The sequence below is a fragment of the Oncorhynchus keta genome, chromosome 35, assembly GCF_023373465.1.
Source record: "Oncorhynchus keta strain PuntledgeMale-10-30-2019 chromosome 35, Oket_V2, whole genome shotgun sequence".
Classification (NCBI taxonomy): Eukaryota; Metazoa; Chordata; class Actinopteri; order Salmoniformes; family Salmonidae; genus Oncorhynchus; species Oncorhynchus keta.
The window spans coordinates 6,944,344-7,068,089 of NC_068455.1; the positions used below are offsets into that span (position 1 = coordinate 6,944,344).

Consider the following 123,746-nt stretch of genomic DNA (forward strand, 5'->3'; position numbering starts at 1 on the left):
ATACATTTCAAAAAACAGAAATGGTATGATCCTCTTGAATTGTTGTGTGACCTCTTTTTGTGGGTGGAGGGATGGCTGGGGAAAACAGATGTTTGTCCGTTGTACAGGAGAGAGAGAGAGAGAGAGAGAGAGAGAGAGAGAGAGAGAGACCATTGTTGTTGGTACACATTGAATGTTCTAGCAAAGCACTGGAACACACAGAATCCGTTCTAGAATGAGTTTACTGGTCATTCATCTAGGAAGCCTGGTTATGAAATATCTCCATGGTTTGTACAGTCTTGCCCGACTCCTGTAGTCCTCGTCACGCCGCTTGTGACCATAGTACTTGGCAAGACAACACAAACAGATCTGGGACCAGGCTATGTTTGGGAAAGACGTCCATACATCTCCCCTCTATACTTCTTTAGGCGGTCTGTCTGTCTGGACTACTGCATGGTAAAGATAAAAGGAGGCTGCCCTAGAGGGGGTGAACCCACAACACTGGTTGTTGATAACAGTTGATTTTCTGATTTCATTAGAGATTCTCCAGTACTTTAGTATACTTTATAGCCCAGTAGTTCTGAAAAGTAGAGCCCACGAGCCAAAAGTACATTGTCATGTACAGTATGTGCACCACGTCATTTGCCCTCTCTTTCTCGCTAAGTCCACTGAGCTGTTGGGCCCGCCCTGCAACCTCATTGGATAGGCCTCTAGCTAGGTAACTCAAATAGGAGGGGCTCATTGGCTAGAACTCTTCATGGTGGGGGGAAATGTCACCGCACAGCTTTAAGAAAAGTTGCTTTCAAACTAGGGATTTTTGTGGCTAATTGAGGTTAAAGTTATTCTGCAAGTATACATTATACATTGACTTATCCAGCGGGAAGTTTGAAAAAAATCTTAGTCGCCAAAGTACCGGAGCATGTCTTTTAAGAAAGCTAAACCTGTTTTGGTTTAGTCCATTAGATCATGCTCATTTCTTTCAAATAAAAAAATAAAAAGTTATTTCAGAATGTTTTGGCAATTTAGCGGGCTAACTCTGTGATCCTGTTGGGTAGTACACCTTTCTGATGAGCTAAACCTCTGTCTCCCAAAACGGCCCGTTAACCAGTGGTTGTGTTATTGGTCGGAAAACGCTTTTCAGGTTTTAAAACAATATGTCAGTGGACTGTTACATTTGTAGATTGTATTGCGTAGAATTTTACGAGAAAACAATATGTACAGTACTAGTCAAACGTTTGGACACCTACTTACAAGGGTTTTTATTTTTACTATTTTCTACATTGTAGAATAATAGTGAAGACAAACTATGGAATCACGTAGTAACCAAAAAAAAGTCTTAAACAAATTAAAGTATATTTTAGATTCTTCAAAGTAGCCACCCTTTAACTTTGCACACTCTTGGCATTCTCTCAACCAGCTTCACCTGGAATGCTTTTCCAACAGTCTTGAAGGAGTTCCCACATATGCTGAGCCCTTGGCTGCTTTTCCTTCACTCTGGTCCTACTCATCCCAAACCATCTCAATTGGGTTGAGGTCGGGTGATTGTGGAGGCTAGGTCATCTGATGCAGCACTCCATCACTCTCCCTTCTTGGTCAAATAGCCCTTACACAGCCTGGAGGTGTCCTGTTGAAACACAAATGATAGTCCCACTAAGCGCAAAGCACCATCACACCACCTCCTCCATGCTTCATGGTGGGAACCACACATGCAGAGATCATCTGTTCGCGTACTCAGACGAAAAGGACAGATGTCCACCAGTCTAATGTCTATTGCTCATGTTTCATGGCCCAAGAAAGTCCATTTGTTCTTTAGTAGTGATTCGTTTGCAGCAATTCGACCACGAAGGCCTGATTCACTCGATGTTGCGATGTGTCTGTTACTTGAACTCTATGAAGCATTTACTTGGGTTGCAATCTCAGGTGCAGTTAACTCTAATGAACTTATCCTCTGCAGCAGAGGTAATTCTGGGTCTTCCTTTCCTGTGGCGATCCTCATGAGCCGGTTTTTGCGAATGCAATTGAAGAAACATTCAAAAGTTCTTAATTTTCCACATTGACTGACCTTCATGTCTTAATGGACTGTTTCCCTTTGCTTATTTGAGTTGTTATTTTACCAAATAGGGATATCTTCTGTATACCCCCCCCCCACCTTGTCACAACACAACCGATTGGCTCAAACTCATTAAGGAAATTCGACAAATTAACTTTCAACAAGGCACACCTGTTAATTGAAATGCATTCCAGGTGACTACCTCATTAAGCTGGTTGAGAGAATGCCAAGAGTGCAAAGCTGTCATCAAGGTGAAGAGTGGCTACTTTGAAGAATCTCAAATATAAACATTTTTTAATGCTTTTTGTTGGTTACTACATGATTCCCATGTGTTATTTAATAGTTTTGTCTTCACTATTATTCTACAATGTAGAAAATAGTAAAAAAATAAAGAAAAACCCTTGAATGAGTAGGTGTGTCCACTGGTACTGTATATTAATACATTTTAAGGATCATGGATCAAAGCCATTGAACATTTTTTGGGGGCCATTTTGTTCTATGTTAATTTACATGTCAGGTTGTTGTCATGGTTATAAGAGGTTTGTATTGTAACAAGAGTTCCGAGTCCCGAATGGAACCCCCTTCCCCTTATATAGTGCACTACTTCTCTGGTCAGAAATAGTGCACCACAGAGATGAGGAAGCCATTTGGAATCACACAGACAAATACATAGCAGCACGGTGATTTGTTCGTCGTCTTCCACACTACAGTATAATGTAACATTCACGACAAGGCTTCAGCGTCATCGATCTTTAACATACAGTGACTTAATATCTATTAAAAAAAAGGAGAACATCACTTTCATCTGTGTCGTCGTTCATTAGGAACCAAACGGAAAGAAAACAGGGACTGGGAGACTACCAGTAGACTGCACTCCAATACTAAACGCTCACTAGTCCCCCCCAAACACCACCCCCAGTGTCAACTTGTTAACAGATTTGGTAAGTTTCTGCCAGAATGGTGTTACAAATATGAAACAAGAATTAAAAAAATAAACTCAATAGGTTTAAATAATTTATTGATAGTTGGCTTTTTTCAAAAAGACAATAGTTACAATTACAGATTAAAGAAATTGACTGTACATAAGAGGATTGTGTATTACTTGAGTGCATAGTTTGGGGTTTTGAATGAAATACAGGCATCGGTTGGAGGAAAAAGAGAGACTAACTGTTTAGTCTCCCCCCACCCCCCCTCTTCCTTTTCCACAGGCTTGAGAAAAATTGTTTTCGCAGCAAACTATTGCTTTTGTCCTGCATCTGCACTCCATGGAGGTTAAGCATCATCTGTATGGTGACAATAAGAACAGGTGGGTCGTAACTAGCTGGGTCGCTGTATGGTGACATCATTAAGAACAGATGGGTCGTAACTAGCTGGGTCGCTGTATGGTGACAATAAGAACAGGTGGGTCGTAACTAGCTGGGTCGCTGTATGGTGACAATAAGAACAGATGGGTCGTAACTAGCTGGGTCGCTGTATGGTGTTATAAAGAACAGATGGGTCGTAACTAGCTGTATGGTTATAAAGAACAGGTGGGTCGTAACTAGCTGTATGGTGTTATAAAGAACAGGTGGGTCGTAACTAGCTGTATGGTTATAAAGAACAGGTGGGTCGTAACTAGCTGTATGGTGTTATAAAGAACAGGTGGGTCGTAACTAGCTGTATGGTGTTATAAAGAACAGGTGGGTCGTAACTAGCTGTATGGTGTTATAAAGAACAGGTGGGTCGTAACTAGCTGTATGGTGTTATAAAGAACAGGTGGGTCGTAACTAGCTGTATGGTGTTATAAAGAACAGGTGGGTCGTAACTAGCTGTATGGTGTTATTAAGAACAGATGGGTCGTAACTAGCTGTATGGTGTTAAAGAACAGATGGGTCGTAACTAGCTGTATGGTGTTAAAGAACAGATGGGTCGTAACTAGCTGTATGGTGTTATTAAGAACAGATGGGTCGTAACTAGCTGTATGGTGACATCATTAAGAACAGATGGGTCGTAACTAGCTGTATGGTGTTATTAAGAACAGGTGGGTCGTAACTAGCTGTATGGTGTTATTAAGAACAGATGGGTCGTAACTAGCTGTATGGTGTTAAGAACAGATGGGTCGTAACTAGCTGTATGGTGACATCATTAAGAACAGATGGGTCGTAACTAGCTGTATGGTGTTATTAAGAACAGATGGGTCGTAACTAGCTGTATGGTGTTATAAAGAACAGGTGGGTCGTAACTAGCTGTATGGTGACATTAAGAACAGATGGGTCGTAACTAGCTGTATGGTGTTATAAAGAACAGGTGGGTTGTAACTAGCTGTATGGTGTTATAAAGAACAGGTGGGTCGTAACTATCTGTATGGTGTTATAAAGAACAGGTGGGTCGTAACTAGCTGTATGGTGTTATTAAGAACAGGTGGGTCGTAACTAGCTGTATGGTGTTATAAAGAACAGGTGGGTCGTAACTAGCTGTATGGTGTTATAAAGAACAGGTGGGTCGTAACTAGCTGTATGGTTATAAAGAATAAAGAACAGATGGGTCGTAACTAGCTGTATGGTTATGAAGAACCGATGGGTCGTAACTAGCTGTATGGTTATAAAGAACAGGTGGGTCGTAACTAGCTGTATGGTGTTATCAAGAACAGGTGGCTTGTAACTAGCTGTATGGTGGCATCAAGAACAGGTGGGTCGTAACTATCTGTATGGTGTTATCAAGAACAGATGGGTCGTAACTAGCTGTATGGTGTTATAAAGAACAGGTGGGTCGTAACTAGCTGTATGGTGTTATTAAGAACAGGTGGGTCGTAACTAGCTGTATGGTGTTATAAAGAACAGGTGGGTCGTAACTAGCTGTATGGCGACATCATTCTGAACAGGTGGGTCGTAACTAGCTGTATGGTTATAAAGAACAGGTGGGTCGTAACTAGCTGTATGGTGTTATTAAGGACAGGTGGGTCGTAACTAGCTGTATGGTGACATTAAGAACAGATGGGTCGTAACTAGCTGTATGGTGACATCATTCATAACAGATGGGTCGTAACTTGCTGTATGGTGTTATCAAGAACAGATGGGTCGTAACTAGCTGTGTGGTGACATTCTGAACAGATGGGTCGTAACTAGCTGTGTGGCGACACCATTCTGAACAGGTGGGTCGTAACTTGCTGTATGGCGACACCATTCTGAACAGGTGGGTCGTAACTTGCTGTATGGTGTTATAAAGAACAGATGAGTCGTAACTAGCAGTTACAGCTTGGTAGCGGTGGTCTCTCCCAGAACAGAGCTGAGACAGTCACCATCACTCCATTACAACATAATAAGGCATTACAAAACCCACATCCGGAAAATAACCAATTATCAGAGGCGACTTCCCAAACGGCACCCTATTCTCATAGTGCAATACGTTTGACCAGAGGCCATAGGTCTAAAGTAGTGCACTATATAGGGAATAAGGGTGCCATTTGGGATCCAGCCAGAGTACATTCACATACAGAAGATCATCAGGAAATGCACTTCAGATGTTTGTTTTGGCAAAGCTAAGGCATCTTGGGACATCTGAACCATTAGTGTTATATAGGTAGTGCCCCAAATGGCATCCTACCCCCCAAACCCTGGTCCTCCAGTACCCCCAACCCCGGACCAGGGTTGGTGTACTGTTGAGGGTACTGGAGGACCGGGGTTGGTGTACTGTTGAGGGTACTGGAGGACCGGGGTTGGTGTACTGTTGAGGGTACTGGAGGACCGGGGTTGGTGTACTGTTGAGGGTACTGGAGGACCGGGGTTGGTGTACTGTTGAGGGTACTGGAGGACCGGGGTTGGTGTACTGTTGAGGGTACTGGAGGACCGGGGTTGGTGTACTGTTGAGGGTACTGGAGGACCGAGGTTGGTGTACTGTTGAGGGTACTGGAGGACCGGGGTTGGTGTACTGTTGAGGGTACTGGAGGACCGGGGTTGGTGTACTGTTGAGGGTACTGGAGGACCGGGGTTGGTGTACTGTTGAGGGTACTGGAGGACCGGGGTTGGTGTACTGTTGAGGGTACTGGAGGACCGAGGTTGGTGTACTGTTGAGGGTACTGGAGGACCGGGGTTGGTGTACTGTTGAGGGTACTGGAGGACCGGGGTTGGTGTACTGTTGAGGGTACTGGAGGACCGGGGTTGGTGTACTGTTGAGGGTACTGGAGGACCGAGGTTGGTGTACTGTTGAGGGTACTGGAGGACCGAGGTTGGTGTACTGGAGGACCGGGGTTGGTGTACTGTTGAGGGTACTGGAGGACCGGGGTTGGTGTACTGTTGAGGGTACTGGAGGACCGGGGTTGGTGTACTGTTGAGGGTACTGGAGGACCGGGGTTGGTGTACTGGAGGACCGGGGTTGGTGTACTGTTGAGGGTACTGGAGGACCGGGGTTGGTGTACTGTTGAGGGTACTGGAGGACCGAGGTTGGTGTACTGTTGAGGGTACTGGAGGACCGAGGTTGGTGTACTATTGAGGGTACAGGAGGACCGGGGTTGGGGGTACAGGAGGACCGGGGTTGGGGGTACAGGAGGACCGGGGAAATACTGCCCTATGTAGTGCGCTACTTTTGACCAGGGCTCATAGGGAATAGGGTGTAATTTGGGCTTTAGATATGTTTCCAGTAGCTTGCGTGTTTCTATAATACACAGGTCATATTATAATAAGGATATTGTGATTTAATTCATTAATGATGATGTATAGTGATGCACAGAGACAAGTCCCTGACACGTAACACTGTAGTGTATCCTACAAAGCGTCAGGTCAACATGAAGACCTATTCCATACCAGAACTTCAAATTCTTCTGTATGACAATTACATACATTTTAGAGGATTGTGTCAACAAAAGGATGTATTGATGACAATTACAATTACAATATATATATATATATATATATATCACATTAAATTGTTAAAAAGTTCAATAATATCCTTTCTGTTTTATGGGGCGAGATACAATTACCAAAACATTTATGAAGCAGAATTCATATGAAAACGAGTTCCTAAGGCAACACTGCTGGTCCTGCTCTCCTTAAATGGAATTGTTTTAATATAATTTTACAAAGCAAAAAAAAAATAAAAAAATAACAAGCAAGTGCTGCCATTGATGAAAAGGCACAATCTCAACCTGTCATCTTATTATAGTCATTTATGGACATTCAAACAAGCAGATCTGTCAGCCTGTAATCTTCCTGCCTTTAGAAAACAGAGCCAGAGGAGGACTGTAGAAACCTACTGCTGCCTGTCCCTCCCTACAAACCTCAGGGGACAAGGACAAAACCTCGGAGGAGGACTGTAGAAACCTACTGCTGCCTGTCCCTCCCTACAAACCTCAGGGGACAAGGACAAAACCTCGGAGGAGGACTGTAGAAACCTACTGCTGCCTGTCCCTCCCTACAAACCTCAGGGGACAAGGACAAAACCTCGGAGGAGGACTGTAGAAACCTACTGCTGCCTGTCCCTCCCTACAAACCTCAGGGGACAAGGACAAAACCTCGGAGGACTGTAGAAACCTACTGCTGTCCGTCCCTCAAAGGGAGGGGGAGGTGGACAAACCTCAGGAGGAGATCTCTGTGCTGTAGTAACCTCAGGAGATCTCTGTCCTGTAGTAACCTCAGGAGGAGGAGATCTCTGTGCTGTAGTAATCTCAGGAGGATTAGATCTCTGTGCTGTAGTAATCTCAGGAGGATTAGATCTCTGTGCTGTAGTAATCTCAGGAGGATTAGATCTCTGTGCTGTAGTAATCTCAGGAGGATTAGATCTCTGTGCTGTAGTAACCTCAGGAGGAGGAGATCTCTGTGCTGTAGTAACCCCAGGAGGAGGAGATCTCTGTGCTGTAGTAACCCCAGGAGGAGGAGATCTCTGTGCTGTAGTAACCTCAGGAGGAGGAGATCTCTGTGCTGTAGTAACCTCAGGAGATCTCTGTGCTGTAGTAACCTCAGGAGATCTCTGTGCTGTAGTAACCTCAGGAGATCTCTGTGCTGTAGTAACCTCAGGAGATCTCTGTGCTGTAGTAACCTCAGGAGGAGATCTCTGTGCTGTAGTAACCTCAGGAGGAGATCTCTGTGCTGTAGTAACCTCAGGAGGAGATCTCTGTGCTGTAGTAACCTCAGGAGGAGATCTCTGTGCTGTAGTAACCTCAGGAGGAGATCTCTGTGCTGTAGTAACCTCAGGAGGAGATCTCTGTGCTGTAGTAACCTCAGGAGGAGATCTCTGTGCTGTAGTAACCTCAGGAGGAGATCTCTGTGCTGTAGTAACCTCAGGAGGAGATCTCTGTGCTGTAGTAACCTCAGGAGGAGATCTCTGTGCTGTAGTAACCTCAGGAGGAGATCTCTGTGCTGTAGTAACCTCAGGAGGAGATCTCTGTGCTGTAGTAACCTCAGGAGGAGATCTCTGTGCTGTAGTAACCTCAGGAGGAGATCTCTGTGCTGTAGTAACCTCAGGAGGAGATCTCTGTGCTGTAGTAACCTCAGGAGGAGATCTCTGTGCTGTAGTAACCTCAGGAGGAGATCTCTGTGCTGTAGTAACCTCAGGAGGAGATCTCTGTGCTGTAGTAACCTCAGGAGGAGATCTCTGTGCTGTAGTAACCTCAGGAGGAGAGATCTCTGTGCTGTAGTAACCTCAGGAGGAGATCTCTGTGCTGTAGTAACCTCAGGAGGAGATCTCTGTGCTGTAGTAACCTCAGGAGGAGATCTCTGTGCTGTAGTAACCTCAGGAGGAGATCTCTGTGCTGTAGTAATCTCAGGAGGATTAGATCTCTGTGCTGTAGTAATCTCAGGAGGATTAGATCTCTGTGCTGTAGTAACCTCAGGAGGAGGAGATCTCTGTGCTGTAGTAACCTCAGGAGGAGGAGATCTCTGTGCTGTAGTAACCCCAGGAGGAGGAGATCTCTGTGCTGTAGTAACCTCAGGAGGAGGAGATCTCTGTGCTGTAGTAACCTCAGGAGGAGGAGATCTCTGTGCTGTAGTAACCTCAGGAGGAAGAGATCTCTGTGCTGTAGTAACCTCAGGAGATCTCTGTGCTGTAGTAACCTCAGGAGATCTCTGTGCTGTAGTAACCTCAGGAGATCTCTGTGCTGTAGTAACCTCAGGAGGAGATCTCTGTGCTGTAGTAACCTCAGGAGGAGATCTCTGTGCTGTAGTAACCTCAGGAGGAGATCTCTGTGCTGTAGTAACCTCAGGAGGAGATCTCTGTGCTGTAGTAACCTCAGGAGGAGATCTCTGTGCTGTAGTAACCTCAGGAGGAGATCTCTGTGCTGTAGTAACCTCAGGAGGAGATCTCTGTGCTGTAGTAACCTCAGGAGGAGATCTCTGTGCTGTAGTAACCTCAGGAGGAGATCTCTGTGCTGTAGTAACCTCAGGAGGAGATCTCTGTGCTGTAGTAACCTCAGGAGGAGATCTCTGTGCTGTAGTAACCTCAGGAGGAGATCTCTGTGCTGTAGTAACCTCAGGAGGAGATCTCTGTGCTGTAGTAACCTCAGGAGGAGATCTCTGTGCTGTAGTAACCTCAGGAGGAGATCTCTGTGCTGTAGTAACCTCAGGAGGAGATCTCTGTGCTGTAGTAACCTCAGGAGGAGATCTCTGTGCTGTAGTAACCTCAGGAGGAGATCTCTGTGCTGTAGTAACCTCAGGAGGAGATCTCTGTGCTGTAGTAACCTCAGGAGGAGATCTCTGTGCTGTAGTAACCTCAGGAGGAGATCTCTGTGCTGTAGTAACCTCAGGAGGAGGAGATCTCTGTGCTGTAGTAACCTCAGGAGGAGGAGATCTCTGTGCTGTAGTAACCTCAGGAGGAGGAGATCTCTCTGCTGTAGTAACCTCAGGAGGAGGAGATCTCTGCTGTAGTAACCTCAGGAGGAGGAGATCTCTCTGCTGTAGTAACCTCAGGAGGAGGAGATCTCTCTGCTGTAGTAACCTCAGGAGGAGGAGATATCTCTGCTGTAGTAACCTCAGGAGGAGGAGATCTCTGCTGTAGTAACCTCAGGAGGAGGAGATCTCTGTGCTGTAGTAACCTCAGGAGGAGATCTCTGTGCTGTAGTAATCTCCGAGGGGTGGGACAACAGTTCACCCGGGCTGAACTCCGTATGAACAGTGTAGAATGAGAGTCCTTGAAGTCCAATGTTGAGCTAGCACAGAGTCCATTCCTCCGTCCAGTCGATTCGGGGTTGTATTCATTAGTGCACACTGTAGCAAAACTGTTTAGCAACAACCAACTGGTTTATTATTGGACAAATTCAGGTAGGTCCTTCTTTGTTTTCTCCCCCGTTTGCTTCCTAGTGAATTTACGACCCAGTTCACATGTTCCCTGTGAAGTTCTTGCCCGACTGCTGCTGGGCCTGAGTGTACCACTGCTGCCTCGGTTTCCTTTGGTCCACCTCAGACAGCAGGGCCTGACGGTAGGCCTCGTAGGACTTGACGATGCGCTCCAGTTCCTTCATGAAGAGTAGCTTCAACATGCCCTGGTACGTGTCCAGATCCACCAGCTGGAACAGCTCCCACTTCAGGATGTGGTCATACCTGGTGGAAGAGAGAGGTGAGCACCTGAACATCCTGTTTGTCCATATCCTTATACCTGAACATCCTGTCTGTCCATATCCTTATACCTGAACATCCTGTCTGTCTCCTGAAAGTCCACATCACAGGGAAGTGTAATCATAATACATTGAGTTTTAAACAAGCATTATTAAAATCCTAAATCCCTTTTACAGTAACGCAGCGACGGTAAAATCCCTTTTACAGCGACGGTAAAATCCCTTTTACAGCGACGGTAAAATCCCTTTTACAGCGACGGTAAAATCCCTTTTACAGCGACGGTAAAATCCCTTTTACAGCAACGGTAAAATCCCTTTTACAGCAACGGTAAAATCCCTTTTACAGCAACGGTAAAATCCCTTTTACAGCAACGGTAAAATCCCTTTTACAGCAACGGTAAAATCCCTTTTACAGCAACGGTAAAATCCCTTTTACAGCAACGGTAAAATCCCTTTTACAGCAACGGTAAAATCCCTTTTACAGCAACGGTAAAATCCCTTTTACAGCAACGGTAAAATCCCTTTTACAGCAACGGTAAAATCCCTTTTACAGCAACGGTAAAATCCCTTTTACAGCAACGGTAAAATCCCTTTTACAGCAACGGTAAAATCCCTTTTAAAATCCCTTTTAGCAACGGTAAAATCCCTTTTACAGCAACGGTAAAATCCCTTTTACAGCAACGGTAAAATCCCTTTTACAGCAACGGTAAAATCCCTTTTACAGCAACGGTAAAATCCCTTTTACAGCAACGGTAAAATCCCTTTTACAGCAACGGTAAAATCCCTTTTACAGCAACGGTAAAATCCCTTTTACAGCAACGGTAAAATCCCTTTTACAGCAACGGTAAAATCCCTTTTACAGTAACGGTAAAATCCCTTTTACAGTAACGGTAAAATCCCTTTTACAGTAACGGTAAAATCCCTTTTACAGTAACGGTAAAATCCCTTTTACAGTAACGGTAAAATCCCTTTTACAGTAACGGTAAAATCCCTTTTACAGTAACGCAGCGACGGTAAAATCCCTTTTACAGTAATGCAGCGACGGTAAAAGGTGACGAGAACCTCCAACACCTGAGCACCTGAACATCCTGTCTGTCCATATCCTTATACCTGAACATCCTGTCTGTCCATATCCTTATACCTGAACATCCTGTCTGTCCATATCCTTATACCTGAACTTCCTGTCTGTCTCCTGAAAGTCCACATCACAGGGAAGTGTAATCATAATACATCACTAAATCAATAAACACGGAAACCTGTTCCAGGATATTTATGCTAGTTGTTAAGTTATGAGTACAGTATCGAGCCCCAGGCTTTCCCCACTGCCTCAGCCATGGAAACGAGTGCGGGGGTAAATCCCCACAGATATATGGGAGGAAAACCAGGTGGACGTCACTCACTTGAGCGGGGCGCGGGCATACACCTGTAGCCAGTCAGGGATCTCTGCCGTGTGGTACGGGTTGGCTGGTACCAGTACCGGATGGTTCCTCTCCGAGGGGCGAGGCTGGTACACTACCGGAGGGGGCAGGGGAGGGGGCTGGTCATAACGAGGCACGCTGGAGCAGAAGGAGAGGGGGTAGGGGGGTTGGACAGTAAGTATGAACAAAGAAGAAGTCTACATTTCCTCTCCTACCTAGGAGCACAGGGGTGGAGTATGTCTGTCTGTCTACCTAGGAGCACAGGGGTGGAGTATGTCTGTCTGTCTACCTAGGAGCACAGGGGTGGAGTATGTCTGTCTACCTAGGAGCACAGGGGTGGAGTATGTCTCTACAGCCTACCTAGGAGCACAGGGGTGGAGTATGTCTGTCTACCTAGGAGCACAGGGGTGGAGTATGTCTGTCTACCTAGGAGCACAGGGGTGGAGTATGTCTGTCTGTCTACCTAGGAGCACAGGGGTGGAGTATGTCTGTCTGTCTACCTAGGAGCACAGGGGTGGAGTATGTCTGTCTACCTACCTAGGAGCACAGGGGTGGAGTATGTCTGTCTACCTACCTAGGAGCACAGGGGTGGAGTATGTCTGTCTACCTACCTAGGAGCACAGGGGTGTCTATACTGAGCCCTCTTGTTGAGGTGGTCCACGTAGTAGGTCCCAAACTCAGCTGACTCCACCTTCTCCCAGCCAGGGGGCAGACCCTCTCTCTCCAGGGGGTGGGACCAGTGGGTGGTGTTGGTGTTGTGGTCGATGTAGTACTTCCTGCCTCGGATGGTCCAGTCTACCGTCCAACCACGGGGCAGGGGGAGGTCCTCGCCGCTCGGACTGGACAGGTTCCCCAGAGACTTAGCCTGCATCCGACCAATACCTGAGGACCCAGAGAGGAGGAGAGCAGAGGAAGGGAGAAGAGGAGAACAGTTAGGCTGTATCCCACTCCCAAATGACCCTCTATTACCTAGAGGAGGGTTTCCCAAACTCAGTCCTGGGGCCCACTGGGTGCACGTTAAAGGGTTTTTGCCCTAGCACTACACAGCCGATTCAAATAACCAACTGATCATCATCAAGCTTTAATTATTTGAATCAGCCGTGCTGTGCTAAAAATTCTAATAGTTCGCCTAATTTCAGTTTGCGACAAAACAAGCAAAGTATATAGTGTAGAGAATCATTGTACCAGCCACACTGCTGAGAAATATATATTTTACATAATTAAAACTAGAGGTCGACCGATTAATTAGGGCCGAATATTGAAGACTCACCACCACCAGCTTTCATATGTTCTCATGTTCTGAGCAAGGAACTGAAACGTTCGCTTTGTTACATAGCACATATTGCACTTTTACTTTCTTCTCCAACTTCTCCAACAACCAAATTGAACATGTTTCATTATTTACTTGAGGCTAAATTGATTTTATTGATGTATTAAGTTAAAATAAGTCTTCATTCAGTATTGTTGTAATTGTCATTATTACAAATAAAAAATATTTTAAAAAATGGCAGATTAATTGGTATCGGTGTTGAAAAATCATAATCGGTCAACCTCTAATCAAAACCGTGTATTTTCAGCTGGAAACCGAAAGTGAAAAGACGCAAATAAACGAAACTAAACAGAAACGGGAACCCTAGAAATACATTTCAATGAGAATTACCACAAATATCTTGGGAAATTGTCAGGTTACTCAGCAAAGGTACATATTGCAGTGCATACTTTAAAATTGTGAGGCTAAAAATAAAAAATAAAATAAATAGCCTTAGTGTGATTTAAAAAAATATTCTAATGTTACTGTCCCCACTACAAAACAACAAACATTTTATTCTGTTCTTTAACATTTAATTGAAATACTGTAATTCATTCCATTCATTCCTATGAAGGATCACTCAAACAAAAGCCTCTGTGGCCAATACATAGCATCAGCTACCCAGGGGTTTACACACACACACACACACACACACACACACACACACACACACACACACACACACACACACACACACACACACACACACACAATTGGTTGGTGCTCATGGGTCCGTTAACATGGAAATAAAATAAAATGTTACATTTAAATTAAAATGAGAACTGTAGCATTAAAAAAAAAATAGAGGAGATATTTTCAGCACATTTGGCAGCTGGAATCTGATCAATTCTGCCTGGGAGTGATGGACGACAACACACGATTAGTGCTCTTAGCCAGCTCGTGAGTGAAGGACTGGAATGTGCACGCGTTCCACAGAAATACACTCCTCCGTCCACAGAGAGGGAAACATCGGTTCAGTCTGTTACAGAGCATTGTCTGAGAGGAGAAATTAACTGGGACAACTAGTAAAATCACCAAAAAGCTTCAATCTGTACTAGTAACAGTACTGGGAGTAGCCAGCCACCTAGGAAAAGTAGACAGTCCAGACCTACAATTTTTTTTTCAAAACTATCAATATTTTTGGTGGCCTCTGGTATATTCTAATGACTTGATTCCATCCAAAATACACAGCTACACTATTGAATACTTCATAAAAAAAAAATTTGACCTCCCAGATTAGAAACATTGGTATTGTGTGTAAAAGGACTTGACTTTACCATTTAAAATGACTGAAAATGTATGAATTCTGTCAATTTAAATTATAAAAAAAGCTAGGGGAGTATCAGAAAACCATTCAGTATCTGGTGTGACCACCATCAGCGTGACACATCTCCTTCTCATAGAGAGCGTCATCTTCACAGAGTTGATCTGGCTGTTGATTGTGGCCTGTGGAATGTTGTCCCACTCCTCTTCAATGGCTGTGTGAAGTTGCTGGATATTGGCGGGAACTGGAACACGCTGTCGTACACGTCGATCCAGAGCATCCCAAACATGCTCTATGGGATTCTCTGCCTATAACCCTATTATGGGGGTTGAGTCACTGGCTTACCGGAGCTCTTTCATGCCGTTCCTAGGAGGGGTGCGTCACTTGAGTGGGTTGAGTCACTGACGTGATCTTCCTGTCCGGGTTGGCGCCCCCATCGGGTTTGTGCCGTGGGGAGATCTTTGTGGGCTATACTTGGGCCTTGTCTCAGGGTAGTAAGTTGGTGGTTTGAAGTTAGTTATCCCTCTAGTGGGGTGGGGGCTGTGCTTTGGCAAAGTGGGTGGGGTTATATCCTGCCTGGGGGTAAAGTTGATTGATATGGTGAGTATGCAGGCCATGGAAGAACTGAGACATTTTCAGCTTCCAGGAATTGTGTACAGATCCTTGCGACATGGGGCCATGCATTATCATGATGAAACATGAGGTGATGGCGGCAGATGAATGGCACGACAATGGGCCTCAGGATCTCGTCACGGTCACATAAATAAAATGCAATTGTGTCCGTAGTTTATTCCTGCTCATGCCATAACCCCACCATGGGGCACTCTGTTCACAACATTGACATCAGCAAACCGCTCGCCCACACGACGCCATACACATGGTTTACGGTTGGTTAGATATACTGAAAAATTCTCTAAAAACGACTTGAGGCGGCTTATGGTAGAGAAATGAACATTACATTCTCCGGCAACAGCTCTGGTGGACATTCCTGCAGTCAGAATGCCAATTGCATGCTCCCTCAAAACTTGAGACACCTGTGGCATTGTGATGTGGCCTTATTGTCCCCAGCGCAAGGTGCACCTATGTAATGATCGTGCGGTTTAATCAGCTTCTTGATATGCCACACCTGTCAGGTGGATGGATTGTCTTCGTAAAGTAAAAATGCTCACTAACAGGGATGTAAACAAATGTGTGCTCAACATTTGAGAGAAATAAGTTGTGTGTATGGAACATCTATGGGACGTTTTATTTTAGCTCATGAAAACAAAAATCGGACAAATACTTCACATGTAGAGTTTTGATGGATTCTGAGTTCTGACTCCTAACCTTGGAATAGTGTTACTTATTATTATGTTATTGAACTAGGCAAGTTAAATGATCATGTATCCAATTGAAATATTGAGTGCCGTAGTCTGGTTTCTACACCAGAAGTGAATAATGGGTATGTGGAAGAGGAATGTATATGGTGGAGGCAATTAAACTGGAATGTACTGAGTGAAGGAAAGATGATCCCATGGTTGGCAGGCACCGATAAGGGTGGAGAGATGTGGGTTAGTGAGGAATGGAGATCCAGTCAGGTCACATTAAGGGAGAAGGAACACTTTATTGCCCGCGTCACTTTATTTCTTGCTTAGTTATAAATATGTAATGTTTAGGAGAGAAGGAATATATATATATATATGTATGAATTTGAGTGACGTCCTCCTCTCTAAACATGACATATTTATTACTAGGCAAGAAATTAAGTGTTGCGGGCAATAAACTGTGTGTATATATATATATATATATATATATATATATATATATATATATATATATATATATATATATATGTATATGTTTAATAATATATGATAATATATATAGTATATATACACACATAAACACTACCACTGGTGGAACTGTGTCTGTCTGTGCAGCTGTATGGCCCAATCAGTGAATAAAACTTAGTTTGAGTTATACTAAGTCGTCTGTGAAATGTTATAAAGAATTAATTTAGAACCTAACAGTTTATATTTGTGTTCAGTGTAGTTGCTCCGCAATACTAACCTAATTGACAGTGTAAAATGAGGGAAGCCTGTACAGAATACCAATATGCCAACAACGAAAAATACATCTTGTTTGCAACAAGGCACTAAAGTAATACTGGCACTAAAGTAATACTGGCACTAAAGTAATACTGGCACTAAAGTAATACTGGCACTAAAGTAATACTGGCACTAAAGTAATACGGGCACTAAAGTAATACGGGCACTAAAGTAATACGGGCACTAAAGTAATACGGGCACTAAAGTAATACGGGCACTAAAGTAATACGGGCACTAAAGTATTACTGGCAAAAAAATGTGGTAAAGCCATTCACTTTTTGTCCTGAAAACAAAGTGTTGGATTTGCCCCAAATATACAACAGAGTACCACTCTCCATATTTTCAAGCAGAGTGGTGGCTGCATCGTGTTATGGGTATGCTTGTAATCGTTAAGGACTGGGGAATTTCAGCATGGAAAAAAAATGGCAAAATCCTAGAGGAAAACCTGGTTCAGTCTGCTTTCCACCAGACACTGGGAGATTAATTCACCTTTCAGCAGGACAATAACCTAAAACACAAGGCCACACCTACACTGGAGTTGCTTACAAAGAAGACAACAGCGAACGTTCCAGAGGGACCAAGTTTGGACTTAAATCTATAGCAATACTTAAATGGTTGTCTAGCAATGATCAATAACCAAATTGGACAGAGCTTGAAGAATAAAACAATTACTATTTTTTTATTATAATTTTTTTTAAATGGGCAAATGTTGCACAATCCAGGTGTGAAAAGCTCTTAGATATTTACCCAGAAAGACTCTCAGCTGTAATCGCTACCAAAGGTGCTTCTAACATGTATCGTCTCAGGTAAATGAGATATTTCTGTATTTCACTTTAAATAAAATGTGCAAACAATTCTAAACAAGTAAAATAACAAAGATTTTCATTGGCATTATGGGGTATTGTGTGTAGATGGGTGAGAAATGTTTTATCCAGGCTGTGGAATAAGTTACGGGGTCTGAACTTTCTGGAGGCAAAAAGTATTCATACTTCAGGAAAGTATTCAGACCCCTTGACTATTTCCACATTTTGGGAAGTTACAGCTTTATTCTAAAATTGTTTTAGAAATTGCTAATTTACACACACACAAAAAAAAAATGGAAATATAGGTTGGATGGGGAGTGCTGCTGCACAGATATACTCTCTCTCGGAGTGTTGCTGCACAGATATTCTCTCTCTCTCTCGGAGTGTTGCTGCACAGATATTCTCCCTCTCTCTCGGAGTGTTGCTGCACAGATATTCTCCCTCTCTCTCGGAGTGTTGCTGCACAGATATTCTCTCTCTCGGAGTGTTGCTGCACAGATATTCTCTCTCTCTCTCGGAGTGTTGCTGCACAGATATTCTCCCTCTCTCTCGGAGTGTTGCTGCACAGATATACTCTCTCTCGGAGTGTTGCTGCACAGATATACTCTCTCTCGGAGTGTTGCTGCACAGATATACTCTCTCTCGGAGTGTTGCTGCACAGATATTCTCTCTCTCGGAGTGTTGCTGCACAGATATTCTCTCGCTCTCTCTCGGAGTGTTGCTGCACAGATATACTCTCTCTCGGAGTGTTGCTGCACAGATATTCTCTCTCTCGGAGTGTTGCTGCACAGATATTCTCTCTCTCGGAGTGTTGCTGCACAGATATTCTCCCTCTCTCTCGGAGTGTTGCTGCACAGATATTCTCCCTCTCTCTCGGAGTGTTGCTGCACAGATATTCTCCCTCTCTCTCGGAGTGTTGCTGCACAGATATTCTCTCGCTCTCTCTCGGAGTGTTGCTGCACAGATATTCTCTCTCTCGGAGTGTTGCTGCACAGATATTCTCTCTCTCGGAGTGTTGCTGCACAGATATTCTCTCTCTCTCTCTCTCGGAGTGTTGCTGCACAGATATACTCTCTCTCGGAGTGTTGCTGCACAGATATACTCTCTCTCGGAGTGTTGCTGCACAGATATACTCTCTCTCGGAGTGTTGCTGCACAGATATTCTCTCTCTCGGAGTGTTGCTGCACAGATATTCTCTCTCTCGGAGTGTTGCTGCACAGATATTCTCTCTCTCGGAGTGTTGCTGCACAGATATTCTCTCTCTCGGAGTGTTGCTGCACAGATATTCTCTCGCTCTCTCTCGGAGTGTTGCTGCACAGATATTCTCTCTCTCTCTCTCGGAGTGTTGCTGCACAGATATTCTCTCTCTCTCTCTCGGAGTGTTGCTGCACAGATATTCTCTCTCTCTCTCTCTCTCTCTCGGAGTGTTGCTGCACAGATATTCTCTCTCTCGGAGTGTTGCTGCACAGATATTCTCTCTCTCGGAGTGTTGCTGCACAGATATACTCTCTCTCGGAGTGTTGCTGCACAGATATACTCTCTCTCGGAGTGTTGCTGCACAGATATACTCTCTCTCTGAGTGTTGCTGCACAGATATACTCTCTCTCTCGGAGTGTTGCTGCACAGATATACTCTCTCTCGGAGTGTTGCTGCACAGATATACTCTCTCTCGGAGTGTTGCTGCACAGATATTCTCTCTCTCGGAGTGTTGCTGCACAGATATTCTCTCTCTCGGAGTGTTGCTGCACAGATATTCTCTCTCTCGGAGTGTTGCTGCACAGATATTCTCCCTCTCTCTCGGAGTGTTGCTGCACAGATATTCTCCCTCTCTCGGAGTGTTGCTGCACAGATATTCTCCCTCTCTCTCGGAGTGTTGCTGCACAGATATTCTCCCTCTCTCTCGGAGTGTTGCTGCACAGATATTCTCTCGCTCTCTCTCGGAGTGTTGCTGCACAGATATTCTCTCTCTCTCTCTGAGTGTTGCTGCACAGATATTCTCTCTCTCTCTCTCGGAGTGTTGCTGCACAGATATTCTCCCTCTCTCTCGGAGTGTTGCTGCACAGATATTCTCCCTCTCTCTCGGAGTGTTGCTGCACAGATATTCTCTCGCTCTCTCTCGGAGTGTTGCTGCACAGATATTCTCTCTCTCTCTCTGTGTTGCTGCACAGATATTCCTCTCTCGGAGTGTTGCTGCACAGATATTCTCCCTCTCTCTCAGAGTGTTGCTGCACAGATTCTCTCTCTCTCTCATGCCACCACGCTTTCCCGTAGGGATGGTGCCAGGTTTCCTACAAATGTGACGCTTGGCATTCTGCTCTTGGAAGAGTCTTGGTGGTTCAAAAATTATTACATTAAAAAACTATGGAGGCCACGGTGTTCTTGGGGACCTTCAATGCTGCAGAAATGTTTTGGTACCCTTCCTCAGATCTGTGCCTCGACACAGTCATGTTTCGGAGCTCTACGGACAATTCCTTCGACCTCATGGCTTGGTTTTTGGTCTGACATGCACTGTCAACTGTGGAACATTATATAGACAGGTGTGTGCTTTTCCAAATTATACTCAATCAATAAAAAAAATTGACCACAGGTAGACTCCAATCAAGTTGTAGAAACATCCCAAGGATGATCAATGGAAACAGGATGCACCTGAGCTCAATTTGGAGTATTATAGCAAAGGGTCTGAATACTTATGTACCTTATTTACATAAGGCATCTTTTTTTATTTGTAATAAATTTGCAAAAATGTCCAAATACCTGTTTTCGCTTTGTCAATATGGGGTATTGTCTAGATTTTAAATTGTATTTTAGAATAACAAAATGTATCTTGTCACAAGACAACTGATTGGCTCAAACGCATTAAGGAGGAAAGAAATTACACAAATTAAAAAGCAACACCTGTTAATTAAAATGCATTCCAGGTGACTACCTCATGAAGCTGGTTGAGAGAATGCCAAGAATGTGCAAAGATGTCATCAAGGCAAAGAGGGTGGCTACTTTAAAAAACCCATAATATCTAAAATATATTTTGATTTATTTAACACGTATTTGGTTACAACATGATTCCATATGTGTTATTTCATAGTTTTGATGTCTTCACTATTATGCTACAATGTAGAAAATCATAAAAATAAAAGAAAAACCCTTGGATGAGTAGGTGTGTCCAAACTTGACTGGTACAACATCAATTATTTTACACATATTTAACCACTTTTGTTGTTGTTGTGTTGGCACAAAACTACTAAACATACTCCCAAACATGGTACCGGGTTACCTTAAAAACAGAACACTGAGTTTGAGAGAGTCTCCCCTTCCCACAGTAGGGTCATATTAGTTTGTAGCCAGAACAGTTTTGGCTACAGACAGAAGTTGACATGTCGATGGTAGCGACTTCAGACAGGTCCTATGGCGCTTGTGAGGAGGGGGGGGGGTCGTATACGTTACACATGTTTGTGAGAAGACCCATTTTCAGGATGTCTCCTGGTCTGACAAACAGAGCTGTAAAAGCTCTGCCATTTTACACTGCGGATGGGAAGACAGACGAAAAAGGCAGGCAGACAGACGAAAAAGGCAGGCAGACAGACGAAAAAGGCAGGCAGACAGACGAAAAAGGCAGGCAGACAGACGAAAAAGGCAGATGCGTTGTATTGAGACGACGCGAACGGAGCGTCAAAAATCGACTCTTAAGGATTACTGTACACACAGAGAAAGACTTGTAAAGTAAAACATCTGAAATGAAGCAGTCTGGGATTGAGGTATTTGACTTGGGGCGGGCGGGCGGTCCCACTCAGTCTGCAAATTACTAGTTTGCAGCCAGACTACATTTTGAAGATCCAAACAGTGAGGTTTAACTGAACCGGCACCACCCCTTTCTCTGAAGGCTCTATCCAAACAACAAAAAAACAAGGATCTGCTAGCTGAGTACCCGGAAGAACGGTAGCAGCAAAGACAGACTTCTACACCTGTTTATAAGCTGTGTCGACTAGTTACAATATAGCTTCATGGCCAGTGCATTCATGCTCATACTGAAGAGTGGCAAGTCAGTTAAAGAACAAATTCGTATTTTCATTGACGGCCTAGGAACAGTGGGTTAACTGCCTGTTCAGGGGCAGAACGACGTACCTTGTCAGCTCGGGGATTTGAACTTGCAACCTTCCGGTTACTAGTCCAGCGCTCTAACCACTAGACTACCCTGCCGCCCTACCGCCATTACAAAGCAGTTACATCAGCCAGCCGAGCCGCATCAATGAGGCCGAGTTAGCACTTTTTTCCACATCCAGTGAGCAGCCTACTCGCCACATCCAGTGAGCAGCCGACTCGCCACATCCAGTGAGCAGCCGACTCGCCACATGAGCAGCAGTGAGCAGCCGACTCGCCACATCCAATGAGCAGCCTACTCGCCACATCCAGTGAGCAGCCGACTCGCCACATCCAGTGAGCAGCCTACTCGCCACATCCAGTGAGCAGCCTACTCGCCACATCCAGTGAGCAGCCGACTCGCCACATCCAGTGAGCAGCCTACTCGCCACATCCAGTGAGCAGCCTACTCGCCACATCCAACGAGCAGCCGACTCGCCACATCCAACGAGCAGCCGACTCGCCACATCCAACGAGCAGCCGACTCGCCACATCCAACGAGCAGCCGACTCGCCACATCCAACGAGCAGCCGACTCGCCACATCCAACGAGCAGCCGACTCGCCACATCCAACGAGCAGCCGACTCGCCACATCCAACGAGCAGCCGACTCGCCACATCCAACGAGCAGCCGACTCGCCACATCCAACGAGCAGCCGACTCGCCACATCCAATGAGCAGCCGACTCGCCACATCCAATGAGCAGCCGACTCGCCACATCCAATGAGCAGCCGACTCGCCACATCCAATGAGCAAAGCAATGTCAACATATTACTCCCCACATCATAGCGTACACAAGGCTGTTTGGCTCATCTCAGTCACGAAGAAAAATAACTTTGCAGCTGTTTCTGAATAATAAACAATGCCGTGCTGGAGGTTGGTAAACATTAAAATAAAACCCAGTCCTAAAACGAAAACCTAAAATAATTTGTATGTCATATCATAGGAATCACACAGACTTGTAGTGGGCAGTTTAGATGTGTCACTTCAAGCCCAAATACATTATACTTGGACTAAAATGATGACTTGACTTAAATTGTTGTGCAACCTCATGGCTAAAGCTCTGGCCATTGTCTTTCAGCTGGGAAAACGTGGCTTTTTACTGCTGTGTGCATTTAAGGCCTCAATCATCATTTTCTTCTTGTTGACTAAACAATACTGAGTCATAGCTTTATTATGCTCCTTTATTAAATGTGTCAAATTTCAAAAAGGTGTATGTAACAGTTGAATAAGTTGAGAGAGGAAAAAAAGAAACCCACACACTGCTCTGGCTAGTATCACTGCTCTTTAAGCTTTACGTATCATCCTCAAGGCCTTCGTCAGAGCTTTTCAAAGACAAAAAGAAAGAAAAAAGCTCCGACTAAGGCCGATACGTAAAGCTTAATAAATGAGCAGTGATACTAGCAAGAGCAGTGTACGGGTTTCTTATTTTTTCCCCCCTCATCATATTGTATCCAATTTAAATGGGTTGAACTGATTAAAAAAAAAAAAAGTATTAGGTAAGACTTATTTCGGTTGGTTTCTGGGACAGTTTAGATGTATTTTTTCTTTATTATTTTTAATCCAGGACTAAGATTAATTTATGTTGGGGGAAACCACCACTTTATGCTTACCTGTTGGCGGTCTGTTTGGGGTCGGGGAAGTGTGTTGTTGTGGTGGTGGTAGTCTTTGGAAGTTTGGGTGTTCGTTGTGTTCATAGTATCTATAGTCCTCATGGAAGCGTTCAGGTGCTCTGGGCTGCTGGGGCCTGGGCTGAGGCCGTCTCTGCTGCTGCTGCTGCTGGCTGTCGTAGTAAGGTTCCGGAGGCGGGGGGTAGTAGTAGCGTCCAGTGTCACCGTTCTCAGCCGCGGCGCTCACGTCCGCGAGGAAGGACTGTGAGGAGCCTCCGTACTCGTGGGTTATATCCCCCAGGCTACGTGGTAGGTACGGAGGGGCTGACATCCTATGGCTCTCCCGCCGAGCCACCTCGTGGGGTGGTCTCTGCACAGGGGCGCGCAGGAAGCTCTTGTTGCGGACCACCACAGGTTCAGGGCTGGTTCCCACAGGGTAGGCTGAGGGACCAGGCTCAGGCAGAGGGACCTCGGTGCGTCTGGGAATAGTGGGTCCATGTCGGATGAATGAGGGCATGAGATCTGAAACAGACCAGCAGGTGTATGTGTCAAAAACATTAGGGAGGGGAGACGGACTACAAGCTTGAAAAAGTTGGGTATTCTACAATAATTTACCAATCCACTGAATCGTATCATTGACACAAAGATCCCGGGAATCAGTCTCTACATTCGGAGCATTCAGATTAGAGTTCGGACTCGTCCGCGCTTTACCAACATCTTTAGTTAGTAACTAAAGCCTTTCACTCAACAAAAACATGTTTGGAAATCAACAATGGATGTATTAATGTAACGTTCGGGACCAGAGCTAGCTAACAAGTTAGCTGAATAGCGCTTGGGACCAGAGCTAGCTAACTAGTTAGCCGCATATATATCAACTTTGGCAAACGCTAGCTACTAGTTAGACATACAGAAGACACAGTAACTATTAAATATTACGTTTTACCAAACTTCTTATGATTGGGTATTAACATATGCCCCAAAACTCGCGACTTGTAAAAAGTGAACGAAGAGACATTGCTAACCTAGGTAGCTAGTTAGCCAACCAACTTACTTCTCAGGACTGGTGAAGTCTCCTTCTTCACATATTTCCCGTGTACTTCCGCTGGTTTCGACGCCTCGCTTTTACTTTTCTTTCTTGAAAGCATAACTCAAAAAGGAGACATCAATGCAATGTAATAAACTCGTGGAAAGTTCCCCAAAAACTACGAGCGTCCCTTCCAATCTGTAGTGTGTACATTTTAGCTAACCAAAGTTAGCTAGCTAGCTAGGCTAATTAAACTACAGACTTGGCTAACGTTAGTTAACTTACGCATACCTTTTGCTAATTATCTGGCAATTTAGACAATCCGCAAAAAAACAGAACGATTGCTTGCATCAACTAATTCTAGCCCGTTTTGCTGAAAGTAAACTATTTTCACCCAGTTAAAAATCACTGTTTTTCTTCTCCGAGCCAGTTGAAGTCGAAGTAGCTTTTCCATTCAGTGGAGTTCTCCAGCCCAATGTCATCAGCTCCACACAAACTGCTGCTCACCGCCTCCTCACCGCCTCCTCACTTCATTCCAGCCCGCGGAGGGTTGTGGGTTGTGGGCTGGGAATACCACAGTGAAGTCATACCGTAGCTACATATGCTCACAGTTTAAAATACAATAGGGAGAAAAAAAGGGGGGGTAAAAATAGGGGTATTTAAAAAAAATAATAATAAAAAAAAATAAAACGTATATTTTATTAACGTTTTTTTTTTTTTTTTTTTGTAGTTTGAAGGATAGCACTTGTTTGTAGCCAAATAGAGCACTGCACCATCCCAAGTAGCCTCATTGTCAAAGTCTGTTTTGAAGGGATGGATGGCCCAACTGAATAAATACCTACAAATATCCTCACATCCCATATGATAATGGGCTGTCATTCATTATCAGGAATGTTCTCTGCTACAGTGGTTTAGTATCATGGTAAAAAACCAGGTAAAAAACCACTGGTGTCCCCAGGGCTCTGTTCTAGGCCCTCTCTTATTCTCGTCACCAAGTCACTTGACAACTCTTATCATGATCAACTCAACATTCTTTGAGACAAACATTTATTATTGGATACAAATAAGTTATATACAACATTGTTCCTAATATTATATTGAAAGATGAATGAAAAACCTTCAAACAAAAAGGTACTGTATTCTAGATGTATGTGTCATGTGGGACATACAGTAATGTGTAAATGTGTAAATAACTGACAATAAGTGAAAGTCAGAATAACCCTCAGAACCTCCCGTAGCTAGTATGATGAGAATTCATTAAAATGCTCCAAAACTGGAGATTAAATTAAAAAAAAGATTTAGATGCAAGTGGCTGTTCCACTGGATGTCATATGCACCAACAAGCTGCTATGTAAATGTATGTAAATGTCACTGTTTTGAAGGGATGGATGGCCCAACTGAATAAATACCTAAAATATCAGCACTTTGAAATGGGCTGTTTCATAAATGTTCATGGTTTAGTATCAAAAAAAAAAAAAAAACATCAGTGACAATGTTTTCATCAACATTCTTTGAAAAACATTTATTATTGACTAAGAAGATGCTGGGAAAGATGAATGAAAAACCTTCAAACAAAAAGGTACTGTATTCTAGGTGGTAAAGCATAGTGGTGTTAACTGGACTGGTGTTGGTAGCTAGTATGATGAGAATTCATTAAAATGCTCCAAAACTGGAGATGGTTAACTGGTGGTGAACTGGTGGTGAAAAAAAACAACAGCACTTTGAAACGTTTCTGGATTCAAATGGTGTTTTCATACTTTAAAAGACTAAGAAGATGCTGGGGTAATACTTCACTGACGGTGGTAAAGCAAGTGGTGTTGGACTGGTGTTGGACTGGTGTTGGACTGGTGGTGGACTGGTGTTGGACTGGTGGTGGACTGGTGGTGGACTGGTGGTGGACTGGTGTTGGACTGGTGGTGGACTGGTGTTGGACTGGTGGTGGACTGGTGGTGGACTGGTGGTGAACTGGTGGTGAACTGGTGGTGGACTGGTGGTGGACTGGTGTTGGACTGGTGTTGGACTGGTGGTGGACTGGTGGTGGACTGGTGGTGAACTGGTGTTGGACTGGTGTTGGACTGGTGTTGGACTGGTGTTGGACTGGTGGTGGACTGGTGTTGGACTGGTGGTGGACTGGTGGTGGACTGGTGGTGGACTGGTGGTGGACTGGTGGTGGACTGGTGGTGGACTGGTGTTGGACTGGTGTTGGACTGGTGGTGAACTGGTGGTGGACTGGTGGTGGACTGGTGTTGGACTGGTGGTGGACTGGTGGTGAACTGGTGTTGGACTGGTGGTGGACTGGTGTTGGACTGGTGGTGGACTGGTGTTGGACTGGTGGTGGACTGGTGGTGGACTGGTGGTGGACTGGTGGTGGACTGGTGGTGGACTGGTGGTGGACTGGTGGGACTGGTGGTGGACTGGTGTTGGACTGGTGTTGGACTGGTGTTGGACTGGTGGTGGACTGGTGTTGGACTGGTGGTGGACTGGTGGTGAACTGGTGTTGGACTGGTGGTGAACTGGTGGTGGACTGGTGGTGGACTGGTGGTGGACTGGTGGTGGACTGGTGGTGGACTGGTGGTGGACTGGTGTTGGACTGGTGGTGGACTGGTGTTGGACTGGTGGTGGACTGGTGTTGGACTGGTGGTGGACTGGTGTTGGACTGGTGTTGGACTGGTGGTGAACTGGTGTTGGACTGGTGGTGAACTGGTGGTGGACTGGTGTTGGACTGGTGGTGAACTGGTGTTGGACTGGTGGTGAACTGGTGGTGGACTGGTGGTGAACTGGTGTTGGACTGGTGGTGGACTGGTGGTGGACTGGTGGTGAACTGGTGGTGGACTGGTGTTGGACTGGTGGTGGACTGGTGGTGGACTGGTGTTGGACTGGTGTTGGACTGGTGGTGAACTGGTGGTGAACTGGTGGTGAACTGGTGTTGGACTGGTGGTGAACTGGTGTTGGACTGGTGGTGAACTGGTGTTGAACTGGTGGTGGACTGGTGTTGGACTGGTGTTGGACTGGTGGTGGACTGGTGGTGGACTGGTGGTGGACTGGTGGTGGACTGGTGGTGGACTGGTGGTGGACTGGTGGTGGACTGGTGGTGGACTGGTGGTGAACTGGTGGTGGACTGGCGTTGGACTGGTGGTGGACTGGTGGTGGACTGGTGGTGGACTGGTGTTGGACTGGTGGTGGACTGGTGGTGGACTGGTGGTGAACTGGTGGTGGACTGGTGGTGGACTGGTGGTGGACTGGTGTTGGACTGGCGTTGGACTGGCGGTGGACTGGCGTTGGACTGGCGTTGGACTGGCGGTGGACTGGCGGTGGACTGGCGGTGGACTGGCGTTGGACTGGCGGTGGACTGGTGGTGGACTGGTGGTGGACTGGTGGTGGACTGGTGGTGGACTGGCGTTGGACTGGTGGTGGACTGGTGGTGGACTGGCGGTGGACTGGTGAGAACAGGACCAGAGAGGTCCACTACAAAGCAGGATCAAAGTGTCAGATAGTTAAGTTGCCTAAATATTCTGATATAACGTTTTATTTTGTAATAAAGATGAGCTTGAAAATGGACATGGTCTCATTTATTTAACAAACAAAAAAATACATTTCTAGGTTTATCTTTTTTTAAATTTTTTTAAATCAACCATAAAATCAACAGTTATTTCTGGTTGCTTATCAAAGTTAGACGGCGAACTCATTGATCCTGCTTTGTAGTATATCGCTCCGAGTAGATGATAATGCTGTAATGTACAAGTATTGGGCCTTGGGGATGCCAGTAGGTGGAATGGTAGTGTACTGTTGTAGTTCTGTCCAAAGACACACATGGTTCCATCCATGTTCAGCTCACACCTGTCTCGCACACACCTGTCTCGCACACACATGTCTCGCACACACATGTCTCGCACACACATGTCTCGCACACACATGTCTCGCACACACATGTCTCGCACACACATGTCTCGCACACACATGTCTCGCACACACATGTCTCGCACACACCTGTCTCGCACACACATGTCTCGCACACACCTGTCTCGCACACACCTGTCTCGCACACACCTGGCTGCTACAATAAGACCAGTTGATAGGTAATAAATCAAATTTTATTGGTCACATACACATGGAAAGCAGATGTTATTACGATTGTAGCGAAATGCTAGGGGACTGGAGGTAGGGCACAGGTAGGCTCAGGTAGGGCATAGGTAGGCTCAGGTAGGGCTCAGGTAGGGCATAGGTGGGCTCAGGTAGGGCATAGGTAGGCTCAGGTAGGGCATAGGTAGGCTCAGGTAGGGCATAGGTAGGCTCAGGTAGGGCATAGGTAGGCTCAGGTAGGGCATAGGTAGGCTCAGGTAGGGCATAGGTAGGCTCAGGTAGAGTGTAGTCTTTGGCGGCCACTCCATCCTACTTTCTGGATCCCTCACTTTCTCAGACAAAAAAAATAGGTCTGCAAAAAAAAAAGAATTATTTCACCTGAGAAACATCACCTGTTCTCTCCAAACCTGCTGGTTACCTCCCTCGTCACCTCTCTTGTTACCTCCCTCGTCACCTCCCTGGTTACCTCCCTGGTTACCTCCCTCGTCACCTCCCTCGTCACCTCCCTCGTCACCTCCCTCGTCATCTCCCTCGTCATCTCCCTCGTCATCTCCCGACTCGATGACTGCAATGCCCTCCTTGATGGTCTCCCCATCAAAAAGCATCCATAGGATGCAGATTGTGCAGAACAGCGCCGCACAGGAACCTGGAGATCTGCCCCCATCACCCCCATTCTAGCCTCCACTGGCTACCCACCCAATTCAAAACCAACTTTAAAACCCTCCCGTTACTCTTCAAAAACCCTCAATGCCTCTGGTCCCCAATAACTCAGTGAACTCCTCAGCCTCAAACAGTCTTCAGGTTCACTCCGGTCAAATGCTCAAAGACTCCTTGCAGTCCCAAAGAAACGCAGAAAAACACTTGTTTCAAGAGGACATGGCAGGGTAGTCTAGTGGTTAGAGTGTAGAGGCGGCAGGGTAGCCTAGTGGTTAGAGCGTTGGACTAGTAACCGGAAGGTTGCAAGTTCAAACCCCCGAGCTGACAAGGTACAAATCTGTCGTTCTGCCCCTAAACAAGGCCGTCATTGTAAATAAGAATTTGTTCTTAACTGACTTGCCTAGTTAAATAAAGGTAAAAAAAATAAATAAAGGACCACAATGGAAATAAGTCCCACACTTTATTGTGTGTTATTCTCCATGATTTCACTCATGTGCATGTATGGCTTGTTTTTGTTGTGTGTGTTCGTGTTTTTTAGTGTTTTTAAATGGTTGAATTAATAAAGTAAAGCATCTTAACATCTCACCTAATGTTTTTAGTCCTTTCACTAAAGCTTTTTTTCTTTGAATGATTTCTCTGTAAAGAGTTTTGAGATTTACGTCTGGAAATGAACAGCGCTCTACAAAATGTAATGTGTTATTATAGGAAAGGGTCAAGTGGTAGGGAACTGGGGGTAGGGGATTAGGGGACTGGGTGTAGGGGTGAGGTATAGTCTTAGGGACCGGTCAAGTGGTAGGGAACTGGGGGTAGGGGATTAGGTGTAGGGGTGAGGGGACTGGGTGTAGGGGTGAGGTATAGTCTTAGGGACCGGTCAAGTGGTAGGGCATTGTGGGTAGGGGTGAGGGGCTCAGGTGGAGTGTGAGGAACAGGTGAAATGGTAGGGCATTGTGGGTAGGGGTGAGGGGCTCAGGTCTCTGACTATCTTGTTGAGGCTGGAGATCTTCTCATCCAGTAGATAGTTCTTCTTCTCTGCTACTTTCTGTCTCCGCTCGGTCATCTCCAAGGCCTTCAGCAGCTGGGCGTTCTCCACGTACAGGTCCTTGATCAACGAATCAGCTTTTCCGTTCTTGTGGTGCTAGAGACAGAACAGAGTGAGAACATCAACCAACCGCATTTATTTTAAAAAGCCCTTTTTACAAACACCAACTGTCACTAAGTGTCTAACCTTGATATTGTGTCATCATACATTTACACTGCATCGATTCCATACGTGTATTTTATAACAACTTGTCAGAGGGCTCAATAAACAACTCCCGTGACATTATCCAAGTCCCAATAATTGCTAGGTAACCTCACTCAGTAAAAACCAATATAGAAAAAGTGAAAACAGATCCTGAGATAACAGAGTAAAGAGACCACTGACTGAGGGCTTTAACAGGGGCAGCAGTAACAGAAAGGTTGTGGGCCAGTAACAGAAAGGTTGTGGGCCAGTAGTAACAGAAAGGTTATGGGCCAGTAGCAGAAAGGTTGTGGGCCAGTAGTAACAGAAAGGTTGTGGGCCAGTAACAGAAAGGTTGTGGGCCAGTAACAGAAAGGTTGTGGGCCAGTAGTAACAGAAAGGTTATGGGCCAGTAGCAGAAAGGTTGTGGGCCAGTAGAAGAAAGGTTGTGGGCCAGTAAACAGAAAGGTTGTGGGCCAGTAACAGAAAGGTTGTGGGCCAGTAACAGAAAGGTTGAGGGCCAGTAGAGAAAGGTTGTAACAGAAAGGTTGAGGGCCAGTAGCAGAAAGGTTGTGGGCCAGTAACAGAAAGGTTGTGGGCCAGTAACAGAAAGGTTGTGGGCCAGTAACAGAAAGGTTATGGGACAGGGGGTTGTGGGCCAGTAGCAGAAAGGTTGTGGGCCAGTAACAGAAAGGTTATGGGCCAGTAACAGAAAGGTTATGGGCCAGTAACAGAAAGTTGTGGGACAGTGGGCCAGTAGTTGTGGGCCAAACAGAAAGGTTATGGGCCAGTAACAGAAAGGTTATGGGCCAGTAACAGAAAGGTTGTGGGCCAGTAACAGAAAGGTTGTGGGCCAGTAACAGAAAGGTTGTGGGACAGTATACGGAAAGGTTGTGGGCCAGTAGCAGAAAGGTTGTGGGCCAGTAACAGAAAGGTTGTGGGCCGGTAACAGAAAGGTTGTGGGCCAGTAACAGAAAGGTTGTGGGACAGTAACAGAAAGGTTGTGGGACAGTAACAGAAAGGTTGTGGGCCAGTAACAGAAAGGTTGTGGGCCAGTAACAGAAAGGTTGTGGGCCAGTAGCAGAAAGGTAGTAGCAGAAAGGTTGTGGGCCAGTAACAGAAAGGTTGTGGGCCGGTAACAGAAAGGTTGTGGGCCAGTAACAGAAAGGTTGCGGGCCAGTAACAGAAAGGTTGTGGGCCAGTAGCAGAAAGGTTGTGGGCCAGTAACAGAAAGGTTGTGGGCCAGTAACAGAAAGGTTGTGGGCCAGTAACAGAAAGGTTGTGGGCCAGTAGAAGAAAGGTAACAGAAAGGTTGTGGGCCAGTAGCAGAAAGGTTGAGGGCCAGTAGTAACAGAAAGGTTGTGGGCCAGTAGTAACAGAAATGTTGTGGGCCAGTAACAGAAAGGTTGAGGGCCAGTAGCAGAAAGGTTGTGGGCCAGTAACAGAAAGGTTGAGGGCCAGTAGCAGAAAGGTTGTGGGCCAGTAACAGAAAGGTTATGGGCCAGTAACAGAAAGGTTGTGGGCCAGTAACAGAAAGGTTATGGGACAGTAGAGGGTTGTGGGCCAGTAGCAGAAAGGTTGTGGGCCAGTAACAGAAAGGTTATGGGCCAGTAACAGAAAGGTTATGGGCCAGTAACAGAAAGGTTGTGGGACAGTAACAGAAAGGTTGTGGGCCAGTAACAGAAAGGTTGTGGGACAGTATACGGAAAGGTTGTGGGCCAGTAGCAGAAAGGTTGTGGGCCAGTAGCAGAAAGGTTGTGGGCCAGTAGCAGAAAGGTTGTGGGCCAGTAACAGAAAGGTTGTGGGCCGGTAACAGAAAGGTTGTGGGCGAGTAACAGAAAGGTTGTGGGCCAGTAACAGAAAGGTTGCGGGCCAGTAACAGAAAGGTTGTGGGCCAGTAACAGAAAGGTTGTGGGCCAGTAGAAGAAAGGTAACAGAAAGGTTGTGGGCCAGTAGCAGAAAGGTTGAGGGCCAGTAGCAGAAAGGTTGTGGGCCAGTAACAGAAAGGTTGTGGGCCAGTAGCAGAAAGGTTGTGGGCCAGTAGCAGAAAGGTTGTGGGCCAGTAGCAGAAAGGTTGTGGGCCAGTAGCAGAAAGGTTGTGGGCCAGTAACAGAAAGGTTGTGGGCCAGTAACAGAAAGGTTGTGGGCCAGTAGCAGAAAGGTTGTGGGCCAGTAGCAGAAAGGTTGTGGGCCAGTAACAGAAAGGTTGTGGGCAGAAAGGTTGTGGGCCAGTAGCAGAAAGGTTGTGGGCCAGTAGCAGAAAGGTTGTGGGCCAGTAGCAGAAAGGTTGTGGGCCAGTAACAGAAAGGTTGTGGGCCAGTAGCAGAAAGGTTGTGGGCCAGTAACAGAAAGGTTGTGGGCCAGTAAAAGGTTGTGGGCCAGTAGCAGAAAGGTTGTGGGCCAGTAGCAGAAAGGTTGTGGGCCAGTAGCAGAAAGGTTGTGGGCCAGTAGAAGAAAGGTTGTGGGCCAGTAGCAGAAAGGTTGTTAGAAGAAAGGCCAGTAACAGAAAGGTTGTGGGCCAGTAACAGAAAGGTTGTGGTCTAGTAGCAGAAAGGTTGTGGTCCAGTAACAAAGGTTGTGGTCTAGTAGCAGAAAGGTTGTGGGCCAGTAACAGAAAGGTTGTGGTCTAGTAGCAGAAAGGTTGTGGGCCAGTAGCAGAAAGGTTGTGGGCCAGTAACAGAAAGGTTGTGGGCCAGTAGAAGAAAGGTTGTGGGCCAGTAACAGAAAGGTTGTGGTCTAGTAGCAGAAAGGTTGTGGTCTAGTAGCAGAAAGGTTGTGGGCCAGTAGCAGAAAGGTTGTGGGCCAGTAGCAGAAAGGTTGTGGTCCAGTAACAGAAAGGTTGTGGGCCAGTAGTGGTCTAGTAGCAGAAAGAACAGAAAGGTTGTGGGCCAGTAGCAGAAAGGTTGTGGGCCAGTAGAAGAAAGGTTGTGGGCCAGTAACAGAAAGGTTGTGGGCCAGTAACAGAAAGGTTGTGGGCCAGTAACAGAAAGGTTGTGGGCCAGTAACAGAAAGGTTGTGGGCCAGTAGCAGAAAGGTTGTGGGCTAGTAGCAGAAAGGTTGTGGGCCAGTAACAGAAAGGTTGTGGTCTAGTAACAGAAAGGTTGTGGGCCAGTAGCAGAAAGGTTGTGGGCCAGTAGAAGAAAGGTTGTGGTCTAGTAGCAGAAAGGTTGTGGGCCAGTAGCAGAAAGGTTGTGGGCCAGTAACAGAAAGGTTGTGGGCCAGTAACAGAAAGGTTGTGGGCCAGTAACAGAAAGGTTGTGGGCCAGTAGCAGAAAGGTTGTGGGCCAGTAGCAGAAAGGTTGTGGGCCAGTAGCAGAAAGGTTGTGGGCCAGTAACAGAAAGGTTGTGGGCCAGTAACAGAAAGGTTGTGGGCCAGTAACAGAAAGGTTGTGGGCCAGTAACAGAAAGGTTGTGGGCCAGTAACAGAAAGGTTGTGGGCCAGTAACAGAAAGGTTGTGGGCCAGTAGCAGAAAGGTTGTGGGCCAGTAGCAGAAAGGTTGTGGGCCAGTAACAGAAAGGTTGTGGGCCAGTAACAGAAAGGTTGTGGGCCAGTAGCAGAAAGGTTGTGGGCCAGTAACAGAAAGGTTGTGGGCCAGTAACAGAAAGGTTGTGGGCCAGTAGCAGAAAGGTTGTGGGCCAGTAGAAGAAAGGTTGTGGGCCAGTAACAGAAAGGTTGTGGGCCAGTAGCAGAAAGGTTGTGGGCCAGTAACAGAAAGGTTGTGGGCCAGTAACAGAAAGGTTGTGGGCCAGTAGCAGAAAGGTTGTGGGCCAGTAACAGAAAGGTTGTGGGCCAGTAACAGAAAGGTTGTGGTCTAGTAGCAGAAAGGTTGTGGGCCAGTAGAAGAAAGGTTGTGGGCCAGTAACAGAAAGGTTGTGGTCTAGTAGCAGAAAGGTTGTGGGCCAGTAGCAGAAAGGTTGTGGGCCAGTAGCAGAAAGGTTGTGGGCCAGTAGAAGAAAGGTTGTGGGCCAGTAGCAGAAAGGTTGTGGGCCAGTAGCAGAAAGGTTGTGGGCCAGTAGCAGAAAGGTTGTGGGCCAGTAGCAGAAAGGTTGTGGGCCAGTAGAAGAAAGGTTGTGGGCCAGTAGCAGAAAGGTTGTGGGCCAGTAACAGAAAGGTTGTGGGCCAGTAGCAGAAAGGTTGTGGGCCAGTAACAGAAAGGTTGTGGGCCAGTAGAAGAAAGGTTGTGGGCCAGTAACAGAAAGGTTGTGGGCCAGTAGCAGAAAGGTTGTGGGCCAGTAGCAGAAAGGTTGTGGGCCAGTAACAGAAAGGTTGCTGGTTCAGAGCAGACAAGGTGAAAAATCTGTTGACGTGCCCTTGAGCAAGGCACCTAACCTTAATTGCGCCTTTAAAAGTTGTTTTGGATAAAAGCCTGCTAAATGACTATAATGTTAATAGTAAATCCTATATTTGACCTATAGATTAAACTGTACCTGATCTTTCAGTTGAGAGACCTTCTCTTTGAGAAGCAGCTTGACGTTATGCAGCGACAGTTCGATTTCCCTCATACGCTCCTCCATCTTCATCATTATCATCATCGACCTCTCATCCTGGTGAATGGAGAAGAGGTATACAGATGTTTAACCATCGTTATGTACCATCTGGCATGTTTAACCATCTGTATGTACCATCCGGCATGTTTCACCATCGTTATGTACCATCTGGCATGTTTAACCATCTGCATGTATCATCTGTATGTACTATTTGGCATGTTTAACCATCTTTATGTATTATCTGGCATGTTTAACCATCTGTATGTATCATCTGGCATTTTTAACCATCTTTATGTACCATCTGGCATGTTTAACCATCATGTTTAACCATCGGTATGTACCATCTGGCATGTTTAACCATCTTTATGTACCATCTGGCATGTTTAACCATCTTTATGTTTAACCACCTGTATGTATCATTGGGCATGTTTAACCACCTGTATGTACCATCCGGCATGTTTCACCATCGTTATGTACCATCTGGCATGTTTAACCATCTGCATGTATCATCTGTATGTACTATTTGGCATGTTTAACCATCTTTATGTATTATCTGGCATGTTTAACCATCTGTATGTATCATCTGGCATTTTTAACCATCTTTATGTACCATCTGGCATGTTTAACCATCTGCATGTATCATCTGTATGTACTATTTGGCATGTTTAACCATCGGTATGTACCATCTGGCATGTTTAACCATCTGTATGTACCATCTGGCATGTTTAACCATCTTTACGTACCATCTGGCATGTTTAACCATCTGTATGTACCATCTGGCATGTTTAACCATCTGTATGTACCATCTGGCATGTTTAACCATCTGTATGTACCATCTGACATGTTTAACCATCTTTAGGCATCATCTGGCATGTTTAACCACCTGTATGTACCACCTGGCATGTTTAACCACCTGTATGTATCATCTGGCATGTTTAACCACCTGTATGTGCCATCTGGCATGTTTAACCACCTGTATGTACCATCTGGCATATTTAACCACCTGTATGTACCATATGGCATGTTTAACCATCTTTATGTACCATATGGCATGTTTAACCATCTGTATGTACCATCTGGCATGTTTAACCATCTTTATATACCATCTGGCATGTTTAACCATCTGTATGTATCATCTGGCATGTTTAACCATCTGTATGTATCATCTGGCATGTTTAACCATCTTTATGTACCATCTGGCATGTTTAACCATCTGTATGAATCATCTGGCATGTTTAACCATCTGTATGTATCATCTGGCATGTTTAATCATCTTTATGTACCATCTGGCATGTTTAACCATCTTTATGCATCATCTGGCATGTTTAACCATTTGACATGTTTAACCATCTGTATGCATCACCTGGCATGTTTAACCATCTGCATTTACCATCTGGCATGTTTAACCATCTTTATGTACCATCTGGCATGTGTAACCACCTGTATGTACCATCTGGCATATTTAACCACCTGTATGTACCATATGGCATGTTAACCATCTGTATGTACCATCTGTCATGTTTAACCATCTGACATGTTTAACCATCTGTATGGGCCATCTGGCATGTTTAACCATCTTTATGCATCATCTGGCATGTTTAACCATTTGACATGTTTAACCATCTGTATGCATCACCTGGCATGTTTAACCATCTGCATTTACCATCTGGCATGTTTAACCATCCGTATGTACCATCTGTATGTACCACCTGGCACGTTTAACCATCTGTATGTACCACCTGTCACGTTTAACCATCTGTATGTACCACCTGGCACGTTTAACCATCTGTATGTTTAACCATCTGTATGTACCATCTGGCACGTTTAACCATCTGTATGTACCATCTGGCACGTTTAACCATCTGTATGTACCATCTGGCACGTTTAACCATCTGAATGTACCATCTGGCACATTGAACCATCTGAATGTACCATCTGGCACGTTTAACCATCTGAATGTACCATCTGGCACATTGAACCATCTGTATGTATCATCTGGCATGTTAAAAATGAAAAGAAAAATACACACGTATGGTTTAAAATCACACAAGTAAATAATTAGGAGTACTGTGCTGCATGTCTGGCTTTAAACAACGGGTGGGTCTAATCCTGAATGTGGATTGGTTAAAAGCCCATCACCAGCCTGTGTCTATTCCACAAATTGCCACCAGCAAAATATTTTATTAACGTCCAAAGATTCTCTGTTCCATTTACCTGCGCTATCCACTGTCTCATCAGCCCAGGCAGGGAAGATTTTTTTAAATTATTTTTTTATTTCACCTTTATTTAACCAGGTAGGCTAGTTGAGAACAGACAACAGAGTTACACATAGAGTAAACAATTAACAAGTCAATAACACAGTAGAAAAAAGGGGAGTCTATATACACAATGTGTGCAAAAGGCATGAGGAGGTAGGCGAATAATTACAATTTTGCAGATTAACACTGGAGCGATAAATGATCAGATGATCATGTACAGGTAGAGATATTGGTGTGCAAAAGAGCAGAAAAGTAAATAAATAAAAACAGTATGGGGATGAGGTAGGTAAAAATGGGTGGGCTATTTACTGATAGACTATGTACAGCTGCAGCGATCGGTTAGCTGCTCAGATAGCTGATGTTTGAAGTTGGTGAGGGAGATAAAAGTCTCCAACTTGCAATTCGTTCCAGTCACAGGCATCAGAGAACTGGAACGAAAGGCGGCCAAATGAGGTGTTGGCTTTAGGGATGATCAGTGAGATACACCTGCTGGAGATCAACTTGATCTCCACAATAAAACGCATCTAGACATCAAATTTATTTTTAGACTAGCATTTACTTTTCAACAGTGGAAATTTGCATAAACCGTATGGCCTCAGATATTTGCAACATTGTTCCAATATTCTAATTCAATCTCCCAAAAAAATGCATCTACTGTTGTTATTCTGGCTGCACTGTTTGACCTGACTGTAAATTAGCCGTCGTTGGCTAGCTAGCGAGCAAGGGATAATAACGTTTCCTTCCAGTATGGCAATGGAATACTTAGAATGAACGACTGGGTCGCGTCCGTAGATACAGAACATAAAAGACTGAACGACTGGGTCGCGTCCATAGATACAGAACATAAAAGACTGAACGACTGGGTCGCGTCCGTAGATACAGAACATAAAAGACTGAACGACTGGGTCGCGTCCATAGATACAGAACATAAAAGACTGAACGACTGGGTCGCGTCCGTAGATACAGAACATAAGACTGAACGACTGGGTCGCGTCCGTAGATACAGAACATAAAAGACTGAACGACTGGGTCGCGTCCATAGATACAGAACATAAAAGACTGAACGACTGGGTCGCGTCCGTAGATACAGAACATAAGACTGAACGACTGGGTCGCGTCCATAGATACAGAACATAAGACTGAACGACTGGGTCGCGTCCATAGATACAGAACATAAGACTGAACGACTGGGTCTCGTCCGTAGATACAGAACATAAAAGACTGAACGACTGGGTCTCGTCCGTAGATACAGAACATAAGACTGAACGACTGGGTCTTGTCCGTAGATACAGAACATAAAAGACTGAACGACTGGGTCGCGTCCGTAGATACAGAACATAAAAGACTGAACGACTGGGTCGCGTCCATAGATACAGAACATAAGACTGAACGACTGGGTCGCGTCCATAGATACAGAACATAAGACTGAACGACTGGGTCTCGTCCGTAGATACAGAACATAAGACTGAACGACTGGGTCTCGTCCGAAGATACAGAACATAAGACTGAACGACTGGGTCGCGTCCATAGATACAGAACATAAGACTGAACGACTGGGTCGCGTCCATAGATACAGAACATAAGACTGAACAACTGGGTCGCGTCCATAGATACAGAACATAAGACTGAACGACTGGGTCGCGTCCGTAGATACAGAAAATAAGACTGAACGACTGGGTCGCGTCCATAGATACAGAACAGAAAAGACTGAACGACTGGGTCGCGTCCATAGATACAGAACATAAAAGACTGAACGACTGGGTCGCGTCCGTAGATACAGAACATAAGACTGAACGACTGGGTCGCGTCCATAGATACAGAACATAAGACTGAACGACTGGGTCGCGTCCGTAGATACAGAACATAAGACTGAACGACTGGGTCTCGTCCGTAGATACAGAACATAAGACTGAACGACTGGGTCGCGTCCGTAGATACAGAACATAAGACTGAACGACTGGGTCTCGTCCGTAGATACAGAACATAAGACTGAACGACTGGGTCGCGTCCGTAGATACAGAACATAAGACTGAACGACTGGGTCGCGTCCATAGATACAGAACATAAGACTGAACGACTGGGTCTCGTCCGTAGATACAGAACATAAGACTGAACGACTGGGTCTCGTCCGTAGATACAGAACATAAAAGACTGAACGACTGGGTCGCGTCCATAGATACAGGACATAAGACTGAACGACTGGGTCTCGTCCGTAGATACAGAACATAAAAGACTGAACGACTGGGTCGCGTCCGTAGATACAGAACATAAGACTGAACGACTGGGTCGCGTCCGTAGATACAGAACATAAAAGACTGAACGACTGGGTCGCGTCCGTAGATACAGAACATAAAAGACTGAACGACTGGGTCTCGTCCGTAGATACAGAACATAAGACTGAACGACTGGGTCTTGTCCGTAGATACAGAACATAAAAGACTGAACGACTGGGTCGCGTCCGTAGATACAGAACATAAAAGACTGAACGACTGGGTCTCGTCCGTAGATACAGAACATAAAAGACTGAACGACTGGGTCTCGTCTCTGGCAACGGAACGGAACCAATAAATCTAATCCAAATTAAATCAAATCTATTTATATAGCCCTTCGTACATCAGCTGATATCAATAGAAGGAATAACCAGCCGGCTTGATTAGCAACCATAGGTTTGTTTCGGGACTACATCTTGTGTTAGGATGAAATGGTACTAATAAATTCATCAAAATAACATTAATGAAAATAGGTAAATCATTATTTGAATATTTTGGTAACCCGTTGTATAAAAGTAATGCCCTCGAAGCCAGTGTTTCGCGGATATATTGGCACGGTTTGCTGGCTCTGCACTTCCTCTCGGGCCAAACACCCGTGCCATTTAGTACCTACAAAGTATGGCTCCTTGGGCATTATCACTTAAGTATGTTCTGCAAAACGCGCATAGCTGGCAAATAGGTGTAGAAAACGGATTGTTCTTTTATGTGGTAATATATTATATATACAATAGCAAAGATGTTTCAACAGGACAATCAGAGAGGAAACCGTCAGAACATGTGATATAACGCCAAGGAAGGCAGCCACGCAACACAAAACCCGAAAACTAAATGCTTTATTTCTCTTCATTCTTTCCAGTGAAATACATCGTAGTGCATTTATTGAAAAAGTGACATCACAGCTAGATAAAATTGATAAAAACAAATGAATAAATATTCAATTATATTTTCCAACTTGTTGATCCAGAAACGTAAAAAAAAAAAAAAACATTCTACAGAAAGTGAAATACAATACGCGAATTTAAATAAAAATGAACGAAACCGAAGCACACAGAGCAATAGAGAATAAAACTGTGGTTTGACATTATCTAGAAGACCCTGATACCACCTGGATCTTATTATTCTGAGTTCAGTCTGGACTATCAAAGATCCCGAAGAACCATAGTGACAATACTAACATGGTTGCTACATGAATCAAAGCACTCTGATAAATATCATGAAAAAATATGTACATTTGTTTTACAATCAAAAATGTTGTTGGTCCTTTCGAGTTCAATACTGTTGGTAATAAACAGGTCCAGTTTACAATAAACCACAGTACTTTCAGATATACCCGTACCTGTAGTGAGAGGTGAGCATGTTCACCAACAAAAGTTTATTAAAATATTATGTGACAAAGATAAACAAAAAATAAATAAATAAATCAACATTGTTGGTACAAGGAATCTACTGCAATCAGAGCATATTTCACAAACCTTTGTTTGACTCAACAGTTCACCTACTGTTAAGAGCTTAAGAAAGCACTTTGATTTGAGGAAAATAACAAAAGACAAGCCTGTTTTACTCTCATACACCACCTAGTGGATGCATACACTCATTACACACCCCCTTACACTGAGCTGTATCTAACACCCCATTCAGATCACTGGTCATCACCTTTAAGGACGGAAGGCATGGGGGCATATGGGGAAATTCAGGGAATTCCTGGAGGATTAGGTTGGGCTGGGGTTAGGTGAGGACAGGTTTGGAGGGAGTTAGAAACGACCAGGTAAGGGGAATTAAGGGGAGATGAGTCATGGAGAATCAGGTTGGGCTGGGGTTAGGTGAGGACAGGTTTGGAGGGAGTTAGAAACGACCAGGTAAGGGGAATTAAGGGGAGATGAGTCATGGAGAATCAGGTTGGGCTGGGGTTAGGTGAGGAGGGAGTTAGAAACGACCAGGTAAGGGGAATTAAGGGGAGAGGAGTCATGGAGAATCAGGTTGGGCTGGGGTTAGGTGAGGACAGGTTTGGAAGGAGTTAGAAACGACCAGGTAAGGGGAATTAAGGGGAGATGAGTCATGGAGAATCAGGTTGGGCTGGGGTTAGGTGAGGACAGGTTTGGAGGGAGTTAGAAACGACCAGGTAAGGGGAATTAAGGGGAGATGAGTCATGGAGAATCAGGTTGGGCTGGGGTTAGGTGAGGAGGGAGTTAGAAACGACCAGGTAAGGGGAATTAAGGGGAGATGAGTCATGGAGAATCAGGTTGGGCTGGGGTTAGGTGAGGAGGGAGTTAGAAACGACCAGGTAAGGGGAATTAAGGGGAGAGGAGTCATGGAGAATCAGGTTGGGCTGGGGTTAGGTGAGGAGGGAGTGAATCAGGTTGGGCTGGGGTTAGGTGAGAAGGGAGTTAGAAACGACCAGGTAAGGGGAATTAAGGGGAGATGAGTCATGGAGAATCAGGTTGGGCTGGGGTTAGGTGAGGACAGGTGGAGGGAGTTAGAAACGACCATGTAAGGGGAATTACGGGGAGATGAGTCATGGAGAATCAGGTTGGGCTGGGGTTAGGTGAGGAGGACAGACGGAAAGTAAAGGAAACCAGACTCGGGGATGTTTGAAACAGCCAAGCTGCTGTCAGTCAGAGTCCACCGATCCTCCGGTAGCTGTCGGCATGAACGGCCCTCTGTTCTGGCATTGCAGCACCCTGGAGAGAGAAGACAGGTAACACTTCACCAGGGCTCACCCCCCCCCCACCCCCCGTCCAGGCCTCTAGTCCTTTAACCTTCTCAAGGCAGGTTTAACCTTAACTCGGCTTTAGCTGTGCAATCTGAGCACCAACCCCCACCAGAATAGAAAGTGACAGACATGGTGAATCTAGAGGAAACACCACCAAACTCAGAACGTACACTCCCCACACACTACGGCTGTCCCAGACAAAAATAATAATAATAATAATAATAATCTTGGTCGACGAGGGCCGTCCTGTTCTTACGAACAATTTATTAGTTGAAATGTTAAAACTTACACACACCCTGTGTGTTTGAATCACATCAACTACATATGCAGCGAGCTCGTCTGATATTTCTTTGATCACACAAATGGACTCGAAAAAGAAGAAGAGCGAGTGCCTGTGTGACCTGACACGCATCGTCTCGCTCTCCTCCCTACTGCAGAGAAAAGGCACCACAGTGTTTATCTTCCTGTCCGTGATGAAGCTGCCACATCATTACAGCCATTTAGTTTATTACTTGTTACTGAAAAGTCCTGTTACTAAAATCCCTCATTTGTTAAGGAATTTATTTATTATTATTATTTTTTGGCTATTCCCTCAACACTCGCTCTCTCTTCACACAAAACACGTAAGCATGGCGTACGTGCGACGCCTGACCTACAGCCCATCATAACCACGTCAATAAATAACAAAACCCAAAACGTCATAACACAGCAAAATGGATGTGGATGACGTGAACAACAAACTAGAAAACGGGCGAACGCTCCGGAGGGGGAAGTCAGATCTGTGGAAGACATTTGACTTAAGTTTATGAAACTACAGGTGATCAAGTAAACAGAGGGTAGAGAGGAGGAAGCGTTGTGAGAGTATTTGTGTGCCAAACAGTTGCTGTTAGAGTACAATGTTTTCTCTGACCATTTGGACCAGTGTAAAACACTAAGAGAACTTGGTTCGATTTGCGACGCTTAACGCGCCGCGCTGCAAGACACCGCCTCTACCATCTCATTGGTTTTTAGGAGCATATACCCACGTGGGTGATTGAACCGAGGTCCACACTCCAACCTGCGTGTCCTCATCGCGTCTGGTGTGGGTGAACAAACAAATCAACATGCGTACGACGGCGGACGCGCCAGCGGTCTGGGCAGGATGTTGATTCTAGAACAAATTAAAATTGGGATTCTCTCTCCTCAATTTTTTTTTTTTTTAGACAATTCGGCTCGAAAACATGAAGATGGCAAGGCAGTGGGTGTGGTGATGAAACCAGGACAAAATGTCACAGCTACAGAACCCCCCCACACAAAAAAAGAGGCATTTCAATTCTCACTTCCACTGCTGCCTCCTCCTGGTCTCAATCCCAGCATGCAACATGGCAACAAAGGGAAAGTCGTCAATTTTACGGCGCACTGAATATTATGTTCCAGAAACACGGACAGTGAGAGGGAGAGAGCACATTTGTTATAAAAAAAATAATATTATTTATTAGTATTGCACCATTATTTTTTTTTGACATAATATAACCACATACAATGTCTTAGAGTGATGGACTGTACCATCCCAGTGGCCTTCGTAATGGATTATTCCACAGGTGTTTTGGTGCACCATGAAAACAAAAAATATATTGCGACTGCTCGACGAAAGAATCTCGGTTGTCCAACAGCCCATCGACCAGTCGACTAAATGGGGTCAGCCCTACTACAGAACACACACACACACTACAAAACACACACACGTGAGAAAATATGAAGATGGCAAGGCAGTGGGTGTGGTGATGAAACCAGGACAAAATGTCACAGCTACAGAACCCCCCCCCCCCAAAAAAAGAGGCATTTCAATTCTCACTTCTATTTTCAAACATTTATATTCCCCAAAGTGAAAATGGAGGGACATTTTGTAAGGTCTCTGTGGTTCAATTCCTATAATAATGTAATCAAGGTGTTTGTGGTTCAGGTCCTATAATAATGTAATCAAGGTGTTTGTGGTTCAGTTCCTATAATAATAATAATAATATAATCAAGGTGTCTGTGGTTCAGGTCCTATAATAATGTAATCAAGGTGTTTGTGGTTCAGGTCCTATAATAATGTAATCAAGGTGTTTGTGGTTCAGGTCCTATAATAATGTAATCAAGGTGTTTGTGGTTCAGTTCCTATAATAATAATAATAATATAATCAAGGTGTCTGTGGTTCAGGTCCTATAATAATGTAATCAAGGTGTTTGTGGTTCAGGTCCTATAATAATAATATAATCAAGGTGTCTGTGGTTCAGTTCCTATAATAATGTAATCAAGGTGTCTGTGGTTCAGTTCCTATAATAATGTAATCAAGGTGTTTGTGGTTCAGTTCCTATAATAATAATAATCAAGGTGTTTGTGGTTCAGTTCCTATAATAATAATAATCAAGGTGTTTGTGGTTCAGTTCCTATAATAATAATAATCAAGGTGTTTGTGGTTCAGTTCCTATAATAATAATAATCAAGGTGTTTGTGGTTCAGTTCCTATAATAATATAATCAAGGTGTTTGTGGTTCAGTTCCTATAATAATAATAATCAAGGTGTTTGTGGTTCAGTTCCTATAATAATAATAATCAAGGTGTTTGTGGTTCAGTTCCTATAATAATAATAATCAAGGTGTTTGTGGTTCAGTTCCTATAATAATATAATCAAGGTGTTTGTGGTTCAGTTCCTATAATAATAATAATATAATCAAGGTGTTTGTGGTTCAGTTCCTATAATAATAATATAATCAAGGTGTCTGTGGTTCAGTTCCTATAATAATGTAATCAAGGTGTTTGTGGTTCAGTTCCTATAATAATATAATCAAGGTGTCTGTGGTTCAGTTCCTATAATAATAATATAATCAAGGTGTCTGTGGTTCAGTTCCTATAATAATAATATAATCAAGGTGTCTGTGGTTCAGTTCCTATAATAATGTAATCAAGGTGTTTGTGGTTCAGTTCCTATAATAATAATAATAATATAATCAAGGTGTCTGTGGTTCAGTTCCTATAATAATGTAATCAAGGTGTTTGTGGTTCAGTTCCTATAATAATGTAATCAAGGTGTTTGTGGTTCAGTTCCTATAATAATATAATCAAGGTGTCTGTGGTTCAGTTCCTATAATAATGTAATCAAGGTGTTTGTGGTTCAGTTCCTATAATAATATAATCAAGGTGTTTGTGGTTCAGTTCCTATAATAATAATAATCAAGGTGTTTGTGGTTCAGTTCCTATAATAATAATAATCAAGGTGTTTGTGGTTCAGTTCCTATAATAATAATAATCAAGGTGTTTGTGGTTCAGTTCCTATAATAATAATAATCAAGGTGTTTGTGGTTCAGTTCCTATAATAATAATAATCAAGGTGTTTGTGGTTCAGTTCCTATAATAATAATAATCAAGGTGTTTGTGGTTCAGTTCCTATAATAATAATAATCAAGGTGTTTGTGGTTCAGTTCCTATAATAATATAATCAAGGTGTTTGTGGTTCAGTTCCTATAATAATAATAATATAATCAAGGTGTTTGTGGTTCAGTTCCTATAATAATAATAAATCAAGGTGTTTGTGGTTCAGTTCCTATAATAATATAATCAAGGTGTCTGTGGTTCAGTTCCTATAATAATAATATAATCAAGGTGTCTGTGGTTCAGTTCCTATAATAATGTAATCAAGGTGTTTGTGGTTCAGTTCCTATAATAATATAATCAAGGTGTCTGTGGTTCAGTTCCTATAATAATGTAATCAAGGTGTTTGTGGTTCAGTTCCTATAATAATAATAATAATATAATCAAGGTGTCTGTGGTTCAGTTCCTATAATAATGTAATCAAGGTGTTTGTGGTTCAGTTCCTATAATAATGTAATCAAGGTGTTTGTGGTTCAGTTCCTATAATAATATAATCAAGGTGTCTGTGGTTCAGTTCCTATAATAATATAATCAAGGTGTTTGTGGTTCAGTTCCTATAATAATATAATCAAGGTGTTTGTGGTTCAGTTCCTATAATAATAATATAATCAAGGTGTCTGTGGTTCAGTTCCTATAATAATATAATCAAGGTGTTTGTGGTTCAGTTCCTATAATAATAATAATAATAATAATAATAAAGGTGTTTGTGGTTCAGTTCCTATAATAATAATATAATCAAGGTGTCTGTGGTTCAGTTCCTATAATAATATAATCAAGGTGTTTGTGGTTCAGTTCCTATAATAATATAATCAAGGTGTTTGTGGTTCAGTTCCTATAATAATATAATCAAGGTGTCTGTGGTTCAGTTCCTATAATAATATAATCAAGGTGTTTGTGGTTCAGTTCCTATAATAATAATAATCAAGGTGTTTGTGGTTCAGTTCCTATAATAATATAATCAAGGTGTTTGTGGTTCAGTTCCTATAATAATAATAATCAAGGTGTTTGTGGTTCAGTTCCTATAATAATAATAATCAAGGTGTTTGTGGTTCAGTTCCTATAATAATAATAATCAAGGTGTTTGTGGTTCAGTTCCTATAATAATATAATCAAGGTGTTTGTGGTTCAGTTCCTATAATAATAATAATCAAGGTGTTTGTGGTTCAGTTCCTATAATAATAATAATCAAGGTGTTTGTGGTTCAGTTCCTATAATAATAATAATCAAGGTGTTTGTGGTTCAGTTCCTATAATAATATAATCAAGGTGTTTGTGGTTCAGTTCCTATAATAATAATAATATAATCAAGGTGTTTGTGGTTCAGTTCCTATAATAATAATAATATAATCAAGGTGTCTGTGGTTCAGTTCCTATAATAATATAATCAAGGTGTCTGTGGTTCAGTTCCTATAATAATAATATAATCAAGGTGTCTGTGGTTCAGTTCCTATAATAATGTAATCAAGGTGTTTGTGGTTCAGTTCCTATAATAATAATATAATCAAGGTGTCTGTGGTTCAGTTCCTATAATAATGTAATCAAGGTGTTTGTGGTTCAGTTCCTATAATAATAATAATAATAATATAATCAAGGTGTCTGTGGTTCAGTTCCTATAATAATGTAATCAAGGTGTTTGTGGTTCAGTTCCTATAATAATATAATCAAGGTGTCTGTGGTTCAGTTCCTATAATAATGTAATCAAGGTGTTTGTGGTTCAGTTCCTATAATATAATCAAGGTGTTTGTGGTTCAGTTCCTATAATAATATAATCAAGGTGTTTGTGGTTCAGTTCCTATAATAATAATATAATCAAGGTGTCTGTGGTTCAGTTCCTATAATAATATAATCAAGGTGTTTGTGGTTCAGTTCCTATAATAATAATAATAATAATAATAATAATAAAGGTGTTTGTGGTTCAGTTCCTATAATAATATAATCAAGGTGTTTGTGGTTCAGTTCCTATAATAATATAATCAAGGTGTCTGTGGTTCAGTTCCTATAATAATATAATCAAGGTGTTTGTGGTTCAGTTCCTATAATAATAATAATCAAGGTGTTTGTGGTTCAGTTCCTATAATAATATAATCAAGGTGTTTGTGGTTCAGTTCCTATAATAATAATAATCAAGGTGTTTGTGGTTCAGTTCCTATAATAATAATAATCAAGGTGTTTGTGGTTCAGTTCCTATAATAATAATAAAGGTGTTTGTGGTTCAGTTCCTATAATAATATAATCAAGGTGTTTGTGGTTCAGTTCCTATAATAATAATAATCAAGGTGTTTGTGGTTCAGTTCCTATAATAATATAATCAAGGTGTTTGTGGTTCAGTTCCTATAATAATAATAATATAATCAAGGTGTTTGTGGTTCAGTTCCTATAATAATAATATAATCAAGGTGTCTGTGGTTCAGTTCCTATAATAATAATATAATCAAGGTGTCTGTGGTTCAGTTCCTATAATAATATAATCAAGGTGTTTGTGGTTCAGTTCCTATAATAATAATAAAGGTGTTTGTGGTTCAGTTCCTATAATAATAATAATCAAGGTGTTTGTGGTTCAGTTCCTATAATAATAATAATAATCAAGGTGTTTGTGGTTCAGTTCCTATAATAATATAATCAAGGTGTTTGTGGTTCAGTTCCTATAATAATAATAATCAAGGTGTTTGTGGTTCAGTTCCTATAATAATAATAATCAAGGTGTTTGTGGTTCAGTTCCTATAATAATAATAATCAAGGTGTTTGTGGTTCAGTTCCTATAATAATATAATCAAGGTGTTTGTGGTTCAGTTCCTATAATAATAATAATATAATCAAGGTGTTTGTGGTTCAGTTCCTATAATAATATAATCAAGGTGTCTGTGGTTCAGTTCCTATAATAATAATATAATCAAGGTGTCTGTGGTTCAGTTCCTATAATAATAATATAATCAAGGTGTCTGTGGTTCAGTTCCTATAATAATGTAATCAAGGTGTTTGTGGTTCAGTTCCTATAATAATAATATAATCAAGGTGTCTGTGGTTCAGTTCCTATAATAATGTAATCAAGGTGTTTGTGGTTCAGTTCCTATAATAATAATAATAATATAATCAAGGTGTCTGTGGTTCAGTTCCTATAATAATGTAATCAAGGTGTTTGTGGTTCAGTTCCTATAATAATATAATCAAGGTGTCTGTGGTTCAGTTCCTATAATAATGTAATCAAGGTGTTTGTGGTTCAGTTCCTATAATAATATAATCAAGGTGTTTGTGGTTCAGTTCCTATAATAATATAATCAAGGTGTTTGTGGTTCAGTTCCTATAATAATAATATAATCAAGGTGTCTGTGGTTCAGTTCCTATAATAATATAATCAAGGTGTTTGTGGTTCAGTTCCTATAATAATAATAATAATAATAATAATAAAGGTGTTTGTGGTTCAGTTCCTATAATAATATAATCAAGGTGTTTGTGGTTCAGTTCCTATAATAATATAATCAAGGTGTCTGTGGTTCAGTTCCTATAATAATATAATCAAGGTGTTTGTGGTTCAGTTCCTATAATAATATAATCAAGGTGTCTGTGGTTCAGTTCCTATAATAATATAATCAAGGTGTCTGTGGTTCAGTTCCTATAATAATATAATCAAGGTGTCTGTGGTTCAGTTCCTATAATAATAATATAATTAAGGTGTTTGTGGTTCAGTTCCTATAATAATGTAATCAAGGTGTCTGTGGTTCAGTTCCTATAATAATGTAATCAAGTGGTTCAGGTCCTATAATAATAATAATGTAATCAAGTAGTTCAGGTCCTATAATAATGTAATCAAGTGGTTCAGTTCCTATAATAATGTAATCAAGTGGTTCAGGTCCCATCAGAGTGTAATCGAGGCAGATCAGAAGAGTCCGGTATTCCCATAATCAACAGGATATGATGAAGAGCTGTAGAATAGACAGTGTATAAAGTGTGACAGTAGCAGTAAATAGCTGTTGGACACCGTGAGGGTGAAGATACTGTATACTAAGTGCTAGATTGTAGATCACCAGATATGCCAGCTGCATTGATTGATTCAAAGAACTAGAAGAAGATCTGAGGATAGATTTCCAGTTAGAGGTGTGATTAGCCTGCTACAGGTGGTGCCTAGCCTGCTACAGGTGGTGCCTAGCCTGCTACAGGAGGTGCCTAGCCTGCTACAGGAGGTGCCTAGCCTGCTACAGGAGGTGCCTAGCCTGCTACAGGAGGTGCCTAGCCTGCTACAGGAGGTGCCTAGCCTGCTACAGGAGGTGCCTAGCCTGCTACAGGAGGTGCCTAGCCTGCTACAGGAGGTGCCTAGCCTGCTACAGGAGGTGCCTAGCCTGCTACAGGAGGTGCCTAGCCTGCTACAGGAGGTGCCTAGCCTGCTACAGGAGGTGCCTAGCCTGCTACAGGAGGTGCCTAGCCTGCTACAGGAGGTGCCTAGCCTGCTACAGGAGGTGCCTAGCCTGCTACAGGAGGTGCCTAGCCTGCTACAGGAGGTGATTAGCCTGCTACAGGAGGTGATTAGCCTGCTACAGGAGGTGATTAGCCTGCTACAGGAGGTGATTAGCCTGCTACAGGAGGTGATTAGCCTGCTACAGGAGGTGCCTAGCCTGCTACAGGAGGTGCCTAGCCTGCTACAGGAGGTGCCTAGCCTGCTACAGGAGGTGCCTAGCCTGCTACAGGAGGTGCCTAGCCTGCTACAGGAGGTGCCTAGCCTGCTACAGGAGGTGCCTAGCCTGCTACAGGAGGTGCCTAGCCTGCTACAGGAGGTGCCTAGCCTGCTACAGGAGGTGCCTAGCCTGCTACAGGAGGTGATTAGCCTGCTACAGGAGGTGCCTAGCCTGCTACAGGAGGTGCCTAGCCTGCTATGCCTAGCCTGCTACAGGAGGTGCCTAGCCTGCTACAGGAGGTGCCTAGCCTGCTACAGGAGGTGCCTAGCCTGCTATGCCTAGCCTGCTACAGGAGGTGCCTAGCCTGCTACAGGTGGTGATTAGCCTGCTACAGGTGGTGATTAGCCTGCTACAGGTGGTGATTAGCCTGCTACAGGTGGTGATTAGCCTGCTACAGGTGGTGATTAGCCTGCTACAGGTGGTGATTAGCCTGCTACAGGTGGTGATTAGCCTGCTACAGGTGGTGATTAGCCTGCTACAGGTGGTGATTAGCCTGCTACAGGTGGTGATTAGCCTGCTACAGGAGGTGATTAGCCTGCTACAGGAGGTGATTAGCCTGCTACAGGAGGTGATTAGCCTGCTACAGGAGGTGATTAGCCTGCTACAGGAGGTGATTAGCCTGCTACAGGAGGTGATTAGCCTGCTACAGGAGGTGATTAGCCTGCTACAGGAGGTGATTAGCCTGCTACAGGAGGTGATTAGCCTGCTACAGGAGGTGATTAGCCTGCTACAGGAGGTGATTAGCCTGCTACAGGAGGTGATTAGCCTGCTACAGGAGGTGATTAGCCTGCTACAGGAAGTGATGGGAAGCCCTGATCTCTCCTACCTGTATGTTCTCTGGGTTGCGGTCGTTCTCGCAGTGTTGTCCTCTCCACTCACCAGGCATCCTGCGAGGGGAGGGGGGCAGCAGACCACCCAGCTGGGCCTAGAGAGACAAGGATGTTTGTTAGGAGAAGAAGAGATAATGAGGAGTCAGGAGAGAGAGGAGCGACAGGACAGATACAGTCAAGGAAAAGAGATGGAGGATTTGATAGGATCTCATTCGCGACACCTAGTCTTATTTGGGTCCGACGCAACGAAAAACAGACAAGACTTAACAATTTACATACAGTGGTTAAAAAAGTTCTCCCACTTAAAAATATGAGGCCTGTAATTTTCAACTATAACAGACAAAATGAGAAGAAAAAAAATCCAGAAAATCACATTGTAGGATTTTTAATGAATTTATTTCCAAATTATGGTGGAAAATATGGTGGAAAATAAGTATTTGGTCACCTACAAACAAGCAAGATTTCTGTCTCTCACAGACCTGTAACTTCTTCTTTAAGAGGCTCCTCTGTCCTCCACTCGATTTTTATTTCACCTTTATTTAACCAGGTAGGCTAGTTGAGAACAAGTTCTCATTTACAACTGCGAACCTGGCCAAGATACATGTAATCTACAGTGCCCCCCCCCACCCCCCGTCGTTACCTGTATTAATGGCACCTGTTTGAACTTGTTATCAGTATAAATGACACCTGTCCACAACCTCAAACAGTCACCGTTCTTGTACCTTTCTCATGGTCTGAGAGTCCTTTAGGGTGCTTTTGACAAACTCCAAGCATATCATCGTATGCCTTTTATTGAGGAGTGTCTTCCGTCTGGCCACTCTACCATAAAGGCCTGATTTGTAGAGTGCTGCAGAGATGGTTGTCCTTCTAGAAGGTTCTCCCATCTCCACAGAGGAACACTATAGAGCTCTGCCAGAGTGACCATCGGGTTGTTGGTCACCTCCCTGACCAAAGTCCTTCTCCCCCGATTGCTCAGTTTGGACGGGCGGCCAACTCTAGGAAGAGTCTTGGTGGTTCCAAACTTCTTCCATTTAAGAATAATGGAGGCCACTGTGGTCTTTGGGAACCTTCAATGCCGCATAATGTTTCTGGTGCCCTTCCTCAGAGCTCTACGGACAATTCCATCTTCCTCATGGCATTGTTTTTGCTCTGACATGCACTGTCAACTGTGGGATCTTAAATAGACCTTATCCTTTCCAAATCATGTCCAATCAAATTAATTTACCACAGGTGAACTCCAATCAAGTTGTAGAAACATCAAGGATGACCAATGGAAACAGGATGCACCGGGGCTCAATTTCCAGTCTCATAGCAAAGGGTCAGAATACTTATGTAGTAAATAAGGTATTCGTTTGATAAATATGCAACATTTTCTAAAAACCTGTTTTTACTTTGGTATTGTGTGTACATGTTTGTATTTAATCCATTTTGGAATAAGGCTGTAACCATAAAATGTGGAAAAGGGGAAGGGGTCTGAATATTTTCCAACTACACTTATTATTGACTTCCTGAACCTTATTTCTAAGGCTACATATATTAATTTGGGCTATTTTTTTAGACCTTTCCTGGGTAGCTTATCAGAAACAATATGGAAAAGAGCAAACAAGGCAATAGACAAAACATACATTAAACAGTGTGTGTGTGTGTGTGTGTGTGTGTGCGCACTGAGGGATTGAAGCCATAGGCTTGGTTCTCTCATTCCTTCCAGGCTTCTGGGAGGTCGGGTGGACAATGAGTCTGTCATAGAGGGTGTAAGCAATGTCTCCACGCGCTCTGGCAGCTTTCATGTCTGGGATCAGTTCTTTCCTCCTCTTCTCTCACAGCTTCAGGATACATCAGGATAGAGGATGTACGTTCCTCTCAAGTTGTCGTCTCTTTCCAGAACAGCTACCTTGTTCTTGAACCTCAGGAACTTGATCACTGGGCCTGCCACCTGGGCCTGCCACCTGGGCCTGCCGTGGGTTTTCCAGTCCTGTCAGGCCTCCTCAATCTTCCTGTGGTCCACCTTCAGTGTCTCCGAGATCATTTCCCTCACTTTGTTCTCAGACTCCGTCCAGGTCTCATGTGGAGATTCTGCAATTCTGTCCACAACCATGTTGTTCTGCCTTGATTGTCCCTCTAGATAAATCGGAGTTCTCCATCATTGATATCATTGGATTCACATACAGAACTGATGTCCTCTCTCAATGACTTACATATTACTGTCATATTTACATTCTCCTGTTTAAACTCATCACGCTGACCCCTGGGAGAACTAAAAAACTGTTCTTCACGTCCTGAACCTCTCTGATCAGTACATCCATTCTTATATTTAGTTTGAGAGTGACAGTTGGGAAAGAGACATGAGAGAAAAAGAGACAGGTGGATAGAGGCTGTGTTAGAGAGGGGACAGGTGGATAGAGGCTGTGTTAGAGGGGACAGGTGGATAGAGGCTGTGTTAGAGGGGACAGGTGGATAGAGGCTGTGTTAGAGGGGACAGGTGGATAGAGGCTGTGTTAGAGGAGACAGGTGGATAGAGGCTGTGTTAGAGGGGACAGGTGGATAGAGGCTGTGTTAGAGGGGACAGGTGGATAGAGGCTGTGTTAGAGGGGACAGGTGGATAGAGGCTGTGTTAGGGGGACAGGTGGATAGAGGCTGTGTTAGAGGGGACAGGTGGATAGAGGCTGTGTTAGAGGGGACAGGTGGATAGAGGCTGTGTTAGAGGGGACAGGTGGATAGAGGCTGTGTTAGAGGGGACAGGTGGATAGAGGCTGTGTTAGAGGGGACAGGTAGATAGAGGCTGTGTTAGAGGGGACAGGTGGTTAGAGGCTGTGTTAGAGGGGACAGGTGGTTAGAGGCTGTGTTAGAGGGGACAGGTAGATAGAGGCTGTGTTAGAGGGGACAGGTAGATAGAGGCTGTGTTAGAGGGGACAGGTAGATAGAGGCTGTGTTAGGGGGACAGGTAGATAGAGGCTGTGTTAGAGGGGACAGGTGGATAGAGGCTGTGTTAGAGGGGACAGGTGGATAGAGGCTGTGTTAGAGGGGACAGGTGGATAGAGGCTGTGTTAGAGGGGACAGGTAGATAGAGGCTGTGTTAGAGGGGACAGGTGGTTAGAGGCTGTGTTAGAGGGGACAGGTTTTTTTTTATATAGGAGATTACAGAAGAGTAAGGAAGAGGGAGAAAGGTGACATTTAAAAAAAGAGGACAGGTGTTTGACAGGTAGACTAAAGTCCAGAGTACAAGTGAGGGAGAAGTTAGGAAAGGCGGGTAGAGAACCGACCTCCAGAAGCCAGGCCTGTAGTGGAGCCTGTTGTGTCTTCAGCCCCTCATTCTCCTGACGTAGACTGTCCAGCTCTCGCTGAACCTCACACACCTGTAAACCACACCACCACGCCGGGCACACAAGACCATCAGATAACCAGGAAAGACGCATCTTTTACAAACAGACAATGTCAAAAGCTGACTGCTTCAGGAATACAAGTTTCTTGTGAATTATATGTGGAGGTAAGCTTCCCTTTTCTATACAGGTCGATACTATTGGTGTAGAGGGAAAATGTAACTCAACCAATACAATCAGCTAGCGCTAGCTAGCCAACCAATCAGAGCAGGTGTCAGAGTAGCTCCTCCTGTTAGATGACCTTGTTCTGAGCAGAGAGTAGCTCCTGATGCATCACGTCCAGCTCTCTCTTCAGAGCAGTCTTCTCCTGTTCCACTGTCTTCCCCACGCTGGACTGGCCCTGCTGTTTCTGCTGCTTCACGGTTAAGATGGCTGCCTCCAGCTGTGAGGAGATGATCCAGGGTTTGAAAGACTTATTCATATGCAGGGTGTACCGCTCTCCTCTAAGCCTCAAACTTAAAAAGATCTTGAGACATCAAGTCAGATCTGATTATGTTGATATTTTGTCAAATGGATGAATGAATCGGTCACATCCATCCATCCATCCCTTCCTCTGTCAGCTCACCTTTTCCCTGGTGTGGTGGAGCTCCATGGTCAGCCTCTCGTTCTCCTGCCTCAGCTGCTGCTGTTCCTGTTCCACCAGCCTGGCCAGTTCATCCTGGTACAGCTTCTTTTGCTGGCTCTGGTATCCGCTGGAGTGCAGGGCCATCTCCAGAACCTGGTTCTGATTCAGGAAAACCCATCAGACGTCACAATAACAAATCAGCTGAGAGACTTGAGCATTCTCTGACCCATAGAAATATACTATAAGGGACCAAGCTGCTCAGACCGCAGCAATTTGACTGGATGGCCGTTTTAGTATTTCTATAGCAACCGAACCACCATTCGTTAGTGATTAGAGAAATAGAATGATTAGAACTGACCAACCTCAAGCCAGCCAATCAACTAACCAACCTGAAGCCAGCCAGCCAATCAACCAACCAGCCAGCCAGCCAGCCAGCCAACCTGAAGCCAGCCAATCAACTAACCAATCAACCAACCTGAAGCCAGCCAGCCAACCTGAAGCCAGCCAGCCAACCAACCAGCCAGCTACCAACCTGAAGCCACCCAGCCAACCAACCTGAAGCCAGCCAACCAACCAACCAGCCAATCCAGCCAGCCAGCCAACCAGAAGCCAGCCAGCCAATCAACTAACCAGCCAGCCAACCAGAAGCCAGCCAGCCAACCAACCAGAAGCCAGCCAGCCAGCCAACCAGAAGCCAGCCAGCCAACCAACCAGAAGCCAGCCAGCCAACCAGCCAACCAGAAGCCAGCCAGCCAACCAACCAACCAGAAGCCAGCCAGCCAACCAACCAGAAGCTAGCCAGCCAACCAACCAACCAGAAGCCAGCCAGCCAACCAACCAACCAGAAGCTAGCCAGCCAACCAACCAGAAGCCAGCCAGCCAACCAACCAGAAGCCAGCCAGCCAGCCAACCAGAAGCCAGCCAGCCAACCAGAAGCCAGCCAGCCAACCAGAAGCCAGCCAGCCAGCCAGCCAACCAACCAGCCAGCCAACCAACCAGAAGCCAGCCAGCCAACCAGAAACCAGCCAGCCAACCAACCTGAAACCAGCCAGCCAGCCAACCTGAAACCAGCCAGCCAGCCAACCTGAAACCAGCCAGTTAAACCTAAAACCAGCCAATTAAACCTGAAACCAGCCAATTAAACCTGAAACCAGCCAGCCAACCAACCTGAAACCAGCCATCCAACCAACCTGAAACCAGCCATCCAACCAACCTGAAACCAGCCATCCAACCAACCTGAAACCAGCCATCCAACCAACCAAAACCAGCCATCCAACCAACCTGAAACCAGCCATCCAACCAACCTGAAACCAGCCAGCCAACCAACCTGAAACCAGCCATCTAACCAACCTGAAACCAGCCAATTAACCAGCCAACCTGAAACCAGCCAGCCAATTAAACCTGAAACCAGCCAGCCAGCCAGCCAACCAACCTGAAACCAGCCAGCCAGCCAGCCAACCAACCTGAAACCAGCCAGCCAGCCAGCCAACCAACCTGAAACCAGCCAGCCAGCCAGCCAACCAACCTGAAACCAGCCAACCAACCTGAAACCAGCCAATCAAACCAGCCAACCAGCCAACCAACCTGAAACCAGCCAACCAGCCAAACCAACCTCAAACCTGAAACCAGCCAACCAGAACCAGCCAATCAGCCAACCAAACCTGAAACCAGCCAATCAGCCAACCAACCTGAAACCAGCCAATCAGCCAACCAACCTGAAACCAGCCAATCAGCCAACCAACCTGAAACCAGCCAATCAGCCAACCAACCTGAAACCAGCCAATCAGCCAACCAACCTGAAACCAGCCAATCAAACCAACCAACCTGAAACCAGCCAATCAAACCTGAAACCAGCCAATCAAACCTGAAACCAGCCAATCAAACCTGAAACCAGCCAATCAAACCTGAAACCAGCCAATCAAACCTGAAACCAGCCAATCAGCCAATCAACCTGAAACCAGCCAATCAACCTGAAACCAGCCAATCAACCTGAAACCAGCCAATCAACCTGAAACCAGCCAATCAACCTGAAACCAGCCAATCAACCTGAAACCAGCCAATCAACCTGAAACCAGCCAATCAACCTGAAACCAGCCAATCAACCTGAAACCAGCCAATCAACGTGTCATCATAGTAGGCCTCACCTTGTCGTTGCCGCTCTGCAGCTGTTTGTGCAGTGACATCACTTCCTGTTTGAGGGCGTCCTTCTCTTGCTGTGACACGCGGAGGTCTGACTTGAGACGGGCGCTTTGGGGGTCAGACTGCAGGCTTTCCTCCAACACCTGGTTCTGAGAGAAACCACCGTGGTCAAAATTCCCCCAACTTTCCTTTAAATTCCCCCAACTTTCCTTTAAATTCTCAGTTTTTCCAGAAATCCTGGTTGGAGGAGGCCAGATATCCTGATTATTCCCTTGTGATTCCGGAATCCTCCAACCAGGGAACTTTACACGAATACTGGCTGACACTGCAAAGCATATTGACAAAACGCACAAATCAACAGGAGTCATAGAATTTGTGAATTTTTGCATAATTAATTAGAAATACTTAATCGTCCTTGAAATGTGTCTTTGGCTTGACACACGCAGAACATACTGTACGTTATAAATGATGATGATATTGAATGAAAGTAGTAACCATTTTAATTGTGGCTCATTACTGTGTCATAAGTGGTTGAAGAGGGTATGTCCCAAAAGGCACCCTCTATTCCCTATAACAGTGCACTACTATTGGCCAGGCAGTGTAAAAGGTTGCCCCGACTGAACAGAGCATCCTTACCCTCTCCTGAGACTTGGCTAGCTGGTTACGTAATCCCCGGGTTTGTTTTTCCAAAGCCTTGCGCTCCTGCAGGAGGGAGGAGAGCCGGCACTCTACAGCCCCCATCTTAGCTACCTACAGGTGGACACAGTGAAGAAGAGTGTGGTTTTATGTACCGTATAACCACTTTAACCATAATGTACCGAAACCCCTACATCCATGTGTAACATACTGTATATAATATACAGAAACTGCTAGTAGGTTTCTCTTGCAAAATACTAAACTAACCTGGATAAATAAAAGTTGAATACAAATTTTTAAAAAGTGAGTTAAATTATTATAATTGATTTTTACTACATAATGTTTATCATCTGCTCACATCTCACCTTATCTCTGAGGGTATTGAGTTGTAGCACCAGCTGGGCCTTGCCCTCCTCTAGTAGTACAGTCCCTTCCACAGCGTTGGTTAGCTCCGCCTCCAGGGCAGACACACACACTGCCATCTGATACAGGAGAACAAGGTGTTAGCCAATAGTAGTACAGTCCCTTCCACAGCGTTGGTTAGCTCCGCCTCCAGGGCAGACACACACACTGCCATCTGATACAGGAGAACAAGTCGTTAGCCAATAGTACAGTCCCTTCCACAGCGTTGGTTAGCTCCGCCTCCAGGGCAGACACACACACTGCCATCTGATACAGGAGAACAAGTCGTTAGCCAATAGTAGTACAGTCCCTTCCACAGCGTTGGTTAGCTCCGCCTCCAGGGCAGACACACACACTGCCATCTGATACAGGAGAACAAGTCGTTAGCCAATAGTAGTACAGTCCCTTCCACAGCGTTGGTTAGCTCCGCCTCCAGGGCAGACACACACACTGCCATCTGATATTATCAATGAAGTACTTGATCAACTTCCCCAGAGTGAGATGGACTCGTACCATGTTTTACTCTAGATAAAGTAGGTTAGCAAGCCAATGCTTAACTTCTTTCATAATGGACTCAGACATCACTCCTCGCATCAGACCCCCCGGCACCAACCATCAGGACCCCCCCCCCCCCCGGCCCCAGTTGAAACATGAGCCCCCTCAACTTTTAGTTTGATGTCCCAATAGAAATATACGATTGAGTGACACAGATAGTGCAGCAACCTCTCTCCTCTGTGCTGTGTCAGCACCATGGACATGTAGGGGGGGGGGGGGCTATGGAAAGTCACAGGGGCGGTTAGGTATGACTCCTTTGGGTTTCCATAGAAAGCAAAAAGCTTCTCATCTGTGATAGGCTAAGTGAATGTTTTAAAGGGCGTGGTCAAGTTAATTGTTGAAACTGCTTCAAATCAACTCTGCCTCACCACTAGAGTTTAGTTAGCTTCTTAGCTTAGCTGTAAAAATAGCATTAAGTGTTATTAGCCATAGTCTATGTAGTTCGAACAAGCATTATTATGGGTGTTTGGCTGCATTCACATAGGGTAATTCAACGATTACAAAACATCCCATCTCGCATCCTATATTCGTTACCAAAATGGCCTTGCTTTGTGTGTAGGCCGCCGTTCATTGTGCTGATACAGATTGACACCAAACCATCATTTCAAAAGCACTCAATCAACGGTCTCGGCATTTGAACTTTGTATATTATGATATAAGCAGAATTCAACATAATAACAAATGCAACAACCACCAACCAAAATTGTGCCCCTCGCTGATTTCAACTGCACCCTTAGTCCCTTTATCCTGGGACCCCCTCCGGAGCCGTCAGACCCCCCCCGGAGCCAACAGTCAGACCCCCCCAAGGACTGGGTTTGCCATGACTTGACCCGACTCTGGGAACTTGATAAGGGCTTCACTGCCAAAATCCTGAACCATCCACCTACTCATACTCATCATTTACCTTCATCCTCTCATCCTCCGGTACAGTACGTTGCTGGCCTCTGACAGCTTCCTGTCTCTCACTCTGTCTGAGCAGTTCCCCCAGCTGCTGGCTCAACCCCTCCACTCCTGCTGCATTCTGGGCGTTCTTCTCCGACAACAGCCCGTTCTCATCCTCCAGCTGCTGACTGCGGAGACGAAGCACTGAGATCTACGGGGGGGGGGGCAGATTTAGGGGTCATCCCAAATGGAGCCCTATATAGCACCCTATTCCCTGGTCAAAAGTAGTTCACTATATAGAGAAAAATGGCATGTTTCTGACACCGATCTAGATTTATTCGAGTTGCCAGGTATTGCCCGTGTTCGCACAAAGGAACAACGGTCTTAAGTGCAATGCACAGCCCCTAGAACCAAGTCAAAGGTTAACATTAATATCGCTAATAAAGTCAGTTGGTTTACTCCCGCCCTACCCGTCCCGTGAAACTCCCGCCCTACCCGTCCCGTGAAACTCCCGCCCTACCCGTCCCGTGAAACTCCCGCCCTACCCGTCCCGTGAAACTCCCGCCCTACCCGTCTCGTGAAACTCCCGCCCTACCCGTCTCGTGAAACTCCCGCCCTACCAGTCTCGTGAAACTCCCGCCCTACCCGTCTCGTGAAACTCCCGCCCTACCCGTCTCGTGAAACTCCCGCCCTACCCGTCTCGTGAAACTCCCGTCCTACCTGTCTCTTGAAACTCTCTGCCTTCTTTTGCGCAGAAATCTTCTCCTTCCTGAAATGCTCCAGTTTGAAGCTAAGATAGGGGGAGAAGAAAGGTGCAAGTTCAACGACCCAAATGTAAAATATAAATTGTACCATACTACGGGGCTTCGATACTCTACAACAGTGTTTCAGTCCTGGTCCTGGGGACTTAGTGGTACACATTTTAGTTTTTTCATTAGCACTAACACACCTGCACATTCCACTAATCAAAGGCTTGATAAGCTGATTAGTTGAATCAGGTGTGAAAGTGCTAGCAGTGATGTAGTGGTTAACCTCACTAGGGTAGGGGGCAGTATTTTCACCTCCAGATGAAAAGCGTGTCCTAAACTGCCTGCTACTCAGGCCCAGAAGCTAGGATATGCATATAATTAGTAGATTTGGATAGAAAACACTCAAAAGTTTCTAGAACTGTTAAAATAATGTCTGAGTATAACAGAACTGAAATGGCAGTCAAAAAAACCTGAGAAACAAAATCCCACTTTCTGGATGGATTTATGTTTGTAGTTTTCCATTAACTGCCTATACGGATTCCATTGACTTAGGATTCAAATTGCACTTCCTATGGCTTCCACTAGATGTCAACAGTCTTTAGAAATGGTTTTAGACCACTGAGTGAGTGGACATTGCAGTGTCCCAGAGGTTTTTCATGCACGCGACCGAGAGCCTTTCTTGTTTACCTTTTATATTGACAAAGCTTTTGTCCGGTTGAAATATTATTAATTATTATGACTAAAAACAACCTGAGGATTGATTATAAACATCGTTTGACATGTTTGACATGTTTCTACGAACTTTACTGATATTTTTCAGATTTATCACCTGCCTGTTTTGACTGCCTTTGAGCCTGTGAATTACTTTACAAAACAAACATTTCAACGGGAGTCTTGTGAGTGCAACCATATGAAGATCATCAAAGTGATACACAAGTCAGAAATAGCGATAAAGTGTAACTCCTCTACTTGGCTGATAACTGTTTGTAATGGGGGCGGCAGGGTAGCCTAGTGGTTAGAGCGTTGGACTAGTAACCGGAAGGTTGCAAGTTCAAACCCCCGAGCTGACAAGGTACAAATCTGTCATTCTGCCCCTGAACTAGGCTAGGCCGTCATTGAAAATAAGAATTTGTTCTTAACTGACTTGCCTAGTTAAATAAAGGTAAAATATATATTTTTAAAAGTAATGATTTGTCCGCTGGGCGCTGTTCAGATAATCGCATGGTATGCTTTCGCCATAAAGCCTTTTTGAAATCTGACACCGTGGTTGGATTAACAAGAAGTTAATCTTTAAACCGATTGTATAACACTTGTATGTTTTATACATTTTTATAATGAGTATTTCTGTTTTTGAATTTGTCACTCTGCAATTTCAATGGATGTTGGCCTGGTGGAACGCTACGCTCCCACACCCCCTAGTGGTAAAAAAAAAAGTGGATCAACTCTGATCGGCAGTTAGTGAAGAAAGTTGTCCTCCCTATACTTTCAATGCATTTTTCGGGGCAAATGGTGAGTAACCTGCATTTACTTGCGTTTACCCTCCACTACACCAGGGAAGATTGCTAAGGTAATTCAATTAAAATGGTTCCCCAGGAGCAGGAAACTGATGATTTGGTTTCTCACAGCATCTCCTTCTGGCTGTCTTTCAGGTACTCTTCCTTCAGCGTTGACATCTTCTGTGTGAGTAAAAGGTTCTCCTCTACTAGGCGACCCACCTCACACCTACAGCCAACAGAGGAAAACAAAGTCAGGAACAGAAGATCTGTACTATGAAAAAGCTGTGGAGCTTAAAGGCAATGAGGAAAACTCAGCACCATGTTTCATTACAAAACCCACTGATATTGCAAACTACTTTAATGATAAATAAATAAATAAATATATAGCCTGGCGAAGCGGTTTCATGCGCTGACAATGACCTTTTTACGTCGTTTGTCTCAGGAAGAAATGACTAGTCCACACGGTCCGAGACCAAGTAAAGTACAAATGTATCCGACACACAGACAAGACCGAGACACTCACTATGTGGTCTCCACACAGGTCTCTACTACTACAACACTGACATTAAGTAAACATGCTTAAGGATTTTATCAAGAATGCAGGTTTGTAATGGACAAATAGTCAATGCTGGGACATAAACCCTAAACAATGTAACAAAGGAAATTGTTTATAAGCCGATTTAATTAGACAGCTTTACCTCTCCTCAGCGATGTCCTCCCGCAGTTTATCCAGTAGACTGCTGAGCTGTTCCTTCTCCTCATGGTGTTTGGCACTCAGTTCCTGCATGGCCCGTCTGTGAGCCTCCTTTAGGCTCTGCCTTTCCTCCTGCAGCCGCTCCTGAAACACCCCCTCATATTCCTCCTCCAGCTGGAGTCTCTCCCTGTCCCAGTCCTCCCTCAGCCTCCTCTCAGTCTCCTCTTGCTGCTTCAGGCGCTCCTCGGCTAACCTGGTGAGGAGAGCCGCCTCACGACACTGCTGAAGCCGAGCTCGTTCCAGCTCCCACTGCTCAGTGAGCCTGGCCTCCCTGTTCTGCTGCTCCTTGACTAGTCGTAACATCGCCTCCTCTAACATGGTCTGCAGCGACTCATTACTCTGCTTGTTCAACTGAGCCTTCTCCCTCTCCCACTCCTCCATGAGTCTCATCTCCACCTCCTCTATCCCAGCCTTCACTGTCTCCTCGTGGCTCTGCTGCAACTCCAGCTTCTCCCTCTCCCACTCCTCCATGAGTCTCATCTCCACCTCCTCTATCCCAGCCTTCACTGTCTCCTCGTGGCTCTGCTGCAACACCAGCTTCTCCCTCTCCCACTCCTCCAACAGCCTCATCTCCACCTCCGCCCTCTCCTCCTGTAGCTTCCCCCGCTCTTCTTCCATCCTGGTCAAAAGGATTTCTTTGTGCTCCTCGTCCAGCTTGTTGAGTTCCGCGGCATGTAGTTTCCTTAACTCCTGCATCTCTGTGTCCAGGCCCAACTCACCTTTCGCCTGTTGGGCCTCTAGGAGCTGCTCCTCCAAGGAGGCAGCCTGGGTGCGGGCCTCTAGGAGCTGCTCCTCCAAGGAGGCAGCCTGGGTGCGGGCCTCTAGGAGCTGCTCCTCCAAGGAGGCAGCCTGGGTGTGGGCCTCTAGGAGCTGCTCCTCCAAGGAGGCAGCCTGGGTGTGGGCCTCTAGGAGCTGCTCCCCCAGGGAGGCAGCCTGGGTGCGGGCCTCTAGGAGCTGCTCCTCCAGGGAGGCAGCCTGGGTGCGGGCCTCTAGGAGCTGCTCCTCCAGGGAGGCAGCCTGGGTGCGGGACTCCAGGAGCTGCTCCCCCAGGGAGGTAGCCTGGGTGCGGGACTCCAGGAGCTGCTCCCCCAGGGAGGCAGCCTGGGTGCGGGCCTCTAGGAGCTGCTCCTCCAGGGAGGCAGCCTGGGTGCGGGCCTCCAGGAGCTGCTCCCCCAGGGAGGCAGCCTGGGTGCGGGCCTCCCGGAGCTGCTCCCCCAGGGAGGCAGCCTGGGTGCGGGCCTCCCGGAGCTGCTGCTCCAGGCTGCTCACCTAATATAATCAAATAATGGAATATACGCCATTTACCAGACTTATCACTGAGCGCATACATTTTTATATGGGTGGCCCCAGCAAGAATCGAACCCATGATTCCCCGCAAGTGCCATGCTTTAACCAACTGGGTCACACAGTCGTCTACTTACTTCCTCCTCTTGCTGTTGCTCCAGCTCTTCCATCTCCCCAGCCTGCCTCTGCTCCAAGCCAGCCCGCTCCTCCTCTGCCTGCTCTAGCTGGGCCTGGAGCTCCAGGGCTCTGTTCTGGCTGCTGGACATCTCACTGTGTAGAGCCTGGATCTCCTCCATGTAGTGCAGAGACAAGGCTGCCTTCTGGGTCTCCAGGTCCGTCTTCTGCTCCTCCACCTTCTGGTCAAATTCACTCACCTGTAATGGCACAGGGATACATCATATTCAGCTGTAACAGAACAAAACAATGTGGTCTGTGTGGCCCAGGTTTGTGGTTAGAGCCGCTGACCCTGGCGTACACACACACACACACACACACACACACTGTCCCCGATAAAGGAGTGGGGACTGCCCCATCTAGCTACACCCAATCAGTCTCTGATAAAGTAAACATGGCACAGTGAAATATGGATTACTTTAGGAAATTCTGTTGAAGCGCGGCTAGATATTTAAGTGTCACCTTGTTCTCCAGCTGAGCCTGTAGCGCCTCCATCTCTTGGAGGTGCTTCTCTTTCAGCCTCTCCAGCATCATCTCTGCCTCCAGACTCATGTTGAACAATGGCTGGCCCTCCTCCAAGCCCAGGCCTGAGGACAATCAAATGCATTTTTTCTCCCTATCAGCAGTTGTCAAAGTTTATTTTTTTATTTTTTAGAGATACCCGGCATAAAACCTCAAACAAGCAACGCTGAAGTACAGGGGCCAGGATAAACTCCCTCGAAGGAAGGAAACCTAGAGGGGAACCAGAGGGGACCCTAGAGGGGAACCAGAGGGGACCCTAGAGGGGAACCAGGCTCAGAGGGATGACCAGTCCACTTCTGGCTGCACTGGCAAACAGACAGGTGAGGAAGGAACTACTAACTAGCTCTCATGTTCTTTAGGTACTCAATGTGTTTGACTACATAGCTGTTGTAAATGGGCAAAATAATTGATCTAAAAAAAATAAAATAAAAATATATATATTTTTAAACTCCTTGCATCCAAATAACTAGTATTTACGTGATCAAGATGAACAATTCAACATCTTGCCTTGTTCAAGCAGCATCTCTATGACCTTCAGATACCCTGCAAACGTCTACTCTGAAGGTCATAGGGCATCTAAAAACGTGCACTACATAGGAAATAAGGTGCCATTTGGGACGGAACCTACCCCCCCCCCAAACCCACGTTCTGCTTCAATGTACCTGGGTCTGACTCCATGCCAGGACTCGTACTCCCCAGCTCCTCGGAGAGCGAGGGTTTGAGACAGGGCTGAGAGGTTCGACCCAAGTTGTGGTACTCCTGCAGTTCTGCTTGAAGCTCGTCAATACGATCCTGTAGCTCCTGTCTCAAAACACATCCACAATAAAAAAAAAGTCAAAATAAATATTAGTATTATTTTTTTTTTTAAATAAATAGGCAACCTACCTCTGAAGTAGTATGTTTGCAGTTAGTTGATGGATTGACTGATAGTTTTAATGATTAATTGATGATTGACTGATCGTTTTAATGATTAATTGATATATTGGTTCCAGTGAAACCTATTACCCGGCCCTGCCCCAGCGTGCCCCTGCCCCAGCGTGCCCCTGCCCCAGCGTGCCCCTGCCCCAGCGTGCCCCTGCCTCTTACCCGGCACTGTTCTTCATAGCTGCTGCGGAGCCGTCCGAGACGCTCCTCCTGTAGGAAGAACTCTGCACTGCCCGGGTCCAGGTCCCCAAACTAAGGAAAACAGAACCAGAGCATCTTACAGACAGATACTTCAGAATAGATAGAGTCTCATTCCATTAGGCAGAACTGAAAAATGTGTGACAGATTACTATGGACATCTACTACAGTAACATGTATATTATTGAAATGGGTCCCTTTGCGACTGCTAGCCAGTTCATGTCAATACACAATACTGCAGGAGAGAAAGGTCTTTACCTTCTCCTTCAGGATGTTATCCAGGTTATTCTGCAGTTCGCGGACTTGGCTTTCTGCCGCCAACAGTTTCTCAGTGCTGACCAGCAGCTCCATCTCCAGACACCTACTTTCCTGAAGTTAGAGTGAGGGTTAACCCTGAGGAGTGAGGGTTAACCCTGAGGAGTGAGGGTTAACCGTGAGGAGTGAGGGTTAACCGTGAGGAGTGAGGGTTAACCGTGAGGAGTGAGGGTTAACCGTGAGGAGTGAGGGTTAAGCGTGTGGGTTCAAATAAAATGTGTATATTTGTTGTCACATATTTAGCAAACAACAGGTGTAGACTAACAGTGAAATGCTTACTTACGGGTGCTTTGCCAACGATGGAAAGTTTTAAAACAATGCCACGGCTATATACAGGAAGTACCAGCTAACGCCACGGCTATATACAGGAAGCACCAGCTAACGCCACGGCTATATACAGGAAGTACCAGCTAACGCCACGGCTATATACAGGAAGTACCAGCTAACGCCACGGCTATATACAGGAAGTACCAGCTAACGCCACGGCTATATACAGGAAGTACCAGCTAACGCCACGGCTATATACAGGAAGTACCAGCTAACGCCACGGCTATATACAGGAAGTACCAGCTAACGCCACGGCTATATACAGGAAGTACCAGCTAATGCCACGGCTATATACAGGGAGTACCAGCTAATGCCACGGCTATATACAGGAAGTACCAGCTAATGCCACGGCTATATACAGGGAGTACCAGCACTGAGTTGATGTGCAGGTGTACGCGGTAATTGAGGTAGATATGTACAGTTGAAGTTGGAAGTTTACTTGCACTTAGGTTGGAGTCATTAAAACTCATTTTTCAACCCCTCCAAACACTATAGTTTCGGTTAGGACATCTACTTTGTGCAAGTAATTTTTCCAACAGTTGTTTACAGACAGATTATTTAACTTATCTTTCACTGTATCACAATTCCAGGTCAGAAAATTACATACACTAAGTTAACTGTGGCTTGGAAAATTCCAGAAAATGATGTCATGGCTTTAGAAGCTTCCGATTGACTCAAATGATGTCAATTAGCCTATTGGAGGTGTACCTGTGGATGTATTTCAAGGCCTACCTTCAAATTCAGTGCCTCTTTGCTTGACATCATGGGAAAAATCAAAAGAAATCAGCCAAGACCTCAGGAAAGAAATTGTAGACCTCCACAAGTCTGGTTCATCCTTGGGAGCAATTTCCAAATGCCTGAAGGTACCATGTTCATCTGTACAAACAATAGTACGCAAGTATAAACACCATGGGACCAGGCAGCCGTCATACCGCTCAGGAAGGAGACGCGTTCTGTCTCCTAGAGATGAACGTACGTTGATGCGAAAAGTGCAAATCAATCCCAGAACAACAGCAAAGGACCTTGTGAAGATGCTGGAGGAAACAGGTACAAAAATGTCTACATCCACAGTAAAACGAGTCCTAATTTCAACAACCTGAAAGGCTGCTCAGCAAGGAAGAAGCCACTGCTCCAAAACTGCCATAAAAAAAGCCAGACTACGGTTTGCAACTGCACATGGGGACAAAGATGGTACTTTTTTAAGAAATGTCCTCTGGTCTGATGAAACAAAAATAGAACTGTTTGGCCATAATGACCATTGTTATGTTTGGAGGAAAAAGTGGGAGATTTGCAAGCCAAAGAACACCATCCCATCCGTGAAGCATGGGGGTGGCAGCATTATGTTGTCGGGGTGCTTTGCTGCAGACGGGACTGGTGCACTTCACAAAATAGATGGCATCATGAGGGAGGAAAATTATGTGGATATATTGAAGCAACATCAAGACATCAGTCAGGAGGTTAAAGCTTGGTCGCAAATGGGTCTTCCAAATGGACAATGACCCCAAGCATACTTCCAAAGTTGTGGCAAAATGGCTTAAGGACAACAAAGTCAAGGTATTGGAGTGGCCATCACAAAGCCCTGACTTCAATCTTATAGAACATTTGTGGGCAGAACTGAAAAAGCGTGTGCGAGCAAGGAGGCCTACAAACCTGACTCAGTTACACCAGCTCTGTCAGGAGGAATGGGCCTAAATTCACCCAACTTATTGTGGGAAGTGTGTGGAAGGCTAACGCAAAAGAATTGACCCAAGTTAAACAATTTAAAGACAATGCTACCAAATACTAATTAAGTGTATGTAAACTTCTGACCCACTGGGAATGTGATGAAAGAAATAAAAGCTGAAATAAATCATTCTCTCTACTATTATTCTGACATTTCACATTCTTAAAATAAAGTGGGGATCCTAACTGAACTAAGACAGGGAATTTTTACTTGAATTAAATGGCAGGAATAGTGAAAAAAAATGAGTTTGAATGTATTTGGCTAAGGTGAGTGTAAACTTCTGACTTCAACTGTACATATAGGTAGGGGTGAAGTGACTAGGCAACAGGATAGACAGAGCAGCAGCAACTTGTGTGGTAAATGTGGCGTCAGTATGCATGTATGGGATATGTTACGTGGTGGAGTGGGTGTATGTAGTGTGTGTCATTGTAGCAGTGTTATGGCTTGGGTGTAGAAGGTGTTCAGGGTCCTGTTGGTTCCAGACAGTAGCACGGAGAACAGTCTATTTATTGGGTGGCTGGAGTCTGAATTAGTTTGTACCTTCCTCTGACACCCCCTGGTATAGAGGTCTTAGAACTCGGGGCCCCAGTGATGTACTGGGCCATGATCACCATCTGTCGCGCCTTGCCGTGGGCTGCCTTTCAGTTGCCGTACCAGGCGGTGATGCAGCCAGTCAAGATGCTCTCAACGGTGCAGCTGTTGAACTCTATGAGGATTTAAGGGCCCGTGCCAAATCTTTTCAGCCTCCTGACGGGGAATAGGTGCTGCCGTGCTCTCATCACAAGTATGTTTGTGTGTTTGGACCATGATAGATCCTTATTGATGTTAGTTACCGTGAGTGAGATGTGGTCTGTGTTGGTTACCTTGACAGTGAGTGAGAGGTGGTCTGTGTTGGTTACCTTGACAGTGAGTGAGAGGTGGTCTGTGTTGGTTACCTTGACAGTGAGTGAGAGGTGGTCTGTGTTGGTTACCTTGACAGTGAGTGGTGGTCTGTGTTAGTTACCAACAGTGAGTGGTGGTCTGTGTTCATTACCTTACAGTGAGTGGTGGTCTGTGTTAGTTACCAACAGTGAGTGGCCGTCATACCGCTCAGGAAGGTCTGTGTTGGTTCCTTGACAGTGAGTGAGAGGTGGTCTGTGTTGGTTACCTTGACAGTGAGTGAGAGGTGGTCTGTGTTGGTTACCTTGACAGTGAGTGAGAGGTGGTCTGTGTTGGTTACCTTGACAGTGAGTGAGAGGTGGTCTGTGTTGGTTACCTTGACAGTGAGTGAGAGGTGGTCTGTGTTGGTTACCTTGACAGTGAGTGAGAGGTGGTCTGTGTTGGTTACCTTGACAGTGAGTGAGAGGTGGTCTGTGTTGGTTACCTTGACAGTGAGTGAGAGGTGGTCTGTGTTGGTTACCTTGACAGTGAGTGAGAGGTGGTCTGTGTTGGTTACCTTGACAGTGAGTGAGAGGTGGTCTGTGTTGGTTACCTTGACAGTGAGTGAGAGGTGGTCTGTGTTGGTTACCTTGACAGTGAGTGAGAGGTGGTCTGTGTTGGTTACCTTGACAGTGAGTGAGAGGTGGTCTGTGTTGGTTACCTTGACAGTGAGTGAGAGGTGGTCTGTGTTGGTTACCTTGACAGTGAGTGAGAGGTGGTCTGTGTTGGTTACCTTGACAGTGAGTGAGAGGTGGTCTCTGAGGAAGGTCTCGTCGTCTCTGATCTTCTCCATCTCTGCCTCCAGTTTCTCTTTCTGCTGCTGAATCTGGTCCATCTCTATAATGAGCTCTGACCTGACAGACACCAGCTTCTCCCTGTGTTCCTGCTCCAGCTTCCTGCAGAACAAACACAGGGGGAGGGGAAAAAAAACATTCAATTCGATCCCATTTCATTTGACTCCATTCCTTAGATTCACCCCAATTTATTTTGCTGTCATTTTTACCCCCTTTTCGTGATTACGATCTTGTCTCATCGCTGCAACTCGCCAACGGGCTCCGGAGAGGCGAAGGTCGAGTCATGCATCCTCCGAAACATAACACCCGCTCGCTTAACCCGGAAGCCAGATGCACCAAGGTTGTCGGAGGAAACACCGTACAACTGACGACCGCTGTCAGCCTGCAGGCGCCCGGCCCGCCACAAGGAGTCGCCAGAGATCGATGAGCAAAGTAAAGCCCCCAAACCCCTCCCCTAACGAAGCTCGGTAATGACGTCATAACACTTCGATGCTGTGCCTTAGACCGCTGTGCCACTCGGGAGGCCCCATTCGATTCAACTTTATGTAAAAAATCTTCAATTATCCCCTCAGGGACATTCAAGAAAGACATTGCCAGGTTACAAGTACCATACATACAATACAAATTAAAACAACAGCCATCAATGAATGAATGGGTCGAAGAGGTCGCGGAACGCTAACCGGGGTTGAGGTCGCGGAACGCTAACCGGGGTTGAGGTCGCGGAACGCTAACCGGGGTTGAGGTCGCGGAACGCTAACCGGGTGGAGGTGACTAACGCAACAGGGGTGGAGGTCGCAACGCAGCAACTTGGTGGAGGTCGCGGAACGCTAACCGGGGTGGAGGTCGCGTGTATGTTACGCTAATTGTAGCAGTGTTATGGCGGGTGTAGAAGGTGGAGGGTCCTGCGGTTCGCTAACCGGGGTGGAGGTCGGAGAACGCTAACCGGGTGGAGGTCGGAACGTCTGAACCGGTTTGGAGGTCCTCTGGACGCCCCGGGTATGGAGGTCTTAGAACGCTAACAGGGTCGAGGTCAGTGATGCTAACAGAGGTGAGGTCACGGGAACGCAACAGAGGTCGAGGTCCGGGGCGCTAACAGAGGTCGAGGTCACCAGGCGGTGAGAGCCAGGTCAAGGGAACGCTAACAGAGGTCGAGGTCACGGGAACGCTATGAGGTCGAGGTCCCGGGAACGCTAACAGAGGTCGAGGTCACGGGAACGCTAACAGAGGTCGAGGTCACGGGAACGCTAACAGAGGTCGAGGTCACGGGAACGCTAACAGAGGTCGAGGTCACGGGAACGCTAACAGAGGTCGAGGTCACGGGAACGCTAACAGAGGTCGAGGTCACGGGAACGCTAACAGAGGTCGGTCACGGGAACGCTAACAGAGGTCGAGGTCACGGGAACGCTAACAGAGGTCGTGGTCACGGGAACGCTAACAGAGGTGGTCACGGGTTGAGGTCGAGGTCACGGGAACGCTTGAACAGAGGTCGAGGTCACGAACGCTAACAGAGGTCGAGGTCACGGGAACCTTGACAGAGGTGAACGCTAACAGAGGTCGAGGTCTGTGGGAACGCTAACAGAGGTGACGGGAACGCTAACAGAGGTGGGTCACGGGAACGCTAACAGAGGTCGAGGTCACGGGCTAACAGAGGTCGAGGTCACGGGAACGCTAACAGAGGTCGAGGTCACGGGTCGCTTAACAGAGGTCGAGGTCACGGGAACGAGAGGTCGAGTCACGGGAACGCTTGACCGAGGTGAGGTCACGGTGGAGGTGAGGTCACGGGAACGCTAACCGAGGTTGAGGTCACGGGAACGCTAACCGAGGTTGAGGTCACGGGAACGCTAACCGAGGTTGAGGTCACGGGAACGCTAACCGAGGTTGAGGTCACGGGAACGCTAACCGAGGTTGAGGTCACGGGAACGTGAGAGGTGGGTCACGGGAACGCTAACCGAGGTCACGGGAACGCTAACCGAGGTCACGGGAACGCTAACCGAGGTCACGGGAACGCTAACCGAGGTCACGGGAACGCTAACCGAGGTCACGGGAACGCTAACCGAGGTCACGGGAACGCTAACCGAGGTCACGGGAACGCTAACCGAGGTCACGGGAACGCTAACCGAGGTCACGGGAACGCTAACCGAGGTCACGGGAACGCTAACCGAGGTCACGGGAACGCTAACCGAGGTCACGGGAACGCTAACCGAGGTCACGGGAACGCTAACCGAGGTTGAGGTCACGGGAACATTACCTGAGGTTGAGGTCATTCATGCGTTCGATGGCAGAGTGATGCTCGTCCACCTCGGCAGCCAGTTGGGTTTTTAACTTGTCGGCTTTGTCCAGGTCAGAGCGAATCTTCTCTTTCTCTCTGCGTTCATGATCAACACGTGAGTGGGGGGTCACGGTTGGCTAATCAAAACACGATACAACCATTTAGAATGGGGTGGCAGGGTACCTAGTGGTTAGAGTGTAGAGGTGGCAGGGTAGCCTAGTGGTTACCTTGTAGAGGTGGCAGGGAGCCTAGGTGGTTAGAGGAGAGGTGGCAGGGTCCTAGTGGTTAGATCTCTGCCTCGGCAGGGTAGCCTAGTGGTTAGAGTGAGAGGTGGCTGGTCCTATGGTTAGAGTGAGCTCTGGCAGGGTAGCCTAGTGGTTAGAGTTCCTGGTGGCAGGTAGCCTGTGGTTAGAAACAGAGGCGGCAGGGTAGCCTAGTGGTTAGAGTGTAGGGGCGGCAGGGTAGCCTAGTGGTTAGAGTGTAGGGGCGGCAGGGTAGCCTCCATTGGTTAGAGTGTCGGCAGGGTAGCCTAGTGGTTAGAGTGTAGAGGTGGCAGGGTAGCCTAGTGGTTAGAGTGTAGAGGTGGCAGGGTAGCCTAGTGGTTAGAGTGTAGAGGCGGCCGGGTAGCCTAGTGGTTAGAGTGTAGGGCATGGCAGGGTTGCCTAGTGGTTAGAGTGTAGACCCGGCAGGGAGCCTAGTGGTTAGAGGTAGGGGCAGGGTTGCCTAGTGGTTAGAGTGTAGAGCCGGCAGGGTAGCCTAGTGGTTAGAGTGTAGAGGCGGCAGGGAGCCTAGTGGTTAGAGTGTAGGGGCCCCCAAAGGGTAGCCTAGTGGTTAGAGTGTAGGGGCGGCAGGGTAGCCTAGTGGTTGCTGTGAGGCGGCAGGGTAGCCTAGTGGTTAGAGTGTAGGGGGGAGGCCCCAGTGGTTAGAGTGTAAAAAATCTTCAGGGTAGCCTCAGTGGTTAGAGTGTAGACAAAGACATTGCGGCAGGGTAGCCTAGTGGTTAGAGTGTAGAACGGCAGGGTAGCAATGGTTAATGAAGAGGCGGCAGGGTAGCCTAGTGGTTAGAGTGTAGAGGCGGCAGGGTAGCCTAGTGGTTAGAGTGTAGAAGCGGCAGGGTAGCCTAGTGGTTAGAGTGTAGAGGCGGCAGGGTAGCCTAGTGGTTGAGTGTCGGGGCGGCAGGGTTGCCTAGTGGTTAGAGTGTAGAGGCGGCAGGGTAGCCTAGTGGTTAGAGTGTAGGGGCGGCAGGGTTGCCTAGTGGTTAGAGTGTAGGGGCGGCAGGGTAGCCTAGTGGTTGAGTGTAGGGGCGGCAGGGTAGCCTAGTGGTTAGAGGGTCAGGGGCGGCAGGCTAGCCTAGTGGTTAGAGTGTCAGGCGGCAGGGTAGCCTAGTGGTTGAGGTCAGGCGGCAGGCTAGCCTAGTGGTTGAGCGTCAGGCGGCAGGGTAGCCTAGGGTTGAGGTCAGGCGGCAGGGTAGCCTAGTGGTTAGAGCGTGAGGTGGCAGGGTAGCCTAGTGGTTAGAGCGTCAGAGGCGGCAGGGTAGCCTAGTGGTTGAGGTAGAGGCGGCAGGGTAGCCTAGTGGTTAGAGCGTCAGGCGGCAGGGTAGCCTAGTGGTTAGGTCGTAGAGGTGGCAGGGTAGCCTAGTGGTTAGAGCGTATAGGTGGCAGGGTAGCCTAGTGGTTAGAGTGTAGAGGTGGCAGGGTAGCCTAGTGGTTAGAGTTGAGGTGGCAGGTAGCCTAGTGGTTAGGCGTGAGGTGGCAGGGTAGCCTAGTGGTTAGAGCGTAGAAGCGGCAGGGTAGCCTAGTGGTTAGAGTGTAGAGGCGGCAGGTAGCCTAGTGGTTAGAGTGTTGGACTAGTAACTGGAAGGTTGCAAGTTCAATCCCCCAAGCTGACAAGGTACAAATCTGTCGTTCTGCCCCTGAACAGGCAGTTAACCCACTGTTCCTAGGCAGTCATTGTAAATAAGAATTTGTTCTTAACTGACTTGCCTAGTTAAAGTAAAAAAATAAATACAATTTAAAATATTAAAAATGTTATAAAACCTAACTGATCCTGAGGACACGTTCTCCACGAAAAACAAAAATCGTAAGTTAAATCAAAAGATCTAACTCCAACACTGATCTACTATTTTGAATGATATGAACCTAGGAGACAGAGAAACTGTCTTTATATTCCACTCAAATTGGGAGCAGTGTAGATTTCTACTGGTCACAGTAAGCGTCTTATTATGGTGCATCTGTGTGGGCATGTGTATTCCAGTATGTCTATTGTTTATGAGCAATAGGGTTGTGAAATTAATCATTCAAAATATTATTACTGCACTGTTGGAGCTGGGAACACAAGCATTTAGTTAGATACTACTGCACTGTTGGAGCTGGGAACACAAGCATTTAGTTAGATACTACTGCACTGTTGGAGCCAGGAACACAGCATTTAGTTAGATACTACTGCACTGTGGAGCCAGGAACACAAGCATTTAGTTAGATACTACTGCACTGTTGGAACTAGGAACACAAGCATTTAGTTAGATACTACTGCACTGCTGGAGCTAAAACACAAGCATTTAGTTAGATACTACTGCACTGTTGGAGCTGGGAACACAAGCATTTAGTTAGATACTACTGCACTGCTGGAGCAGGAACACAAGCATTTAGTTAGTACTACTGCACTGTAGGAGCCAGGAACACAAGCATTTAGTTAGATACTACTGCACTGTTGGAACTAGGAACACAAGCATTTAGTTAGATACTACTGCACTGCTGAGCTAGGAACACAAGCATTTAGTTAGATACTACTGCACTGTTGGAGCTGAACACAAGCATTTAGTTAGATACTACTGCACTGTTGGAGCCAGGAACACAAGCATTTAGTTAGATACTACTGCACTGTTGGAGCCAGGAACACAAGCATTTAGTTAGATACTACTGCATGTTGGAACTAGAAACACAAGCATTTAAAGATACTACTGCACTGTTGGAGCTGGGAACACAAGCATTTAGTTAGATACTAGGCACTGTTGGAACTAGGAATACAAAAATTTAGTTAGATACTGTTGGAACTAGGAACACAAGCATTTAGTTAGATACTACTGCACTGTTGGAACTAGGAATACAAGCATTTAGTTAGATACTGCTGCACTGTTGGAGCTGGGAATACAAGCATTTAGTTAGATACTGTTGGAACTAGGAACACAAGCATTTAGTTAGATACTACTCACTGTTGGAGCAGGAACACAAGCATTTAGTTAGATACTACTACACTGTTGGAGCCAGGAACACAAGCATTTAGTTAGATACTACTACACTGTTGGAGCAAACACAAGCATTTAGTTAGATACTGCACTGTTGGAACTGGGAACACAAGCATTTAGTTAGATACTACTGCACTGTTGGAGCTGGGAACACAAGCATTTAGTTAGATACTACTGCACTGTTGGAGCCAGGAACACAAGCATTTAGTTAGATACTACTGCACTGTTGGAGCTGGGAACACAAGCATTTAGTTAGATACTACTGCACTGTTGGTGCTGGGAACACAAGCATTTAGTTAGATACTACTGCACTGTTGGAGCCAGGAACACAAGCATTTAGTTAGATACTACTGCACTGTTGGAGCTAGGAACACAAGCATTTAGTTAGATACTACTGCACTGTTGGAGCCAGGAACACAAGCATTTAGTTAGATACTACTGCACTGTTGGAGCCAGGAACACAAGCATTTAGTTAGATACTACTGCACTGTTGGAGCCAGGAACACAAGCATTTAGTTAGATACTACTGCACTGTTGGAACTAGAAACACAAGCATTTAGTTAGATACTACTGCACTGTTGGTGCTGGGAACACAAGCATTTAGTTAGATACTACTGCACTGTTGGAGCCAGGAACATAAGCATTTAGTTAGATAGTACTGCACTGTTGGAACTAGGAACACAAGCATTTAGTTAGATACTACTGCACTGTTGGAACTAGGAATACAAGCATTTAGTTAAATACTACTGCACTGTTGGAGCTGGGAACACAAGCATTTAGTTAGATACTACTGCACTGTTGGAGCTGGGAACACAAGCATTTAGTTAGATACTACTGCACGGTTGGAACTAGGAATACAAGCATTTAGTTAGATACTACTGCACTGTTGTAGCTGGGAACACAAGCATTTAGTTAGATACTACTGCACTGTTGGAGCTGGGAACACAAGCATTTAGTTAGATAGTACTTCACTGTTGGAGCTGGGAACACAAGCATTTAGTTAGATACTACTGCACTGTTGGAACTGGGAATACAAGCATTTAGTTAAATACTACTGCACTGTTGGAGCTGGGAACACAAGCATTTAGTTAGATACTACTGCACTGTTGGAGCTGGGAATACAAGCATTTAGTTAGATACTACTACACTGTTGGAACTGGGAACACAAGCATTTAGTTAGATACTACTGCACTGTTGGAGCTGGAACACAAGCATTTAGTTAGATACTACTGCACTGTTGGAGCTGGGAACACAAGCATTTAGTTAGATAGTACTGCACTGTTGGAACTAGGAACACAAGCATTTAGTTAGATAGTACTGCACTGTTGGAACTAGGAACACAAGCATTTAGTTAGATAGTACTGCACTGTTGGAGCCAGGAACACAAGCATTTAGTTAGATAGTACTGCACTGTTGGAACTAGGAACACAAGCATTTAGTTAGATACTACTGCACTGTTGGAGCTGGGAACACAAGCATTTAGTTAGATACTACTGCACTGTTGGAACTAGGAATACAAGCATTTAGTTAAATACTGCTGCACTGTTGGAGCTGGGAACACAAGCATTTAGTTAGATACTACTGCACTGTTGGAACTAGGAATACAAGCATTTAGTTAGATACTGCTGCACTGTTGGAGCTGGGAATACAAGCATTTAGTTAGATATTACTGCACTGTTGGAACTAGGAACACAAGCATTTAGTTAGATACTACTGCACTGTTGGAGCTGGGAACACAAGCATTTAGTTAGATACTGTTGGAGCTAGGAATACAAGCATTTAGTTAGATACTGTTGGAACTAGGAACACAAGCATTTAGTTAGATACTACTGCACTGTTGGAGCTGGGAATACAAGCATTTAGTTAGATACTACTGCACTGTTGGAGCTGGGAACACAAGCATTTAGTTAGATACTACTGCACTGTTGGAGCTGGGAATACAAGCATTTCACTACACCTGTGATAACATCTGCAGAAATATGTGTACGCAACCAATACACGTTGATTTGAAAATCCCGGTAGTTTTCCCAAAATTAACAGGATTTCCAGAAATCGTTGGAGGAATCTGGATTTCCTGCCTTTCCCCTCCTGATTATGGGAATTTTCCACATCGGCATTTCTGGAAAACCAGGACATTTTGGGGACGTTACTGGCATTTTGCAAACCTAAACACCAGTGTAAAAATCTCGTCATACTCACAGTAGGTGTCTGATGTCAGCCTTAAAGCTGGCCAATAGGTGTCTGATGTCAGCCTTAAAGCTAACCAGTAGGTATCTCCTCATACTCACAGTAGGTATCTGATCTCAGCCTTGAAGCTGGCCAGTAGGTGTCTCCTCATACTCACAGTAGGTATCTGATCTCAGCCTTAAAGCTGGCCAGTAGGTGTCTGATCTCAGCCTTAAAGCTAACCAGTAGGTATCTCCTCATACTCACAGTAGGTATCTGATCTCAGCCTTAAAGCTAACCAGTAGGTATCTCCTCATACTCACAGTAGGTATCTGATCTCAGCCTTAAAGCTAACCAGAAGGTATCTCCTCATACTCACAGTAGGTATCTGATCTCAGCCTTAAAGCTGGCCAGTAGGTGTCTGATCTCAGCCTTAAAGCTAACCAGTAGGTATCTCCTCATACTCACAGTAGGTATCTGATATCAGCCTTAAAGCTAACCAGTAGGTATCTCCTCATACTCACAGTAGGTATCTGATCTCAGCCTTAAAGCTAACCAGTAGGTGTCTGATCTCAGCCTTAAAGCTAACCAGTCGGTATCTCCTCATACTCACAGTAGGTATCTGATCTCAGCCTTGAAGCTGGCCAGTGCAGCCTGGTGGATCCCATTCTTAGTGACGAGGAGCTCGTTCTCCAGAGCCACAGTCAGCTCCCTGAGGTTCACTTTTCCCTCCAGGTCAAAATCCAAGGCCTACAGAACAGACATAACTCCGTGTCAACATATCAAGCCCTCGAAATAGGGGATAAAAATAAATACACTCAGGTGTAAAACAACAACTTCAACTCAAGTGTGAGAGTTACATTGTGTATTGGGAAGGAGACTGGACACCATTATGTTCCAAACAGAGCATTATGGGTACTGTAGTATCATACAGACCCCGCCCATCCAGCACTCCGTAAGAATGTACATATTTTCCCATTAATAAAAATTATATCTTAACATCCAATATATTTCAATGTTTTTTTTAAACACATCAAGACTCCAAACCAAGTAAAAAAAAACAACATTTTTTGACTTAAGAAAACACTCAAAGTATCTGAACAGACTCTTTCAACAGAGGTCTGATAGGCTAAAATAAAACAATGGGTGTGACCTGCAGTATCTCAGGGCTGTTCTCGATGCCTTCCTCCATCCAGGCATCCAGGACATCCTCGGCAGGAGTGGACCCTGTCCCATCGTCCAGAGTGGAGAACAGACACATCCTGATGGAGCTGGTCATACAGCTGGTCCTACGGCCCGTCTCATCAAACGGCTGGCAGGATGGACAGGGACAGAAGGGGAAGGTCAAATTGTCTAATAAATATATTGACCTCGGTCATTTGTGTGTTCGTTCATGAGTGACTCAAAACAAGAAATTGTAATATTATTTCCTCCACGAAATGTTTATTTAATTTATTTGTTAAAGTAGACAAGAGTAGACAAATCCCCAAACCATGTTAACCAGAGGCAAGTGTATCTATATCCATATGTCTTTGATGGTGCAGTAGCCATGTCAGGACACAACATGGATTAGAAGGCACGCCCTTATAAAAACATAGTTTATTATACTGCAGATCCATGGTTAAAAACAGTGATGTTTCGGTCAGAGAAGTTCAGAACGGAGGCTACAACATGGGAATTAGACCTGAGATGGGTTTCACTGTACCTGTGAGGAGTGTAGTCTTTTCAGCTGTCTGTAAGGTGTGGAGGCAGACGGGGTGGGGGGCTTTGCTTGGTTCAGAACCCAGGAAGTAAACGCCTGAACGCTCATGACCTCATCACCACTTAGAACCTGGAGGACATCTTCAGTCTCCTGGAAACAAAAATAAACAACCATCAGATATATTTCCCAGCGTCTACTCAAACCTCCACTTGGGATATGTTCAAAATAGCACCCTATTCCATTATAGAGAACAGGATGCCATTTCATACCCTTGGCGCTCCACCATATTACTTCTACCTAACAGATCTGCTAACATGGAAGGGGTTTAGGGCCAAGAGGGAGGGGTTTAGAGCCAAGAGGGAGGGGTTTAGGGCCAAGAGGGAGGGGTTTAGGGCCAAGAGGGAGGGGTTTAGGGCCAAGAGGGAGGGGTTTAGGGCCAAGAGGGAAGGGTTTAGGGCCAAGAGGGAAGGGTTTAGGGCCAAGAGGAAGGGGTTTAGGGCCAAGAGGAAAGGGTTTAGGGCCAAGAGGAAGGGATTTAGGGCCAAGAGGAAGGAGTTTAGGGCCAAGAGGAAGGGGTTTAGGGCCAAGAGGAAGGGTTAGGGAGTGAATTGAGACCTCCAAAGCAAAATGGGTTGAATCAAAAATGACACCCCATTCCCCATCTAATGCACTATAAGAAATGGGGGGCCATTTTGGACACACTCTTTCCTCACCTCCAGGCCCAGGTGGTCACAGAGAGCCAGTAGCTCATGGTGGCTGGCACATCCATCCCAGGGTATAGCCAGCTCCTCACAGGCCTGTCGTAACCTCTCCTCCAGGCGATCTGACAGGGGCACTGTGGAGCCCCGCGGGGTGGAGGGGTCATCAGGGTTCCACAGGTGCAGCTGGCCTACCGACAGACAGAGTTATTTTAAGATTTATGGTCAGACTAGCCTTAAGACCTTGACTCCTGTAAGCAACAGAGGCCCTTGACAAAATGTCCTCCGTCTCTCTCCTATGATCAGTGCTGTGGTCAATTCTACTTGAAATTGGAATTGACCCCAAACCTGACTTTCTGGGTATCTATTGAAGATAATAAGTATCACAGCTTTCTACTCACCATCTGCCTCGTACTCGTCCGTACTGCTTTCATGAGCGTTCCAGCGCTGTGGAAGAAACATAACGTTACGCAAATGACTCATTAACTCAGGAAAAAAAATCAACACAACTTAAAAACATGCAGATAAGACAACCCACTTTCTCGTGTGCAGGTCAGGTTGAGACAAGATGGGTGGGGGTTGCAGCTGGGTGGGGTTAGGGTGTGTGTCCAACGAAAAGGACAACAGAGCCATTGTGACGGCACGGACCCCTCTGAAGGTCAAAGGTGAGCCCAAAGATGGCGATTATATCAGAGAATTAAAGAGAGAACGATCCATGATGACAGAGCCGATTCAAACCCTCACTTCTCCAACTGTCTCTCTCTCGTTCACTCTTTCCTTTCACTCATTCTATTTGTATATAAAAAAAGTGAGCCAACACTACCAAAAAAAAGACCTTAAAAATGTATAAATAGCAGGACACTTTAAAGCAAAAATAAATTATAAATTGGTTGTGATAATACACATGATAAACAGAATAATAATTTCCTCGTTTCATAATTAGTGTCTGGTCCTCAGTGTGAGATAGATCACCTGGTCCTCAGTGTGAGATAGATCACCTGGTCCTCAGTGTGAGATAGATCACCTGGTCCTCAGTGTGAGATAGATCACTATGCTGCGGTAACCTGTTTCCCATTGTGCTGCAGCCCAGGCCAGTACACAAGGGTCTATTGTCTGGGAGGGAACCACAGTGAAGGAATTTAGAACAGATGGGTCTCTACAACTCTTTATTCTATCACTGGGGGGGGCTCATTGTTCCTCTGTCAGAACCCCCCCAAATAACCTCCCAAATCAAGCAGAGCCTCCTGACCCGTCCTCTGGTGCACCCGGCTGGAGGATGGAGAGTGTTCAATACTACCCAGGCTGTGTTCCAAAAGACACCCTATTTCCTGTCAAATAAAACTTTATTAGTCACACGCGCCGAAAACGACAAGTGTAGACCTTAACGTGAAATACTTACTTACATGCCCTTAACAGTGCAGAAAGAGTTAAGAAAATATTTATGGAAGAAAAGTAACAATAAAATAACAATAACGAGGCTATATACAGGGGGTACCGGTATCAAGTTAGTCGAGGTAATATGTACATGTAGTTAGGGGTAAAGTGACTGTTTTGATAAATAAAAAGTAGGTAGCAGCAGCATAAGAAAGGGGGTGGGCGAGAGTGGGGGGGAATAGTCTGGGTAGCCAATTGATTAGGTGGTCAGGAGTCTTATAGCTTGGGGGTAAAAGCTGTTTAGAAGCCTCTTGGACCTGGACTTGGTGCTTCGGTACCGCTTGCCGTGCGGTAGCAGAGAGAACAGTCTATGACTAAGGGTGGCTGGAGTCTTTGGCAATTTCTTTCCTGACTTCACCTGGTATAGAGGTCCTGGGTGGCAGGAAGCTTGGCCCCAGGGATGTACCGGGCCGTACTCACTACCCTCTGTAGTGCCTTGCGGGCGGAGACCGAGCAGTTGTCACACCAGGCAGTGATGCAACCAGTCAGGACACTCTCGATGGTGCAGCTGTAGAACTTTTTGAGGATATAAGGGCCCATACCAAATCTTTTCAGTCTTGAAGGCACGACAACACCTCTTCCCCCTCATGACTGTCTTGGTGTGTTTGGACCATGATAGTTCGTGGACACCAACTTGAAGCTCTCAACCCGCGCCGCTACAGCACCGTCGATGAGAATGGGGGCGTGATCGGTCCTTTTCCTGTAGTCCACGATCAGCTCCTTTGTCCTGATCACATTGAGGGAGAGGTTGGTGTCCTGGCACCACACTGCCAGGTCTCTGACCTCCTCCCTATAGGCTGTCTCATCATTGTCAGTGATCAGGCCTACGACTGTTGTGTCGTCAGCAAACTTGATGGTGTTGGAGTTGTGTCTAGCCACACAGTCATGGGTGAACAGGGAGTACAGGAGGGGACTAAGCACGCACCCCTGGGGAGCTCCAATGTTGAGGATCAGTGTGGCAGATGTGTTGCTGAACAGGGAGTACACAGGAAGGGACTACGCACATGTGTTGAGGATCAGCGTGGTAGATGTGTTGCTACCTACTCTCACCACCTGGGGGTGCCAAGTCCAGGATCCAGTTTCAGAGGGAGGTGTTTAGTCCCAGGGTCCTTAGCTTAGTGATGAGCTTTGAGGGCACTATGGTGTTGAACGCCGAGCTGTAACCAATGAACAGCATTTTCACATAAGTGATCCTTTTGTCCAGGTGGGAAAGAGCAGTGTGGAGTGCAATAGAGATTGCATCATCTGCGGATCTGTTGGTGCGTAATGCAAATTGGAGTGGGTCTAAGGGTTTCTGGGATAATGGTGTTGATGTGAGCCATGACCAGCCTTTCAAAGCACTTCATGGCTACAGACGTGAGTGCAACGGGTCGGAAGTCATTTAGGCAGGTTACCTTGGTGTTCTTGGGCACAGGCACTATGGTGGTCATGTAGGTATTACAGACAGGGAGAGGTTGAAAATGTCAGTGAAGACACTTGCCAGTTGGTCAGCGCATGCTCGCAGTACACGTCCTGGTAATTAGTCTGGCCCCGCGGCCTTGTGAATGTTGACCTGTTCAAAGGTCTTATAATCGGCTGTCAATCTCAATTGGCAAGTTTTTACCTCACGTTTCCTCGGTACGGTGGAGTCATGGTCCTCTGGCTCCTGCTGCCCTGTAGACTCTGAGCTCACCACCTCTGAGAAGTCTGCGATGGTCTCGATGAACTCTGGTGTAGAGCGCCGGCCATAGCGTTTACTACCCCGCACAAACTTAGCTTGGACTGGTGAGTCTGTTGAGAAGGAGAAGATTAATAAAATCAAAATGATAAAATGTCAAAAAACCTAGCGATTGTCACTTCTCCAGAAGTAATTCAATAATAAAATAATTGCGCTCAGTTGGAACAAAAATCCTGATTGGAAAACTGAGCAGTGTTAATTTTGGCAGCTATTTTATACTTTGTTTTAAACTTTAATCTGAGTCAGTTAATAACTAAACTATCAGTTGACAAAAATACTGGACAATTTTTGTTTAAGTCATTTTAGTCAGTGCATTTTTTCCCTTACTTTCATCATGTGTTCCTTTAGATTGCCTTGCCCAACTAGGCCTGCTATCCCCTCATATACCATGGCAGGCAACACGAATTAACCATATAGGATAGAAAACCTACAGCTTAAACAATTTAGCTCGGATTTTCTCTTCATCAGAACTGTGGTGTGTGTGTGTGTGTAACAAAATAACCGGAATTAGAAACAACTGAAGTGTCCTGGCTGCGCATCAATTCAAAAAAGAGACAGAGACAAGTGATTGAAGTGACCAGGAGCTGTGTGTGCGGGAGAGAGCGCGAGATCAACCCAACCATGGCGCAACAGAAAAAAATATATAAAAAATTGGCCAATGAGAGGATGAAATATTCTGCATACATGCGTATGATTAGACAAAACAGATGTTTTTTTTACAAGGCGCTTCATGTCAAATTGAACGTCCATTAGTCTCATGTAGATTATTCAAACTAAAATGATGTAATTTGTTTTTTTTCCACGACGTCTCGTTATCGTTGATAGTTTGTCAGGAAAAATAGGCAGTTGAAAAGTATTTTTGTCAGAGTTCATATTGACAAAATTAACACTGAAACACGAGGTGAATGTTTTCACTTTCATTCAGACGCCAACTGTGACTCATCAGAAGACATTAGCTCAATGGACAGGAATTTGAAGCACAGTCATATTTTTAAAAAAGGTAGAGTGATTACCTGGTCCAAAACGTTGACAAGGACTGACTGACCTCGAACTCTTTGGCACCGACAGTGCCTTCAGAAAGTAGTCACACCCCTTGACTTTTCCCCCACGGTGTTGTTTAAAGGTGTCACACAATGCCCCATAATGTCAAAGTGGAAGCATATTTTTACAATTTTACAAACTCATTAAAAATGAAAAGCTGAAATGTCTTGAGTCAATAAGTATTCAAGCTTAAATACGTTCAGGAGTAAACCTTTGCTGAACCAGTCAAATAACAAGTCGCAATAATAGTGTTTAACATGATTTGAGTGACTACCTCATCTCTCTACTCCACACATACAATTATATGTAAGGTCCCTCAGTCCAGCAGTGAAATTCAAACACAGATTCAACCACAAAGACCAGGGCGGTTTCCCAATGACTCAGTCAGTTGGTAGTTTATGACCCATGATGCATTTGGCTTTGCGCCTCAGTATGTGGGATCTACTACCGATGCCGATATGGTCGTCGAGGTTGGTATGGCACTGAACCTTCTAATTGGTTAGTATTGCATCGCATCCTGCTATTTAGTCCAGAAATACAACTGTATTCATTCCTTACCCACGATGCATTTGGCTATTGTGCCTCAGTTTGTTGGGTCTACTACTAGTCCAACGCTCTAACCACTAGTCTACCTGCTGGTTACTAGTCCAACGCTCTAACCACTAGTCTACCTGCTGGTTACTAGTCCAATGCTCTAACCACTAGGCTACCTGCTGGTTACTAGTCCAACACTCTAACCACTAGGCTACCTGCTGGTTACTAGTCCAACGCTCTAACCACTAGGCTACCTGCTGGTTACTGGTCCAACACTCTAACCACTAGGCTACCTGCTGGTTACTAGTCCAACGCTCTAACCACTAGGCTACCTGCTGGTTACTAGTCCAACGCTCTAACCACTAGGCTACCTGCTGGTTACTAGTCCAACGCTCTAACCACTAGTCTACCTGCTGGTTACTAGTCCAACGCTCTAACCACTAGTCTACCTGCTGGTTACTAGTCCAACGCTCTAACCACTAGTCTACCTGCTGGTTACTAGTTCAACGCTCTAACCACTAGACTACCTGCTGGTTACTTGTCCAACGCTCTAACCACTAGGCTACCTGCTGGTTACTAGTCCAACGCTCTAACCACTAGTCTACCTGCTGGTTACTAGTCCAACGCTCTAACCACTAGTCTACCTGCTGGTTACTAGTTCAACGCTCTAACCACTAGACTACCTGCTGGTTACTTGTCCAACGCTCTAACCACTAGGCTACCTGCTGGTTACTAGTCCAACGCTCTAACCACTAGACTACCTGCTGGTGACTGGCCCAACGCTCTAACCACTAGGCTACCTGCTGGTTACTAGTCCAACGCTCTAACCACTAGGCTACCTGATGGTTACTAGTCCAACGCTCTAACCACTAGGCTACCTGCTGGTTACTGGCCCAACACTAACCACTAGGCTACCTGCTGGTTACTAGTTCAACGCTCTAACCACTAGGCTACCTGCTGGTTACTAGTCCAACGCTCTAACCACTAGTCTACCTGCTGGTTACTAGTCCAACGCTCTAACCACTAGTCTACCTGCTGGTTACTAGTTCAACGCTAACCACTAGGCTACCTGCTGGTTACTAGTCCAACACTCTAACCACTAGGCTACCTGCTGGTTACTAGTCCAACACTAACCACTAGGCTACCTGCCGCCCCCGTCTAGCTGGCATGGCAGGTATTGTAAATAGTGTTCATTGCATTGCTACTCTTTACAGAAATACAACCATCTGTAATCAAATTGGAATGGTAACCTCACTCCTCAGCTTGAAATGCCTCCACCCGAGGCGGCGCCCTCGAAGTAGTAGCTTATCTAGCTAAGACATTAGGGGGCGTGTATTTGGGAGACAGGAGGTGAATAACAGTAAAGGTTTATGAGTGAGGAAGCTATACTGTTGATCATTGACGTCGGTCACTTTTCACTCCTTCCTTACCCGGCTGTGGCGGTGCACATGTCTCCTGACTGGACGTTGCTACTGCTGTCGTCGTTGACAACACCAGAATTAAAGCATTCTTGAACTGGTCAAAATCAACCTGAAACACAAATACACACATCCGCAATGAAACAGTCTTCCTGAATGTAAGGACTACTAGTAGCAATGTCATAAAGGTCAAATCCTAAACGTCCACTTCAGTGGTTGAGTATTACTTAGTCGTGATGTCAACGGGACACCAACTATGTGAACATGTGACATTAGAGGAAGATGGATGCTCAACAAGTAGAAACTTTACTCAGATAATAAATTATGGTCTGGAAATTACTAACATTGAATTGAATCCTGGATGACATGTCTCGAGGGGGGGGGGGACGAGGGAGGACACACGTCTGAAGCAGCAGCTGCTGGCCCTGTGCCAATAGATATGGAGATTCTCTTTGTGCTCCGTTGCCGGGCAGATGACTGCTGGCTAAGGCCGGGGTTCCCTTCCTGGCTTTATTGTTGGGGGAATACCTGGCCCTTTATTGTTGGGGAACACCCTGGTCCCTTATTGTTGGGGGGGACACACACACCCCTGGTCCTTTATTGTTGGGGGAATACCCAGGCCCTTTATTGTTGGGGGAGAAATACCCTGGTCCTTTATTGTTGGGGGAATACCATGGTCCTTTATTGTTGGGGGGGAACACCCTGGCCCTTTATTGTTAGGGGGGGAGAGAAATACCCTGGTCCTTTATTGTTGGGGGGAATACCATGGTCCTTTATTGTTGGGGGAACACCCTGGCCCTTTATTGTTAGGGGGGACACCTGGTCCTTTATTGTTGGGGGAATACCCAGGCCCTTTATTGTTGGGGGGGGTACCCTGGTCCTTTATTGTTGGGGAGGGGGATACCCTGGTCCTTTATTGTTGGGGGAGGAATACCCTGGTCCTTTATTGTTGGGGGAGGGATACCCTGGTGTTTGGGTCAGCCATCATCACTTCCCTGCTTCTGCTGACACCCCCCCCTTCCATTCATTCCAGGAAAGTAATTGGGTAGGTGGTTATGAGTAATGTAGGTTTATTTAGATGGATCCACCCACAGATGCATAGAAACTTCTGGGTTTGAAGGCCAGATGTTGTTGAGCCGATTCAGTACATGCAGTAAAGTACCATTCAAATAATTGGAGGAATAATCATGAAGGCATCGTTTTATTTTGATCAGACATGAAGAATATGCGATAACAAAACAAAAAAACACACTAAAAAGACATTTATCTAGATTTAAAGGCCCAGTGTCATCAAAAACTTGATTTTGTTGTGTTTTGTATGTATGCATTTCCACACTATGACGTTGGAATAACAAGACAATAACAGCTATTTTTCCCCTTTTCCCACATCCCCACTCCTAGACAGGCTAGCAAATGTATTGTTTGAAAAATGTCTCTTTGCTGAGATTGTTTTCAATCTAAAATCACAATAAAGTATTTAATTGTTACCCAGAAATGAAAAACAGCTGCATGAGATCTTGGCCTTCTTACTTCATTCAGCCTTAAAGCAAGAGGGCTGTTTTCCTCATCAAGCACCCTCTCAAACTGATACACTTCAATTGAGAATGTGGATTGGCCTGGTTGTCATGACAGACACCTGGGATGAGGAGGTCAATGACAGGGTCTAATTTCTAAAACAGGACAGCTAACAAAGCACAAGGAGACTGGACCTGGCTGGCTGGCTCCATAGCTAGCTGGCTGGTTGGTTCCCGAGCTAGCTGGCTGGTTGGCTCCCTAGCTAGCTGGCTGGCTGGCTCCCTAGCTAGCTGGCTGGCTGGCTCCCTAGCTGGCTGGCTGGCTGGCTGGCTCCCTAGCTGGCTGGCTGGCTCCCTAGCTGGCTGGCTGGCTGGCTCCCTAGCTAGCTGGCTGGCTGGCTGGCTCCCTAGCTGGCTGGCTGGCTGGCTCCCTAGCTGGCTGGCTGGCTGGCTGGCTGGCTGGCTCCCTAGCTGGCTGGCTGGCTGGCTCCCTGGCTCCCTAGCTGGCTGGCTGGCTGGCTCCCTAGCTGGCTGGCTGGCTGGCTCCCTAGCTGGCTGGCTGGCTCCCTGGCTGGCTGAACAAAGACCTGAGAGCTGGAGGCTGCATAAAGAGTTCAGAGCTGCTCTCTGACGACATAATAGAGCCTGTATCCCACTAAAAACACAAGAGATAAATACAACTAATTCATATGCCCGCTGTATTTTAGGCTTGTGATTCTACAGAGTCCAAGGAAAAGAAACACTGTGTCGACCTCACACTCCATCCAACAGGTAGATTACCCTGAGCTGTGGCTGGTGCAGGGGGCTGACCCTGCCAGTAAAACACTAAACTTAAGGCTGAGAATATCCAGAGTTCCCAGGTTCTGTTCATGAGTGAACACAATAGAGTTTCTTATTGGACACGTCGTGGTCGTACCTCCTTGTTTCAGTCCGTTTTCTTCAGTTTGGTGCCTAATGAACAGGCCCAGGTGTAGGGGCTTACCCTGTAAGTGAGTGGGTCCTGGTTCTGCAGCAGGGCATGTAGCAGTGTTGGGGTGGCATCCTCCAGGTGCAGGGCCTGGCACAGGCTGGATAGCTCCTCGGGGCACAGCAACCCGGCTCCACTGGTGTCAAAAGTCTCAAATACCTCCTTCAGACGCTCCTCGTACTGATCCTGCTGGCCGTCATCCATCCCATAGGACAGCACCCTGCCCTGGACAGACAGGTAAAGATAGAGACAGGGTTAGAACAGACAGCACCCTGCCCTGGACAGACAGGTAAAGATAGAGACAGGGTTAGAACAGACAGCACCCTGCCCTGGACAGACAGGTAAAGATAGATAGAGACAGGGTTAGAACAGAGAACAGCACCCTGCCCTGGACAGACAGGTAAAGATAGAGACAGGGTTAGAACAGACAGCACCCTGCCCTGGACAGACAGGTAAAGATAGAGACAGGGTTAGGACAGACAGCACCCTGCCCTGGACAGACAGGTAAAGATAGAGACAGGGTTAGAACAGACATCACCCTGCCCTGGACAGACAGGTAAGGATAGAGACGGGGTTAGAACAGACAGCACCCTGCCTTGGACAGACAGGTAAAGATAGAGACAGGGTTAGGACAGACAGCACCCTGCCCTGGACAGACAGGTAAAGATAGAGACAGGGTTAGAACAGACAGCACCCTGCCCTGGACAGACAGGTAAAGATAGAGACAGGGTTAGAACAGACAAGCACCCTGCCCTGGACAGACAGGTAAAGATAGAGACAGGGTTAGGACAGACAGCACCCTGCCCTGGACAGACAGGTAAAGATAGAGACAGGGTTAGAACAGACAGCACCCTGCCCTGGACAGACAGGTAAAGATAGAGACAGGGTTAGAACAGACAGCACCCTGCCCTGGACAGACAGGTAAAGATAGAGACAGGGTTAGAACAGACAGCACCCTGCCCTGGACAGACAGGTAAAGATAGAGACAGGGTTAGAACAGACAGCACCCTGCCCTGGACAGACAGGTAAAGATAGAGACAGGGTTAGAACAGACAGCACCCTGCCCTGGACAGACAGGTAAAGATAGAGACAGGGTTAGGACAGACAGCACCCTGCCCTGGACAGACAGGTAAAGATAGAGACAGGGTTAGAACAGACAGCACCCTGCCCTGGACAGACAGGTAAAGATAGAGACAGGGTTAGAACAGACAAGCACCCTGCCCTGGACAGACAGGTAAAGATAGAGACAGGGTTAGGACAGACAGCACCCTGCCCTGGACAGACAGGTAAAGATAGAGACAGGGTTAGAACAGACAGCACCCTGCCCTGGACAGACAGGTAAAGATAGAGACAGGGTTAGAACAGACAGCACCCTGCCCTGGACAGACAGGTAAAGATAGAGACAGGGTTAGAACAGACAGCACCCTGCCCTGGACAGACAGGTAAAGATAGAGACAGGGTTAGAACAGACAGCACCCTGCCCTGGACAGACAGGTAAAGATAGAGACAGGGTTAGAACAGACAGCACCCTGCCCTGGACAGACAGGTAAAGATAGAGACAGGGTTAGAACAGACAGCACCCTGCCCTGGACAGACAGGTAAAGATAGAGACAGGGTTAGGACAGACAGCACCCTGCCCTGGACAGACAGGTAAAGATAGAGACAGGGTTAGAACAGACAGCACCCTGCCCTGGACAGACAGGTAAAGATAGAGACAGGGTTAGGACAGACAGCACCCTGCCCTGGACAGACAGGTAAAGATAGAGACAGGGTTAGGACAGACAGCACCCTGCCCTGGACACAAAGACTGCTACTACGTTGATCTTATTTCCAGACTACCAGGGCTGTTCCAAACAGCAGCTCCCCCTCCACCAGGACTAAACAGAACACCCCCCTCCACCAAATCCAAAACAGAACCCCCCACCTCCACCAGGACTAAACAGAACACCCCCCTCCACCAAGTCCAAACATAAACACCAGACCCCCCACCAAGTCCAAACAGAACCTCCCCTCCAGCCTGTACCTGCTTCTAGGATGTTGATCTACTGCCACTACACAGCGTCATCATGTGATGACAAAATGGATGACAAAATCTGGGCTGCAACCCAAATTACATCCTATTCAATACACAAGTACATATATTTTTTGCATATTTAGTGAATATTGCCTGCTAACATGAATTTATTTTAACTAGGTAAATTGTGTCACTTTTCTTGCGTTCTGTGCAAGCAGAGTCAGGGTATATGCAACAGTTTGGGCCGCCTGGCTCGTTGCGAACTAATTTGCCAGAATTTTCCGTAATTATGACATTTACTTTATTTTACCTTTATTTAACCAGGCAAGTCAGTTAAGAACAAATTATTATTTTCAATAACGGCTGACGAACAGTGGGTTAACTGCCTGTTCAGGGGCAGAACGACAGATTTGTACATTGTCAGCTCGGGGGTTTGCCCTGGTTGTACAATGTAACAGCAATATTTAGACTTAGGGATGCCACCCGTAAGAAAATACTTAACGGTTCCGTATTTCACTGAAATAAACGTTTTGTTTTCGAAATGATAGTTTTCGGATTCGACCATAATGACCAAAGGCTGGTATTTCTGTGTTTATTATATTATATTTAAGTCTATGATTTGATAGACCAGTCTGAGCGGTGGTAGGCAGCAGCAGACTCGTAAGCATTCATTCAAACAGCACTTTCCTGCGTTTGCCAGCAGCTCTTCGCTGTGCTTCAAGCATCGACTTCAAGTCTATCAACTCCCGAGATTAGGCTGGTGTAACCGATGTGAAGTGGCTAGCTAGTTAGCGGGGTGGCGCTAATAGCATTTCAAACGTCCCTCGCTCTGAGACTTGGAGTGGTTGTTCCCCTTGCTTTGCATAGGTAACGCTGCTTCGAGGGTGGCTGTTGTTGTTGTGTTCCTGGTTCGAGCCCAGGTAGGGGCGAGGAGAGGGACGGAAGCTATACTGTTACACTGGCAATACTAAAGTGCCTATAAGAACATCCAATAGTCAAAGGTTAATGAAATACAAATGGTATAGAGGGAAATAGTCCTATAATAACTACAACCTGAAACTTCTTACCTGGGAATATTGAAGACTCATGTTAATAAGGAACCACCAGCTTTCATATGTTCTCATGTTCTGAGCAAGGAACTGAAACGTTAGCTTTCTTACATAGCACATATTGCACTTTTACTTTCTTCTCCAACACTTTGTTTTTGCATTATTTAAACCAAATTGAACATGTTTCATTATTTATTTGAGGCTAAATTGATTTTCATTTATGTATTATATTAAGTTAAAATAAGTGTTCATTCAGTATTGTTGTAATTATCATGATTACAAATAAATAAATAAAAATTGGCCGATTAATCGGTATCGTCGTTGAAAAATCATAGTCTGTCGACCTCTAGTACAAACCATTACGATCACCTTCCTAATATTGAGTTTGGCCTCAGAACAGCCTCAATTCGTCTGGGAACGGACTCTACAAGGTGTCCACAGAGATGCTGGCCCATGTTGACTCCAATGCTTCACACTGTTGTTTCAAGTTGGCTGGATGTCCTTTGGGTGGATGGACCATTCTTGATACACACGGGAAACTGTTGGCATGGAAAAACCCAGCAGCGTTGCAGTTCTTAACACACTAAAATCGATGCGCCTGGCCCCTACCACCATACCCTGTTGAAAAGGCACTTCAATACTTTGTCTCGCCCCTTCACTCGATTGTCTCAAGGCTTTAAAAGTATTCTTGAACCCGTCTCCTTCCCTTCATCTACAATGACTGAAGTGGGTTTAACAAGTGACATAAATAAGGGTTCACCTGGTTAGTTTGTTGTGGAAAGAGCAGGTGTTCCACTGTATTTTTAAAATTAATTTATGAGAACGAACAAACACCAAATTAAAAAAGCTAAGCTGGTCAGGGAAAATGTCATTCCAAAAACAATGAATTTAGAACACAGCATTAGCCATGGGGGGGGAAAAATAGAAATGTAGGAAATATCCTTTAAAATAGCAACATTCTCTCAGCTCCATGGAGAAAATTGTAGAATTGCAGTAAATTGGCTAAAAAATATACATTCTCTAAACAGCCAATATGGGGCCACCTGCCATGACTACCTTCTAAGGCCCTTTTTTATCCAGAAAAAACAACAACAACCGGCCCACGCTCGATGAGGGCTCGACAGGACCAATGGCAGACCGGCCCACGCTCGATGAAGAGCTCGACAGGACCAATGACAAAGACCGGCCCACGCTCGATGAAGGGCTCGACAGGACCAATGACAGAGACCGGCCCACGCTCGATGAAGAGCTCGACAGGACCAATGACAAAGACCGGCCCACGCTCGATGAAGGGCTCGACAGGACCAATGACAGAGACCGGCCCACGCTCGATGAAGGGCTCGACAGGACCAATGACAGAGACCGGCCCACGCTCGATGAAGGGCTCGACAGGACCAATGACAGAGACCGGCCCACGCTCGATGAAGGGCTCGACAGGACCAATGACAGACCGGCCCACGCTCGATGAAGGGCTCGACAGGACCAATGACAGAGACCGGCCCACGCTCGATGAAGGGCTCGACAGGACCAATGGCAGAGACCGGCCCACGCTCGATGAAGGGCTCGACCGGCCCACGCTCGATGAAGGGCTCGACAGGACCAATGGCAGAGACCGGCCCACGCTCGATGAAGGGCTCGACAGGACCAATGGCAGAGACCGGCCCACGCTCGATGAAGGGCTCGACAGGACCAATGGCAGAGACCGGCCCACGCTCGATGAAGGGCTCGACAGGACCAATGGCAGAGACCGGCCCACGCTCGATGAGGGCTCGACAGGACCAATGACAGAGACCGGCCCACGCTCGATAGGACCAATGGCAGACCGGCCCACGCTCGATGGGGGCTCGACAGGACCAATGGCAGACCGGCCCACGCTCGATGGGGTTCGACAGGACCAATGGCAGACCGGCCCACGCTCGATGGGGGTTCGACAGGACCAATGGCAGACCGGCCCACGCTCGACAGGACCAATGGCAGAGACCGGCCCACGCTCGATGGGGGCTCGACAGGACCAACGGCAGACCGGCCCACGCTCGATGGGGGCTCGACAGGACCAACAGCAGACCGGCCCACGCTCGATGGGGGCTCGACAGGACCAACGGCAGACCGGCCCACGCTCGATGGGGGCTCGACAGGACCAACGGCCGACTGGCCCACGCTCGATGGGGGCTCGACAGGACCAACGGCAGACCGGCCCACGCTCGATGGGGGCTCGACAGGACCAACGGCAGACCGGCCCACGCTCGATGGGGGCTCGACAGGACCAACAGCAGACCGGCCCACGCTCGATGGGGGCTCGACAGGACCAACGGCAGACCGGCCCACGCTCGATGGGGGCTCGACAGGACCAACGGCAGAGACCGGCCCACGCTCGACAGGACCAATGGCAGAGACCGGCCCACGCTCGATGGGGGCTCGACAGGACCAACGGCAGACCCCCACGCCCGATGGGGGCTCGACAGGACCAACGGCAGACCGGCCCACGCTCGATGAGGGCTCGACAGGACCAACGGCCGACCGGCCCACGCTCGATGGGGGCTCGACAGGACCAACGGCAGAGACCGGCCCACGCTCGATGGGGCTCGACAGGACCAACGGCAGACCGGCCCACGCTCGATGGGGGCTCGACAGGACCAACGGCAGAGACCAGCCCACGCGGACCAATGGCAGAGACCGGCCCACGCTCGATGGGGGCTCGACAGGACCAACGGCAGACCGGCCCACGCTCGATGGGGGCTCGACAGGAGACCGGCCCACGCGATGAGGGCAGACCGGCCCACGCTCGATGGGGGCTCGACAGGACCAACGGCAGACCGGCCCACGCTCGATGGGGGCTCGACAGGACCATGGGGGCTCGACGGCAGACCGGCCCACGCTCGATGGGGGCTCGACAGGACCAACGGCAGACCGGCCCACGCTCGATGGGGCGCTCGATGGGGGCTCGACAGGACCAACGGCAGACCGGCCCACGCTCGATGGGGGCTCGACAGGACCAACGGCAGACCGGCCCACGCTCGATGGGGGCTCGACAGGACCAACGGCAGACCGGCCCACGCTCGATGGGGGCTCGACAGGACCAACGGCAGACCGGCCCACGCTCGATGGGGGCTCGACAGGACCAATGACAGAGACATGGTCAGTGATCCTGCAGAGGGGCAATGCCTCGCTGAGGGAGGACACCTATTGATATATTTAAAAAAGCAGACATTAAATAAACCTTTGAGCATGATGGTAATTAATTACACTTTGGATGATGAATCAATACACCCAGTCACCACAAAGATACAGGCGTCCTTCCTGACTCAGTGTATCAATACACCTAGTCACCACAAAGATGCAGGCGTCCTTCCTAACTCAGTGTATCAATACACCCAGTCACTAAAAAGATACAGGAGTCCTTCCTAACGCAGTGCGTCAATACACCCAGTGACTAAAAAGATACAGGCGTCCTTCCTAACTCAGTTGACGGAGGAAGGAAACCGCTCAGGGATTTCACCTTCAGGCCAATGGTGACTTTAAAACAGTAAGAGTTTAATGGCTGTGATGGGAGAAAACTGAGGATGGATCAACACATTTGTTACTCCACAATACTAACCTAAATGACAGAGGGGAAAGAATGAAGCCCATACAGAATAACAAATATCCCTAAAGACGCTTCCTGTTTGCAACAAGGCACTAAAGTCAGACTGAAAATAAATTGGCAAAGTGATTACACTTTTGTCCTGAATACAAAGTGTTATATTTGGGGAAAATCCAATACAACACATTACTGAGTACCACTCTCCATATTTTCAAGTATAGTGGGTGGCTGCATCATGTTATGGGCATGCTAGTAATTGTTAAGTACAGGGAAGTTTTTCAGGATAAAAAAAAGAAACAGAATGGAGCTAAGCACAGGCAAAGTCCTAGTGGAAAACCTGGTTCAATCTGCTTTACACCAGACACTGGGAGATGTATTCACCTTTCAGCAGTACAATAACCTGGTTCAATCTGCTTTACACCAGACACTGGGAGATGTATTCACCTTTCAGCAGTACAATAACCTGGTTCAATCTGCTTTACACCAGACACTGGGAGATGTATTCACCTTTCAGCAGTACAATAACCTGGTTCAATCTGCTTTACACCAGACACTGGGAGATGTATTCACCTTTCAGCAGTACAATAACCTGGTTCAATCTGCTTTACACCAGACACTGGGAGATGTATTCACCTTTCAGCAGTACAATAACCTGGTTCAATCTGCTTTACACCAGACACTGGGAGATGTATTCACCTTTCAGCAGTACAATAACCTGGTTCAATCTGCTTTACACCAGACACTGGGAGATGTATTCACCTTTCAGCAGTACAATAACCTGGTTCAATCTGCTTTACACCAGACACTGGGAGATGTATTCACCTTTCAGCAGTACAATAACCTGGTTCAATCTGCTTTACACCAGACACTGGGAGATGTATTCACCTTTCAGCAGTACAATAACCTGGTTCAATCTGCTTTACACCAGACACTGGGAGATGTATTCACCTTTCAGCAGTACAATAACCTAAAACACAAGGCCAAATCTACACTGGAGTTGCTTACCAAGACAGTGAACCGTCCTGAGTGGCTGAGATAAATCTACTTGAAAATCTAAGGCAAAACTATGGTAAGACCTGACAATGGTTGTCTAGCAATGATCAATAACCAATTTGACAGAGCTAGACATTTTTAAAGAATAAAAATAGGCAAATGTTGCACAATCCAGGTGTGGAAAGCACTTAGGGATTTACCCAGAAAGACTCTGTAATCGCTGCCAAAAGGTGCTTCTACAAAAGCATTTCATTGTCAATACATGTTTCACTGTCACTACGGAATATTGTGTGTAGATGATGGGTGAGAAAAAAAAATAAAACTAAATCTGTTCCATCAACTTTTTAAATTAAGGCTGTAAACAACAAAAATGTGGAATAAGTCAAGGGGTATGAATACTTTCTGAAAGCACTGTACGCCATGGGTCAAAAGTACTGGTCAAGGTGCCATTTCTGAAGCACTACTTTTGACCAGGGCCCATAGGGCATAGTATAGAAATTTAAAAACTTTATAAATAAAAAAATAAAAAAACAGATTATTTCATCTGTATCAGGATTATGCTCAGACATTTTTAAATGAGGTCAAGTTATACAACAATAAAATCAAAAATGAATCTGATTTTTAACAGATGTCTCTTTACCAATACAGATAATTGACTAATGTCACAAAAATCTGACCAAGTCCATTTCAATCATGTCAGACAAAGGAAGGAAAGCATCACACACACACACACACACACAGTAGATAGACTCCCACCATTACCAGCTGCTCGTTGTCATAGTGACGACATTATGGTACTTCATATAAAGTCTGTACCAGCCAGGTGTCCCCTCCTCCTAGACCGGGGCTACCCACCCATTCAAATCAAGACAATGGGCTGTCCAAACCCATAATCAGTATTCAGCTTCTGCAAGTCTCAGTAGCGAATCTCATTCAAGTGAACCATGCTGTTATTACGGTCAGAAGATCTCACATGAATCCCATACCCCAGCTAGTCAGCTACCCCCATAACATCACAGTAAAAACACAAGACAAAGACCAGGGGCCTGTATCCACGAAGTGTCCCAGAGTAAGAGTGCTGATCTAGGATCTGTCCATATAACCTCATTCATTCTGATCTAGGATCTGTCGATATACCCTCATTCATTCTGATCTAGGATCTGTCGATATACCCTCATTCATTCTGATCTAGGATCTGTCGATATACCCTCATTCATTCTGATCTAGGATCTGTCGATATACCCTCATTCATTCTGATCTAGGATCTGTCCATTACCCTCATTCATTCTGATCTAGGATCTGTCCATTACCCTCATTCATTCTGATCTAGGATCTGTCCATTACCCTCATTCATTCTGATCTGTCCATATAACCTCATTCATTCTGATCTAGAATCTGTCCATCTAGGATCTGTCCATATACACTCATTCTAATCTAGAATCTGTCCATATACCCTCATCCATTCTGATCTAGAATCTGTCCATATACCCTCATTCATTATGATCTAAAAGGCTAAACTGATCCTAGATCAGCACTTCTACTCTGACACTTTGTGGATACGGACCCAGACTTGACACTTTCCTTCTCAATGGACTCCTTTACAACCTCAACAACTACTGTCTTTAGATTTTTCTAGTAGGCACCAAGAGGTCGGTAAAATAGACTTATCGTTCAATAAGGTCCTTGTTGGATCCCCGCAGGGGGTCATTGTGGCTGTAGATTGCCAGCTTCAGGACCAAGGCAGAGCAGACGAAATCATAAGACAAGTGGTTAATCTCCCTTGCAGGGGGGGGGGCTACAAAGCCCTCAAGCTGAAACAGGAATCACCTGTGGTAAGAACTGTTCAACATTGGTCTGGCCTTTCAGAATCTGTGCTTCGGGTCGGTTTTGATCAAGCAGACTGGGAAATGTTCCGGGTCACCTCTGGGAATAGTTTTGTTCAACGACTCAGACACGGGCTGTCTGACCAAAAGTCGCCTGTTCTATCAACCAATCGATTCATCGACATTTTTTTAAATGTGTTTTTCCATATATAGACACCTGTGTTAATAAAATCAACTTTATGTAATTGAGATTGTCTGATGCTTTAAGCTTAATGTTTGATGCCTCAAGAGGGTGCCAGAGATCTAGATAACCAGAAGAAGAAAAATAATAATACTTAACCCAATTCTCCTCCTGCTCCTGCTGGCTTTTGCAGTTTCCGGTAACAGACTACAAGAGAAGACGGTAACCTTTCTATTGTGGAATGCTAATTTAATTTTACTAGTGCTACCACTCTGCATGCCAGTTATCATTTTCATATAATAAATGTCTTCATATCTGAAATCATTGCCATGTGGTTAATCAAAATGATAAACCTAAGAAAGGTAACTTCTATTGCCAACTATGTAAAAATAGCCTACATACAGCCAACAAATAAAAACATTGCAGCCTGCAGGTGGAAAATATCCTGATAAAAATAAAATATCCTATGAATCAATCACATTGGCTACACATGGCCTGTCTGCAACGAACTTGAAACACTATCAACTATTAATTTAGTGCAGGCCTGAAGCTGGTGCTAGCAAACTTGCAACATTATTTGAGCAAGTGCTTGACTTGGGCAGGAGCTCACCGGGGGCTGAGTACTGGCACCTCAAAGTTCTACTGCTCGAGCTCCTGCACCTACATATAAACAGCTCCAGCACCCAAAATGAGTACCGGAAGCTATTTCAACCCAAGTCAAGCACTGATAAGAAGCCTATTTTATGACGTTTCCTCTGGATCAGAGCATGACGTTCTTCCCCTTTCACTCCGAGTGGTTATGGAAAGAGAGAGCTGGAAAGATTATTCAAATACATTGAGGAACTATTTTAATTCTCAATAGATGTAAAAACAGTGAAGAAAACATAACATTGAGAAGCTCCACAGGTTATTAGTGGCGGTGCATTAAGCCAATCAGAAATAATATCAGACCCCCAAACAGGCACATTTATGTAACTACATTTGCACGAAGGACCGGTAGCCTATAGGTCTACTTCTATGCATAATCAGGTCAGGTAGCCTATAGGTCTACTTCTATGCATAATCAGGTCAGGTAGCCTATAGGTCTACTTCTATGCATAATCAGGTCAGGTAGCCTATAGGTTTACTTCTATGCATAATCAGGTCAGGTAGCCTACAGGTCTACTTCTATGCATAATCAGGTCAGGTAGCCTATAGGTCTACTTCTATGCATAATCAGGTCAGGTAGCCTATAGGTTTACTTCTATGCATAATCAGGTCAGGTAGCCTATAGGTCTACTTCTATGCATAATCAGGTCAGGTAGCCTATAGGTCTACTTCTATGCATAATCAGGTCAGGTAGCCTATAGGTTTACTTCTATGCATAATCAGGTCAGGTAGCCTATAGGTCTACTTCTATGCATAATCAGGTCAGGTAGCCTATAGGTTTACTTCTATGCATAATCAGGCCAGGTAGCCTATAGGTTTACTTCTATGCATAATCAGGCCAGGTAGCCTATAGGTCTACTTCTATGCATAATCAGGCCAGGTAGCCTATAGGTCTACTTCTATGCATAATCAGGCCAGGTAGCCTATAGGTCTACTTCTATGCATAATCAGGTCAGGTAGCCTATAGGTCTACTTCTATGCATAATCAGGTCAGGTAGCCTATAGGTCTACTTCTATGCATAATCAGGTCAGGTAGCCTATAGGTCTACTTCTATGCATAATCAGGTCAGGTAGCCTATAGGTTTACTTCTATGCATAATCAGGTCAGGTAGCCTATAGGTTTACTTCTATGCATAATCAGGCCAGGTAGCCTATAGGTCTACTTCTATGCATAATCAGGCCAGGTAGCCTATAGGTCTACTTCTATGCATAATCAGGCCAGGTAGCCTATAGGTCTACTTCTATGCATAATCAGGCCAGGTAGCCTATAGGTCTACTTCTATGCATAATCAGGCCAGGTAGCCTATAGGTCTACTTCTATGCATAATCAGGCCAGGTAGCATATAGGTCTACTTCTATGCATAATCAGGTCAGGTAGCCTATAGGTCTACTTCTATGCATAATCAGGCCAGGTAGCCTATAGGTCTACTTCTATGCATAATCAGGCCAGGTAGCCTATAGGTCTACTTCTATGCATAATCAGGTCAGGTAGCCTATAGGTCTACTTCTATGCATAATCAGGCCAGGTAGCCTATAGGTCTACTTCTATGCATAATCAGGCCAGGTAGCCTATAGGTCTACTTCTATGCATAATCAGGTCAGGTAGCCTATAGGTCTACTTCTATGCATAATCAGGTCAGGTAGCCTATAGGTCTACTTCTATGCATACTCAGGCCGGTAGCCTATAGGTCTACTTCTATGCATAATCAGGCCAGGTAGCCTATAGGTCTACTTCTATGCATAATCAGGCCAGGTAGCCTATAGGTCTACTTCTATGCATAATCAGGTCAGGTAGCCTATAGGTCTACTTCTATGCATAATCAGGTCAGGTAGCCTATAGGTCTACTTCTATGCATAATCAGGTCAGGTAGCCTATAGGTCTACTTCTATGCATAATCAGGTCAGGTAGCCTATAGGTCTACTTCTATGCATAATCAGGTCAGGTAGCCTATAGGTCTACTTCTATGCATAATCAGGCCAGGTAGCCTATAGGTCTACTTCTATGCATAATCAGGCCAGGTAGCCTATAGGTCTACTTCTATGCATAATCAGGTCAGGTAGCCTATAGGTCTACTTCTATGCATAATCAGGCCAGGTAGCCTATAGGTCTACTTCTATGCATAATCAGGTCAGGTAGCCTATAGGTCTACTTCTATGCATAATCAGGTCAGGTAGCCTATAGGTCTACTTCTATGCATAATCAGGTCAGGTAGCCTATAGGTCTACTTCTATGCATAATCAGGTCAGGTAGCCTATAGGTCTACTTCTATGCATAATCAGGCCAGGTAGCCTATAGGTCTACTTCTATGCATAATCAGGCCAGGTAGCCTATAGGTCTACTTCTATGCATAATCAGGCCAGGTAGCCTATAGGTCTACTTCTATGCATAATCAGGCCAGGTAGCCTATAGGTCTACTTCTATGCATAATCAGGTCAGGTAGCCTATAGGTCTACTTCTATGCATAATCAGGCCAGGTAGCCTATAGGTCTACTTCTATGCATAATCAGGCCAGGTAGCCTATAGGTCTACTTCTATGCATAATCAGGCCAGGTAGCCTATAGGTCTACTTCTATGCATAATCAGGTCAGGTAGCCTATAGGTCTACTTCTATGCATAATCAGGTCAGGTAGCCTATAGGTCTACTTCTATGCATAATCAGGTCAGGTAGCCTATAGGTCTACTTCTATGCATAATCAGGTCAGATTCGATGCCTGCGTGTCCTTACACAACATTGACAGGAGCGCTCCAAACAAAAGACAATTCTAAAATTGACAGAACTTAAATGAAATAAACCCAAACGTTTTTCTCACAAGTATAACATAGGTTATGCACGCTGCAAACATAGTGTCCACTCCGACAATGAGAACAGGAAGAATGGAATAACAATATTGAATGCATTAAAATAAATTACTATAAACAAAGTAACAAACACTGTCAATAACCACTGTACACTAACAATCAAACGCAAACAATTCACACAATTAATTTATGAAACAATGAATGTGCATAAAATTTGCATGACAGAGAGGCGCGCATTCTGGAGAGAGGCGCGCATTCTGGAGAGAGGCGCGCATTCTGGAGAGAGGCGCGCATTCTGAGAGAGGCGCGCATTCTGGAGAGAGGCGCGCATTCTGGAGAGGCGCGCATTCTGGAGAGAGGCGCGCATTCTGGAGAGAGGTGCGCATTCTGGAGAGAGGCGCATTCTGGAGAGAGGCGCGCATTCTGGAGAGAGGCGCGCATTCTGGAGAGAGGCGTGCATTCTGGAGAGAGGCGCGCATTCTGGAGAGAGGCGCGCATTCTGGAGAGGCGCGCATTCTGGAGAGAGGCGCGCATTCTGGAGAGAGTTGTGTTGTGGACACCGACATCTCAAACTAAACACCTTTGCCCGCTTCGAGGAAAAGACGAGCCGCCAACGTGATGGTTCAGAATCACCATGTCGGAGATGGTTCAGAATCACCATGTCAGAGATGGTTCAGAATCACCATGTCAGAGATGGTTCAGAATCACCATGTCAGAGATGGTTCAGAATCACCATGTCAGAGATGGTTCAGAATCATCATGTCAGAGATGGTTCAGAGTCACCATGTCAGAGATTCCAGGGATGGTTCAGAATCACCATGTCAGAGATTCCAGAGATGGTTCAGAATCACCATGTCAGAGATTCCAGAGATGGTTCAGAATCATCATGTCAGAGATGGTTCAGAGTCACCATGTCAGAGATTCCAGAGATGTTTCAGAATCACCATGTCAGAGATTCCAGAGATGGTTCAGAATCACCATGTCAGAGATGGTTCAGAGTCACCATGTCAGAGATTCCAGAGATGGTTCAGAATCACCATGTCAGAGATGGTTCAGAATCACCATGTCAGAGATACCAGGGATGGTTCAGAATCACCATGTCAGAGATTCCAGGGATGGTTCAGAATCACCATGTCAGAGATTCCAGAGATGGTTCAGAGTCACCATGTCAGAGATTCCAGAGATGGTTCAGAGTCACCATGTCAGAGATGGTTCAGAATCACCATGTCAGAGATGGTTCAGAATCACCATGTCAGAGATGGTTCAGAATCACCATGTCAGAGATGGTTCAGAATCACCATGTCAGAGATGGTTCAGAATCACCATGTCAGAGATGGTTCAGAATCACCATGTCAGAGATGGTTCAGAATCACCATGTCAGAGATGGTTCAGAATCACCATGTCAGAGATGGTTCAGAATCACCATGTCAGAGATGGTTCAGAATCACCATGTCAGAGATGGTTCAGAATCACCATGTCGGGGATTCCAGGGATGGCTCATCATCACCATGTCAGACAATAGACTAAGGCTACGTTCCAAACAGCACTATATAGTGCACTACTTTAGACCAGGGCCCATAGGTGGTCCATTACATAATATGGAAAAGTGCATCATTTGTGACCCAGAATAACAGTTGCACATAAACTTATTTAAGAATGCGTTATTGTTTCAGATAGGTCTAACCAAGTAGACACACACACCTCTCACAAAAGGTCTACTAGTATCATTTCGATGTGAATGATTTACATTCGTCACCAGGGCAGTCTTCATTAAACAACGTCTGTGTGTTGAGTCAACATATCCATGGCAACAGGCGCAACAAGCCCTCAGCACAGCCCTCAGCACAAAACAACAGGCGCAACGAGCCCTCAGCACAAAACAACAAGCTCTCAACACAAAACAACCAGCCCTCAGCACAAAACAACAGGCGCAACAAGCCCTCAGCACAGCCCTCAGCACAAAACAGGCGCAACGAGCCCTCAGCACAAAACAACAGGCAGAACAAGCCCTCAGCACAAAACAACAGGCAGAACGGCAGCCCTCAGCACAAAACAACAGGCGCAACAGCCCTCAGCACAAAACAACAGGCGCAACGAGCCCTCAGCACAAAACAACAGGCGCCTCCTCAGCACAAAACAACAGGCGCAACGAGCCCTCAGCACAAAACAACAGGCGCAACGAGCCTCAGCACAAAACAACAGGCGCAACAAGCCCTCAGCACAAAACAACAGGCGCAACAAGCCCTCAGCACAAAACAACAGGCGCAACAAGCCCTCAGCACAAAACAACAGGCGCAACAAGCCCTCAGCACAAAACAACAGGCGCAACAAGCCCTCAGCACAAAACAGGCGCAACAAGCACTCAGCACAAAACAACAGGCGCAACAAGCCCTCAGCACAAAACAGGCGCAACAAGCCCTCAGCACAAAACAACAGGCGCAACAAGCTCTCAGCACAAAACAACAGGCGCAACAAGCTCTCAGCACAAAACAACAGGCGCAACAAGCCCTCAGCACAAAACAACAGGCGCAACAAGCCCTCAGCACAAAACAACAAGCCCTCAGCACAAAACAACAAGCCCTCAGCACAAAACAACAAGCCCTCAGCACAAAACAACAAGCCCTCAGCACAAAACAACAGGCAGAACAAGCCCTCAGCACAAAACAACAGGCAGAACAAGCTCTCAGCACAAAACAGGCGCAACAAGCCCTCAGCACAAAACAACAGGCGCAACAAGCCCTCAGCACAAAACAACAGGCGCAACAAGCCCTCAGCACAAAACAACAGGCGCAACAAGCCCTCAGCACAAAACAGGCGCAACAAGCCCTCAGCACAAAACAACAGGCGCAACAAGCCCTCAGCACAACACAACAGGCGCAACAAGCCCTCAGCACAAAACAACAAGCCCTCAGCACAAAACAACAGGCAGAACAAGCCCTCAGCACAAAACAACAGGCGCAACAAGCCCTCAGCACAAAACAACAGGCGCAACAAGCCCTCAGCACAACACAACAGGCGCAACAAGCCCTCAGCACAACACAACAGGCGCAACAAGCCCTCAGCACAACACAACAGGCGCAACAAGCCCTCAGCACAACACAACAGGCGCAACAAGCCCTCAGCACAACACAACAGGCGCAACAAGCCCTCAGCACAACACAACAGGCGCAACAAGCCCTCAGCACAACACAACAGGCGCAACAAGCCCTCAGCACAAAACAACAGGCAGAACAAGCCCTCAGCACAAAACAACAGGCAGAACAAGCCCTCAGCACAAAACAACAGGCAGAACAAGCCCTCAGCACAAAACAACAGGCGCAACAAGCCCTCAGCACAAAACAACAGGCGCAACAAGCCCTCAGCACAAAACAACAGGCGCAACAAGCCCTCAGCACAAAACAACAGGCGCAACAAGCCCTCAGCACAAAACAACAGGCGCAACAAGCCCTCAGCACAAAACAACAGGCGCAACAAGCCCTCAGCACAAAACAACAGGCGCAACAAGCCCTCAGCACAAAACAACAGGCAGAACAAGCCCTCAGCACAAAACAACAGGCAGAACAAGCCCTCAGCACAAAACAACAGGCAGAACAAGCCCTCAGCACAAAACAACAGGCAGAACAAGCCCTCAGCACAAAACAACAAGCCCTCAGCACAAAACAACAGGCAGAACAAGCCCTCAGCACAAAACAACAGGCAGAACAAGCCCTCAGCACAAAACAACAGGCAGAACAAGCCCTCAGCACAAAACAACAGGCAGAACAAGCCCTCAGCACAAAACAACAGGCGCAACAAGCCCTCAGCACAAAACAACAAGCCCTCAGCACAACACAACAGGCGCAACAAGCCCTCAGCACAACACAACAGGCGCAACAAACCCTCAGCACAAAACAACAGGCAGAACAAGCTCTCAGCACAAGGTCAGTACAAACAGATGCATAACAGCCAATAATGCAACCTAGAGCATAATACCCAAGTAATTAAATGTAAGAAATGACTTTCATAGGTTTACCATGGGGCGGCAGGTAGCCTAGCGGTTAGAGCGTTGGACTAGTAACCGAAAGGTTGCAAGATCGAATCCCCTGAGCTGACAAGGTAAAAATCTGTCATTCTGTCCATGAAGAAGGCAGTTAAACCCACTGTTCCCAGGCCGTCATTGAAAATAAGAATTTGTTCTTAACCGACTTGCCCAGTTAAGTAAAGGTTAAATAAATGTTTTTTTAAAGTACACTATAATGTTAACGTTAAACTAGATGGTGAATGTTGCCAAAACAAAATGACCATGCCTTATACCAACCCTTATTTAACCTTTAACATAAGACTGTCATAATTATAATTCAATACAGGAAGTAGAGAAACTAATCTACCTCATATCCAGGAGACTACATGACCAAAAGTATGTGGACACCTGCGAACATCTCATTCCAAAATCATGGGTATTAATATGAAGTTGGGTACCCCACTTTGCTGCTTTAACAGCCTCCACTAGACGATGGAACGTTGCTGCAGGAACTTGCTTCTATTCAGTCACGAGCATTAGTGAGGTCGGGCAACTGATGTTGGGCGATTAAGCCTGGCTCTAATTCATCCCCCAAATCATCCCAAATGTGTTCGATAGGGTTGAGGTTAGAGATCGACCGATTATTCGGAATGACCGATTTAATTAGGGCCGATTTCAAGTTTTCATAACAATCGGTAATCGGCCATTTTGGACATCGATTATGGCCGATTACATTGCACTCCACGAGGAGACTGCGTGGCAGGCTGACCACCTGTTACGCGAGTGCAGCAAGGAGCCAAGGTAAGTTGCTAGCTAGCATTAAACATATCTTATAAAAAAAACAATCAATCCTACCGTAATCACTAATTAACCTAGTAATATCATCAACCATGTGTAGTTAACTAACTTGTCCTGCGTTGCATATAATTGGTGCGGTGCCTGTTAATTTATCATTGAATCACAGCCAACTTCGACCAAACGGGTGAATTAAAAAGCACATTCGCGAAAAAAAGCACTATCGTTGCACAAATGTACCCAACCATAAACATCAATGCCTTTCTTAAAATCAATACACAAGTATATATTTTTAAACCTGCATATTTTGTGAATATTGCCTGCTAACATGAATTTATTTTAACTAGGGAAATTGTATCACTTCTCTTGCGTTCTGTCAGAGTCAGACTAAATGCAGCAGTTTGGGCCGCCTGGCTCGTTACGAACTGTGTGAAGACCATTTCTTCCTAACAAAGACCGTAACAGTTTGGGCAGCCAGAATTGTACATAATTATGACATACCATTGAAGGTTGTGCAACATAACAGCAATATTTAGACTTAGGGATGCCACCCGTTAAGATAAAATATGGTACGGTTCCGTATTTCACTGAAAGAATAAACATTTTGTTTTAGAAATGATAGTTTTCGGATTTGACCATATTAAAGACCTAAGGCTCGTATTTCTGTGTGTTATTATGTTATAATTAAGTCTATGATTTGATAGAGCAGTCTGACTGAGCAGCAGCAGGCTTGTTAGCATTAATTCAAACAGCACTTTCCTGCGTTTGCCAGCAGCTCTTCGCTGTGCTTCATGCATTGCACTGTTTATGACTCCAAGTCTATCAACTCCCGAGATTAGTCTGGCAATACTAAAGTACCTATTAGAACATCCAATAGACAAAAGTATATGAAATACAAATCATAGAGAGAAATAGTCCTATAATTCCTATAATAACTACAACCTAAAACTTCTTACCTGGGAATATTGAAGACTCATATATTCTCATGTTCTGAGCAAGGAACTGAAACGTTAGCTTTCTTACATAGCACATATTGCACTTTTACTTTCTTCTCCAACATTTTGTTTTTGCATTATTTAAACCAAATTGAACATGTTTCATTATTTATTTGAGATTCAATTTATTTTATTGTGCGTTATATTAAGTTAAAATAAGTGTTCCTTCAGTATTGTTGTAATTGTCCTTATTACAAATATATAAATAAATACAAATTAAAATTGGCTGATTAATCGGTTTCGGCTTGTTTTGGTCCTCCAATAATCGGTATCGGCGTTGAAAAATCATAATCGGTTGACCTCTAGTTGAGGTCAGGGCTCTGTGCAGGCCAATCAAGTTCTTCCACATAAAAACATTTCTGTATGGACCTCGTTTTGTGCACGGGGGCATTGTCATGCTGAAAACAGGAAAATGCCTTCCCCAAACTGTTTCAACAAAGCACAGAATTTTCTACCTTGTCACTGTATGCGGTTGTCATTAAGATTTCCCTTCAGTGGAACTAAAGGGCCTAGCCCAAACCATGAAAAACATCCCCAGACCATTATTCCTCCACCAAACTTTACAGTTGGCAATATGCATTGGGGCAGGTAGCGTTCTCCTGGCATCCACCTAACCCAAATTCGTCTATCAGACTGGAGGTTGGTGAAGTGCGATTCATCACTCCAGAGAACACTCTTCCACTGCTCCAGAGTCCAATGGCAGCGAGGTTTACACCAAACCAGCAGACACTTAGCATTTTTTTATTTATTTCACCTTTATTTAACCAGGTAGGCTAGTTGAGAACAAGTTCTCATTTACAACTGCGACCTGGCCAAGATAAAGCGTAGCAATTCGACACATACAACAACACAGAGTTACACATGGAATAAACAAAACATACAGTCAATAATACAGTAGAACAAAAGAAAACAAAAAGTCTATATACAGTGAGTGGAAATGAGGTAAGATAAGGGAAATAAATAGGCCATGGTGGCAAAGTAATTACAATATAGCAATTAAACACAAACATTGCGTATGGTGCATTAAAGCTGGGACCAAAATAATGAAAAATAGCTTCCATCAGAAAGTTAAACAGCCACCACTAGCACAGAGAGGCTGCTGCCTACATACAGACTTGAAATAATTGGCCACTAATAAATGGATCACTAGTCACTTTGATAAATATTTACATATCTTGCATTTTATACCATCTATTGCATCTTGTCTATGCCGCTCGGCCATCACTCATCCATATATTTATATGTATATATTGTTATTCCATCCCTTTGCTTATATTTGGGGTTATTAGGTAGTTGTTGAATTGTTAGATTACTTGTTAGATATTGCTGCAGTCAAAACTAGAAGCCCAAGCATTTTGCTACACTCCCAATAACATCTGCTAACCCTGTGACCAATAACATCTGCTAACCCTGTGACCAATAACATCTGCTAACCCCGTGACCAATAACATCTGCTAACCCCGTGACCAATAACATCTGCTAACCCCGTGACCAATAACATCTGCTAACCCCGTGACCAATAACATCTGCTAACCCCGTGACCAATAACATCTGCTAACCCCGTGACCAATAACATCTGCTAACCCCGTGACCAATAACATCTGCTAACCCCGTGACCAATAACATCTGCTAACCCCGTGACCAATAACATCTGCTAACCCCGTGACCATTAACATCTGCTAACCGTGTGTATGTGACCATTAACATCTGCTAACCATGTGCATGTGACCAATAGCATCTGATGGTGATGTTAGGCTTGTGTGCAGCCACTCAGTCACGGAAACCCACTTTCACGATGCTCCTGACAAACAGATCTCTTGCTCCCAGAGGCAGTTTGGAACTTGATAGTGAGTGTTGCAACCGAGGACAGACGATGTTTACACGCTATGTGTGTCCTACCACTTCACGGCTGAGCCATTGTTGCACCTAGACATTTCCACTTCACAATAACAGCGCTTACAGTTGACCGCCGGCAGCTCTAGCAGGGCATCCGAACACCGTGCCACGTTGAAAACGTGTCACTGAGCTCTTTAGTTACACCATTCTACTGTCGGTGTTTGTCTATGGAGATTGCATGGCTGTGTGCTCGATTTTATACACCGGTCAACAACGGGTGTGGCTGAAGTAGACGAATCCACTCATTTGAAGGGGTGTCCACACACACACACACACACACACACAACTTTCCCTGGGCACTTAGGAGGGTCAAAGGGCAGAGAGCCAAATGATCCATGCAGTGACTCGGTTAACAGGTTACAACAAACTAACCAGACTAAATTCTGCTTGTCACCTTGTTCAAAACGCGACGATTGGAACATAGATACATTGTAACGAGGCACGCACGACTTGATCATTTCTGTCAAGATACTTTTTGTTATGATAATGCTTTGAAAAAAAAGTCTAACGGTCTAGTAATGTCGATTTGCAGGCAAGGAAAATATGGTCGAAGAAAGCGAAAAACAGGGCGCTGCAAGAAGAACATGTTGAAATGTCTTCGGCGGCGTGTCAGAACGAAACCACCCCGTTCAAATGTGTATTACATTTTTGGGGGATCGTTGCCTACGAGCCTGGTAGGTAATGAAGTTGACATGTTTTGAAATAATTGATCAATTTAAAAAAAAAAATTGCTACAAACTTACCCACAGCAACTCCACTGACTCGGAGGATGCCTATTCCTCCTCTCTGGTGTTTTAGGGAGCCCGCTACAAAGTTTCCCAACAACGTTCCGTCTTTGGTATTTTTTCTAAATAAAAAAACATAACGAAACTTGATGATTAAACGTCTTGTTTTGGGGTTGCGTGTCACGGTTGGCCTACTTTCATTTTTTATTTCGTTGTCAAAACGGTTTGTTCTGGTTCAGTACGGCTAAAATGCCTTCTGCATCCTGCTGCCTCTCCTTTCAGATTTTGAAAAGCTCTTCAGGGGGGAAGGGGTGGTGACGCGTTGAAATGCACTGGAGTCGTACGGATGTCGTCATTGGTACACTCTCAATCGGACATGATTCAGTAATTGGTACACTCTCAATAGGACATGATTCAGTCATTGGGAGAATCTCAATCGGAACTGATTCAGTCATTGGGAGAATCTCAATCGGATATGATTCAGTCATTGGTAGAATCTCAATCCGATTTGATTCAGTCATTGGTAGAATCTCAATAGGACATGATTCAGTCATTGGGAGAATCTCAATCGGAACTGATTCAGTCATTGGGAGAATAGAATGATTCTCATTGGTAGAATCTCAATCCGATTTGATTCAGTCATTGGTAGAATCTCAATCCGATTTGATTCAGTCATTGGTAGAATCTCAATCCAATTTGATTCAGTCATTGGGAGAATCTCAATTGGAAATGATTCAGTCATTGGGAGAATATCAATCCGATTTGATTCAGTCATTGGTAGAATCTCAATCCGATTTGATTCAGTCATTGGTAGAATCTCAATCCGATTTGATTCAGTCATTGGTAGAATCTCAATCTGATTTGATTCAGTCATTGGTAGAATCTCAATCCGATTTGATTCAGTCATTGGTAGAATCTCAATCCGATTTGATTCAGTCATTGGTAGAATCTCAATCCGATATGATTCAGTCATTGGTAGAATCTCAATCCGATTTGATTCAGTCATTGGTAGAATCTCAATCCGATTTGATTCAGTCATTGGGAGAATCTCAATTGGAAATGATTCAGTCATTGGGAGAATCTCAATTGGAAATGATTCAGTCATTGGGAGAATCTCAATCGGAAATGATTCAGTCATTGGGAGAATCTCAATCCGATTTGATTCAGTCATTGGTAGAATCTCAATCCGATTTGATTCAGTCATTGGTAGAATCTCAATCTGATTTGATTCAGTCATTGGTAGAATCTCAATCCGATTTGATTCAGTCATTGGGAGAATCTCAATCGGAACTGATTCAGTCATTGGGAGAATCTCAATCGGATATGATTCAGTCATTGGTAGAATCTCAATCCGATTTGATTCAGTCATTGGTAGAATCTCAATCCGATTTGATTCAGTCATTGGTAGAATCTCAATCCGATTTGATTCAGTCATTGGTAGAATCTCAATCCGATTTGATTCAGTCATTGGGAGAATCTCAATTGGAAATGATTCAGTCATTGGGAGAATCTCAATTGGAAATGATTCAGTCATTGGGAGAATCTCAATCGGAAATGATTCAGTCATTGGGAGAATCTCAATCGGAAATGATTCAGTCATTGGGAGAATCTCAATCGGAAATGATTCAGTCATTGGGAGAATCTCAATCGGAAATGATTCAGTCATTGGGAGAATCTCAATCGGAAATGATTCAGTCATTGGGAGAATCTCAATCGGAAATGATTCAGTCATTGGGAGAATCTCAATCGGAAATGATTCAGTCATTGGGAGAATCTCAATTGGAAATGATTCAGTCATTGGGAGAATCTCAATCGGAAATGATTCAGTCATTGGGAGAATCTCAATTGACCACTCTTCGCGTCCTCTCTCATCTCAATTAAATCCAAAGGCTTTATTGGCATGTGAAACCAAAACCCGTTAAATAGATAATAAACCAACTGAAATAAACAATTTAAAAAAGGGTACAGTAAACATTACAAAAAAAGTTTCAAAGGGATAGAGAGAGACATTGCAAATGTCATACTATGGCTATGTTGAGTGTTGTAATGGTGTGTAAATAGGTCCCGCCCCTCTGACATTCTCCTCCAATGGGTTTTGAGAAGGAGAGAGGAGAGAGTATTCGAGGAGTATCCAAGCATCCAAAGGCGCACTAGCCAAAGTATCCAAGTATGGGGGCCGGGGGCCGGGGACCATTTGATATTCAAAAATTCCTCTACAAGGCCAATGCATCTGTTTTAAACTGTCATTGAATCAAAATAACTTTTATGTCATATATATATATATATGGAGATTCCGGAAAGTATATATGGAGATTCCGGAATGTATCTATGGAGATTCCGGAATGTATATATGGAGATTCTGGAATATATATATATGGAGATTCTGGAGATTCCGGAATGTATGTATGGAGATTCCGGAATGTATATATGGAGATTCTGTATCTATGGAGATTCCGGAATGTAATGTATATATATGGAGATTCCGGAATGTATGTATGGAGATTCTGGAGATTCCGGAATGTATCTATGGAGATTCCGGAATGTATATATGGAGATTCTGGAATATATATATATGGAGATTCTGGAGATTCCGGAATGTATGTATGGAGATTCCGGAATGTATATATATGGAGATTCTGGAGATTCCGGAATGTATGTATGGAGATTCCGGAATGTATATATGGAGATTCTGGAGACTCCGGAATGTATATATGGAGATTCTGGAGACTCCCATCTCCCTCACTAGCTTTAAGAATCAGCTGTCAGAGCAGCTCACAGGTCACTGCACCTGTTCATAGCCCATCTGTATACAGCCCATCTATCTACCTCATCCCCATAATGCATTTATTTATTTTGCTCCTTTTGCACCCCAGTATCTCTACTTGCACATCCATCTTTTGCACAGCTACCATTCCAGTGTTTAATTGCCATATTGTAATTACTTCGCCACCATGGCCTATTTATTGCCTTAACTCCCTTATTTGACCTTATTTGCACTCACTGTATATAGACTTTGTTTTCTTTCTACTGTATTATTGACTGTGTTTTGTTCATTCCATGTGTAACTCTGTGTTGTTGTATGTGTCAAACTGCTTTGCTTTATCTTGGCCAGGTCACAGTTGCAAATGAGAACTTGTTCTCAACTAGCTTACCTGGTTAAATAAAGGTGAAAAAAAATAAATATATATATATATACACACACACACGCACACGCACACACACACATCATCCTTTGCAAATAAATGATTAAACATGACAAATAAGTAATGGGTTGAAATAAAACATGCTTTCATTCATAACATTGAAAACTTACTTTAACAAAAGTTACTTTAATTATGGCATGAGAATATAATCAGATTTACATAATAAATCTACACAGATGAGGACGAGACAGTGACATGAATAGCTGACTGTCATTCCCTTTCCTTGACATAATGATAATAATAAAATGTTTAATTGTACCTTTATTTTACTAGGCAAGTCAGTTAAGAACAAATTCTTATTTTCAATGACGGCCGAGGAACAGTGGGTTAACTGCCTGTTCAGACAGATTTGTACCTTGTCAGCTCGGGGATTTCAACTTGCAACCTTTCGGTTACTTGTCCAACGCTCTAACCATTGACTGCCCTCCCCTCTGTAGCCTACAGAACTCATATTATATATCTGTGTGTGTGTGTGTGTGTGTGTGTGTGTGTGTGTGTGTGTGTGTGTGTGTGTGTGTGTGTGTGTGTGTGTGTGTGTTTAGCCTAATCAACATGTTGACCTTTTTATAACTTTTGTGAGCCAATCATAATATTGCTTCCTATTGCACATAGACCACCCTTCACCTCAAATTTCCCAATCCTTCATGTCATCAGGAAGTACACCTACGCGTTCTCTCCTATGTCTGGCCCAAAGTCAAGATCTCTGCAGTTTACACTTCAAAATGAGGAAAAGAGATACTGAAAATGAAACCAAGGTCATGAACATCAAGGTAACCAAGGCAACCCTCCTGAAAAGAAGAAGTTACACAACAAACTGTCAACTGGTTCAAGTGAACAGTCACTCTAGTAAGTGGTCCTTCTGTAGCTAAGACACAGCCAGGGTGTGGGTTCGATGACCACCCATATGTAGAATGTATGCACACATGACTGTAAGTCCTTTGGATAAAAGCGTCCGCTAAATGGCATATATTATTATATTATATTAAGTCACAGCCTGTATGACTGCAGCGTTGCCACCCTCACCCCACAGGCTCAGCGTTGCATAACTAACCTCAACCCCCAAGACTCAATGTTACCATAGCTAACCTCAACCCCAAGACTCAATGTTACCATAGCTAACCTCAACCCCACAGACTCAGCGTTGCCATAGCTAACCTCATCCCCCAGGCTCAGCATTGCCATAGCTAACCTCATCCCCCAGGCTCAACGTTGCCATAGCTAACCTCATCACCCAGACTCAGCGTTGCCATAGCTAACCTCATCCCCCAAGACTCAATGTTACCATAGCTAACCTCATCCCCCAGACTCAGCGTTGCCATAGCTAACCTCAACCCCCAAGACTCAATGTTACCATAGCTAACCTCACCCCCAGACTCAGCGTTACCATAGCTAACCTCAACCCCCAGACTCAATGTTACCATAGCTAACCTCATCCCCCAGACTCAGCGTTGCCATAGCTAACCTCATCCCCCAGACTCAGCGTTGCCATAGCTAACCTCATCCCCCAGACTCAGCGTTGCCATAGCTAACCTCATCACCCAGACTCAGCGTTGCCATAGCTAACCTCATCCCCCAGACTCAACGTTACCATAGCTAACCTCATCCCCCAGACTCAGCGTTGCCATAGCTAACCTCATCCCCCAGGCTCAGCGTTGCCATAGCTAACCTCATCCCCCAGGCTCAGCATTGTCATAGCTAACCTCATCCCCCAGACTCAGCGTTGCCATAGCTAACCTCATCCCCAGACTCAGCATTGCCATAGCTAACCTCATCACCCAGACTCAGCATTGCCATAGCTAACCTCATCCCCCAGACTCAACATTTCCATAGCTAACCTCATCACCCAGACTCAGTGTTGCCATAGCTAACCTCATCCCCAGGCTCAGCGTTGCCATAGCTAACCTCATCCCCCAGGCTCAGCGTTGCCATAGCTAACCTCATCACCCAGACTCAGCATTGCCATAGCTAACCTCATCCCCAAGACTCAACGTTACCATAGCTAACCTCATCCCCCAGACTCAGCGTTACCATAGCTAACCTCATCCCCCAGGCTCAGCGTTGCCATAGCTAACCTCATCCCCCAGACTCAGCGTTGCCATAGCTAACCTCATCCCCAGGCTCAGCGTTGCCATAGCTAACCTCATCCCCCAGGCTCAGCGTTGCCATAGCTAACCTCATCCCCAGACTCAGCGTTGCCATAGCTAACCTCAACCCCAAGACTCAACGTTACCATAGCTAACCTCAACCCCAAGACTCAACGTTACCATAGCTAACCTCAACCCCCAAGACTCAGCGTTGCCATAGCTAACCTCATCCCCAGGCTCAGCGTTGCCATAGCTAACCTCAACCCCCAAGACTCAACGTTACCATAGCTAACCTCATCACCCAGGCTCAGCGTTGTCATAGCTAACCTCATCCCCCAGGCTCAGCGTTGCCATAACTAACCTCATCCCCCAGGCTCAGAGTTGCCATAGCTAACCTCATCCCCCAGACTCAGCGTTGCCATAGCTAACCTCATCCCCCAGACTCAACGTTACCATAGCTAACCTCATCCCCCAGACTCAACGTTACCATAGCTAACCTCATCCCCCAGGCTCAGCGTTGCCATAGCTAACCTCATCCCCCAGGCTCAACGTTACCATAGCTAACCTCATCCCCCAGGCTCAGCGTTGCCATAGCTAACCTCATCCCCCAGGCTCAACGTTGCCATAGCTAACCTCATCCCCCAGGCTCAGCGTTGCCATAGCTAACCTCATCCCCCAGGCTCAGCGTTGCCATAGCTAACCTCATCCCCCAGGCTCAGCGTTGCCATAACTAACCTCATCCCCCAGGCTCAGCATTGTCATAGCTAACCTCATCCCCCAGACTCAGTGTTGCCATAGCTAACCTCATCCCCCAGGCTCAGCGTTGCCATAGCTAACCTCATCCCCCAGGCTCAGCGTTGCCATAGCTAACCTCATCCCCCAGGCTCAGCGTTGCCATAGCTAACCTCATCCCCCAGGCTCAGCGTTGCCATAGCTAACCTCATCCCCCAGGCTCAGCGTTGCCATAGCTAACCTCATCCCCCAGGCTCCACGTTGCCATAGCTAACCTCATCCCCCAGGCTCAGTGTTGCCATAGCTAACCTCATCCCCCAGGCTCAGCGTTGCCATAGCTAACCTCATCCCCCAGGCTCCACGTTGCCATAGCTAACCTCATCCCCCAGGCTCAGCGTTGCCATAACTAACCTCATCCCCCAGGCTCAGCGTTGCCATAGCTAACCTCATCCCCCCCAGGCTCAATAGAATGGAAAGCCAGTCTGCTGGTGGACTACATTATGACATCACAGCCTACCAGTAATTGATCTATAGATGATATATAGATGTCTTTGTCAATTAAAATACACAGCACTAGGCTGCAATTGTTTTGGCCGATTAAAAGGCCTCTCTTGTATGTTCAGAACATTCCCAACTTCCTCATTATACCCCGATAAAGTCTGAAAGAAAAATTCAATTTTTTATTTTTTTCTCTGTAAGCCAGAGACCCATTTCTATTTTTTTGTGTGTAATCCTATTGGACAACACAGTGTTCTTATCTTATCTCTGTTAGTTCTCAGGGGCTGTCCAGACAGAAGAAAGTGACATTATTTCTGTGTATCATCTACATACCTGTCATTCTCTGCCCGTTTCCACGGATACATGTTGTCTACTCCCACTGGTGTAAACCGACGAGGTCAGCCTGACCCTATTGATTGATTGTATATTATACAATGACTGTCAGGAAGCAAAACAACTGTATATACACTTATATTGGCCATTACCAGACTTAGATGTGTCACAGCATCCTGTAAGACTTAGGGATGGGGCGTCAAGGGACATTTGACAACAATAAAAATGCATTCTCAGAAGTCTATAGGACTTCATCTGGTAAGAACTGTAACTCATCTGGTAGGTACTGTAGCTCATCTGGTAGGTACTGTAACTCATCTGGTAGGTACTGTAACTAATCTGGTAGGTACTGTAACTCATCTGGTAGGTACTGTAACTCATCTGGTAGGTACTGTAGCTCATCTGGTAGGTACTGTACCTCATCTGGTAGGTACTGAACTCATCTGGTTGGAACTGTAGCTCATCTGGTAGGTACTGAACTCATCTGGTTGGTACTGTAACTCATCTGGTAGGTACTGTAACTATCTGGTTGGTAATATTATAATAATATAATATAACTCATCTGGTAATAATATCTGGTTGGTATGCTCATTTACTGCCTCATCTGGTTGGTACTGTAACTCATCTGGTTGGTACTGTAACTCATCTGGTAGGTACTGTAACTCATCTGGTTGGTACTGTAACTCATCTGGTTGGTACTGTAACTCATCTGGTAGGTACTGTACCTCATCTGGTTGGTACTGTAACTCATCTGGTAGGTACTGTAACTCATCTGGTTGGTACTGTAACTCATCTGGTAGGTACTGTAACTCATCTGGTTGGTACTGTAGCTCATCTGGTTGGTACTGTAACTCATCTGGTAGGTACTGTAACTCATCTGGTAGGTACTGTAACTCATCTGGTTGGTACTGTAGCTCATCTGGTTGGTACTGTAACTCATCTGGTTGGTACTGTAACTCATCTGGTTGGTACTGTAACTCATCTGGTAGGTACTGTAACTCATCTGGTAGGTACTGTAACTCATCTGGTAGGTACTGTAACTCATCTGGTAGGTACTGTAACTCATCTGGTTGGTACTGTAACTCATCTGGTTGGTACTGTAACTCATCTGGTTGGTACTGTAACTCATCTGGTTGGTACTGTAACTCATCTGGTAGGTACTGTAACTCATCTGGTTGGTACTGTAACTCATCTGGTAGGTACTGTAGCTCATCTGGTTGGTACTGTAGCTCATCTGGTTGGTACTGTAACTCATCTGGTAGGTACTGTAACTCATCTGGTAGGTACTGTAACTCATCTGGTTGGTACTGTAGCTCATCTGGTTGGTACTGTACCTCATCTGGTTGGTACTGTAACTCATCTGGTTGGTACTGTAACTCATCTGGTAGGTACTGTAACTCATCTGGTTGGTACTGTAACTCATCTGGTAGGTACTGTAACTCATCTGGTTGGTACTGTAGCTCATCTGGTTGGTACTGTAACTCATCTGGTAGGTACTGTAACTCATCTGGTAGGTACTGTAACTCATCTGGTTGGTACTGTAGCTCATCTGGTTGGTACTGTAACTCATCTGGTTGGTACTGTAACTCATCTGGTTGGTACTGTAACTCATCTGGTTGGTACTGTACCTCATCTGGTTGGTACTGTAACTCATCTGGTTGGTACTGTAACTCATCTGGTTGGTACTGTAACTCATCTGGTAGGTACTGTAACTCATCTGGTAGGTACTGTACCTCATCTGGTAGGTACTGTAACTCATCTGGTTGGTACTGTAACTCATCTGATTGGTACTGTAGCTCATCTGGTTGGTACTGTAACTCATCTGGTAGGTACTGTACCTCATCAGGTTGGTACTGTAGCTCATCTGGTAGGTACTGTAACTCATCTGGTAGGTACTGTAACTCATCTGGTAGGTACTGAACTCATCTGGTTGGTACTGTAACTCATCTGGTAGGTACTGTACCTCATCTGGTTGGTACTGTAGCTCATCTGGTAGGTACTGTAACTCATCTGGTAGGTACTGTAGCTCATCTGGTAGGTACTGAACTCATCTGGTTGGTACTGTAACTCATCTGGTAGGTACTGTAACTCATCTGGTAGGTACTGTAACTCATCTGGTAGGTACTGTACCTCATCTGGTAGGTACTGTAACTCATCTGGTAGGTACTGTAGCTCATCTGGTTGGTACTGTAACTCATCTGGTTGGTACTGTAACTCATCTGGTAGGTACTGAACTCATCTGGTTGGTACTGTAACTCATCTGGTTGGTACTGTAACTCATCTGGTTGGTACTGAACTCATCTGGTAGGTACTGTAACTCATCTGGTAGGTACTGTAACTCATCTGGTAGGTACTGTAACTCATCTGGTAGGTACTGAACTCATCTGGTTGGTACTGTAACTCATCTGGTAGGTACTGTAACTCATCTGGTTGGTACTGTAACTCATCTGGTAGGTACTGTAACTCATCTGGTAGGTACTGTAACTCATCTGGTAGGTACTGTAACTCATCTGGTTGGTACTGTAACTCATCTGGTTGGTACTGTAGCTCATCTGGTAGGTACTGAACTCATCTGGTTGGTACTGTAACTCATCTGGTTGGTACTGGCTCATCTGGTAGGTACTGTAACTCATCTGGTTGGTACTGTAACTCATCTGGTTGGTACTGTAACTCATCTGGTTGGTACTGTAGCTCATCTGGTAGGTACTGTAGCTCATCTGGTTGGAACTGTAACTCATCTGGTAGGTACTGTAACTCATCTGGTTGGTACTGTAGCTCATCTGTTAGGTACTGTAGCTCATCTGGTAAGAACTGTAACTCATCTGGTTGGTACTGTAACTCATCTGGTTGGTACTGTAACTCATCTGGTTGGTACTGTAGCTCATCTGGTTGGTACTGTAACTCATCTGGTTGGTACTGTAGCTCATCTGGTTGGTACTGTAACTAATCTGGTAGGTACTTTAACTCATCTGGTAGGTACTGTGCCTCATCTGGTCTGTAGCTCATCTGGTTGGTACTGTAACTCATCTGGTTGGTACTGTAACTCATCTGGTAGGTACTGCTCATCTGGTTGGTACTGTAGCTCATCTGGTTGGTACTGTAACTCATCTGGTTGGTACTGTAACTCATCTGGTTGGTACTGTACTCATCTGGTTGGTACTGTAACTAATCTGGTTGGTACTGTAACTCATCTGGTTGGTACTGTAACTAATCTGGTAGGTACTTTAACTCATCTGGTAGGTACTGTAACTCATCTGGTAGGTACTGAACTCATCTGGTAGGTACTGTAGCTCATGTAACTCAATCTCTATTGCAATCCACATTGCCCTTTCTCACCTGGACAAAAGGAACACCTATGTGAGAATGTTATTAATTGACTACAGCTCAGTGTTCAACACCATAGTGCCCTCAAAGCTCATCACTAAGCTAAGGACCCTGGGACTAAACCCCTCCCTCTGCAACTGGATCCTGGACTTCCTGACAGGCCGTCTCCAGGTGGTAAGGGTAGGTAACAACACATCTGCTACACTGATCCTCAACACGGTGGCCACTCAGGGGTGCTTGCTCAACCTCTCCCTCATCGTGATCAAGACAAAGGAGATGATCGTGGACTACAGGAAAATGAGGGCAGAGCACACCCCCATTCTCATCGACGGGGCTGTAGTGGAGCAGGTTGAGAGCTTCAAGTTCCTTGGTTTCCACATCACCAACGAACAGTCTTGGTTCAAACATACAAAGACAGTAGTGAAGAGGGCACGACAAAACTTATTTCCCCTCAGAAGACTGAAACATCGAGAGCATCCTGACTGGTTGCATCACCACCTGGTATGGCAACTGCTCGGCCTCCGACCGCAAGGCACTACAGAGGGTAGTGTGTATGACCCAGTACATCACTGGGGCCAAGCTTCCTGCATTCCAGGACCTCTATACCAGGCAGTGTCAGAGGAAGGCCCTAGAAATTGTCAAAGACTCCAGCCACCCTAGTCATAGACTGTTCTCTCTGGTACCACACGGCAATCCAAGCGGTACTGGAGCACCAAGTCTAGGTCCAAAAGGCTTCTTAACAGCTTCTACACCCAAGCCATAAGACTCCTGAACAGCTAACCAAATGGCTACCTGGACTATTTGCATTGACCCCCCTTCCTATCTACATGTACATATTACCTCAACTAACCGGTGCCCCCGCACATTGACTCTACCGGTACCCCCTGTATATAGCCTTGTTACTCTTATTTTATTGTTGCTCTTTAATTATTTGTTATTTTTCTATTTCTTCTTCTTTTATTTATTGTTTACTTCAGTTTATTTAGTAAATACTTGAACACTTGTTTTTTTCTTAAAACTGCATTGTTTGTTTAAGGGCTTGCAAGTAAGCGTTTCACTGTATTTTGGCGCACGTGACACATTTGGTTTTTGTGGAAACTCCCTTCTAGCCTCCATCAACCCGATGAGTTTAGATTTGTGGGAACAATCTGAAGTAGTGAACAAATGTAGACTTCAGGAGAAAGGAGTTTGTGTTTGAAGATTTTGGTTTCATTCCAGACTCTTTTCCTCAAAATGGAGGAGATGTGTGAACTCTCTATGGAGGGTGGTGACCAATGATGCTGTGAAGATACAGGAGCAAGGGGAGTTCCTCCCTCCAGACAGTTCCGATCACAAATCTAATATGTTTTTAAATCCATGGACGGGGACTTTGGTGAAAGTGTGGAGAATCGGGAAATATAGACGTAACGTCAATGATTCCTCACATCCTCTCTCTCCTCTCCTTCTCAAAACCCATTGGATGAGGTCAGAGGTCCCTCCACTCCAACCTTCTCCCCCAATGGGTTTTGAGGAGGCGAGGAGAGGACACAAGGAATCAAGGCAATGCATTGAGATTCTCCCATGCATATTAGTCATATTCTGATATTGGTGATGAACAGAAGTCTGTAGCGCCACCCAGTGGTCAACATTAAATGAGTCTGTAGTGCCCCGAGTGGTCAACATTAGCAAATGAGCAGACAGTAATATGAGTTTTACCTTCACATTTAGCCATGTAATGATTTTTGATTTCTCAATTAGCCATCATTTCTTATATTCAACTGATTTATGGTGCACTAAATCATTTTTCCTGCTGTTTTTAATGTCTGTGACTGGTACCAGTCTGTCTGTCAGACAGGCCAAGCTTTTCACATATTGTCATGCCAAACAGTTTGGCCGTGAGGTCAGTGATGGAACAGAACATTAATAATGGATCTATGACAGAAATGTTTGCCGTGACATATTTCCATGTTTGGCTTGACAGCGAAGGAGAGAGGGGAAAAAAGCAAAAGCAAGAGATCATCATCTGTTGCAAAGAGTACAAGCAGATCTGGAACCAGGCTATGCTGGAACCAGGCTATGCTGGAACCAGGCTATGCTGTTGATGGTGCAATTCTGGTGGCTCCACACACCAACATGGTGGACGATTCTGGTGTCTCTTGTCGGTTGTTGTCTCTCTCCCTCTCATACATATATCAGGGGGAAAGACGACAGGACAAGTCTCTGAATGTCCTTGAGTGGCCCAGCCAGAGCCTGGACTTGAACCACATTATATATATATATATATATAAGAGAGAGACAACAACCGAAAGAGACACCAGAATCGTCAACCATGTTGGTGTGTGGAGCCACCAGAATTGCACCATCAATAGCATAGCCTGGTTCCAGCATAGCCTGGTTATATACATATGGGTTAGGGTCGTGCATTTGGAAAGTATTCAGACCCCTTTGATGTTTTCCACATTGTGTTACGTTACAGCCTTATTCTAAAATGAATTAATCCATTTTTTTTACATCATTCTACACACGATAATAATGACAAAGGAAAAGAAGCTATTTAGACATTTCAGCAACAAACAACAATATCACATTTATATAAGTATTCAGACCCTTTACTCAGTACTTAGTTGAAGCACCTTTGGCAGAGATTACAGCCTTAAGTCTTCTTGGGTGTGATGCTACAAGCTTGGAACACCTGTATTTGGGGAGTTCCTCCCATTATTCTCTGCAGATCCTCTCCAGCTCTGTCAGGTTGGATGGGGAGTGTTGCTGCACAACTATTGTCAGGTCTCTCTAGAGATGTTTGATGGGGTTCAAGTCAGGGCTCTGGCTGGGCCACTCAAAGACATTCAGAGACTTGTTCTGTCGTCTTTCCCTCGATCCTGGCTAGTCTCCCAGTCCCTGCAGCTGAAAAACATCCCCACAGCATGATGCTGCCACCATCATGCTTCACCGTAGCATGATGGTGCCAGGTTCCCTTCAGATGTGACGCTTGGCATTCAGGCCAAAGAGTTTAATCATGGTTTTATCATTCCAGAGAATCTTGTTTCAAATGGGCTTTAGGTGCCTTTTGGAAAACTCCAAGGTGCCTTTTATTGGGGAGTGGCTTCCGTCTGTCCACTCTACCATAAAGGCCTGATTGGTGGAGTGCTGCAGAGATGGTTGTCCTTCTGGATGATTCTCCCATCTCCACAGAGGAACTCAAGAGCTCTAGCAGAGTTATTTGTCACCCTTCTCCCCCGATTGCTCAGTTTGGCTGGGCGGTCAGCTCGAGGAAGAGTCTTAGTGGTTTCAAACTTCTTCCATTTAACAATGATGGAGGCCACTGTGTTCTTGGGGACCTTCAATGCTGCAGAATGATGGAGGCCATTTTGTTCTTGGGGACCTTTAATGCTGCAGACATTTTTTGGTACCTTTCCCCAGATCTGTGCCTCGACACAATCCTGTCTCGGAGCTCTACGGAAATGTTTTTCAACCACATGGCTTGGTTTTTGCTCTGACATGCACTGTCAACTTATATAGACAGGTGTGTGCCTTTCCAAATCATGCCCAATCAATTGAATGTACCACAGGTGGACTCCAATCAAGTTGTAGAAACATCAAGGATGATCAAATGGAAACAGGACGCACCTGAGCTGAATTTCGAGTCTCATAGCAAAGGGTCTGAAATACTTATGTTTTTTATTTTTAATGCATTTCCAACAATGTATTAAAAACCTGGTTCTCGTTTGTCATTATTGGGTAGTGTGTGTAGATTGCTGAGAATTATATATATGTAATACATTTTAGAATAAGGCCTGTAACGTAACAAAATGCGGGAAGAGTCAAGGGGTCTGAATACTTTCCGAAGGCACTATACAGTGGGACAGATAAAATAAGAAAATCACATTGT

At 45.4% G+C, this 123,746-nt stretch overlaps 4 protein-coding genes and 5 long non-coding RNA genes across 74 annotated transcripts in view; 6 read left to right on the forward strand and 3 right to left on the reverse strand.

Moving 5' to 3' along the window:
* LOC118373683 (atlastin-1-like) overlaps positions 1 to 39 on the forward strand; it is a 21,499-nt gene extending 21,460 nt beyond the window's left edge. The window contains exon 15 of the mRNA XM_052496218.1: positions 1 to 39. This exon is cut by the window's left edge and continues 1,710 nt beyond it. The gene's annotated coding sequence lies outside the window, so the exon portion shown is untranslated.
* Positions 40 to 3,196: 3,157 nt separating this feature from the next.
* Positions 3,197 to 5,347, forward strand: LOC118373685 (uncharacterized). Of its 50 annotated transcripts, XR_008092189.1 has the most exons (10): positions 3,197 to 3,335; positions 3,477 to 3,596; positions 3,633 to 3,822; positions 3,971 to 4,049; positions 4,123 to 4,239; positions 4,278 to 4,315; positions 4,392 to 4,505; positions 4,549 to 4,658; positions 4,735 to 4,889; positions 5,119 to 5,267. It is a non-coding gene; the product is annotated as an uncharacterized LOC118373685 (long non-coding RNA). The 50 variants fall into 50 exon arrangements; XR_008092187.1 differs by having other exon boundaries at positions 4,123 to 4,505; positions 4,549 to 4,696; positions 4,735 to 4,772; positions 4,811 to 4,889; XR_008092172.1 differs by having other exon boundaries at positions 4,123 to 4,353.
* A 4,724-nt stretch (positions 5,348 to 10,071) lies between these two features.
* LOC118373684 (protein salvador homolog 1-like) lies at positions 10,072 to 24,773 on the reverse strand. The gene is made up of 5 exons (XM_035759883.2): positions 24,223 to 24,773; positions 23,175 to 23,693; positions 12,577 to 12,847; positions 11,948 to 12,103; positions 10,072 to 10,533 (listed from the first exon to the last, which is right to left on the reverse strand). Exons 1-5 carry the CDS (start codon positions 24,314 to 24,316, stop codon positions 10,311 to 10,313), a joined length of 1,263 nt encoding a protein of 420 aa, XP_035615776.2. The 5' UTR covers positions 24,317 to 24,773; the 3' UTR covers positions 10,072 to 10,310.
* Positions 24,774 to 28,178: 3,405 nt separating this feature from the next.
* On the reverse strand, positions 28,179 to 110,017 carry LOC118369028 (ninein-like). The gene is given in 30 exon segments (XM_052496220.1): positions 28,179 to 30,067; positions 34,580 to 34,696; positions 50,764 to 50,862; positions 54,028 to 54,120; positions 54,386 to 54,526; positions 54,710 to 54,868; positions 56,854 to 56,997; positions 57,485 to 57,598; positions 57,850 to 57,966; positions 59,346 to 59,534; positions 60,044 to 60,113; positions 61,696 to 61,794; positions 62,267 to 62,718; positions 62,809 to 63,591; positions 63,744 to 63,980; positions 64,243 to 64,367; positions 64,965 to 65,103; positions 65,389 to 65,478; positions 65,683 to 65,793; positions 69,441 to 69,603; positions 71,750 to 71,907; positions 77,790 to 77,930; positions 78,334 to 78,492; positions 78,886 to 79,032; positions 79,596 to 79,771; positions 79,982 to 80,027; positions 82,618 to 82,784; positions 85,737 to 85,836; positions 88,221 to 88,430; positions 109,723 to 110,017. Coding segments are annotated over 29 exon segments (4,953 nt in total). The 5' UTR covers positions 88,410 to 88,430; positions 109,723 to 110,017; the 3' UTR covers positions 28,179 to 29,839.
* LOC127915789 (uncharacterized) lies at positions 40,897 to 41,631 on the forward strand. Of its 3 annotated transcripts, none has more exons than XR_008092210.1 (3): positions 40,897 to 41,023; positions 41,196 to 41,406; positions 41,488 to 41,631. It is a non-coding gene; the product is annotated as an uncharacterized LOC127915789 (long non-coding RNA). The 3 variants fall into 3 exon arrangements; XR_008092214.1 differs by having other exon boundaries at positions 40,962 to 41,104; XR_008092213.1 differs by having other exon boundaries at positions 40,962 to 41,104; positions 41,287 to 41,406.
* LOC127915790 (uncharacterized) lies at positions 41,890 to 50,205 on the forward strand. Of its 13 annotated transcripts, none has more exons than XR_008092225.1 (8): positions 44,129 to 44,158; positions 44,579 to 44,692; positions 44,773 to 44,855; positions 45,503 to 45,770; positions 48,206 to 48,476; positions 48,863 to 49,763; positions 49,869 to 50,078; positions 50,156 to 50,205. It is a non-coding gene; the product is annotated as an uncharacterized LOC127915790 (long non-coding RNA). The 13 variants fall into 13 exon arrangements; XR_008092226.1 differs by lacking the exon at positions 44,129 to 44,158 and adding an exon at positions 44,166 to 44,195; XR_008092227.1 differs by lacking the exon at positions 44,129 to 44,158 and adding an exon at positions 44,930 to 44,966 and having other exon boundaries at positions 44,249 to 44,692; positions 44,773 to 44,892; positions 45,660 to 45,770.
* On the forward strand, positions 53,152 to 53,840 carry LOC127915791 (uncharacterized). Of its 3 annotated transcripts, none has more exons than XR_008092230.1 (3): positions 53,152 to 53,246; positions 53,391 to 53,535; positions 53,738 to 53,840. It is a non-coding gene; the product is annotated as an uncharacterized LOC127915791 (long non-coding RNA). The 3 variants fall into 3 exon arrangements; XR_008092231.1 differs by having other exon boundaries at positions 53,152 to 53,217; XR_008092229.1 differs by lacking the exon at positions 53,152 to 53,246 and adding an exon at positions 53,277 to 53,333.
* Positions 84,374 to 85,353, reverse strand: LOC127915792 (uncharacterized). The gene is made up of 4 exons (XR_008092233.1): positions 85,261 to 85,353; positions 84,873 to 84,950; positions 84,678 to 84,794; positions 84,374 to 84,443 (listed from the first exon to the last, which is right to left on the reverse strand). It is a non-coding gene; the product is annotated as an uncharacterized LOC127915792 (long non-coding RNA).
* Positions 103,098 to 105,245, forward strand: LOC127915626 (GATA zinc finger domain-containing protein 14-like). The gene has a single exon (XM_052495846.1). The coding sequence runs from the start codon at positions 103,098 to 103,100 to the stop codon at positions 105,243 to 105,245; it is 2,148 nt and encodes a 715-aa protein (XP_052351806.1).
* Positions 110,018 to 123,746: the final 13,729 nt, after the last annotated feature.

Bases quoted from the DNA above. Each gene is read 5' to 3' on its own strand.
- LOC118373684 (XM_035759883.2), bottom strand. From the start codon at position 24,316: ATGCTTTCAAGAAAGAAAAGTAAAAGCGAGGCGTCGAAACCAGCGGAA. The intron at 23,694-24,222 runs GTAAGTTGGTTG...GGTCTGTTTCAG, and splicing joins GACTTCACCAGTCCTGAGAA to ATCTCATGCCCTCATTCATC. The intron at 12,848-23,174 runs GTAAGCATAAAG...CTGGGTCCTCAG, and splicing joins CCCAAACAGACCGCCAACAG to GTATTGGTCGGATGCAGGCT.
- LOC127915626 (XM_052495846.1), top strand. From the start codon at position 103,098: ATGGCAACAGGCGCAACAAGCCCTCAGCACAGCCCTCAGCACAAAACA.